The sequence below is a fragment of the Astyanax mexicanus genome, chromosome 17 (genome assembly GCF_023375975.1).
Source record: "Astyanax mexicanus isolate ESR-SI-001 chromosome 17, AstMex3_surface, whole genome shotgun sequence".
NCBI classification, from domain to species: Eukaryota; Metazoa; Chordata; class Actinopteri; order Characiformes; family Acestrorhamphidae; genus Astyanax; species Astyanax mexicanus.
Window position 1 is genome coordinate 32,131,313 of NC_064424.1, and position 125,245 is coordinate 32,256,557.

At 37.6% G+C, this 125,245-nt stretch overlaps 4 protein-coding genes and 1 long non-coding RNA gene across 5 annotated transcripts; 1 reads left to right on the forward strand and 4 right to left on the reverse strand.

The window, feature by feature from the left end:
* Positions 1-4,358: 4,358 nt before the first annotated feature.
* On the reverse strand, positions 4,359-7,758 carry LOC103027715 (vitelline membrane outer layer protein 1 homolog). Its single transcript, XM_022676321.2, has 4 exons — positions 7,469-7,758; positions 6,980-7,101; positions 5,217-5,330; positions 4,359-5,118 (listed from the first exon to the last, which is right to left on the reverse strand). Exons 1-4 carry the CDS (start codon positions 7,643-7,645, stop codon positions 4,938-4,940), a joined length of 594 nt encoding a protein of 197 aa, XP_022532042.2. The 5' UTR covers positions 7,646-7,758; the 3' UTR covers positions 4,359-4,937.
* Positions 7,759-13,553: 5,795 nt separating this feature from the next.
* On the reverse strand, positions 13,554-25,486 carry c17h18orf54 (chromosome 17 C18orf54 homolog). Its single transcript, XM_022676322.2, has 8 exons — positions 25,216-25,486; positions 23,753-24,061; positions 18,237-18,974; positions 16,746-16,902; positions 15,538-15,613; positions 15,267-15,455; positions 14,996-15,054; positions 13,554-13,931 (listed from the first exon to the last, which is right to left on the reverse strand). The coding sequence occupies exons 2-8, from the start codon at positions 24,024-24,026 to the stop codon at positions 13,832-13,834; spliced, it is 1,593 nt and encodes a 530-aa protein (XP_022532043.2). The 5' UTR covers positions 24,027-24,061; positions 25,216-25,486; the 3' UTR covers positions 13,554-13,831.
* A 6,846-nt stretch (positions 25,487-32,332) lies between these two features.
* On the forward strand, positions 32,333-84,156 carry scarb2c (scavenger receptor class B, member 2c). Its single transcript, XM_007231010.4, has 12 exons — positions 32,333-32,573; positions 34,461-34,618; positions 36,756-36,900; positions 38,216-38,404; positions 40,908-40,999; positions 42,461-42,580; positions 46,490-46,665; positions 48,124-48,242; positions 61,288-61,361; positions 72,747-72,798; positions 75,091-75,243; positions 77,920-84,156. Exons 1-12 carry the CDS (start codon positions 32,454-32,456, stop codon positions 77,956-77,958), a joined length of 1,437 nt encoding a protein of 478 aa, XP_007231072.3. The 5' UTR covers positions 32,333-32,453; the 3' UTR covers positions 77,959-84,156.
* LOC125782397 (uncharacterized) lies at positions 36,175-39,337 on the reverse strand. Its single transcript, XR_007425043.1, has 2 exons — positions 39,136-39,337; positions 36,175-36,950 (listed from the first exon to the last, which is right to left on the reverse strand). It is a non-coding gene; the product is annotated as an uncharacterized LOC125782397 (long non-coding RNA).
* Positions 84,157-84,335: 179 nt separating the features above from the next.
* On the reverse strand, positions 84,336-90,215 carry LOC103028886 (liver-expressed antimicrobial peptide 2). The gene is made up of 3 exons (XM_007231011.4): positions 89,966-90,215; positions 87,340-87,482; positions 84,336-84,597 (listed from the first exon to the last, which is right to left on the reverse strand). Exons 1-3 carry the CDS (start codon positions 90,029-90,031, stop codon positions 84,555-84,557), a joined length of 252 nt encoding a protein of 83 aa, XP_007231073.1. The 5' UTR covers positions 90,032-90,215; the 3' UTR covers positions 84,336-84,554.
* Positions 90,216-125,245: the final 35,030 nt, after the last annotated feature.

Here is a 125,245-nt window from a genome sequence, read left to right on the forward strand (position 1 = left end):
TGAGTATACCCCTTAGTAAAAGTTCCTGAAGTGTCAATATTTTGTGTGGCTACCATTATTTTTCAGAACTGCCTTAACTCTCCTGGGCATGGAGTTTACCAGAGCTTTACCGGTTGCTTCTCCACCTTCTGCTTCAGGATGCCCCAAAGATGTTCTGTTGGGTAAGTCCCCAACACCTGATGCACCCATTCAGCCCCAGACCATGGCATTCCCACCACCATGCTTGACTGTAGGCATGACACACTTATCTCTGTACTCCTCAGCTGATTGCCACTGTGCTGCAGCTGAGTTTCAGGGTGTTGGCAATCTTCTTGTAGCCTTGGCCATCTTCATGCAGCGCAACAATTCGTCTTTGAAGATCTTCAGAGAGTTCTTTGCCATGAGGTGCCATGTTGGAACTTTCAATGACCAGTTTGAGAGAGTGTGAGAGCTGTTCTATATATGCTCCCTATGCAAACCTGAGACCTAGTAATGCTGATGAGTCACATGATATTTTGGAGGGAAAATGACAAGCAGTGCTTAATTTGGACACTTAGGGGTGTAGTCTCGTAGGGATGTACTCAGTTTTGTTGCCGGTGGTTTAGACATTAATGGATGTATATTGAGTTATTTTTAGGGAAGAATAAATTTACACTGTTATACAAGCTGCACACAGACTACTTGTCATTGTGTCAAAGTGTGATTTTGTCAGTGTTTTCCCATGAAAAGAGATACTTAAATATCTGCAGAAATGTGAGGGGTGTACTTACTTTTGTGATACACTGTATATACTTGTAGCACAACTGAACTAGTCTTAAATTCAGTGCTTGATGTTGGGGCTGCTGGTACATTTAAGACATTGTGTTAAAAATAAATAAAAACAGGTGCACCACTGACTGATTAAAACCCTGACAACAGTCAACAGTCAGCAGCCCAATCATATCTTAGCCATGCAGAAATGCTGTGTGCTTTATACCCCCGCTCGTTACACATAAATGCACTGCAGTAACTGCACAAATCCAGCTTTTACATCAACAATAAACAGAATACAAAATAAACATTGCTGTTTCCTTAAATTAGCTGGCGTACCTTCACAGCGTGAATGTGCAGGTCAGTTTCCTCTGATAAAACATGCAAAGTCAGAGAGAATTAGCAGATGCTTTTTGTGCATTTCGAGCCATGCTAGGCATACTTTTTGCATTCTCGTGATAACAAACACACACTGACATGCCCTAAATCAAGCTAAGCAGTATATGGCTCACCTATAGATTGCTAAAATAGGGCATAAAAAGAGACATGCTGTTGTGAAGTGTATGTTAAGGCAAATTAAATGCAGGAAATATAACTCACGTAACTCACTCTGGTATTGTAACCTTTATCTACTTTATGTCAACATGTCATTATAAGCTAAGTATGCTAAAATAACAGTACACAGTAGAACGTTTGTCTCACTTTCTCACATATATGATCTGCATGCATAACAGTGGACCCATTGTTTCATTCAGGGCTCTCAAACAGTTCTCAGGTGTTTGGAGAGGTGCCTGGGTTATCTGTGGCCCGCAGTGTCAGGTATTTTATACCATACTTTGACTTCAGAATTCTAGTCTCTGAAGAATAGATATTAAAAGATATTTTGATAAGAGATGATATTTCTTGTCATATAGTCATATATAGCTTGAAACTTTTTTTTTTTTTTTTTTTTTTACATTTTGTCACCTTACACCCAAAAACTCTCCCATAAAAAAACGATTTGTGGAGTGTATGACCTATAGTTGTCCTGTGGAGAGATTCTCCCACCTGAGTTGTGGATTTATAGCATTTGTACAGTAATGAAAAACCTGGAAAAGTCATGGAATTTGAAATGAGCAATTTTCAGCCCTGGATTAGTTTTGGAAAAATAAAAATACCAGTGAAGTTTTGAAAAAAGTCATGGAAATTTCCTCCACAAATCTTTGTTAGCTAGCTGGCTGTGTTGGTCCTACTCAGACTGGAGTTTCAGCTTCAACTATAACTGTACATTTCTTCCAGTGAGAGAAAAAGGCTGATTAATGCTGCCTGGCTTCATTCAGACTAAATAAGGGTTGGAGCAAAGACCCGAACTGCAGGATATGCAGAAATGTTACTCAGCTAGTAAAATATGTGATATTTGTACATGGGAGAAGCAGCGCTAAGCTAGCTAACGTTAGCTAGATTGTCACGCTGAGTGAAAGGAAGGACGAAGAGAGCGGACTCACACGCAAGTAATTTATTAAACACAGAAAACAAACAAACCAAACAAACCAAATAGGAACTGAGTACAAACTGAATCACGAACAGAACCAATACGTGGCCGAGACAGACGCATAACACACACAGAAAAACATGAGCACAGACGGGAAACAAGGAAACAGGGCAAGGACGTGGCATAGATAAACACTAGGCTGCTGCTGCCGTGGTCCTCTTAACCCTGCGTCAGTATTTTCACCACAGAACTGCCCTCGCCAGTGTAGTTTTGTTTACTGATATTGTAAAATGGCTCTAAACGCAGCTTATTTCTCTTTTTTTACACATTTAATTTAATTTGCCTGATTCTACTAGTTGACAGGTGAAGTACATATTAAACATATAATGTTAAATTGGCTTTTTTTGACAGCCAGATATCTGCCAAAGTTTCAAACTAAATATTTAATCATATTGTTTGATGAAAGTGTGAACCACTGTTTACAGGATAAACATCAGAAATGCTAAGCAGTATATAGAATAGGCCTGAGTTAAGTCATTTAGAGCAGACAATAGAGCTCTCAGGATTTGACACATTTTCTTTCTGAAGATCTTGTGTCAGCATTTTTTATTAATTTTAGGTAAGATTCAGGCCTACTATAATCATTTTTGACATGGATTTTTTGTTTTATTGTCCATGTCTGTGCTGATGTTTTGAAGATCGTATGTTTATGAAAATTTGCTGTGAACGAGTGAAAAGTCGTGGAAGTGTATTGGGTGAAAAGTGTATGAACCCTGCCAGTAGATGGGAAGTTGAAGTAAATGTGTTGTTTGTGATAAGAAATATTCTGCAATTTAGTGCAGAACAGTCATATCCTGAACAACTGATAACAGACACCACTGTTACTTTGCCATCTGACCCCGTGCATGTCCTGTCTGAGCCCCTGTGGTTTCAGCTGCACTATAAATTCACTGTAAATTCACTTAGTGAGAGAAAAGGCTGATTTAATGCTGTCTGGCTTCATTATGACTAATATAAGCGATAAAAGGAAAGACCTGAACTGCAAAATATGCAGAAATGTTATTCAGCCAGTAAAATATGTGATATTAGCACAAAGGAGAAGCCTCACTAAGCTAGCTAGAGTTTGCAAATGGCTCTAAAAACACTTTTTTTCTCTTCATTACACATTACATTTCTTTTTTCAGAGCTGCATGATTATAACATTCTATTGTGTTTTTTTCTTAAGATGACTATGTGATTTGTTGCTTTGCTATATTGTGATCATCACATCATAGACTTATATAAAATACAAAATAGCAGTAAAAACTTTTCCTGGAGCCCAACCCAACAGGACCTTACAAAAAATTAGAAAAATCTGCTATAATCTGCTATCCAAATAAAATTATTTCTTTGTTACAATAATGGGTGGGCAGCTTGGCTTGTGGAATTTCCGTCACATTGTGCTTATTATTGACACTGGAAATTAAAGACGCTGAAACTGAGTAAAGAATATTTGTGGACTTTAGAGGAAATATCATTTAACACTTTAACTTAAATTGAACACGACATGTACTCTCAGGCATTTTTTCTTTATTCATTTCCTTTTTGCATTTAACAACTTTCTTATACTATTTTACTAAGCCAGACATTGACCCTTCTTTTACACTGCTGGTTAAATCATGTAAAAAAAAATTGTTTTTTTTTTATAACTTTGCAATTGCACAAAAGGAATGACAGATTTTTTTTGTCCCATTCTTATTCTGTTCTGTGTCCTCTGTTTATTTCCTGCACTTGTGTTTGTTTATTTACCTTTCTCCTCTGTGGCTGTGTATTCCTTCGCGTCTCCGCCCCAGCCCTGTGTTTCCCTTGTGACTATCTGCAGCTCCACCCCTTTGTTATCTGTTCCCAGGTGTTCCCTGTCTTCTTCCATCATTATATATAGGCCCTTTTTTCTGTGTCCCCCTGTTGGTTCTTGTACGTTTTTACGTCAGTCAGGTTGTGAGTGTTTCTTCATTTCTTTCAGTTCATATGTACTCTGTGTTTCTTAGTTGTTAAAAAATGTGTTTTATTGTTTGTTTGTTTTTCAATTCTCGCAATTGCGTGCTGCATACATGACAGTTTTTTAGTGTATTGCCAGTATGTGATCTTGTGCAGTTGAATCAAAGCAAATTGACACATCTTTAAAGTATAAAGCATATTTATTTAAACTGGTAAAAAAAAAAATCTGGAGAGCACATTTAGAGAGACAGAAAGAGAAAGAAACAAACAAGCAGAAGAAAAAAATGACAATGTATTTTTGGGTTTATCACACATAAATTTGGATTAAAAGACAGTGGATACCTGGAACATTAGAAAAACATCCATCAAAACTGGTGTTAATTTTTTTATATATTAATATGAAGCCATTGTAGAAGTCTGAACCTCACTCACACAGGAGTTTCTTGTGAGCAAGATGTGACATTGCACAAAGCTATGCTAGACTACTGTGAGTGAATAGATTTTTTTTATATACGAGCAAGTTTTTTAAAAAGCTTATTAGAGCACATTTGTGTTTTTAATAAGACACTTTTCAACAAGGACAATTTTTAACATTTTATGAATGTGTTGTTTAAAGAAAACCCCCATTTATAACCTGTTGCCTTCAGGCTATGAGAGGAAAAAGCTTTTAAAGCCTTCACAACTACCTTGTTTGGTCCGGACTTTCAGACTTTTTAATTTGGTATAATACAACAGCAGGCCTTCAATATTTCTCTGTACTTTAATCACAGCAGAAGAATCGGACGTCGTTCAGACTGGTGTCGTCTCCAGATCCTTGCGATCCCTCGATTTTCGTCTGGATGCCACAGATCCCTGTTGCTGAGCACCACTTGCTCCAGCCGCCCCAGTCACCCCAGGATGTGCCTTCACCAGTAATCTCCCCACCTGCAGTGCACTGGAACCTGGAGAGCATACAACGTCTCAGTTATGATCAGAGTACAGTGAGATGAGCCAATGAGAATCATTGAGTCATTAATCTGAAATAAAGGTCACTCATTACCTTACGTTGTTGACAGCAGTATCATCACCGTTTCCTTGGGGGGACTCCACACGTAGCTGAAAGTTCTTCATCAAACCAGACCAGCACCATTTAATATTTGTCCAGGTACCCCAGCTGGTGAAAGAGCACAAACAGAGAGAGCACTACATCAGATTCAAAACAGCATCCTGTATGCTGCATGTCTGATTACAGCCAGTAGAGGGTGTAAAAATGCTTCTGCTGCTTCTTAGAAGCTACTTTTGGGTAGTGTACCTCTTGGTGAGAGATTGTTGACTATTAGACATGAATCTATGATGCAGTCAAAAACATTGGCTAGATGAAAGACTTTAATCAAAACAAGAGACAATTAAAAAATCTGGGCTGCTATGAGCTGGAACCATATTGTCTTTAGCAACAAATCTATGATCTTTTTGGAGAGCACTTCAGTGCTGGTGTGATGATCTGCAAAGACCTTGCATACAACAATCGAATAGTCCAAAAATATTTGCGGGGCATCCAGCTTTCAAATATATTGATTCTCATGACAGGGCTTCCATCTGGCGTTTACCAGGAAGACAATGCTCGCCTACACACAGCAAGTATTAAACAATTAAGCATTTTTGGGACCAGCTGGTGCACCAGCTTTAGCAATCTATGAGTGCACAGGATCTACAGACCGAGCTGCAACATCTGTGGGTAAATGTGCCACAGGATGCCACACGGAACCCGTATACTGGGCAGCCCAAAAGTGTACTAAAGCCTGCTTTCGACTGTACAGCTTTTCCCAATCCCCAATAAACGCATTCTTCCATTCTAATATTGTATGTAGGAGCCTAAACATAGTTTATGGATAGAATGTTTATCTGGTTGTTGGATTATTGGAAATAATGCAATATTTAAGTTCTCTATTAATTACAATTCATTTTATATGAAGGATCATCAGTTAATATTTAAGTTAATATTTACAATAGAATATAGTGATTGCCCTATGACAGCTGTGCACCTGTGGGTAATAAGATTCTCACATGAGAAAGAGGCTGTGGGTGGGGCTTACCTTTCTTTTCAAGCAATAAACTGTTACATTTTTAATTAAATGGTTCTGTGTTTCTTTTTTTGGTGGACTTAAGCCAAAGAAAATGTGGTAGAGCATCAACATAACACTTATTATTACATGCAATCTACATTGTAATTACTTCACTATATTGTGCTTAAAGTTGTTAAGTTCTGCATAAAACCTTTGTATTTACTAAAGAACCCCTGAAGATCCTTTCTTAAGGGTGTAGAGTTCATTTGCATACATGTACGGTTGCAGATTCTTTAAGAATACAGCTCTAAAATTAATAAGAGAGCACTTACAAATGATGAGTTTCTTTGATGATATTACATTGAAAACCTCTGGAATATAATCAAGAGGAAGATGGATGATCACAAGCCATCCAAAAGCAGTTTGTAAGACTGGTGGAGGAGAAGATGCCAAGATGCATGAAAACTGTGCTTAAAAAACAGGGTTCTTCCAACAAATATTGATTTCTTGATTCTTAAAACTTTATGAATATGAACTTGTTTTCTTTGCATTATTTGAGGTCTGAAAGCTATTTCAGCCATGTCTCATTTTCTGCCAATAAATGCTCTAAACTGATTTAGAATTTATTTCCAAAGCTGTATAAAAACAAATATATATCATTTAAAGGCTGTACTTTTAAGGTTTCAGATTTTTATAGACTCATTTGTGAGATTAAATTAAGAACAAAGGTAGGACACAGCTTAATTCATGAGCCACTCACCTTCCTGTACCAGACGTTACTGTTCTGTAGGATGAATACTGTGATCTGCCTTTGGCTGAGTTTACACAGTGAAGACGAATTCCATTCAACGCTGTGTCATCTCCATCTACTGGGTATTCAACCTAAAAACACAGCATCATTCTTTACTGTCGAGGAAAGTACATTTCCTTCTTTTGTGAAACATTGTCAATCAAGATCAGTTTGTTGATCAGCTTGCCCTTATCCATCACTCACACAGAGTTTCTTTTGAGCAAGATGTGATTTACAGAGCTGAGGCAGACTACTCTGCGTGGACACAGCGTTTGTTCATAGCTGTGGTAATTAGCGTTATCTGGCTAATATATCAGTTTAAAGTGCCCCTTACCAGCAGTTTAGCTCAAATAAATGAACTATATGTAATAGCTGGGTCAGATCGAGACTGTTCTCCCAGATCTACATCAGCACCTAGTAGACAAAATGAGAATTTAGCTTAAAAAGCTGTACCCTTACCTTAAGGCTGAAACCTGCAGCATAATAACCCTTTGGACACATTTCTTTCTGGGCCCATTCACCCCAGGGTGCGCCATTTGGAACAGTAAGTGTTGACTTAATGGGCCTCTGTCCTTCAGTGTAGCATCCAAAACAGACTAGAAGCAGAGTCACTGTGAGGTAAACTAGCTGCTGCATTGCTGCTGCCTCAGAAGGATGGATTTCCAAAAAGATGTGCTGTAGAGTTCTGTGTTCCCTCTGTCTCTGTACCACTCGTCACTGTGGCTTTAGAGGAGCTGTGTGAAGAGACCAGAGCCAAAGCTGCTTTATATTGAATCTGACTCTGATAACTCTGAGCGTAGTGCACGTTTCAGCTGTCCCAGTACCCTTCTTGGCATGACCTCACTAGTGATTTCCCAATCATGCTGTTTTGACAGGAACACTGACGTGGTGTAACATCATGTAAAGCACATACTTCATACTTCAGCTTTTTTTTGTTAACCCATTGGGCCACAATATGAACATAAAAAAAGTGTTCATGAAAAACCTTGACAACACAAGTAAACACAAAATGCAGCTTTTAAATGAAGTTCAGGGGTGATAGCGTTCCGGCGCCGCGCCGGAAATCCGGCGTAGCGTGGCTCTATAAAAAATATATATATATATATATATATATAAATAAAATAAATAAATAAATAAATAGAGCCGGTTCAGGTATTAAGTCCCGCCTCTCAGTAGAAACTGCGGAGGAGCGGGGGAAGCCCCTCCCTTGCTGTGAGATTTAGCAGCGGGATCGGACGCAGCAGCTTCAGCTGATTTAAAAACAGATCTGGATATACGGAGATTTTTCTCAAAAAAAGATAACGGTAGGCTAAACACGTAAACTGTGATGATATGTTTCTGATAGCTGGTTAAAAATACACTTCTTGTATCAGCACACAGATTAAACCCACTGTGATTAATAAACTGCAGCTGTGTTAGTGAGTTAGCTTGATAGGGAGTCAAGGTTTTTAGAAAATAAATAAACTATATATGTAATGTTCAACTTGCCCTGTACCTGATCAGCTAATCACTATTTCACATATTTCACTGTCGTTATTAGTTTAGGATTACAGGAGAAAATGAATATAGCTAATTAGCTAGAAGCCAGATGTAGTGGATAGTCAGAATTTAGTACAGTACTTTATGTTTGTAGTTTAAAGCAGTTTCTTAACCCTGATCACTGAACTAAAATTGTGTTTTCCACAATTCCACAATCATTTCACCTAGATTTTCACCTGATCTTGATTTTCACCTAGAGTGACAGCTGTCACAGTGAAAATGAAGCGGAGTTATGAAAGTGGTTGTGCTAAACGAAAGAAACGGGCAGAGAGCAAAAGAATCGCAGATGCACTGCCAAAATTCACCTCCTTTTTTACACCTCCTGAACCGATCAGTGTTTTTGGGGCCGATTCCGATCGCCGGTCGTCTTTCACCACGATGGGCCGATCGCCGATACCGATCTTGGGCGGGGCCAAATGCCACATTAATGCCACACAGGTGCCTGGCAAACCTGGCTGGTACAGATTCCCCTAATTACATCCACAACAAAGCAAACACTGGTAATTTACGCTGCTAGTAAATAAACACGAGTGTTACTGACCAAAATAAACGCTTTTTATGAGAGATATAAGTTCTGTGTAAATATTTATAAGACAATACCTGACAAAATCAGTTTTAATGACGTTAAATAAACATCACTGTGACAGCGCTAGTCGCAGTTTCACCGCAGTAAAGGACGAGGAGGTGAATCACTTATCTAACCAGCCTTTACTGATTTCTGCTCCAATAACCCTTTCAATAACCTCCAATAGCCTTTAATAGTCTTCAGTAGCCTTCAACAGTCTAACCTTGCAGCCGTGGTGTGTCCACTAAACTCCGTAGTTATAAACATCCTGAGGTTAGCAGCGCGCTAACTGACCTGTTTATAATGTAATCCGAGCAGTGCCTCCGTGACAACTGCTGCTGTTAGCTGCTTTGGCTGAAAGGTGAACTGTAGAGAGCTGTATTATCCGTTTTTAAAACCTTTTCCTACACAGATGAACTTAAAAAAAAACGTGTAAAAAAAACGCTCCAGACTGGCTGAGCTGAGCTCTGTAGCCCGTGGCTGGGCTGTAGCTGTGACTGAGTAAAGACAGCGGGGGCTTGTGCTGCTGCAGCTCCGACTAGTGGTTGGATGAGGAACTGCAGCTTCTTGTAAGTGAGCAGTTTCACCGGTTTCACCAGTTTCATCCACACACAGCTCTGATAAACTGCTTAACCCTAAACTCCTGAATCAGATCGGCTAAAATCATAAGAATATCTGCAGAACAGTGTTAATATGCAGAAGAATATACAGAACAGTGTTAATATGTAGTAGAATATGCAGGATCAGGGTTGAGAAACACTGCTGTAATGTGACTTCTGTTCATTTGTAGTTCACAGTAAGACCACATGTCCTGACGTTTATAAAAATCTCTATGAAACGTAAAGTTACATTATTTTACACAAGGACACCATCTTAAGAAGAGCTCTCAGTAGAAAAAAAGAGTGGAGAAAATGTAAATATGAAAATGAAAACGTTATCTAAAATGTGTCACTTGACAATAAGGTTATACACAGACTATTAAATGTTTGAATAATGTGTCAACATTTATGCCTATGTTACGTCACATATGCAGTCTGTTGTCCCTCCCCAACAACCCCCCCCCCCCCCCCCTTCCTCACCCTGTTGGAACAGGAAAAAAAAGTTCAGGCTCAGGATTTTTTTTCACTATCACCCCTGGAAGTTTTTTTTATTATTAAGGGAGAAAAAAAATCTAAACCTACATGGCCCTGTGTGAAAAAGTTTTTGCCCCGAAACCTAATAGCTGGTTGTTCCAACCTCAGCAGCAACAACTGCAACCAAGCGTTTGCAGTTACTTGCAATGAGTCTTTTACAAAGCTGTGGATGAATTGTTGTAATTGAGCCATATTGGAGTTTTTTTTTTTTTGCATTAATTGCATTTAAGGTCATGCCACAGCATCTCAATAGGATTCAGGATTCAGGCCACTGCTAAGCCTTTACTTTGCTTTTCTTCAGTCATTCAGAGGTGGACTTGCTGGTGAGTTTTGGATCATTGTCCTGCTGCAGAACCCAAATTCATTTCAGCTTGAGGTCACGGACAGATGGTCAGACTCCAGACTTCAGAGAACTCGAGTGAAATGTCCCAACTAAGCTTCTTTAATATTGTTGTACTGAAACAAGGAGCCTAGTGCACCCCAAATATATCACTATTTTAATATAACATTATAGTCATTATGGATTTTAGAAAAAAAATGTTTTTTAGGACAGCGTTTGTCCTTAATGAGATTTTTTGTCCTTACATTACTTTTATACTTTAACTAGTGTTAAGCTTGAGTTGATACTTCAACTTCTACAAAAGTATCTATACTTCTACCTGAGTAATAAATGTCAATACGTTCGACATCTTTGGTGGTTAGTGCTAGAGTATGCTAAACTGGATACACTATAGTATGTTAACAAGATACACTATACTGTATATTAACAATAAATACTATATACACTAGATATAAAAAGTATATATATATATATGTAAGGCTTGGTTTGAACTGCTCAGCCATGGAAAACTGATTACATGAAGCTCTCTACTATTCTTTACTATTCTTCCGCTAAAATGCCCCTTTTCTTGTTCTTTGTGAAATACAGTAGGTTTCTCAGTTGTATATGCATGCTGCATTGTTTTTTAACCCCTCTTGTTTGCAGTAGCTAGTAAAAGAAATTATTCTGATAAACAATCCGATCAGGAAAAGCACCATGTCTATATCAAAAATAATTATTATAATAGCGCTAGGAACTGCATGGCAGTTTGTTCCTGTGTTATTTGTGCGAATATCACATCAGTGTTATGTGCTTTGCCCAGTAATTGAGAGCTATGGAACAAATAATTAGAATTTGTTGGGTAGGTGTATGTTTAAAACAGTTCTGTTTACATTATGTAAAAGTAAAAATCCACTCCAGGGTTTTGTTCCAACGACCTGGATGGCTCTTTACTTTCTAAACCTAGACTACCCACTTCTGTGTGTAAGAAACTATAGGTTTACATAGGATCTCCAGTGGATTTGACATATTACAGGGACTACAGTAGGTGCTTGATTTTATACACCTCCATGGAGGTGATTGTAACCCAGTCCAGTAATTTGAATGGTTGTGTGAATATAGTGTCTATATCTAAAAACACATACTTTATCTTTTATTTAAATTAGGCTGGCTAATTGGCAAGGCCAGAAAATAATCAGATCACACATGTAATAATTATTACATTATCTGCCTGAGGAATAAATGCATGCAGAGTTTTGCAGCAGTCCCAGGTGCATAGTTTTCTATTTGTCAATGAATGTTCCTCATCTCAGCTAATCTATATGGACATATCTAACCTTTATATATTTTTGTATCTCATATTTTTATTTCAAATGCACAAATATTTTACTCCTTAATGGTTGAACTACAGTGTACCCTAAGAACCTGTGACACTAGAGCCGTATGCGTGCTCAGTCACGTAGTAATGTGTAAGGTAGGATGGTGCACATTGTGTAATGAAAATAGGACACAGTGAGTAGGGGCTGATGTGGTGACTCACAACTGCTAATCATTCATTCTTTGGTAAATGCAGTAAAAGTAAACAAATAAAGCTCTCTTTCTGAGTGTGATGTAACAGTAATTTCCACCAAGTCAGTAGTTCAGTGACCCTTACTGCAGTCAGAGTAGGACAGAGTAGGAATTTCCTTAGTGTAGCGACCATGGACAAATTTTTGATTTCAGAGGTGGAGGAAGCACAACTGGCTTACTACTTGGACATGCAAAGTATGCAAAAACTGCTCTTTCAGTTCACTGTTTTTTTGTATATAGTTCATTTTTTGTAGTTTAGAAAATCACATTTTTATTTATTTTTTTTATTTTATTTCTAATTTTTCCCATTTTCTCCCCAATTTACACAGCCAATTACCCAACCCAATCATTAGGACTTCCCCTATCACTAGTGATGCCCCAACACACCAGGAGGCTGAAGACTAGCACATGCCTCCTCCGATACATGTCATGTGAAGTCAGCCACCGCTTCTTTTCGAGCTGCTGCTAATGCAGCATTGCCGAGCAGCCAGTACACTTGGAGAAAAGTGCAGCGGCTCAGTTCCAGTACATCAGCTCACAGACGCCCTGTGCTATGGACATCACCCTAGGAGTGATGTGGGGAGAGAGCGCCATCTACCCACCCGGAGGGAGCAGGGCCAATTTTGCTCCCTCTGAGCGACGGCAGCTTTATGGCAAAGCTGCATAAGCGGGGGTTCGAACCTGCGACCTCCCGCTCATAGTGGCAGCGCTTTAGACCGCGAAAATAATATTTTTGATATAAAAGATGAACATGGGTCAATTTGACCCAAAGACCACAGAAGAGGTAACTATTAACAGACAGATTCAAATGTAAATGGAAATACAACCTCTGATATTAAACACTCAATTTGTTAACAATTTACAGTGACAGATTAACATAGACTCCTATCCATAAAGATCTACACCAGATTATAAGTCAAGGCTCTGTTTACAAACAAATAGAGGGACAGTGGAGACAGCCAATCACACTTTAGCAAGCTAAAGTGGTGTGAAAAAGCATTTGCAGATTTCTTATGTTTATTCTTATCTTTAATATCAGACAAATATGACCTGAGTAAATATAAAAAACACTTTTTAAATGATGATTTCATTTATTATGGGAAAAAATCTATCCAAATCACTGTGTAAAAATTTTTGTTAACCCCCTACAGAGGTACACATTCCATTACCCAGAATTGCCAGCATATCTATAAGGACATACTCAATAAGCCTGCACTTCTTCTAAAACCACCACCCACAGGGTAGTTTTTTAACTACCCTGATAAACTTCTATTTTGTGTAACATTTCTGTGGCCAAATTCGCTAGCAACTTGTTGTGTAATTAATATTCTCCATTACAGTTTTATTTTCATCAACTTCATAGGATAAAAGTACATTAAATACTGGCTGTAGCGTAAATGTACAAACCAACACCAAAAATTAACAGAACTCTTTAAAGACAGAGTTAAAATTTATTAGTATAATAAACATTTTGTATGCTTGAGAACTGACAAGGCACTGTGAATACAGTCAATTAAACCAAACATTTAACAGTGACACATATAGAAAAATAAGTGTTGTGCTTCTTGTGGAACAGATACAATATTAAATTCCACTGTTTCTTGATTTGGCAAAGTTACTTTGTTGCACAGATGGATGGATCGATTTAAGTGGTCAACCATCTGCTCTAGATGTGCATTAAGCCTATAAAATAGGAGTTAGCTTTGACCTTCATTTTCCCTCGGCTGCAGTTCTCTGGCCTTTTTCTCGTTCATTTCATCCACAAGGCTTTTTAGTCTTCCAAGGTGATGTAGAGCTCTAAATATAAATGAGAAAACAAAAAGAACATTAACAAATAAATCATATAGATGCAATGCCTGTATTTACATTTTCAGCACTAGCAGACGATCAGACGTAATGTAATTTAAGGTTGCTGTGGTATGAGATTCTCATGGTAGAATAACCAAAAGAATCATCGTTTTACATTATGTAGTTTCTGAGAAAAATTATGTCCACATATGAGGACTTTAGTTTTATATTTTGATAGAACACAATGACGTCGCAAATAGTAATGGTGAGCAAAACTTTTATTTTGTGCCTGAACACAGCAGCATTCTTTGCCTAAGTGTAAAACAAAAGTAGAAACAATTGTGCCCCTTTGAGCAATATGGCTCATTTGAAATGCTGTTTCAATACGAAGACAAAATAAAAAAACAAACATTTACTATCGTACTGTTTATTTCTGAACAAAATCGAAACTGTAGCATGTTAAACTCTTCTGCCACCCATAGATGTCAGTATAATGGCCTCATAAGAATACACCAGGTAGAGCACAATTATATATTATATAATATATTTATTTTATAATATATTTTATTTTATTTAGTATAGATATGCACTTATTTTTTTTTGCATACCCATAAATAAAATAGAATATATATATATATATATATATATATATATATATATATATATATATATGTTTCTCAATATTCAGTGCATTCCTAAATATAATCTGCCTCTGGTAGGTAAGACATAAAAATAAGAACAGATTTACCAATAAAAATGGAAAAAAATCATTTTGATTAAGCAGCAAAAACAGTATTACACATACTGTCATTTTACTAATGCTTATGCACATATGGCAAAGAACGATATATTGCGCTGCCCTATTATAGATAAATCTGACAAGTTGTCAATTAATCAATTGTTTGTTTGGTTGTTTTTTTTATACTTTTAAAAATATCTGATCGTCTCCATATTTCCCCCCCCAAACCAGTATTAAGCATATTTACACAGCATGTTAACCATATATTTTCATACCCAAAAAAAGGTATAAGGCTGGAATTCTAATGTGATTTGAGTCCAAGCCACACACTGACCTCTGCAATGACTGGCCACCAGGTGCTGAATCATGATCTTCAGTATCTGGTTGAGGAAGCTGCAAAAAGATGTTAGAAGTATTGTTTTTAACTTTCCAAACAAGTGAGAGGTGCATATTTTAATCAAGTTTAAATTAAAACTGAGAAAATGTTGGTCAAATTATAAAGCTGATCCTCTTGAACACCTGATTACACTCATAACTGCATAAACTGCAGCTACTGTATTTACTGACTACCGACTGATGGCAGTTCCACCATCACACATATCTACCTCTTTAAGCTCCTGGTCCTCCATTTGGTCCAAGTTTGGAGCAGTCACACTAGAAATGCTTTTTGACCCGTTTTCTTCATGCTGCGTCACTCTCTGCTCCACGGCCTGAAGGCTGAACAGCATCTGCTTCAAGGCCTCAACAGGACCATGGTGTTTCCTACTGCTGTAGCCAGACGAGGAGCCTATGGACTGAGTTGCACAGATTGGTTAAATTGAGGTACAAAGTGTCACAAACTTGATAAATGTTGATTAGTAAGAGAATTCTGCTTACCTTCTCTGCCGTATCCCTCAGAGATTCATCAACAGTTAGCTGCTCTTCTGCATCCCCTACTGGAACAGGTGACTTACTGCAAAATCAGAATGTAAATATCTGCTTACTTTCCATACAGAGGTGGCATATTCAATGAAATAAAATGTATTTAGTATGGTTATCTTAAAGCCCTGTTGGAGCTGATGTAGTTTACCTTAGAGAGGTGGTGTTAGCTTTTAGCTTTAAGAATGGTCATTAGCTTCAAAACTGGTAGTTTAATCCAGTATGAATCTGCAGTGAGTGTATTTTTATTATCTGGATGTATTAATTATGCAGGGGTTTTAATTCAGTATTATACCACAGAGTTGATAGTTTGTACAGCATAGGAATAATCATTATGTACTAGATTCTATCCAGTATGAATCTGCAGTGAGTGTATTTTTATTATCTGGTGGTATTAATTATGCAGGGGTTTTAATTCAGTATTATACCACAGAGTTGAATAATCATTATGTACTAGATTCTATCCAGTATGAATCTGCAGATTTCTTTTCTTTTTTACTTGGAAGAAATAACCATACACTGGTTTTAATCCAGTATGAATTTACAGAGTTGTTTTTTTAATACAACCTGGCAATATTAATTTTAAATAAAACTAAAGTTAGAGGTTTCACACCTTGGCACTAATAATAATTTTAATCCAGTATTAATCTGCAGTGTGTATATATATATCTTTTATTTTTTTACAGTTAGGCAGTAATAGCTGTACAGTAACCTTAATCTATTATATGCATCTTTTTTCTATATATTTATAGTTATCTATATATTACTGTGGTCACAATGAATTGATATTGTCTGTAAAAAAAAACACAAGCATGCACGCACACGTAAAACCAGTTATTACTTTTTAAATCTTCATTATATGCCCAATTGTGGGCAACCCTTGTAATGAATGCATACAGCTAGTTTAAGTTGCACCCCAATGCTCACACATTGGCTAGAGGAATTTGATCTAGACAAATCTGGAAAAATGCTTTTTCTGAACAGTAGAGTGTGCATATACTGTAGATTTCTGCAGTAAAACGTTCCTTTAAGTAACACTAATGCAAGCTTCCAGGTTATATGATAGGTGATAATCCAGCTCCATCAGGGAGTACAGTAGGATTGTGGTATCTGAGCTAATGTTAACTGCGCTCAGTTGAAGAATAAGTAAACTATCACTGGCTCACAACGTCACTGGAGGATTTTCCCATGAGTGCTCTGCCTCCAGAAGCTCCTCTGTTCCTCCTGGACTGCCGTGCAGGTCCTGAGTCCTACCACCAAGGCCAAGAGAGGGGGAGGTCAACACCTGCTCCGCCCTCTTGATCAGAGAGCCAATCCTATCGCCTGTGGAAAGACAAACAACCAGTCAGTAGGTTGCCCTGAATTGCATCTAACCAAAGAAGAATTACTGATAAACTCAAGAACACCATTCACAAAACAATCTTATAAAATTAATCCTTCAGAAATGCAGGAAACACCCTTGCACCTTTCTGACATGCAGCGATTCAAAAAGCTACAAGACATCTACAGAAGACTGTAACGACTGTAACTGTAAAGACTGTAAAGACTGTAACTTACCTAAATATGGATGAACCAATTTTTTTTGTTGCTGCTACCAAAGCTAAACCAAATTAGAGAATTGCCTAAACAGTGAATATCAAATCTAACACATGTTTTATAGGGTATCATTCATTTTCCACTGCCGCGTTTACAAAGAGACCCACATTCAACATTAGTAGCGGTGGTATAAATGCACAAAATTGTTACTTTTGTTTACTACTTTTCATGTGATTTTGTAATTTTCTAACAATGAAATTGTGATAAATATTGAGAAGGAAGCAAATAATTAAATAAATGATAAAAATCTATTTAAAAGTATATCTAAAAGTAAAGTTCCCATAAAAAAAGTAAAATAAATAATAAAAAAAAGTTCGACAAATTAAATAAATATAATGTCCTATTAAATTTCTTTGCAATTAATTAATAAGAATATTATCTAAAGCTTGAAAAAAAAAAATATATATATATATATATATATATATATATATATATATATATATATATTACAACTTCTATTTTAATGTGATTTTCAACATGAGATTACTGAGATTATCTTCTTCCAGAGTGACTCTAAGAAGATAGACCTCTGTCACAAAACATGTAAAGAACTCTTATGTGGCGTGATTTTCATATTTTACCTTTCCTTAACTAAAATACAAGAAGGTTATATTTACACCATGTTTAACATAAAAGTGAACTGAATTATTAATTAAATAGCTACAAAAACTGACACTGAGAATCATGACATTTAAAAAATACTTAATATTTTACTATAATAATAGTTTAGTTAAAAATACTGGATAAAACATCAATAAGAACAATTATAGATTTAAATAGCTATACAAACTGACATTGAGAATCATTTTAACTACAACATTAATATACTTAAAGATGTCGGATAAATATAAGACATGAGACATAAGATAAATCTAGAAGAACTCTTTGATGTGTGCACTTTGTTTATATCTATTGTAAACGACGACTGTAGAGTTTATTGTTTATAAAATAATAAGATTAATGACATGATTGTTTTAAACAGTTCTGTGCCTTTGTTACTCTGCAGTTTTGAAAACTGAAGTAAGTTATAATGTAGATGAAGAACTTCTCAGATCACAGACCTCGGAACAGTTCTCCGCTGTCATACACAGCTCCTCTGCTTTCGGCTGCTCCCAGCGTCTCTGTAAACTGCAGCCTCAGCTCCCTGAGTGTGGTCTGGTCACTGCTTCCTCCACCCTGACCCTTTAACTGATCTTTAGGGTCCTGCTGACCTTTATCTGAGTTCTTCTCCAGCTCACTGACCCAACAGGGAACGGCTGGGGTATCAGACACAGTTTGTATTGGAACGTCACATTCTCTGAGCCAGATAGGATACTTCAGATCAGGAATGCTGGTCACCCCGGAAAAGTTCATCTCTGACTTGTGACTGGTAATCCATCTGGGGAGGTGTTGGGACGGCAGAGATCCTGGAGGGTCTGTCTTTGTGGGAGGAAGTTTTCGAGGTGTGATTCTCGAGCTGCTCAGCAGTAACTCGTCCACACACTGAGACCTCTCTCGTCCCGAGGCTCTCTCTCTGTGAGGGTTACTCACGGCTGTGCGGTGACGGTGTGTACGGGAACTTTGTGGAGTGTCGCCATGCCTTGAACGAGACCAGGAGCTGGAGTTAGCGCTGTGTCCCAGAGAGTAGCTTTCTGACTGGGAGAGGAAGGCTGAGGTGCGGGTCACAGGAAGGGAACCGTCAGAAGGCAGCAGCAGGAGGTCGTCGGTGGTCATGCTGAGGCGGTCAGAGCCTCTGTGCTTGGGGCGCACAGGAAGATTTAGAAAGTCCAGCTCTTTTTCTGTTAAGCTTTCTTTCAGAACTGCAAAGGAAAAACAAACACAAGTTAAAAATTATATTGTACAAGCAATGGTCTAATTTTTATACACAAGGCGCACCATATTATATGGCGAATTAGGCAACACTAATAAGGAACAGGGGTGTCACCATGTTTTCCTTCTAATTTAGCAGGTCACGACTGGGTGGCACGACTTCTACAGGTAAGCTATGTTAAGTAAACAAAACTGTAACAATTTTTTTAGTCAAACGAGTGCTGGATGTTAATCTACACAGATTTCTCTCCTGACTAGGGGTGTGCCATATCATATCGTACGCAATAATACCGCCAAGATTTTTGAATATCGTGAACGATATTATATTCTAAAAATACCGTGCCATATCACCCACCCCCACTTATTACATCAGGATACTACTTTTTTCACACTGTTTTCATTTTCCATTATATATCTACTAGAGACAGATTATGTCTGCCCAGTATCATTTATTTTACTTTAATCCTGGTTACATGGAGATATTTAGAGTGCATTGTAAGTCATCATGACATTCTGCATCATTGACTTCTGTTACAAATCTGAAATTCTTGTATTTTTTTTTATATCTCAGGTAGGGGTGTGACATTAATCGTATGCAATAATAAAATGAAATTTTCATTTTGTTGCAGTAGTGTATTCATGAATTTTTTTTTTTTAATTATATCGCCAAGAGTATCGTTATCGGGATAATACCATGAAATATCATGATATTATTTTAGTGCCATAATCGCCCACCCCTACTCCTGACAACTGTTCATTTGGTTGAGTAAAGTGCTTCGATTTACATACAGTAAGCTAAGATTTCCAAGTTTTCCACTAAGGCTGGCTGCAGCAGCATTAGCTTTAGCAGCTAACCACTAGCCCTAGCCACGTTTAGCAGCTAATGCTGCCCGACAGCATTAGACCGAGGAACCCTAGGTGTTCCAGTGAGCCAGGGAGATATTAGCTTGAGGTTTTTCCCAAGTAGCTTGTTATAACATGGTAAACACGCAAATCAGAGTTCAATATTATCACCTCTGAATAGCGAAAAAGCTAACTGTGTTTAGCACAGTTATCAGTAGGGGTGGGAATCGTTTACTATCTCACGATTCGATTCGATTCCGATTTTGGGGGCCACGATTCGATTCAAAATCGATTTTTGATTCAAAACGATTTGAATTATAAAAATTTCTGCTTCTGGCTTATGAATCTTATTGAAAAAAAACCCTCCATAATATACACTGGTCCTGGAGCAGGTAATGTGTTACAAAAACAATAAAATGTGCAGGAATGTGGGTCCTCAGTGACAGAGGAATCACTGGGATATCACAATGACGTTAATGAACAATAAATAAATAATAAATAACACTGCTTTATTACCAGGCTACTAGCGGTGGTGTGTAGGTGACGCTGCTGGGCTGATGTGATGATAGCAGTGGAGCGCTAAAGTTCAGGAGCAGCTGCTGATTAACTAGTTAATTTTAGGCCGTTGTATTTCTTCAGAAAGGGGGCAGGAGGTGGAGAAATTAATTCATATTGTCCATTCCTTAATTCCTCTGTGATGAGGAGCTGAAATTAGCTCTGATTAGCTTATTGTATTTTTCCGTTCCGCCTTAAATGCTGCAGCCCGCTGCCACCTGTAGCGTTATTTAAGGTGGAACTGGAAAGTTAGCTAGTTAGCTAGCTAACAGTTACTGAAACTAACTACTAGCGATCTTTTTTATGCTTGTTATGAAGCATTCTGCCATAAAACATTGAAACTACACGTTAATCTAATGTAATATAGTGCTTGTTCTGCCATCTTACCGGTGATTCTCAAACACCTACGCTCTGTGTGTGTCTGGAAGATCTCCGTTTGAAAGGACAAGCGCTATCCCCAGGGTTGCCAGGTCCAACAAAAATACCCAGCCCAAAATCAGTCTAAAACCCGCCCCTCAGAATCGATTTTGGGACATTTTAAATCGATTCTGAATCGTAGTAAATGAGAATCAAGATTCTTATGTGAATCGATTTTTTGGCACACCTCTAGTTATCAGCTAATGCTGTTCTAGCAGTGCTATCCAGGGATAATAGCAGGCTACAGTTCATTAGGCTACAGTTCATTACACTCACTTTTGGACGGCAAAAGAGCTAGCAAGCACTTAGCATGGTTAGCGGCTAATGCTAATACTGCTTTAGCCCTGGAACTGGAGAACTAAATTGAAACTCCTGTAAAACACTGTACTGTGTTTTACAGAGTGGCTTTATTGCTCCTTACAACCTGACTGGTAAAATTCATACATAAGGTGCACCAGACTATAAGGAGCACTGTCGATTTTTTATTTAAAGTGCACCTTATAGTGTAAAAAGTTGGGTACATTATTGTTACATTACATTACATTACATTACATTACATTTGGCAGACGCTTTTGTCCAAAGCGACTTACAATATTGAAGTGCAAATAATAGAAGAGGTTAAGTACAAAAATAATAGAAGTTAAAAATAAAGCATCTATAGATAGGGCCTTAAGGAGGTCAGAGGGAAATAATGGGATAGAGGAGTAGAGAAGAGGAAGAAGGAGATGAGGTTAGAATTAGTTAGTTTGTTAGAGGTGTTAGGAGAGTAAGTGCTCTTTGAAGAGCTCTGTCTTCAGGAGTTTCTTAAAGATAGCGAGAGATTCTCCTGATCTGGTAGTGGAAGGTAGTTTGTTCCACCATTGGGGAACTCTGTATGAGAACAGTCTGGATTGCTTTGTGTGAGTGTTTGGTAAAGCGAGGCGACGTTCATTGGAGGAGCGCAGCGGCCGGGAGGTAGCGTAAGCCTTCAGGAGCGAGTGCAGGTAGGAAGGAGCCTGTACTGTCATCACCTTGTAGGCGATTGTAAGCGCTTTGAATTTGATGCGAGCAGCAACCGGTAGCCAGTGGAGCTCAATGAGCAGTGGAGTGACATGTGCCCGTTTTGGTTGGTTGAACACCAAACGTGCTGCTGCATTCTGAATCATCTGTAGTGGTTTTACTACACAGGCCAGGAGGCCAGTTAGTACGGCATTGCAGTAGTCGAGGCATGAGATTACCACAGCTTGTACCAGCAGGCCTGTTGCGTCAGAAACGGTCGAATTTTTCCAATGTTGTAAAACGCAAAGCGGAAGGATCGAGCAACTGAGGCCACATGGTGCGTGAAGAGAAGCTGGTCATCAACCATGACACCCAGGTTCCTAGCAACCTTTGTCGGTGAGAGAGAGAGAGAGTCGATGGTTATGGCAAAGTTGTGTTGAATAGAAGGTTTTGCTGGTATGACCAGAAGTTCAGTCTTTGAGAGGTTTAGTTGGAGGTGATGTTCCTTCATCCATGCGGATATGTCTGAGAGACACTGTGATATTCGTGCAGAGATTGAGTGATCATCTGGTGAGAACGACAGGTATAGCTGAGTGTCGTCAGCAAAGCAGTGGTAGGAAAAACCATGTGAGCGGATAACCAGACCTAGAGAGGTGGTGTATATTGAGAAGAGGTCCCAGTACCGAACCCTGGGGAACCCCAGTGGGTAACGAGTGGGCTGGGGACAGCCGTCCTTGCCATGACACCCTGAACGAGCGCCCAGTGAGGTACGATCTGAACCATGACAGCGCATTGTCTGAGATCCCCATGTTCGAGAGTATAGTTAGGAGGAAGTCATGGTTGACTGTGTCGAAAGCAGCCGAGAGGTCCAGCAGAATGAGCACTGAGGACTGTCCTGCAGCTCTAGCAGTTTTTAACGCTTCTGTCACAGACAACAGAGCCGTCTCAGTAGAGTGTCCTTTCTTGAAACCAGATTGGTTCTGGTCCAGGAGGTCATTTTGGGTGAGGAAGCCAGAGACTTGATTGAGAGCTGCTCTTTCTAATGTTTTAGAAAGAAAAGGCAGTAGTGAGACCGGTCTGTAGTTGTCAACCTGGGCGGGGTTGAGAGAAGGCTTTTTAAGCAGTGGTGTGACCTGTGCTTGTTTAAAAGCAGTCGGGAACACAACAGATGTTAAAGAGGCATTGATCATGTGAGTAATAGCCGGAATGATTGCAGGTGCAATGGTTTGCAGAAGGTCTGAAGGAATCGGGTCAAGTGGACACGTAGTAGGACGGCTACGCATTAGGAGAGCCAGTGTCTCATTCTCAGTGAGAGGAGCGAACGAGGAGAAAGCAACGCCTTCGGTAGAGGGATACCGGGCAGCAGAGCATGATGTAGGACTGCTACATGTCGCATCAGTAAACTGTCTGCTGATAGCTGCCACTTTCCCAGTAAAGAATGAGGCAAGAGCTTCAGCCGTAAGGCAGGTAGCCTGAGGAGGAGGTGGAGGGTTGAGTAGTGTTTTGAATGTAGCAAATAGTTTCCGGGAGTCTGAGAGGGAGCTGATTTTTTTTGTGATAGAATTCAGCTTTAGCAGCAGTGAGGCTGGCTGAAAAAGAAGCCAGGAGCAGTTGGTAGTTTTTTAGGTCTGTCTGGTTTTGCTTTTTTTGCCATTTTCTTTCAGCAGCTCTGAGTTTGGAGCGTAGTTCCCTGAGCGTGTCATTTTTGAGCCATGGCTGCGGTTTGCTTGGTTTAATGGCTCGAGATGTTTGAGGACAGAGGTCGTCCAAACAGGAGCTTAAAGTGGAGCAAAGAGTATCAGTGGCATCATTAACATTGAGTGATGAAAATGAGCCTAATGGAGGCATATTGTCAGTCACCAGCGAGGAGTACTGGTCTGCTGGGAGATCTCGAAGATTTCAGCGGAATAATATTAATATTAGTTAATATTAGTTAATTATTTACTCCAATTTCTCAAAATATACAGTAATATACCATCTCTGTTGCGGTATCCTGAGTGATGTAGGACAGCTGTGGCTGGTCCTTTGGAAAGCTCCAGATGCCCTACAAAAGGTTTGGAAATCTGCAGATTCTGCTGGAAATCTGCAATGTAAGCGTCCAGCGCCTCTGAGGCTGATTCATAATTTCTGTCTTTGTATCTGATGGTGTGGACCGGCTCTGGGTTCAGGGAGCTTTTCAGACGTCCAGAGCTGGCCAGCAGCGAGGTGACGGTCGATTCTGGAGACAGGAGGCCGTCCACAGATCCCATGTTCAGCAGGAATCACCATCATCAGGGAGCTCCAGCTGCCGAACAAAAGAAAAGTGGTGTATTTAGGCAATTTCTTATATATTAGAAGTGATGGACAGTAATGAGGTAAATTAAATGTAAAGATAAGTTAAGTGTACATCATTTCATGTTGTGTACATAATGTGTTCGTTATGCATATTAAACTTGATCCTGCACCAAGTTTTTCCACGTACCAGTACACCTGTACTGATGTAACAATAAATCAGATTTTTGTATGTTCAATTTCGGGGGCTTTTTATTTCAACTACATTTCAACCTCAAACATCTATTTACTCCACTACATTATGTGATATCTAGATTTGTCACAATAAATTACATTGACTTCTTTTACAAAATATCAAAAAGTTAACTTCATTTCAGGAATTCAGGCCAAATTGTGAAACTCATTATATAGCGGCATTGTACACAGAGTGATCTATTTTGAGTGTTTATTTCTATTATTTCTGATGATTATGGCTTACAGCTAATGAAACCCCAAACATTAGTGTCTCAAGAAATTAGCATATTATATAAAATCAATTTTTGGCAGTACCAGCTTTTGGTACTTTTGGCAGTGTGGGCAGTGTGCCAACTCCTGCTGGAAAATGAATCTGCATCTCCATAAAGTTGTTAGCAGAGGACTTTGGGCTTGATAGTAGACCAACACTAGCAGATGACATGGCTCTCCAAACCATCACTGATTGTGGAAACTTTACACTAGTGTGTGCAACACATCGAAATATTAGTATTATTGAAATTACTGAAATAAAATAACTTTTCAGTGATATTCTAATTTTTAAGATGCACCTGATGTTAGTTAGTTAACCTAAGCTAACACTAAATAACTAACAGCTAGCTAGCGTTATTGAGTCTGGACTTCTCAACACAGCAAGCATCAGCAATGCCTCAGTTACACAACTTATACACAGCAAGTTAAACTACCGAAACACAGCTCATATTAATAAATGCAATCAGAAAGAGTAAGAGGAGGTGGTGGTGTCGAGTCCAGGGTGCTCTGTGTGAACTGTGTTTCTCGGCTGTGCTCAGTAATAATTAAGTTGTAATATGTTTTTAATGAAACACTACTAAATTAATGCTCTGTTATCAAAACTCGCTACAATTATAACCACACCCCATTAATAAAGAGCAGGTTTTAGTGTTTTAAACTCACCCTCAGTCGTCTGCGCTCTCATTTACCCTTTAGAATTGTGCTAAAGTTTAATAGTTAAAACAAACAAACGGGTGTTTTAGCAACAGCCTGCTCCAGTCTAACGGCTCCTACTGCACTGGAACACTACTGCCAGATCGGGTCTGTCAAAATAAAAGTCTCTGTGGAATTCCTTTCCATTTGGGTTGGTTTAGCCCCTTTTCCGATTTACCCAATAGTCACATTGCAGAACATATAATGTCATGTCATGAAAATGTAATTAATTATTATTACCACTTTTTGCTTTTTAATACAAAAGTAACATAAGTTAATTATCTACTACAGGCAAATTATACCTGGTACATTTATTTTTGTTACAATCTAGGAAACCCAGAGTTTATCATTAATATCATGACATATCAAATCATTAACTTTGCTAAAAACTGAACATATATGTATTTTTTCATATGCCAATATATAGCATACAAAAAATAGGGGGCAATTTGTAAATTTTTTACGAAAAACACAAACATCAGAAAACTTGCATCAAAAGACACACAAGTTGTATCGAAGGAAAATAGTACTATTGTTTTACTTTTCAACTTTATTTACAAATTATATTTTTTCTTCTTCCAAAAACTGGTTTGCACAAATAAAAAAATAACAGTTAATGTACAAGTAGCGTCATTCTTAATTATTAATTCATTGAGCTAGACAGAATATTTTAGTGTAGATTTGGATTATATAGAGTTCTTAAAAAAAATTATGTGACTTTAATTTTGACGGATACGTGAGGTGGGAGGATGTTTAGTATGAAACGCCAAAAGGCCCAATAAACGCCTGGACCAGACGACTTTTATAGAAAAGAACGGCGTAAAATACGGCGTTCTGTGTGGGTTTTACGCCGTAATATACGCCGTATGATTTCAAGACGCCGTAATATACGCCGTATGATTTCACGACGCCGTTAAAAACGCCGCTAAAAGCACAGGAGATTCCGTTACCTAAGGCGTTTTTCGACCCTTTTGGCGCTCCGTACAGAGCGCCGTCTCAGTGCAATGAGACGGCGTAAAAAGCGGCGTTTTAGTGTCTCTCTTGACGCCGTAATAAGCGGCGTAAAAAGCGGCGTTTAATAATAAGATAATGAGCTCCACCTTCCAGTTTTGAAAGCCAATACATTTAAACTCTGTTCAGCCAATGCTCTTACAGAGAGACTCAGTCTAAAGCAGGGGTCCTCAAACTTTTAAACTAAAGGGCCAGCTCACTGTTTTTCAGTCTTCTGGGGGGCCGGACTAAAAATAAACATTAAAAACTATTTATCATGTGATACTGGTTGCATAATATATGCGATATGTGTAATTCACAATGCAGACATTTTAATGATTTATTAAGTAATAATTTCCATTATCCTACCTCATACAGTGCTTTTCCATAAGTTAATGTGAACTGTGAGCCTGCTTCTGGCTGAAAGACTGTCAATGTCAGGTTCCATGTTTGTTACTGTCAGTCGTAACAAGTGATGCAAATGTTCATCAGAGAGTCTGGATCTCGTTCGACACTTGAGCTGTTTCATCCTGGAAAAAGTCTGCTCACACATGTAGGTGCTCCCAAAAATTGTTGTCATTTTGAGTGCGTGTTTTTTTAGATTTGGGTACGTCTCACCGGGAAGAGAGGCATAGAAATCAACCAAAGTGCTGGACTTGAATGCGTCTTTAAGGTTGTCAAAATTTTGTAGTTCAGCCAGTTCCAGCTGGTAAATTGGATCGATGCAGTCAATGTCTGCAGCAAAGGGACTCTGGAAAAGACGAATGTCTTTGGCGTGGGCATGAAGCTCTTGAAATCTCACCTGAAATTCGCGTTGCAAAATTTCCAAGGCCTTTCCGCACATTTTTCAGTCGGGAATCCAAGTGAAGGCACCTCAGCTGCTCGTTTCTGTGTAGTGGGAAAATGGCAGAAATTTTTCTCCTTCACATGTTTAAGGAGGAGACCCAGTTTTACTTCAAACGCCTTTACATACGAATGCATGTCACTGATGAGTCTTCCCTTGCCTTGGAGCTGCACATTAAGACTGTTGAGTAGGTCGGTTACATCTGTTAAGAAAGCAAGGTGCCATTTCCATTCTTCATCGGTGAGTTCTGGCACAGCTTTGTTTTTGGACAGCATAAACGTGTTGATCTCGGGGAGCAGGTCGTTGAAACGTTTCAAAACTCGCCCTCGACTCAACCAGCGGACCTCAGTGTGGTACAGCACATCTTCGTAATCAGCATTTAGCTCAGACAAAAAATCCTGAAACTGCCTGTGGTTAAGAGCATGAGCTCTGATGAAATTAACACAGGACACCACAATTTTCATGACAGAATCCCACTTAACTGCTTTGCAACAGAGTGCTTGTTGATGGATCAAGCAGTGTATGGCGATCGGACGAGGATGGCCGCGTTCACTCATTTTTCTGTTGATACGCGCTATCACTCCTTTCATAGAACCCACCATGCTCGGCGCACCATCCGTGGTCACACTCACTTATTTAGCCCAGTCCAGATCTAAATCCGCCACCGTTTGGTGAACTTTCCTGTAGATGTCCTCTCCTGTTGTCGTTCCCTTGATGCTTTGTAGTCCAGCAAGCTCCTCTGTGACTTCGAACTTATCATTAGTTCCGCGGATGAAAATCAACAGTTGCGCCGTGTCACGCACATCGTTGCTTTCGTCAAGAGCCAGTGAAAAGGAGCAAAGTCTTTTTGTCTGAGTTTGCAGCTGAAGGTGCAAATTGTCGCCCATTTCTTCTACTCTCCGTGTAACTGTGGGTGAGGATAGACACCGCGCTGAACAGGTCCGCCTCCTTGACAACCGCCGTCAGGCACTGTTTTACAAACTCTCCGTCGGTGAACAGCTTTCCACTGCTAGCTATTAGCTTGGCCACTTGAAAGCTAGCTCGAACTGATGATATATTTAGGTGTTTTTGCTTTATAAAAGAATTTTGCTGAGTCTCCAACACATGTTTCAGTTTTGCTATTTTGTCTGTCCTCACTTGCCCCGTCAGACAGCCGAACTTGTCTTTATGGCGCGATTCATAATGGCGGCGCAGGTTGTATTCCTTAAACACGGCGACTGACTCCTGGCATATGAGACAAACAGCCTTTTCTTTACATTGCACAAAAAGGTAGTCAGAGGTCCACTGTTGATTAAATACTCTGCACTCAGAGTCGATTTTTCTTTTCCTCGACATTCCGTCAGATGTGAGTCTCAAAGCTCATGCGAACAGCACAGAGCGAGTGGTAGTATGTTGTCTGATTACCGTGGGAAATAGCCTTCTGTTTTTTTTTTCATCTGTCTACGGAGACTCTCGATGGCCAATTGTCATTTTTTTTACTTTTTTTCCCCGTATAGCTAATGCGCGAGGGGCCAGGGAGCCAGGGAGCAGGTACTGCTGTTGTAGCTAAAGGGGCCGGTCAAATGAGCGCAGGGGGCCGTATGTGGCCCGCGGGCCGTAGTTTGAGGACCCCTGGTCTAAAGCAATTCACTGCAGATCCGAGCTCCTGAACCAGAGCTCTTCAGTTTTTAAATACAAATTTACAATATACCTTCTTTAGACATTCCCGCTGGTGCTCATGCCTTTTATTAGTCTAATATTGATGCTGTTCAATGTATTTTAAATAAAATTAATAGTAGTAGGGATGCCCCTTGTGCATGAATTTTATTAATTAATAGTGTGTTTCTTTTTAGGCTACGTTTGGTAAATGGTAGCGAATAGGGTCATTCTGCTATATTACAAGAGTTTCTTGGTTTATTAGCTCTTAAATATTTGGCCAGGTACTGTATCAGTATTTATATTATTTGAAGGATCTAAATAACAGGAGTGTTAGTAATCATAAAATGTAAGGAAACGTAAATGTTTATAAGATATACAGTGATAAACCAAAAAACACTCAAAAAAAACACCCCGACAGCTGAATATTCAAGGACACTGAGGTGGTGGTAGAGAGAAGGATGACGGCTAAATTTATACTCCACGAAGAACACTCTGGATAGCTCAACTTACCAATCATTCAATCAATAAACCTTTTTTTTTCCTCTCGGGAGTACATCATTTCCAGTGTAGCCGAGCATTTACAATTTAAAAGGGACTGACAACATTGAGTAAGAAAATAGAACTAATAAGAATAAAAAAAAAATTCTATATATATATATATATATATATATATATATATATATATATATATATATATATATATATATATATATATATATAATCAATGCCAGGCTGCTTTGCCCCTGTTTGTGCAAATAAATGATTTTTAAGACCACCAGAGACAAAATTATGAAAATATGAAAATTCCAAAAAGTACACAACAACAATGTTAAATTCAAAGGATTTACAGTAAGATTTAAAGGCCTTTTTTAGGGCAAATAAATGACAAGACTTGATAAGACATCCGCAAACCGTGAATAGGTGTCTATACACAGGAACGTCGCTATAGCCCCTTTTTAGGGATGTTTTAATTGTTTTTACAGAAGTGTCTCTCTAATATGTTAAAAATATTAAAATCTTAAAGTATACTACAATTAAAGAATTTTAGTAACGAAATCAATCTCCCCACGCAGCGCGAAAGATCTGATCCACTTTGTCTCGGAGCCGCGTCAAGAAAAATGCATACACGCACGCAAAATTAAACAGCGCTTTTTTAAGCTAATGATCCAGGCTGTCCAGCATTTAGACTGGAGTGAGTTAGGCTAGCTGTGGTGCTGTTGGTCAGTTTGTGTGTTTATAATAAATACAGTGTATTGTACTGCCTGTATGTGTATCAGCTAATTGATGTTACATAATAATAGAATATGATGAGATAAGTTGACACTCATAATGTGCGTGGGGCTTGCCAATGAGTTTGGATATTGAATAGATTTTCCAAAGTAAAGAGCCAGATTAATAATTTAATGAAGGTTTCTAAGCGACTGAAGTAAATATAATATAATAATAAATATAAATATAATAAATATGTAACTTGTAAGTCTATGTCTGTAAATGACATTACTTGTTTCCTTATGGAAATAGAAAAATTACCGGATCTGCTGAAGCATAAAAACTAATATTAATAATATTATGCATAAACAACAACAAAACAATAATATTCATAGTAAATTAAGAATAATTTACATCTTATAATAATAATAATATATAATTATAATATATAATTTTATATAATATAATATATATATATAATATATTATAATTATACTGTATAATTATAATATTATAATAAGAATAGAAATAAGAATAATCAGCTTCCTAATATAATTTGTAACTAATTTAATAAATTAATAAATTCATTTATTGAAACCCTGATGTTTTTGCAACAATAGGGTTCTTCGTGTGTGATATACTGACAAGGAATTTCCGTCTGGATAAAAAAAAAAAGTGGGGAGCTGCACAGCATTTTGCTTTCACCTAAACCTAGAGTTTATTTTTACATTGATACAGCATAAATATTAGACTAATAAAAGGCATGAGCACCAGCGGGAATGTCTATAGATGGTATATTGTTAACGTTAATTGTGTCTAAAAAACTGTGTCTGAAGAGCTCAGGAGCTCGGATCTGCAGTGAATTGCTTTAGACTGAGTCTCTCTGTAAGAGCATTGGCTGAACAGAGTTTAAATGTATTGGCTTTCAAAACTGGAAGGTGGAGCTCATTATCTTATTATTAAACGCCGCTTTTTACGCCGCTTTTTAAGGCGTCAAGAGAGACACTAAACGCCGCTTTTTACGCCGTCTCATTGCACTGAGACGGCGCTCTGTACGGCGCGCCAAAAGGGTCGAAAAACGCCGGGGGAAACGGCGTTTTCTGTGCTTTTAGCGGCGTTTTTAACGCCGTCGTGAAATCATACGGCGTATATTACGGCGTCTTGAAATCATACGGCGTATATTACGGCGTAAAACCCACACAGAACGGCGTATTTTACGCCGTTCTTTTCTATAAAAGGCGTCTGGTCCAGGCGTTTATTGGGCCTTTTGGCGTTTCATAGCTCTCGCCACCAGCAAGGCGAGGCGCAGCCGCATCTCGAACAAGCCTTTTATCTTTTCACGGCGCATCCTCATAAACTACAAACACAAAATCATATGACTGTGTCAAAATAAAAGCCAGGCATTATGGCGCGTGCACTCTGGATGGCGTAATTATTGGGTTCAGATAAATATTAGACACATTTTTCTTATTTTGATTGGTTTGATTACTTTTGGTCATTGGTAATCTAATATTTTTTATAATATAACTTAAATACAACATATTTCAAACCTCCAAAACGTTTTGCATGCATTACACCTTTTCCAACTTACATAATAATACGATACATAATATATAATATACTTACATCAGAATATCAACTTTTTATTGGTATTTTTGAAAGGGTTTTAATGTATTTATATGAATTTTGATTATAACTTTATCCTTATTTTTTTTGCTATTTTAATTACAAAAACAAACCTTGTTCTAGTTCTTGCTACAAAACAATATATTTTAAATAATATTAAGACTATGCTTAAAACATTTTTATTAGGTCATAACATATTAAAACATACGACAAGTTATCATAATTGTTAATAACCCACTGGAGCCTTTCTATGGTTTATAACATATTGTGGCGTGGAAGAGGAAGGAGGACTCGTAAAACTCATTGCAAGTACTCAACAGCTCTTTGTTTACAGCCTTTAACAAGTCTAGAAGAGCGAAATCCAACTGCTCACACAGTATCAACAGCCCTAAGGTCACTAAACCAACTAGGAATCTACCTGATGGTAGATTCAGAGTGGTGCCCACCACTCTGCATAACCCCACCTAAAAGGGAGGCCCCACACCTGACATCCACTCACACACAGGCACACAGAGGCGGGCACACAGAGACAGGCACACAGCAGCCACACACACACACACACACAGACGCCACAATATTTAAATAGATATAATCTTTGCAAACAAAAGTAAAGAAAAAAAATTTAAGCGTTGCATGTTTTATTTGTTCATAATAATTGATTATATATGTTTTACTGTTACATACACAGTATATTTTCACTATTCATTTATTTAATATAATTTAGGTGAGTAAATGTTAACTCGCAGTGTTGTCAGTCTCAGTATGTTAGGGCTTTTATTTTGACAGGGCGTGGATTGTCTGTAATGCTTGAGTCTTTGATAAACTAAAATAAACAGCGGAGAAAGCGAGAGCTCAGAGAGAGCGAGTGCAGCACAGAGAACAGCCCGAACCCCGCGGAGAAATGCTGAAGTCCTGCTGTATTTACAGCACAGGGCTGCTGTCTATTCTCGTCCTGATAGCTGGTATCGCCCTGGTGCTGTCTCATGTCTTCCCGACCGCGCTGAACAACAGGATAAAGAATGTGAGTTACTGGAGTTACTGCAGTTCAGGAGGCGCTGCCCTCAGATCCTTTAATCAGATCTTATTTAATGAGTTTCTCCCCATCAACTCAGATTCAGGATTAATACATATTGATCAGAATATTATTATTACTGTCGGGGGTTTTAATGTGTGTGTGTGTGTGTGTGTGTGTGTGAGTGTGAGTGAAAGCTGTGCTTCAGACACTGAAACTAGTCTTAGTTTCATTTTTATGGAAGAGCAGTGATGGTCCTGTGGGTGTGTCTCAGACTGTGCTTTAATCTGAGAGAGTAAATAATAATAATAATAATAATAATAATAATAATAATAATAATAATAATAATAAACTCATTCACTCAGCCTATTACAATATTCTCGTTTGAAAAACATAAAAACTACATGTATTTTAACATATATATTATTTTAATATAGATATTATAATACTGTCTAAATTTATTTAAGGCTAAATTTATTCTGCCAGGCCTAATCCTAAAAATGAAATAATTTACATAATTTACTACTTAGTACTTACTTTTAGTCTTGTGGTAAAAAAAAATATGTTTTGATGCAATAATAATTAAATTAATTTTAATTAATACATTTCATCAGGAGTCAGAATCGGCAGCTAATTAAAATCAAATGACTCGAGCTCAGTCGCAATGAGACAACAATGTGATCGCTAACAGTAAGCTAATGTAGTTATTGTGACAGGCCTGCATACATTTACATAATTAGCCCTGTTTCTTCCCGGAACAGGAAATAAAATCCACTGTGTTTCTTCCTTCAGTGTTTTTGGCAGCAGCAGAATTGTAGTTTTGTACAACTAGTATTATAATGTCCTATTTTTCCCAATAAAAGTTAAAAGCTGAGAAAAGAACTGCATATGTTGGAAGTGTAAGTCATTGTTTTAAGATTGTTTAGAGAGACTAAATGAACATGAGTTAATTGGTAAGTCAAATATTGTAAGTTACTTAGTGAGATAATTTATACTCAAGATTTGAAATGTAATAAACAACAACAAAAAAAATTAAGTAAGTAAAAAATAATTTAGATATCAAGCAATTGCATGTGCTACTTTGTGTTGGTCCATCACAGAAAATAAAATAAAATAAAATACATATTTGTGGTTGAAAGGTGACAAATTGTGAAAAAGGGAAATTAATACTTTTGAAAGCCATTGTATATGAATAAATAATTATGAAATTTAAGATTTAAAAATATTATGTACGGATTTTGGGAATATCCTAAGAAAATAAGAGAATAAGATTTTGGGCTACACTTTTAGAAACTGCTGCCATAAACAAACAGGGAGAAATGAAACTCCTCTGGCTGGTGGAAATTGGCTTTCATGTTTTTGTTCCGTTTTGTTTTGTTTTTGTTCACTTGCCAGGGTTTTAACCCCTTCTGTGCTTGAAATGGAGAAGATGAAGCCTCTGAGATATAGCTGGACAACAATATTTATATATATATATTAATAAATGTAATAAAAACGTATTAAATCATCTTATAATATCAATAATATTCTTTAATAAGGATATCAACCAACTGTACATTTCATTATGGGTAGTGTAAAAAATCCTGATTAATTGGATCACTGAACTAAAAATAAAATAAAAATGACTGAATTGTGCATGTGAGAGTATTTGAGTACCATATTTTTTCTGCATGTCAGAATATTGTGAAAAAAAATGTGTATCATGAAAAATGAAAATGCCTTTAAATATCATTACCTAATGTTTTTTTTTTGTGTGTGTGCATTGCATTGTCCAGCCCTACTCTGAGCAGATACCGGCGGCTGTAGCTTCTCCTCAGTCTTTATCAGCTGCTTTGTAAAAAGTGTGATAGCATGAACACACATCAGACTCCTGACCCACTGCCCTTTCACCTACAGGAGGTTGTGCTGGAAAATGGAACAGAGGCTTATGCGGTTTGGCAGGACCCTCCGGCCCCGGTGTACATGCAGTTTTACTTCTTCAATCTGACAAACCCCGGTGAGATGCTGAAAGGAGAGAGGCCTGCGGTGATGGAGGTCGGCCCCTATACGTACAGGTTAGCTCAGAGTCTCATCCAGCTCAGAAATCAGTAAACTGCCTCTGTTACAGGACTGACTGACTGACTCTGTGTGCTTTAGTTAATCGGAAGGAAAATAGACTCACATGACCACGCTTTTATGACTGTTCAGTTTACCACCACAGTGTGGATGAGTCACACCTAAGACTGCAGGAAAGTGAGACTGTCACTGTCAATTTCATAAGTAATCAGTAATCCAGTACTGCACTCATTATTTTGATGAGTAAACCACAAACCATTTCTTTAAAAAAAGCACCACATAGCTTAAAATGAAAAAAAAAAAAAAAACTACAACCACAAATCAGAAAAGGCTGGGACAGTATGGTGTTTAGTACATTTATGTGGACTTTTATATGACCGCAGACAGTTTGAACCCAATAATTTCATGTTTTATCTGCTAAACTGCTCAACATTTCATGTAATAATATACATAAATTCCTGCATTTCAGGCCTTCAAACACATTCCAATAAAAGTTGGGACATTAAAATATTGTTGGCATTCCTTTTCAAAACACACCAATGTTTGAACACCAAGGATACCAAGTTCTAATGTGTTTCATGTTATTTTGTCCTATACTTCCTGCTAACTCATGTCCGTCAATCTGATCCCTTCTATAACCACGCCCATAAATCCACATACCCATCCATACCCATAATAAATGTGAATCCTATCCATACCCATACTAATCCTCAATCAAACTCATCATTCCCAAAAAGACACATACCTATTCATCCCCATACTGATCCATATCCATCTTAACTGTGAATCTCTATCCTAGCCATACACATACTAGTCTCTATCAATTCTAGTTCATCTTTTCCTGTTAATTGACATATCAGTGTATACCCATTAATCCCCATCCCCATGTATCCCTGTGAAACTTATCCACACCCACACCTACCCGAATCATCGTCTATCCCTAATCCTACAATTCCTTAAAAACAGTCCCATTCCCATTTATTGCCATTTATCCATATACCCATCTATACCTGTCCCATCCCAGTCGCCATCCATCCCTATTCCTATCATACACATGCCCCCATCATTCCCATTAATCCACATAAGCATCCATTCCACACATATGTATCCCACACCCATCAATCACAATCCATTCCTATTCCTACCATACCCTTACATCCATCTTCATAAATCTACATACCCATTCCCATCCCTGTCACCATCCATTCTTATTCCTACTAAACTCTACCATAACCATGCCCAATTATTCCCATAAATCCACACACCCATCCATCCCTATACCAATCACCGTCAATAATCATCCATTTCTATTCCTATCATACCCTCACAAAGCCACCCATGCCTAATCATTCCCATATTTTCACACAACCATCCATTAGAGCTTAGATTCTCTGCCCGAATTAGAGCCGGGTCGGGCCGAGATTTCCCACCACTTTCCTCGGGTCAGGTTGAGTCTGGCACACTTGACTTGCAGCGCTGTGCAGTGCATAGCCTTATTTCTGTTTTTTTTTGTGTTTTTGCACATAGACTATAAGCTGAAAAAATGTTTAATTGGTTTAGAAAGTGTATTTATTCTTTAACCATGCTAAATTATATTAGAAGTCATTCAGACATAATTATTGTAGCCTAATTTACAGATGTTTAGCCCTGTGGATCATTGTTCACTTTGTTCATGTTTTAATCTTTCATAGATCTGTTCTTAAGAAACATTGTTCTTAAATAAGAGATCTATGCTTCTTCAGTGTTGCAATGTCAATGTAAATATTCTTAACCATATCTTCTTCCATCCCCATCCAAAGACATCTCCATTTATATCAAGATTTGTTCATTCCTTATCTAATCACTTAATCACACTTATCTCCATCCATATTAGTGTGCCATCTATGTATTTCCATTTATTCAAGAGAGTAAGATGAAAGTGTTTTATCTGTTGTGGAAAACACATTTGCTTTATTATTTCGGAAAGTATGAGCATAATTCAGTTTTTTGACTGCTCAGGCTACACCCAATGTCATGTTCTGTCAAATATCACATCTCTAGCCAACCATAAAACCTCATAAATGTTTCTAAAGCTGTTGTATTAGTTAAAGATAATCACGAAATGTACTTCACTATTTTCACTTCCTCCTTTTAAAGAGAGTATCGGCCAATGGAGAATGTGACCTTTATGGAGAACGGTACCAAAGTAGCTGCAGTCAATCCTAAAACCTACGTGTTTGAGCCTAACATGTCACGAGGCTCAGAGGATGACCTCATCCGGACTGTCAACATCCCTGCAGTGGTGAGAGTCTCAATTTCTGCCCCCTTCTGCTTCCTGTAGTGTGTTAATTTCTGTCAACAATAAACATATGAACATATGAACATTACAGAGCTGCATAGAGCACCCCCTACGTTTTCCGTTGTGTGTTATAGTCTATTAGAATAATCATATGGGTTTTAAGAGCATTAAAGAGCATCATAAAGTGCCCCCCCCATTTAATGTAGTGTCTTTTAGAATAATCATATGGGTTTTAAGAGCATTAAAGAGCATCATAATGTGCCCCCACACTTCATGTAGTGTCTTTCAGAATAAAGTCACAGACAGAACAAGTGAGAGAGAGACAGACAGAACAAGTAAGAGAGAAAGAGACGAAATGAGAGACAGACTGACAGAGCAAGTGAGAGAGTGAGACAGACAGACAGACAGATAAATCAAGTGAGAGAGAGAGACAGACAGACAGAAAAAGTGGGAGAGAGAGAAAGACAGACAGAACAAGTGAGAGAGATAGAGACAGACAGAATGAGTGAGAGAGAGACAGACAGAATGAGTGAGAGAGAGACAGACAGAACAAGTGAGAGAGTGAGACAGACAGACAGGTCAAGTGTGAGAGAGAGAGAGAAAGAGACAGACAGAACATGTGAGAAAGTGAGACAGACAGACAGAGAGACAGACACAACAAGTGAGAGAGTAAGAAAGACGGACAAACAGAACAAGTGAAAGAGAGGAATAGAATTATGCAATTAATCAAATCCGTAATATTCTATGAATTTCATTCAATAGTATATATGCAGCTCTGGAAAAAAAATAAGAGACCAATTCAATTTCTGAATCAGTTTGTCTGATTTTGCTATTTATAGGTTTATGTTTGAGTAAAATGAACATTGTTGTTTTATTCTATAAACTACAGACAATATTTCTCCTAAATTCCAAATAAAAATATTGTCAGAAATTGAGAAATGGCTAAAATAACAAAAATACGATGCAGAGCTTTCAGACCTCAAATAATGCAAAGAAAACATGTTAAATTCATAAAGTTTTAAGAGTTCAGAAATCAATATTTGGTGGAATAACCCTGTTTTTTAATTACAGTTTTCATGCATCTTGGCATGTTCTCCTCCACCAGTCTTACACACTGCTTTTGGATAACTTTATGCCTGCACTCGTGCTGCAAAAATTTAAGCAGTTCAGCATGGTTTGATGGCTTGTGATCATCCATCTTCCTCTTGATTATATTCCAAAGGTTTTTAATTTGGAAAAATCAAAAACTTTTTAAGTGGTCTGGAGTGTGGATGGTAATGACTTTATGGTTGTATTTAATCATTCGCTGTGTTTGCAGACTGTGATGGAGATGTATAAAGATTCATTCTTCGCCCGACTGCTCGCTGATTTGATGACTGGTTATAACGTCGAGCTTTTTGTGACGCGGACAGTGGGGGAGCTGCTGTGGGGCTATGAGGACATTTTGCTGAAGGAACTTAAAAAGCTGAAACCCTCGCTGGATCCCTACTTCGGTTTGTTCTACAAGGTACTGCTTACAGTCATTATTAGCATTAAATATGCAAACATCTATCCTCTTTCACACCTATTTATGTATATACTTTATATGCCACTATGTATATACATATGTGCCATCTGTAAGAGTAAGTACAGTCAGTCAAAAAAGTATTTAGTTAGCCACTGATTGTGCAAGTTCTCCTCCTTATAAAGATGAGAGAGGTATGTAGTTTTCATCACAGGTACACTTTAACAATGAGACACAAAATGAGAAAAAAAAATCCAAGAAATCACATTATAGGATTTTTAAAGAATTTAAATTATGGTGGAGAATAAGTATTTGGTCACCTGCAAACAAGCAAGATTTGTGGCTTCTTCTTTAAGAAGCTCTTCTGTCCTCCACTCGTTATCTGTATTAATGGCACCTGTTTGACCTCATTATCTGTATAAAAGACACCTGTCCACAGCCTCAAACTAAACCATGGCCAATACCAAAGAGCTGTTAAATTACACCAGTAGAATAATTGTAGACCTTCCCAGACTGGGGAGAGTGAAACTACAGTAGGTTTGTGTGAATAAATCAACTGTGGAAGCAATTGTGAGAAATTGTGGGCCTCGATCTGGAGCCCCATGCAAGATGTCATCCCATGTCATCAAAATGATCATGAGAATGGTGAGCAGAAATCCCCCAGAGCCAGAAGGTAACATAGACACGGAGGCATCCTAAAACACTGGCATCCACCAACTACACCGTCCACAAACCTGAGTGATTGTGAGCAGTGGGCGAACAACAGCACCAGCATCTCAGTTTAACACAATTCCCTCTGTCCATGAACTTCTGGATCTGCAGCCTTACCTAAAGAGAAAAAAAAATGTAATTACCAAAAGCTAACCTAAACAAGTTAGTTTTTAAGTCTAGAACAGGAGTATCTAATTAGAACTAGAAATTAGAAAATTATGACAGGCCAAGGTCCGGGCCGATTTTTAACCTGTGTTATGATTCAGTGCCTTATCCTGTAAGGTTGTTTGATCTATGATGAAAAAAAAAAAAAAATATATATATATATATATATAATAATAATAATAATAATAAATGCCTCTCTGGCTAGATTTTGTTTACATTCGTCACATTTCTCTCTGTTGGGCTCTGCGTAACTTTCGCTCGTTCTTGTATTTCCGCTCGTTCTTGGGCTCCCTATCTCTTTATAAAGGCGTTTTTTCACGGCCGCGTCTCAATTCAATAGCTGGAGCAGCAGGACCACGACCCTGACAACACGGGTTCGATCCCGCGTAAAAAGCGTTGTGATTATTTATTCATTTTTTTTCTTACCGCGTCTGCACAGATCTGAGTGCCAAAGGAGAGCGTTTGGTGATCTTACCCCACACGTGTTTGGTCTGTGAGTTTACTGCACCACAAAGCACGTTTACAATTAAATACTTCTCAGTAGTTTACCAGGTTGGGTCCGCATCGGACAACATTTGCGTCAGGACCTGTACCGCGGTCCGCCTATTAGTGACCTCTGGTCTAGACTTAAAGATTGAGACTGTGTCGGAGTCCCGAACATATTCAGGAAGAATATTCCAGAGTTGGGGAGCTTTATAAGAGAATGCTCTTCCTCCTGCAGAACTCCTCTGAATTCTGGGAACTACTAAGAAACCAGCACCCTGAGATCTAAGTAAACACGCGGGTTCATAAGGAGATAGTAGATGAGGTCTCGCAAATACTCAGAAGCGAGCCTGTGTAGGGCTTTATATGCTAACAGGAGAATGTTATATTCTATGTGGAATTTGACTGGAAGCCATTAGAGTGCTGATAGGACTGGACTAATATGGTCAAATTTTCTAGTTTTAGAAAGGACCCTGGCTGCAGCATTTTAGCTAGTTTAACTGCAGGAACATCCTGAAAGTAGCGCATTACAATAATCTAGTCTTGAGGTAATGAGAGCATGTACTATTTTTCTGCGTCATGCAGGGATAAGGCATTTCTTAGCTTGGCAATATTACGAAGGTGTAGAAAAGCTGTTCTAGTAACATTAGATATGTGTTTATCGAATGCTGGGAAAGAATGTTGTGGGTCCAGAATCCCAGCAGTTGTGCCCTTGGGCAAATTCAGCTGTTGTATGAATTACTAGGCATAAACAAGCTGGTTTGCTGAATCAGGAGGCTAACTTAAAACCAAAACCTACTGAGTTTCATTTTAAGTGCTGACGCATGCAGATCTCTGATTTGCATTTTCACACAATCTTTTCCCCAGCCCTGCTTGTGTTGCACACATTCCAGTGACTCTGATGCTTTTTATGGCCACAGTTGGCAGAAGTTTCAAAGTCCATGTAGATCAGGGTGTCTCTGATCTTCTTCTTTTGTAGGAATTTAATAAAGATAAGTGATTAACTGATAATACACCATCACCACTGATTAGAAATGACTGTCCATCACTACTTTAGCTTAGCTGGGATCAGTGTAAATTTTATTGTATATGACTTAGACATAAATTCCATAACATTTTTTTGCACTTTTTTGTGTCTGTTTTTCAGATGAACACAACAGATGATGGCGAGTATGTGTTTTTTACAGGAAAACAAGACTATCAGGACTTTGCTCGAATAGATCAGTGGAGAGGAAATAGGTAAGGTGATCGACCCAGGCCTCTGTAGCTCTACCTCAATGTATAACACAATACCTACATTTAGACTGTTATTAATATGAACTTTAAGTAAGGTCACCATTAAGTATGACCTTAATGACCGACTGTAGCTCCACAGTTGCGTATATCACAATACCTACCGACCATTTAGTGTGTTGTTACTATTAATTCACACTAATGAGAGACTGTAGCTCCAACTCAGTCTATAACACAATACCTACATTTAGAGTGTTGTTATTTTTAATTGACCATAATGAGAGACTGTAGCTCCACTCTACTCAGTCTATATCACAAAACCTACATTTAGACTTGTTATTAGTATTAATTCACCCTAATTAGAGAACTTAAACTCTACCCTACTCAGTGTATATCACAATACCTACATTTAGAGTGTTGTTAATGTTAATTCACCATAATGAGAGACTGTAGCTCCACTCTACTCAGTGTATATCATAATACCTACATTTAGACTGTTATTAGTATTAATTCACCCTAAATTTAGAACTGTAACTCCACCCTACTCAGTGTATAATCACAATACCTACATTTAGACTGTTATTAATCTTAATTCGCCCTAATTAGAGAACTGTAACTCCACCCTACTCAGTGTATAATCACAATATCTACATTTAGAGTGTTTCTAAAATTAATTCACCATAATGAGAGACTGTAGCTCCACCCTACTCAGTGTATATCACAATACCTACATTTAGACTGTTATTAGTATTAATTCGCCCCAAATTAGAGAACTGTAACTCCACCCTACTCATTGTATAATCACAATACCTACATTTAGACTGTTATTAATCTTAATTCACCCTTATTAGAGAACTGTAACTCCACCCTACTCAGTGTATAATCACAATATCTACATTTAGACTGTTATTAGTATTAATTCACCCTAATTAGAGAACTGTAACTCCACCCTACTCAGTGTATAATCACAATATCTACATTTAGAGTGTTTCTAAAATTAATTCACCATAATGAGAGACTGTAGCTCCACTCTACTCAGTGTATATCACAATACCTACATTTAGACTGTTATAAATATTAATTCACCCTAATTAGAGAACTGTAGCTCCACTCTACACATTGTATAACACAATACCTACATTTAGACTGTTATTAGTATTAATTCACCCTAATTAGAGAACTGTAACTCCACCCTACTCAGTGTATATCAAAATACATACATTTAGAGTGTTATTAATATTAATTCACCATAATGAGAGACTGTATTATGTCTTAGTTAACTAGATGCTATAAGCCCAATGCTATAGCTCAGATTTCTTATTATTAGTTATTCTCCACTTTGGGGTGAATTTATCTGTGAGGTCTGAATCTGAAGGTCTTCGCTTCTGTCTGATCATTATCATGATGAGAAGCTGTTAGATGTGTTTCTAATCATTCATGTTATTTGATTAATTGTTTCTCATGCAGCTCCCTGGATTGGTGGAATACGCCTGAGTGCAACATGATCAATGGAACGAATGGAGCATCTTTTCATCCAATCATCTCCAAGACAGAGAGGCTCTACATGTTCTCCTCCGACCTCTGCAGGTAAAGTTTACAAAAGAGCTCCAACCTTGATTTCTCACCAAATTTAATGTTTATTCAGACTGTTTTTGAGCCATTTTAATTTACTTTATATCTAACATTAGTCTAAACATTCCTGCTTCTAAACTGATGTTTATGTATAAAAAAGAATTGCAAAATTGAATTGTAAAGTTTCAGTTTCTTCTTTCCATACTATCTTATTTTTTTTACCGTACTGTAATTTTTCACACTATAATGCACACTGGATTATAAGGCGCACTATCAATAAACCTCTAGTTTCTGGTCTATTTTTATACATAAGGCGCACCGCATTTTAGGCAATTTCGCCATGTTTCCCATCTAATTCTGCAGGTCTCGGGGGCGAGACCTGTAAACCTAAGCTAATTAAAGTATTCAAAACTGTAATTCTAAAAAAAAAAAAATAAATCAGACCAGTTTTGGATATTAATCTACACAGATTTCTCTCCTGAAAACTGTTACTTTGGGTGAGTAAAGCACTTTTGTTTATTTACAGTAAGCTTAGATTTCCAGATATCCACTTAGGCTGGAGCATTAGCATTAGCGACTAACCGCTAATGCCGCCTAACTACCACACAACAGCACTACAGTGAGGAACCCTGAGTGTTCTGGTAAGCCAGGGTGATATTAGCTAGCAGTTTGTCCCACGTAGCTTGTTTTAACACAGTAAACGCACAGGCTACAGGCCGATAATACTCACCTCTGACCCGCCAAATGGCTAGTGCTTAGCGGGTAAAGCTAATACTGCTCTAGCAGTTCTAGCCTGGGTTAAAAGCAGACTATTGGCCGATAATACTCAACTCTGAACGACCAAATGGCTAATGCTTAGCAGGTACTGCTAATACTGCTGGAACTGAAACTGAAACTCCCATATAATGCTGTACTTCAGCAGAGTGGTTTTACTTCTCCTTACAACCTGACTGCTTAAACTGAAAAAAATAGATATTTAGTTTAAAAAAAATATGGTACTATAAATGCATTTGAGCATTCTGTAAAAAAGGCATGTTATTTGTCAACATTTTCTATTTGTGTAGATGCGACCATACTATCTTCTTAAATTTTGAGCCAGACAAAGCAAAAACGTTTGAGATTTTTTCCCCTCTATTTCTCTGTCATCACTTTAATCTGTGCATCAGGCAAAAGGAGCTGAGTGTGAGTAGCTGAGCAGTGCTAGGCTGAACTTTATGTAGGTCACTGGAGGCCAAAGACCTTTTGGCTTTATTGCACTCGAGCTCATTGCCCGAATCGGAGTTACATTACAGCCAGTAAACAGCACTTTGGCCTGTCTATAAGCTGCTAGCAGAACTTTAAAGAAATAAGAAAATATGTTTGATTTATAAATAGGTCAGTCTGTGTTTGTGTTTCGACCAAAGGCTGGTTTAATTTTTTGCAGTGGCTCATTGTCAAAAATTGACCTGCTTGTGTCTAGTATAAAAAGTATCTGGATTGATTTTTAGCTAGGACTGTCAACATTAACATGATTTTTTTTTTTTTTTTTTTTACACAAATTGATTGTGTCAAAATTAACAAAGGCTGGTGATGCATTAGCAGTTTTATTTAGCGTTTTACAACAGTAGCACTTAATGTTGAGTTCAGAAGGTAGATTACCTTTTAATTAAGCTGAAGTTCATGCTCTCTCTCTTACTCTCACTCTTCCTTTCTCTTGCACACATGTGCATGGTCATGCACACACAAACTGCATACAGCTGGTGGCACATTTTCTCTTTTCACGCTGTTGAATGTGGAATATGGAGCTACACTCGCGCTTATTTTCTCCATTAAAATTTTCAGTTAAACTCAATTGTAAATTATTCTACTTAAAGGTCTTCTTCTGCTAAAATCCACTTTTTCTTGTTCTTTGTGAAATACAGTAGGCCTCTCTGAGTTGTATATGATGCTGTACATGAAACTGTCCCTTAACCTCTATTGTCTGCAGCAGCTAGTAAAAGAAAATTTTCAGAAAAAACGAGACAATCAGGAAAAGCCTAAGTGTCTATGCCAACCCGTGAATTAGTATTCATGGCCTCGCCCACCTTGGCTCGCGACCACCCACAGGCAGCTCTGAAAGCATGCAGCCAGGCACGTCTTGTCAGACAGGAGCTAACAGCGCTAGGAACAGCATGACAGTTTGTTACTGTGCAAATATCTGTGCAAATATCACATCAGTCTTATATACTTTGCACAGTAATTTAGAGCTAAGAAACAAATGGTTACAATTGGTCTATGAAATACCACCAGAGAATGAATTGAGGTTAATTGAGGTAGGTGTAGTTTTAAAACAGTTCTGTTTACACTAGTTAAAAGTAAAAATCCACCCCGGGGTTTTGTTCCAACTTTATATTTATGTCCCTTTGGTCACCCTATGTTCAGAGGTACCATCATTTTTGTCCAGGTCTGTTCCAGGAGTTTTTTTTTTTTAAATAATTCTATGAACTATGAATTTGAACTATAGTTCTAATTCAATGTCTGATTTTTATTTGTGTATTTTGACAGCATTTTTATTTATTATTACTTTTGTCAGATTCAAGTTATTCCTGTGATCATTGTGGGTTTTTCCTTCATTAACTGAGGGGAACCAGCAATTTTGTCCATGAGTACATGTGTAATACCCGATATCTGCTTTGGTCCATGATTTCCACATTGGTGCATCCCTAGTATTGGTCTTTAAAGAAAAGGCAATTATACAACTACAATTCATAATCATTATTAAACACTGAGCATTTTTAACATCACAGACATACCAATACATTACATTTGGGCTGTATGTTGTAAAAAATAATAATAAATAAATAAATAAATAATCACACAATTTGCTGTTATGAGTCATGATTAATATTTTTTCATTATTTTCACTAAAACTTGTTGTAATAGATATTTAAATATAAAATGGACACAATGTAATTTTATGACTGTCATTAGTGGGAGAAGATTTAATAGAGGAAATAAACCACAGCTATCATAGCAAAGCTCTCAGCTCTAACTGTAAATCTACTTCTGTTTATCCATATTTTTTGCAGTAGAAGGCACACCTAAAATCCTTTAATTTTTCCAGAAATCGTCAGTGCTCCTTATAATCCAGTGCGCCTTATGTATGAATTCTACCAGTAACTACCGAGGCTGAAATAGTATTAGCACTAGCCCCTAACCCCTATTTCCCCGTTTATAGGGAAGTATTATCGGCCAGTAACCTGTTGCTAACCGCTGCTGGCACTGCTTGAGCTACATTAGCATTACCCGCTAACCGCGATAGCTCTTTCGGCGTTCAGAGTTGAGTATTATTGGACTCTAGCCTGCGTGTTTACTGTGTAAAAACAAGCTACGTGGGACAAACCGCTAGCTAATATCACCCTGGGATACCGGAACACTCTGGGTTCCTCAGTGTAGCTCTGTCGGGCTGCATTAGCTGCTAGCGGTTAGCCGCTAATGCTAATGATGTAGTCTTAGTGCTAGAGAAATTCGAGAATCTTAAGCTTACTGTAAATAAACAGAAGCACTTTACTCACCTAAATAAACAGTTTTTAAGAGAGAAATCTGTGTAGATTTTAAAACCAGCGCTTGTTAGACAAAAAAAAAATCTTTTTTATTACAGTTTTTTGTTTACTTAGCTTAGCTTTACTTAACTTAGTTAGCTTACCACCACCACCACCACTCAGCTGCGAGACCTGCTGAATTAGAAGTTCCTTATAGTGTCTCTTAAAATGCACCTTATAATATGGTGTGCCTTATAGTGCGAAGAATACGGTAAGCAGGTAGGTGAGAAATACAGGATTTTTTAGTATTTTGACGTCACATTATCTTGTGTAATGTGTTTTTAAACCTATGAGTAAATAAATGACTGTGTGTATAGCGATCTTAAGCACCCATGTGTGTGTGTGTGTGTGTTTGTGTTATCAGGTCCATCTACGCAACGTTTGAGTCTGAGCTCAGTGTGATGGGGATCCCTGCGTACCGCTTCGTTCCTCCCAGTGAAGTGTTCGCCAATAAGACAGTAAATCCTGATAATGCTGGTTTCTGCGTTGGTAACTACTGCCTCAGCTCTGGCCTGCTGAACGTCAGCGTCTGTAAACAAGGTGTGTGTGTGTGTGTGTGTGTGTGTGTTAAAAACATTTAATAACTAGTGAGACAATTGGCTGATCTCCATGAGTAAATATTTTCAGAGTCAAGTTTTTGATATCATCTGATAGCTAATTTAGGACAGCTGTTTGATGATTAAGTGATTAAGACATGCAATTTTATTTGCTAATTGATCAGGCATTAACTTCCACTTCGTGAACTACAATACCCACAGAGTTCCAGTGTAAAGCGTATTTTTCAGACTATATGGTGCATCGGATTATATGGTGCACTGTCAATAAAAGTCTATTTTCTGGTCTATTTCAAGGCACACCGGATTATAAGACACATTATGCAACACTAGTAAGGAACAGGGGTGTCACCGTGTTTTCCTTTTAATTCAGCAGCTAAGCTAAGCTAAGTAAACAAAACTGTAATAATAAAAAAAAAACATTTTATTTTAAAGTAAAACGAGCGCTGGATGTAAATCTACATAGATTTCTCTGAAAACTGTTTATTTGAGTGAGTAAAGTGCTTCTGTTTACTTACAGTAAGTATAGATTTTCAGAAAAGCTAGCCACTGGTAGCGGCTAATGCTGCCAGACAGCTCTACACTGAGGAACCCTGAGTTCTGGTAACCCAGGGTGATATCAACTAGCGGTTTGTCCTGTGTAGTTTTTTTATAAAACTGTAAACACGTAGTCCAAGATACTCACCTGAGAGCTTAGTGGGTAATGCTTATGCTGCTCCAGCAGTGCTAGCTGGCCGATAATACTCACCTCTGACGGCAAAAAAGCTAGTGCTTAGCGCTGTTAGCGGCTAATGCTAATACTGCTCCAAACCTTATAGTGCAATAAATACGGTATTTTTAATCTTTTATAAATTAGATAAAATAATTTTAGGAATCATGCTGGTAATGCTATACATTTCTCAGTATGTATTGTGTTTTCTTTGTTATCTCCTATTACATATGTAATATCTGCTATAAATTATTAATTATTCACTATGAATTATTCAGTATTAAGTATAAATTGTTCATTTACAACTATTATTGATTTTTACATCTTCTATGAATTGTGTATTATACACTATAAATTATTTAGTATCCACTATACATTTTTCCATTTCTACTGTGAATTATTTTGTGTTTACTGTGGATTATTCATTATACATTGTAAATGATGCACAATGAAAAGTGTATTATCTATTCTAAATTATTGAAGATCTAATATCCACTGTTTATTTAAAAAATCAATTATAAATAATATATATTAAAGTATCTATTATATCCATAATAATAGTTTAGTATCTACTGTACATTTTTCAGTGTATGCTGAAATTGATTACTTTTCCATTAGAATTTATTTAGAATCCACTATGAAATTTTGAGTAGCCACAATTCATCATTCACTGTGTTTAATATATATTATAAAAGTAATGTTAAGCATTTTCTTCTTCTTTTTCTTTTCTTCCAGGTGCTCCGATCATTATGTCGTCTCCTCATTTCTACCAGGCAGATGACATGTTTGCTCAGGATGTAATTGGAATGCATCCCAACAAGGAGGAACACCAGACAGCCATTGATATTAATCCGGTAATCACCCGCTGACTGTTGGAGGAATTAAAACATGCAGTTAATAACGCTAATAATACATTTTAAAAGTAATTAAATTACCATAGGATGAAGCTTTAACCACCTCACTATCAGAAATTCACAAGTTTACCATTAAAACACTTTCATTTGTAGCTTAACTTTGGCTAATGGAGCCCTGAGAGAGCACAATTGGCTTTGCCCTCTCTGGGTGGGTAGATGGCGCTCTCTTGTCACATTATGATGTTGATCAGTACGAGGCATCTGTGAGCTAATGTTTCAGAACCGAGTCGCTGCGCTTTCCTCCGAGCATGCTGATAGGAGGAGTCCTAATGAGTGGGTTGGGTAATTGGAGAAAATGGGATAAAAATAATTAATAAAAAAACACTTTCATTTAATTTTACTTATCATTTTAAAACTACGTCTACTTATATTGTGTGGACTTTGTTTGGACCCTTTTAATATTCAATTATATTATAGCGTTTTAAAAATTAATGCGCATTATCCACTATGAATTATTCATCATCTACTATTATTTGCTATGAATTATTTAGTATATATTATTTTTAAAAATAGTGTTCACTACAGATTATTCAGTATCTTTTATAGATTCATTATAATTTACTATGTTTAGAATCTGCAATGACTTATTCAGTATACTTTATGAAATATTCAGTAGCCTATAAACTGTAAATTATTAATTATCTAATATAGCCCTGGAAAAAAATAATACCACATCTTTTTTAGATTTTGCTATTTATAGGTATGTGTTTGAGTAAAATTAACTATGTTGTTTTATTCTATAAACTACGGACAACATTTCTCCCAAATTCCAAATAAAAATATTGCCATTTAGAGCATTTGTTTGCAGAAAATAAGAAATGGCTAAAATAATAAAAAAGATGCAGAGCTTTTAGACCTCAAATAATGCAAAGAAAACACATTCATATTCATAACGTTTTAAGAGTTCAGAAATCTATATTTAGTGGAATAACCCTGGTTTTTAATAACAGTTTTCATGCACCTTGGCATGTTCTCCTCCACCAGTCTTACACACTGCTTTTGGATCATTTTATGCCACTCCTGATGCATTTTTCAATTTGGTAAAATCAAAGAAATTCATCATTTTTAGGTGATCTCTTATTTTCAGAGATTATGTATTTTCAGAGAGTATGTATTATTCAATATCCACTATTAATTACTCCATATTTGGTATTAATTATTCAGTATTTACTGTGAACTATTCAATACAATGTTTGCAGAACCACACATTAATAATTCAGTTTTTTTTACATTTCATTTTATATTTATATTGAAAGTGGCTCAGTGTGAGAGTATGGAGTAGTATGGATTTGGACTTTGGGCCAGTCCTACTTGATAGACGCGTGTAATTACTATGTTGCACACATGAGGGCAGTATCGGATTACAGTTGTTGCTTTAATCACCAACGTTCACTTTTGACTTACAGTGCTGTCTGCAATGTTGCAAAACATATGCAGAATATTTTATTCCTTGTTTTGTTGGCCTGTTAGTTTTTATATTTATTTCTTTAGCCCTGCACTAGAGATTGTATATTATATTTGAGCTAAAACTCTGACTATGCCATATTCAGCTTTCAAACAAATGTCAAAAATCCACACAATCCCTACTTTGTCCTTATTATCCTCATAAAGTTTAGTATTGGTTGCCAGTATACAGTACAGGCCAAAAGTTTCGACACACCTTCTCTTTTTCAATGCGTTTTCTTTATTTTCGTGACTATTTACATTGTGGATTTATACATTGAAGGCATCAAAACTATGAATGAACATGTGGAGTTATGTACTTTATAAAAAAAAGTGAAATAACTAAAATATATATATATATATATATATATATATATATATATATTTATTCTAGTTTCTTCAAAATAGCCACCCTTTGTTCTGATTACTGCTTTGCATGCTCTTGGCATCATTCTCTCAATGAGCTTTAAGAGGTGGTCACCTGAAATGGTTTTCCAACGGTCTTGAAGGAAGGAGTTCCCAGAGGTGTTTAGCATTTGTTGGCCCCTTTGCCTTCACTCAGCTCATCCCAAACCATCTGGATTGGGTTCAGGTCCGGTGACTGTGGAGGACAGCTCATTTTTTGTTAAGTGCATAAAACTCCACATGTGTTCATTCATAGTTTTGATGCGTTCAGTGAGAATCTACAATGTAAATAGTCATGAAAATAAAGAAAACGCATTGAATGAGAAGGCTTGTACTGTATTTCACAATCAATAACTGTCAGAGATGTGTTACCACAGACCACAGATGCTCATCCTACTGTCATTCACCAATGACTGGAGTTTTTTGGCCATACCACACTCTCATGTTGGGACTCCTAAAGCTCATATGCGTTCCTAAAAAAATATGCTACAAACTTTTAGCTGTAGTCCACATTTTAAAACTAAGAATCTATTATGAATCTCCTAAACTACTGATAACTAATGACAGTCATTACCTGTGTAAGGGTGTATTTGTATTTGAATTTTATTCTATTAAAGTGCCAGTCCGTATTATTTTTAAGCATTTCTGAGTAGAGAAGGGACAAAAATGTATTTAATGGTACCAGTGTGCTGGAACGTCCATCCCTGCTAAGCCTAGTATATTCATTCTAAAAATTGGGGTGTCTGGTCGCTATTGACTAAGTTCTTCTGGCCACGTCACGCGTCTTTACATACTTACATCACACGTACAGCCTCTAAAAGAGGATCCGGCTCAGTTTTACTGAACGCAAGCGGCTGGTGGAGCAATGGAGACTTCAGAAGTGGAAACTCAGAGCTCTGTAGCTCATTCACTCATAGTAAAAACAAAGTGTGTAGTTGAAGTTTCTGACTAAGCGTGCTTACTCACTCTCTCTCTCTGACTAAACATAACCTGGAATTGGATTCATCCGCTCTAAACACTCGCCCAGTTTAAAATTACTCTTCTGCATGCTCGTTGCAAATACCCATTCTCACCAGAGAGGGCCCTCAATACCCCAAATCCAAAACACGTCAGCTTTAAGATACAGTATCTGTGACATAAAATAGTCCTAAAACGGATGACAATAATACACTCATGGTCAAAGAGATGGTTCCAAAATAGCTGCAGAAGGAAGCTAAAGGCTACCGAGAACAATAAATTATAAAAGATTTAAACTAATATAGGCAACTTTTGGTTATGTTGTATTGTAACCCAACATGCCAAATGTCTCAGCATGGAGTTGTAGAGGTTCCTAATGGTATCCTGCAATAATCCATCTCGTGCAGCTTGAGTTTGGGGGTTGAGTGTTGAAAATGCATCCAATTGAATCTCATATCTATATATATACAGGACCTTAATAATGCAACACCAGCCTTTAAAGTTGCCTGTAATGAAGACCAAAGGAGATGTGGAATCATACAAAATTGCAGCCCACATCATGACACCAGGCCTTCAGGAGGTTTGATGCATGACAACAATAACACACAGGTTTATAGGTCTTCTTCAAAGTTTCAGTACTGTACATTGATTCCTTCTAGGTGCACATGATGTCTGGTAATGTTTTACCAGATCCCTTTTAGAGTCTTTTCAGAACTTTTCGTTGTTTTGATATTCAAGCTTCAGCCTTGAGTGAAAGATTTTTAAACATTTCTCTGGGGTTTGTTCACAGCAAAAAGGCAAGTGTTAAATTAACTTATTATCTTTGGAGTTAAATCAACACTTTCAAAATAGTTAAACATTAAACACTTTTCCATTTATAATTTATACAAAAATTATAAATAAGAAGAAGCTTTTTATTATTTAATTGTAATTTTCCATTGTATATCTTAGTGCATTACCAACACTTTATCACAATTTGCTGTACAAAGGATGGTAACTTGCTCTTATAGCCTACAATATATTGGCTAGAAAAACAACCATTAAACAAAATATAACACAATACCCAATGGAAGGTAGCCCTGGTGGGCAAGATTTCACACTGATGGTAAGTTAGGATCTGGGGGACACACTCATTATGCAAATAACGAGTTTAACTGGGCAGAGTTTAATTACATCTCTGTGGAGTTGGTCAGTATTTATTGGGTTTAGTGGGATTAACACTGAAATATTCAGCTCTGTCAAATAACTCCAACACTGAACACCATTTAAATCTGAATTAGTTAAAATTACACTTTGAGAGTGAAAATCAACTCTCAGCTGTTTAACCAGCTGCTGGTAAGTGGTCTCTAAAGGTCTATGCATACTTCCTGCAGGTACACTGTTTATTTGGTGTTTATTATATTGTTGAACAATGTGACGTACAGTAATTGCAGAGAAAGCGGATGCAGATGTGTCACAGGGGCTTTGTTTGCAGTATCGCATATTTAGCTTCAGTATTCCAAATTTCGTTTGGCATGAAGAATGTCGATGCCTTAACCTCTTGAGAACCAAACTTTTTCAATTTCTGTAAAATATTTGGGATTAATTGGATGTAATGGGTATGAAAACTAAACTGTCTTTGTACAGGTTTTTTTTTTATTTCCTCCCATTTTTCTCCCAATTTATCTAGGCCAATTGTCCCACCCATTCAGCTGCTAGTCAGCTGTATATCGCCCATCATTGGTGATGCCACAACACAAGGAAGGTGAAGACTAGCACATGCTTCCTCCGATACATGTGAAGTCAACAACCACTTCTTTTTGAACTGCTGCTGATGCAGCATTACCAAGTAGCATCACAGTGTGCTCTGAGGAAAGTGCAGCGACTCGGTTCCGATACATCAGCTCACAGATGCCCTGTTCTGATCAACATCACCCTTATGGAGTGATGAGGGAAAGATTGCCATCTGCCCACTCAGAGAGAGCAAGGCCAATTGTGCTTTTTCAGGGCTCCGGCAGCTGATTTCAAGCTGCATCACCGGGATTCGAGCCAACGATCTTCTGATCATAGTGGCTGCACTTTACACTGCTGGACCACCCAGAGCCCCAGGAAGTCGTTTTTTTTTTCTTTCAAAAAACAATGTCCTTATAAAAGAAAAGTCTTTTTTTTTTAACATTCCAAAATGTTTTTTTTTTTTTTTTGCCATTTGGGATCAGAAGGCTTTCTACAGAAAATAAATGAACTAGTTTCAAACATAAAATTCCATGAGAATTTTTATCTGTCCCAAGTTTCTGTCTGGACTGGCTGTAAAAACCTTTGATTGGGATTCTAACCATCTTGTTTTCAATCAGTTGAGTGTAAAGTTGTCGTGTGACCACCAGATGGTACACCAGTGTCTTCATATGAGGCCAAGGAGTCTCAAGAGGTTAAGTGTTTGCAAAAATGCTGGTAGGTGGTTGCTGTGGTATCCCTGGTGGATACTTGTGCATTGCACTGAATTGCTTTATTGGTTGCCAAGCCTCTGGTTCTCCCATTTCAGTGAAATAAAAATAACAATAGTAATAAATTCTCTTGTTGTTGTAATTGTAGATGTAAAATTCCAGGCAGACGGGCTTTCCACCATTTTATTGTGTGACAGATTGTGCCGTTATGTTCATTACCCACTTTATTACAGCTGTTGATAGACATTCTTATCAGCTGTCCTCTGTGTCTTCCCTTTCCTGATAAATCAATTAGTGTCACTTGCTATTTACAGTAAAGACGGTGGCAGGACATGGCTACTGCTGGTTTAACACTCTGAGACACGCTGATAAACGGGCCCTCGCCCTCGCTGAAGAAATTCATGATGACTCAGAGGTTCAGTTCCTCGTCTGCAGAATAAGCTTCCTTGTTCCTGCAAGGCTAAAGTGCCCATGTGGATTTTTTTCTGAGGCTTGAGAAGGTGTCGCAATACAGAGGTTAGTTTAGACTTCCCTGCTGTCACTTGGCTTCTCTACAAACTTTTTAACACCACAAAGCTTTGAAGCAGTGGACACTGATATGATATCATTAATAGGATGATATGCTTCAGCTGTGGATGCTTTGGTGTGATATTTTTTTCTTGTCCTAGTTCCAGTTGCACACTGTTTTATGGGTGATTTAAAGATTCTTAAAGTAGCACTAGGTATTATTTTCTTGATTTTTGGCGGTGCTCTCGTGTCTGTGCCGGAGCTCCTCTGAGCTCAAACCAGACACTGTAAGTTTTCTGAGGCGGCCGAGACCAACGCTCGCGAGAACTGTGACCTGCTTTCCGACCTTTAGTTCTAACAGTTCAGACTACTGGTTTATTCTTTACAAACTAACATACAGACACTGTGGCAGAAGCTGAAAAGAGACCGAATATATCTGTGAAAGCCAGAAAACGAAAAAAGAGAAAGTAATCCGCCTGAAACAAAAAGCACAAAATCTCAATCCAAACTAGTGGAGCTTTAAGTAAAGGCAACGGTTCTAGGTTGTTATGATTCCATTATAAGAAAGGCACTTGGCACAAACTAGCATCCATGGTATAGTTATTGACCCTTAAAAAGAACTCAGAAATTTGTCTTACATTTGTCAAGATAATATCTAGATGACCCTTAAGGTCATCCCTATTTAACTGACTTATTAATTATTAAAATGTAAACATTTTAGAAGACATGGGTGCTGTAATACCTAGCGTAAAGCCGATACAGCATTCCACGCAGAAGACTGTTATAATACCCTGCCTGGCCAAAAAAAAAGTTGCAAACTGGATTTAAGTAAGTAAATGATGTGGGGTTGATGCTGCAGTTGGTCTGCAGGTCTAGGTTCAGCAGCAGTATGTGCTGAAAGAAAGAGGTCAGCTGACTACCTGAATATACTGAATATAGACCAGGTTATTCCATCAATGGATTTTTTCTTCCCTGATGGCACGGCCATATTCCAAGATGACAATGTCAGGATTCATGGGGCTGGAATTGTGAAAGAGTGATTCAGGGAGCATGAGATCATCATCATGGATTAAGAGTTCACCACAGAGTCCAGATCTTAACCTCATTAAGAATCTTTGGGATGTGCTGGAGAAGACTTTAAGCAGTGGTCAGACTCTTCCGTCATCAACACCGCAAGATATTGGTGAAAAAAAAATAATGCAACACTGAATTGAAAAAACCTTGTGACATTGCATGAAGGATATAGACGCTCCAACAAAATATTACAGTGTGTGACCTTTTTTTTTTTGGCAACTTTTTATTGACAGGTAGTGTAGCTATTAAACATGGTGGTGGTAGTGTGATGGTCAGGGGATGCTTTGCTTTTGCAGGATCTGGACAACTTGTCATAATGGAATGATGGCAGCATGAATCAATTTCAATCATTTGCATTACAATTTTTTATTGCATTAATTCTAGATTTTCATCAATGTCTTGATCACAGTTGTATTAAAGGTTTTAACACATGTATTAAATTAGAAATTGGTGATATGGCCCTAAAATATATATTTCTTACTATGTATTGTTTAAAACAGAAGGGGTGATTTTTTAGCAAACAATCAATGTTTTAACAGTTGGTAGGTAGCAATGGAAATAAACTGAGCTTTAAAAATGGATTTCGACTATTTTAATTATTTAACATAGATTTTAACAAGTCTTTCCTTTGGTGACGTTACAGATAAAACCAGAAAGTGGTCAGTACTGTTTCCTACACCTTCAGAAGACTCTTGGAAACTGAAGAAAACTGCTCAGCTTAACATTAGACTAAGTCTTAATTTCAACAGTGAACAGAAAAGTTAAAGTTTTGACCGGTAAAGTGCATTAATAATGAACTAATAAAATCATTTATAAGAAGAGAAAATAAAAAAGCAGCTGGTCTGGGCCATACAGCACTGTTACTGGACACCTAAAAAGTAGGGGTGTTCTAAAACTTTTGATTGGTATGTATCTATGCAGCTGTAGTGTTTCATGTGGTTGCTCTGATATCCCAGGTGTTTTCTTGGGCATAATTAGTGGTTGAATATGTGCTCTCTTATCTTAACGAGTTTAATTTTTCTCCACAGTGTTGGAGCAGAACGAACCCATACCTAGCGTTGTTTAGTGTGTAATTTTTTATCGTTTATTTTTTTTTTTTTTATGTAGCACCGTTTAGCGCTAACATATGCAGATAACACATGCAGATAAACCATCAGAGAGCTGCAACCTCTGTTCGTGTCACATAAACTGTTACTTATGTGTTCTTGCCTGTCACTGACACCTTAGCCACATCCTGTGTTGTTGAGATCTGACTTCTCACTCACAGTGAACAGCATGTAACTCTCTCAGAATGTGAAATATTTTTAGCATGCTTTTTATTTCCTTTTTTAATCATTTCAACATCGCTTCATGCCATGTACATACCACACAACTTTCATGGTCATCAAATTGTTGTACTGTTCACACTGCACCACTATACAGCTCTGGAAAAAAAAGAGACCATTTTAAAAATGACACATTTCTTTGATTTTACCAAATTGACAACCTCTGAAATACAATCAAGAGAAAAAAAAAATCTGTTTTTCTAAAATGAGGTGTAATGGGATGGGGTGCTACAGACTAGTAGCTCTCCAGCCCAGAGGGTTGTTGAACCCAATTGCAGAACAGTTGATCTCAAAGCAGGTAAACCCAAGAAAAAAGTCAATAATAAATAAATAAACACACTGCTCCTCACGCAAGATCGAGCCCGTGTCATTAGGGTTGCGGTCCTGTACACTATCACTGGCCCAGCTAGTAAATTGGGACACGGCTGGAAAAAAAAATACCCTTATAAGGAGATAGGGAGCCCAAAAAAGAGCGGGAAAGCGAGAACGGACGGAAATTAAAGTCACGCCATGCGCAACAGAGAGACAGGGGAGGGATGTAAACAAAAGCTCACCAGAGAAGCATTTTTTTTTCTTTTTCTTTTTTTTTCATTATCGTTCATTATAGTTCAAACCACCTCACTGCTGCACAGTATATTGAGAATACAGTGCATCGAAACTCTAGTATATAATCAGACATGTAATCATGTAGTGTGTGTGTGTGTTTATGAGGCTGTTTGCATTGGTTCATATGAAGCACTGCTGATAAGAGTGAGCCAGCAGTCTCTTCAGTCACTCCGCCGTGGTGGTGCGCGAGTGGTGGAGAAGGTGGGTGTGTTTGTGAATCAGCCAGGTTTCTTTTTATCACCTATCATTCCCTTGGCACATGTTTCATGCATGATGCGTTCTGAACGTGGCATGGCAGGAAAAAATGACTCAACAGTCCACTGCTCTTTCTCGCGCTCTTTCACACTTACACACAGACTCTCTCACACTTCAGTTTAAGCATGACTTGTCGGTTAGGGCCTGACTCATAAATAAACACTGCGATTGATTCCAATACTGATTTTTTGGTGGTGCCATAAATGATGATGAACTAATAAGGTGTATGTTTCCTGTGCGATGGCAGAGATTAGTGCTAAGCTAACGTGGTACGATTTGAAGAACACTAGTCTATGGCATCACATCAATGTCAAAAGTCGAAAGCGCAAAAATAACATGTGTAAAAACCAGCGTGTTTTAGCATTTTGCGTGTGTAAATTAACTTCTCGTGAGCAAAAAAAGGGAATGGTGTTCGCGCTAAACAGAATAACGCCTCTCGAGCTTCATTTTTCTCCTCTCGGGTGTTTTTTCCCTCTCTGAGTTTTTTGCGCTCGAGTTTTGAAAGGGGTAATTTTGACAGTTTGGGGGCGGGGTCAGGAACGCCTCCCTCAGCGAACGCTATTGGCTGATATCTCCAGGGTTTGTGACGCACCTCCTACCTTCAAGAGCCGGAGGAGGGCGGAGAAAAGAAGTACAGCGGGAGAGTTAGCTAACTGGCTATGCTAACATCCAAACAACCCGCTCTCTGGCTCTGTCTACACCACTTGGGTAGCTCGGTATAGCGATACTAGGAAAGTATCTCAATATTTTGTCATTAAAAATGGTACCATACAATACAAGAAATAATGAAAAAGAATCATGTCACCTGCGTCCCCTCCTGAGAGGGGGTGCTTTGCCAAATTCAGCACCCCGCCAAGAAAAGCACCCCCTCTCGGGAAGGGCTGCAGGTTTCTTATGTTTTTTTCATATACCATTCAGAATTCAGATTTTCCAATCTCTTATAAAAACTAGTGGTGTCAATCGATGAAAAAATAGAATCAGACTAATCACAACAATTGTTTATGATTGACTGCTCAGTGTGTAAACAGCATGGAGCAGCAGAGACAGAGTTTGTTCTTAGCAGTATTTTTTCTGCCTAAAATATCTGATTAAACTGCACCTTATCAGCGGTTTAGCTTAATTATAAAATAAAAAAAAATGGTAGCACGGTCGGATCGAGACCAGATCACGTTCTCTCCACCACAAGGGAACTGCTCCAGAAAAAAATCTGTGCATTGGAAGTTAAGGTCAAATTGGTTGTGTAATTAATTTGCTTGAAAAAGAAAAAACGGTTACTGATTTCAAATTAATTGCATTCGTTAGTGCTTTAATGTTGACATCCCTAATAAAAGCAGATCTTTTTATAAGGGTACAAGCAAGCAAACATATTTTTTTACATATATACAAAAAACACCTCATAAATGCTTCCATAATCAGCACATTTGTGCATGGTAGTTATAACGTTTTTTATCGCTGTTGGTTTAAGAACAAAAGCGGTGGAAATGAAAGATTCACAGATACAAACAGATTCAGATCATAATAAAAGATCTCCTCTTTTACCCACAGAGACTCCCAGCCAGAAGTAAATCACACAGCATTATAGCACGGATTTGATCATGGCAGATAACGTCTGATTGGTTCACGTTGCTCCAGTCTGCAGAACTCCACAGGGTTTTACTGCTGTGCTACGTGGCCGGAGTGTGATGTCACACTCGCGCTTCTGTCACCGTGGTAGTGGTTTATTGAATAGGGCATGAATAGGGTGAGATCAGGGAAAGTGGGACAAGTACAGTAAATGCCTCGTTACTCATTGAGTGACAGGAGCCAATCAGAAGACGCTGTCCTGAATATGTACAATAAAGGGGTTTTGTTGTTCAGCATTTGTTTTTGTTTGCTTGGCATCGTTCCTGTGGGTGAGGTCATGATCTGAAATTCGTCTGGTGAATCAGAACAATTTCCTTATGCATACGTGTGTTTATATATAAAGAGCAGTCTTAAGTCTTGTGACTTATCAACCTGTAGTAAATCAGTTGTTAAAATAAAAAGCTGGCTAGTACGTAAGGAATTGTCCCTGTCACTATAGTTTTTTTTTTTTTTAAATATGAAAATAGCGGATTTAATGAGCAAATTAAAATGGACAAAAATGGTCTTAAATTACACACATTAACAAAAATAGGTGGAGCCGTCAACCTGCATACAGCGCAGCTTAATTTATGGCGTGTCAGTTTGTCTTTGCTATCGTAACAACAGGAAAAGTATGTCTTGTGCAGCTCGAAGCACGAAAAAGGCATGTAGTAATTCTCTTAATTAATCATGGGTGTGTTTTGGGCACAACATGCAATAAACCAATCAGTGTGTCATCTACCATTACCTTTAAGAAACCAGGTGCGCTCTAATTTTTAATCGACCAGACTGAGAAACAGCTTCTTTCCAGAAGCTGTAAGACTCTTAAACTCCACCTAGAAAACACTGTCACTTTAACAGCACTGAGACACTTTATTACTTTTCATGTTACTAATATTCACTTTATCACTTTTAATGTAATGGATATCCATTCATAAACATCCATGCTGCTATAGCGTGCTACTATAGTGCACTCTGGACTTGTTGCTGCTGCTCCCCTACTCCTTTATATTTTGTCTTATTTATAATTATCCATTTTATTATAATTTTATTTTTTATTCTTTTTTATTTTGTGTTTATCTTTATCTAATTTTGACAGTTGCTTTTGGGTGTAATCTGGACCGTGGGAATACAATTTCGTTCCACCTCATGTATCACATGTGATGTGAAATGGCAGTAAAATCTCCTTATATTCTTGAATCCTTGCAGGTGATTTACAAAATTTAATGGGAAAGAATAGCTTTTTTTTAGGAAAAGTTATTTCCCCTAAAAGGGGATCATTTGGTGTGTGTTTGTGTTTGTGTGAGCATTACCCTGCTGAAGAAATTCCACTCGGAAGCCCTTACTTAAGAGGCAACACTTGGCTGGAGCAGTGAGTCTCTCCACAGTAAGGGCAGGATAGAAGTGGTCAATGATCTCTCACCTAGAGGTGCACTACCCAGAAAAGCAGTCTCTGGGGTGTTTTTTGTTTTTCTCTTTGATGTTGGTTTGGTTTTATTTCCAGTTACGGTACAGAATGGGAGAATAGAACGAGATCTGTTGGGCTGTACTGTTTCTTTGTTGGTTTGTTTCTTGGTTGGTTTGTTTGTTTGCCTCCTAAGTAACCCAATAAATCATGTAGTTTGCATTTCAGTCTATGGAGCTACTAAAAGATAACCCCTCAGGCTCTGTGTTTTCTATGTGGAATGTTGTTACTCTTGGCAAAAGAAGTCAAAACAATGCGAGACCGATTCATTTTCATCTCAGTGAGGTTTTTCCTGGTGAAACAAACTACAATTAACAGTGAAATTCAAGCATTACCCTGGAACCTTCAACAGTAAGCAAAGTGTCCCAGAACATTTGATCTGTGGTGGATGTTTACTATCTCACATCCTTCCTTTCTTTACACCCAGTTCAAACAGACTGCTCTCAACACAGATATGAGAACATAAATCATATTTGTCTCTCAATGGAAGTTATTTAACCTGGGTTTACAGTGAGGACGGACACCATTGTTGTGCTTTATTTACTATTGTTGATGTTGGCCAGGTTTGAACATTTCGCTTGTGTTTTTGTTCTGCCGTTCTTCACGTTCCGGCTCTCGGAGAAAAGCAGCTGCCAAACAAAACATGCCGCAAACATCGATCCGGTTACAGTGATCTGTAATGCGAACAATGACAGCATAACAATAACACCGCAAAGCCAAGCCGAGCCAGGAATATATACAAACATAAAAATAGATCCAGTACAATACTGTATTATTTCTAAACATGTCACCAAAAAAAGACTCCAGGTATTGTTTTGATTCATTCATTAGAGTTGGAGGGGTATGCTGATTATTTTCATGCTGTTTAAGGTCATAAGATGCTGATATTAACGTATATTGTTGTCTTTTTTTTTTTTTTTTTTAAGCTCACGGGAATGGTGGTGCAGGCTGCGAAGCGTCTTCAGGTCAACGTCTTCGTTGAGAAGCTATCGGCCTTCACGTAAGTACAGTATGTGTGTGAGTTTGAAGGCATACAAGTATACAGTTTACAAGTCCAGCCCCCATCCTGTAAGGAGGAATGGAGTATAGCTGCAAGAAGTTGCGTAAACCTTTAAAAATTACCTATATTTAACATTAGCCCTAGCCGGTTGGGATTCGTTTCTCAGGGGGACATCTGTGAAAAATATTTTATACTTCTACTCAGTGATAAACCTCTTGTATCTGTACTGCAATTGAAAAAACAGGAGGACCAGTGAGTTTTTAGGCTTTCTTAGTCACATGACATCATGTTCAGTAGCTCCTCCATTTCCACTCTGATGTGTTCACATGGATCTCCATTGAAACGCGTGCCCAAAGTGTAATTACAGTGCGTGGCAGTGGACAAATAGCTATTGTATTAAACACGAGGTAAAGAAACTCAGAGACAACAGCACACCAACACCAACACCTCATCTCAACTGTAAAGCATGGTGGAGGGAGCACCATTGTTTGGGTCTGAGTTTCTGCCTCAGGACCTGGATGCCTTAAGATAATTGAGGAAACTAATGAATGAATGTAGAGGTGTTTCAAAACATTACACAAGATTATAAGGATATCAGTCCTGCAGCTGTGGAAAAGATGTGGAGTGATGCTTTAAGACAATGACTCAGTGCACACAATAAATAAACATATAATGTATGAATGAAATAGAAAAATAGAAATATTGCTAATAGTTCGAATCCCGGTCATGCAGCTTGCCATCAGCTGCTGGAGCCTCGAGGAAGCACAATTGGCCTTGCTCTCTCTGGGTGGGTAGATGATGCTTTTTCCCCTCATCACCCCAAAGGGTGATGTCGATCAGCACGAGGCGCCTGTGAGCTGATGTATCAAAACCGAGTCGCTGCGCTTTCCTCCAAGCACGCTGGCTACTGCAATGTTGCAGCAGCTCAAGAAAAGGTGTGGAGGAGGCATGTGTCAGTTTTCACCCTCCTGGTGTTGTGGAATCACCAGTGATGGGGCATATACAGGTGACAAGCAGGTAAATGGGTGGGACAAGCGGCCTAGCTAAATAGTAATCTTTAATATTAATCACCAATGTAGATTGTAATATTAATCAACAATGCAGATTGGAATGTCACTGATCTTAAAGGCTACTTTCTTAAAGGGGTGGGGTTGTCCCAAGATGACAGGGTGGACAGGGACTTTTCTGGCATGTTTTAAAAAGCTTGTTATTTTTATAAAAACTGCTAAATATATAATTAAAATGCCTAAATGATTAAAAACAAGTGGAATATTTTTAACAATTTAACCAGGCGTGGCATAAAGCACAGAACCTACATCAAAGAAATCTGTATAACATGCATATTATGTTCTTTAAAATGAAGAATAACATTCATCTGTATTGGTAATACCATTGATGATCATTCAGAAGAAATCTTAAAAAATGTATTGATATACAATGTTTTACAGTAAGTGTCTTTGTTGTTAATACTGTAAAACACAGTAAAAAGAAATCTAGGTATTAAGATTTCACATATTTTTTTGTTCATTCGTATATTTGTGTTTTTTTTTTTTTGTTTGTTTTTTTTTCCTTTTATTGCACATTAGTCTGTCTATGTGTACAGAAGGAACCACAGGCCTGATTTTCACTGATGGACAGTTATCTTAATCTAATCTCGTTTTATATGCAGACACGTCTTACCCCATCACTGCTCAAAATCTGTTTTATCTGTTTTTATGTTCGTATTTAACGCTTGTAAATTAGAGCCTCCCTCACTTTAACAAAAGAGAGAGAGATTGACTTTATGAACTCGAGCTCCATCTTTCACTGTCTGCTGAACTTTGATCCTTTAGAGAATTTGGAAGTGTGTGTGTGTCCGTGTGTGTCACCTTTATTTCCTCCAACCACATCACAGCTCCCAAACACACCTGCATAAGATTTCCTGCTCTTCTTTAACTCTTACATGCCCTCCAGAAATCTGAGCTCAGAGCTCAGAGAGTGCACTGGCTGGTCATGGTAAAATAGATCAGCATGTAGAGCTGCTGTGTTTCTACTTTATGAATGAGCTCTGTGCTGTCTTTATTATTGGATGTGCTGCATCAAAACGCTTACATTCAGAAGATCTGGTTCATAAGAGAAACAATACAAAGATCTGAAGGAAATAAATAATCACACAACTGCAATTACAAGGCTCATACAGCTCTAGAAATAACAAAGAAACCACTTAAACTTGATGAGTTTCTTTGATTTTACCAAATTAAAGAACTCTGGAATATAATCAAGAGGAAGATGGATGATCACAAGCCATCAAACCAAGCTGAACTGCTTGGATTTTTGCAGCAGGAGTGGCATAATGTTATCCAAAAGCAGTGTGTAAGACTTATGGAGGAGAATGTGCCAAGATGCATGAAACCTGTGATTAAAACCAGGGTTATTCCACCAAATATTGATTTCTGAACCCTTAAAACTTTATGAACATGAACTTGTTTTCTTTGCATTATTTGAGGTCTGAAAGATCATGCAAGTTAATTTTACTCAAACATTTACCTATAAAAAGCAAAATCTGAGAATTTGAAATTGATTCAGACACTTACTTTTTAGAAGTATTTCACTGTTAAAATAAAGCAGTACTTAAATTTTTTAGAATTATTATTTTGGTAAAGATACAAGGTCACTCCCCTTGTTCATATACCGTATGGAAAATAGATCAGATCAGATCAGATCAGATAGATACTTTATTAATCCCAGAGGGATTTTGTAGGCCAGTTTCAGGGTTTTAAGTCTGATACTGGCAACAACAGGAAGCTAGTGAGGGGAAAACAGCATTACAGGATTACAGGTTTACTCCAAAAATATCAACACATTTCTAACGTAACTGTTCTAGTTCAGTGGTTCTCAAAATTGTTTAAACCACATGCCACCAACGACCAAACTAACACTTCCAAGTACCTGCAAGCCATTTCACAGGAACACATGTACCACACACATGCTTATTTATACACAGTAACCTAGACATGTCATCCACACACATACAGCTCTGGAAAAAAAATTAGGAGACCACTTCAGTTTCTGAATCAGTTTCGTTTAGTTTAGTTTTGAGTAAAATGAGCATTGTTTTTTTATTCTATAAACTACAGACAACTACAGACATTCCTCCCAAATTCCAAATAAAAATATTGTCATTTAGAGCATTTATTTGCAGGAAATGAGAAATGGCTGAAATAACAAAAGAAAATGTGCAGAGCTTTTAGACCTCAAAAAATAACGCAAAAAAATCCAGTTCATATTCATATTGTTTTAAAGAGTTAAAAAATCAATATTTGGTTTTCATGCATCTTGGCATGTTCTCCTCCACCAGTCTTACACACTGCTTTTGAATAACTTGTGCCACTCCTGGTACAAAAATCCAAGCAGTTCAGTTTGGTAAAATCAAAGAAACTCATCATTTTTAAGTGGTATTTTATTTCTTTTCCAGAGCTGTATGTCATCATATCTTTTGTCAGTTGATCCTCACCTGTTATGATTTTTTTTTTTGCTTTTGAAGTCTGTACGTTAGTATTGTAGTAAGTTGTTTGATCGATTATTGTTTCTGGTTAATACAGATTTCCTCCTGAGAATCATAGATGAATTAAGACAAAGGAAAACAACAAGAGTGCCATGCAGTGAACTACAATGTTTACTAACTTATTTAGCTATTAAATAATTAAGATAAAATATATAAATATTATAAGTGTAATGCATAACATGTTGTGAAGTACTGAAGTGTAGCTTACAAACTGATTCTGAAGGTGAAGCACTAAACACGTAATTTAATGTTAGGAAAATTGCAGGTGGAAACTGCAATTACAGATTACAGATTTCAGTCTTAATATTTTAATGCAAGCAAAACATTTTTATGGGGATCACTGCCACCAGCCTGTAGCTTAACTTGAACATTATTCGAGAGGCTGGTGATGCCACCAACCCAGAGACTGGGTTACAGAGGGGGGGGGGGGGGAGTAAAAGCAGGGGCTTACTACACTGCCTGGATTTAAGTGAGCAAATGATGTGGGGTTGATGCTGCAGTTGGTCTGCAGGTTTAGGTTCAGCAACAGTATGTGCTGAAAGTATGAGGTCAGCTGACTACCTGAATATACTGAATATAGACCAGGTTATTCCATCAATGGATTTTTTTCTTCCCTGAAGACACGGCCATATTCCAAGTAGGACTGGGCAATATGGAAAAAAAATCTTCATGATATAGTTTTCTATAGTCAGTCGATATCCACATGTATAAAGATATAAATCAAGTCACGTTCTGTCACACTTAAAGGGTTTCTTTTAACTCATAAGTGAGAGAATAAGGGAGTTATCAAAAATTCTAAATTACTCAAATCCTTACAGAATAACAAAGTAAACAAAGAACTTAAACTCAGTTCCAAATCAATTAAATCTCTTTTTTTAACTAAATCTTCAAGCAACTTTCCAATGGAAACAAAAGAGAACATGCAATTCACTCAGATGTGCTCAGCTTATGCTCCAAAACAAAATAAACCAAGTCGTAACGCTATTCCAGCCACATGATTGGCTCAGCATGGCTTAGCTATTCTGTTCTCATTGGCTGTTTCCGCTGTCCGTCAGAAACATTCCCAGAACAAGTTATCAAAGTTTTATCGACTGTGGCTTCCAATTCTATCGAAGGAAAGTTATTTTGCGATAATTATTGTTATTGTTACATCGCACAGCACGAATTCCAAGATGACAATGGCAGGATTCATGGGGCTGGAATTGTGAAAGAGTGCAGAGTTCAGGGAGCATGAGATCATTTTCACACATGGAGAGTCCAGATCTTAACCTTATTGAGAATCTTTGTGATGTGCTGGAGAAGAGAGGCTTTGTGCAGTGGTCAGACTCTATTATCATCAATGCTGCTGCAAGATCTTGGTGAAAAAATAATGCAACTCTGGATTGAAACAAATCTTGTGACATTGCAGAAGCTTACTGAATCAAACTGCATTATTAGAGTGTGTAAATTTTATTTTGTGGCGACTTTTGTTTGTTTGTTTGTTTAGTGCTTTAAAACGTATTAAATTGTTAATGCACAACAAAGTGGCATGGACTAAAACATGGTAAAACATGCAATGTAATAGAAACCACTTCCACATGAGGCACAGATAGAGTGTGACAAAATCATTTTTGATTAATTGAATAATCAGGAAAATAATCAACAGCCAAAATAATAATGTCTTGTATTACAAATTCAGAGCCTTTAAAATACTTAAAAAATATAGAGGAAATAAACATGCAATCAATGTAAGGTATTTAAATGGGGTTAAATGGGGCTTTTTGAAATGGCCTGGACTTTTGCGTTCTGATTGGTCAGCACTGTGCTCAGCAGCTGTTATGATCTCACAGTGACCCAGGGCTTTAGCGTGGATGACTCCAGCGTGGAAAACGCTCTTTGACCTTCCTCTCTTCTGCACAGCCACAGCTCTCACCAGACACCCAAATAAAACACACAGCGGAACCGTCACTGACTCGCACCACACGTGCAGAAGCTCTTACTCAACACTGCAATAAATCTACACTACATTTACATTTACATCAGCACTGCTGTTAAAGCTGCTTTATATAGATGTTATTTAGAGTTAATTATAGATAAACACTCCCACTGACCACTGAATTTATGTTTATTTGGATTTATTATTCTAACATTATATATTATAGTTAACTACAGGTAAATACACTCTCACTGACCACTGACTTTATGTTTATTTGTGTTTATTATTATTTAATGTTATATTGAGTTCATTACAGGTAGACACTCTCACTGATCACTGACTTTATGTTTATTTGGGTTTGTTCTAATGTCATATAGAGTTCATTACAGGTAGACACTCTCACTCACCACTGAATTTATGTGTATTTGGGTTTATTATGATTTAATATTATTTTGATTTAATTACAGGTAGACACTCTTACTGACCTCTGACTTTGTTCACTTGGGTTTATTATTCTAACATTTATATAGAGTTAATTACAGGTAAAAACACTCTCACTGACCACTGACTATATGTTTATTTGAGTTTATTATTTTAATGTTATATAGAGTTAATTACAGATAGACAATCTCACTGACCTCTGACTTTATGTTTATTTGGGTTTATTATTCTAACATTATATAGAGTTAATTACAGGTAAAAACACTCGCACTGACCACTGACTATAGTATTATTTAATGTTATATAGAGTTAATTACAGGTGGACACATTCACTGACCATTGACTTTATGTTTATTTGGGTTTATTATTCTACTATTATATAGAGTTAATTACAGGTAGATACTCTCACTGACCACTGACTTCATGTTTATTTGGGTTTATTTTAAGTCATGTAGGTACGAGCATATGGCCTTGCTGTACAGGAGCAGCTGTTTTTAGAATTGAAACGTGAGGATGTGTGATTAGACGGGAGGAAATGTGGTCGGTATCCTGGAGCTCATTGTGTTGTAATGTATAGCTCACAGCGTACAGTGTGTGTGAGTGTGTGTGTGTGTGTGTGTGTGTGTTTTGTTGTGTATATATCCTACATACCATCTGCTATTGTCCATCTGTTTGATTTCACTTCAGAAGTTCTAAAATACTTCTTTCACAGATGTTTTGTGGTCAGAATCCCAGAGGACTGTGGTTCAAAGTGTCGCTGAGAACAGAAGTGTTTACTCACGACCAGGCAAGACTAAACCTGACCCAGATTTATAATCGCAGATCTCTGCTCTCCGCTTTAGCTCGCTTCTCACACCACTTTACGAAACCATTGTTTCTTCTTTAGTTGCTTTAGTTGTTTGATTTGAATTTGTTTTGGCTGGTTTCAGTGCTCAGAAAGGTTTTAAAGGACCTTATCTTGGAGCACATCACATTTTTAAAAGACAGAGTGAAATATTGTGTGTTAATGATGCTAATGGGGTCATTTTATGCCTTTTGCAATGTGTGTAGCTTTGATTGCGGCACACATTCGCTGTGGCACTGTTTCAATAAGCTTCTGCAATGTCACAAGATATATTTCAATCCAGTGTTGAAATAATACAGTACTTTTTTTTTTACTAAATAATTCCATATGTTTTTCATCATAATATGGATGACTTTCTATTTTCTTATTCTAAAATGCAGATTTGTTTTTTTACTAGTTCTGTATGAGCCATCTGAACTGTTGAAGCACTACACAAAACAAAAAATAATGTAAATTCAAAAGTCCTGCTGCTCAAAGCTTATTCCCCCAGTACCATTTCCACACCCCAGGTTGCCAGGTATAAAACACAATAGCAGGCAAACAGCTTGCTTTACCCACAGAACAGACAGAGTAAAATAAGAGGGAATATTGGCAGTAAGTTTTACAGATAGAGGCAGATTAGACAGATTTTCTCCTTAAAATTTTCTGAATTCAGCATAATCTCCTAAAGGTCATAAAGCTGCTTCTGATTGCTCGAGAGTTTTCTGTCCTCCAGCTCACCTCTGATAAGGAATCAGAGATTGCATCATCAGTATAAAATCAGATTGCTGGAATTCACTCAGAACTTGCTAAAACCACAAACTGTGCTGTCAACACACTTACTGCAGATCTACCGAGGAATCTGCACGACATAGTATGTGTGTGTGTGTGTGTGTGTGTTTGAGAGAGAGCGAGAGAGAGTAGCTCAGGTTGCTGTGACCCCAATGATTATGGTTTTTCCACACGTTATGACCCTCTTTCAGGCCAAGGAATGGTGTGTGTGTGTGTGTGTGTGTGTGATTCACTTTCAGCTTTATTGATGTTAAGCTTTATGGGTAAAGAATAATAAACGGTACAGAGTTAGGGCTGGGAGGTTAATCAAATAACTGTTTTAATAAAAATTTCAAAATGGTATAATCAATATTGTACTTCTTTACATTTAGAAAATTCCAGATGGAATCTAGGGTGTGTGAATGTGGAGTGTTTGTATGTGTGTATGTGTCTATCCGGTGCGCCTTTATGTATGAAAATAGACCAAACGTTCATTGATAGTGCGGCTTATAATCTGAAAAATACACTTAGTGAACCTCACCGAAGCTCAGTGATTACCTGTTCAAGAGAAAATGATCAAGCTCGCCCGTTTCCATTACTGCTATGGTGTTCTTTACCTGAATAACTGAATCAAGCTAAAATAATAAAGTTAGGCTAGCAATGACGGCTGATGTAATAAATAAAATAATTTAGCCTTAATTAATACCAGTTTAATACGTTTTAATAGGCATTATTAAACCTAATGAGGTAACAAGAGAGTCTTTTTAATTTGCAACTTTTTTTTGTATTATTATTAAAATTACCTAAAGATTAGATTTTTAGTTCTTACATAACTAGGCCTGTCACAATAATTGCAATATCGATTTATCGTACAATAAATTAACCTGCCCTCAATAATTTTTGATAATCGTGATATCGTTTAATTTGTTTATTCATATGTCTGTTCACATATATAACAGTGAACAGTGTTTTAGCCAATCATGCTTCAATAACTGTGACTCCGTACACAGTGTGAACTAAAGTAGGTAAAGAAATAAGTATATAATTATAATAATTATAAATTTTTAATTTTTTTTTTGCTGTCATTAAAAAGTGTATAATTCCTTTTTTTATGCCATTCTGTTATCATTATGTCAGTGGCATTTAATAGTCTTAAAATTACAAAAATATTGTTTAGCGCAATCATTTCTGTGACAGTATATCGTCCACAAAAAAAATATCGTGCATAAAAATTCTTATACATAACTTTTTTTCATAACATTTTTTTTTGTAAACAGGCATCACACTTTAAAGTGAAGTGCAAGTTATTGTTTCTTTTATATTTTAATTATTATATTTTTATAAATAGTTCGCAGCTTCCTTTAACCTTACATGCTGCTTTTATATTAAACATTGTGTAAACATACAAAAAAGTGTAAAATGTGAAAATAAAAAAATAGAGGCTGAAACTCTGCTGGCAAGAGCTGCAAGCAGTGCTTAAAGTTAACATGTTTTCTAAATATCTGATAATACATCCTGATCATTTTATTAGTTACTACAGAAAATCTAATCCTATATGGTCATTAAGATTAATTTATAGCTTAATTTATCTCATTTTGCATTAATTTTGGGAAATCCAACCGCTAGGAGATCACTGTTTTAAACGTAGAGCATAAATAAAGTGTTGCTTTCACTTCTTTCTCACTGTTGAATCCAGCCTGCTAATTCAGTATATCAGGAATCAGATGGGGTGGATCTGAATGTCAGTGTTACATATGTGAGTTAATTATAGACGGGAATTATGCAATGCTTTCAGACCCTGACCTGCAGACGTCCAGCTGATAACCGGCCGCTGCTCTCGCTGCAGATGGACTTTTGTATTGGAGGGTTTTCTGTTAGTAAAGTAGGACATGAGGAGCCCTGCAGGTGGAGGGTCGGATGGGGTTCGGGAATGTAGCGTATGTCCGGACGTCCTGCTCGGGTTCCTCCGTGACGCAGCTGTGGCTCGTGCTCTGGCACAGGGGTCACGACCCCTCCCAGATAAATCATGCTGTGGTCTGCGAGGTGAACATATCACGCCACCTCTAAAATTATCATCACACGACACCAACCTGCTGCTGCTGCACCAAACGGCCCATTTAAGTTGTTACACAGATGGTAGGAAGGGTAAAGGAGGGGTGGGTTAAAGAATGTTGGAGGGTGTACGTCCACTATATCTTCAAATGTTTGTGGACACCCTGTCTATGAACGTATTTAGCTACTTCAAGTTGCATTCTCTCAATGAGCTTCAAGAGATGGTCACCTGAAATGGTTTTCCAACAGTCTAGAAGGAAGGAGTTCCCAGAGGTGTTTAGCACTTGTTGGCACTCTTTGCCTTCACTCTGTGGTCCAGCTCACCCCAAACCATCTGGATTGGGTTCAGGTCCGGTGACTGTGGAGGACAGGTCATTTTTTGTTAAGTACATAAAACTCCACATGTGTTCATTCATAGTTTTGATGCCTTCAGTGAGAATCTACAATGTAAATAGTCATGAGAATAAAGAAAACTCATTAAATGAGAAGGTGTGTCCAAACTTTTGGGAAAGTAGTTTCTTAGGTTCAGTCGTCCTGACTTCACTAGGGATCTTGTAGAAAGTAGAAAGTCTTTGCTGGACAGTAGATACAGTTATTCCAACAAAAAAGCAGAAAAAAACATTTATTTTTAAATGCTTTTGGTTTCAGGTGTCCCAATACTTTTGGAGATTTGAAGATTTTGAAAGTCCAGACCAGAGTCCGAACCAATCTTTACTTACATCTTTGCTACATTCTCTACTGTACATTTAGTCCAGTTAGTTTTGGTTTCATGCTGTAGTTTAGCAACTAAATGCACTAAAGAACTTTGTCAACTTGTCAACTTGTTGTCAATTCGGCAAGTTGCCACTTCAAGGTGTTGTGCCGAATTCTGCCTCCTTGCCAGAATCAGAGTTTCTAATTCGAGTGCAGACGCATCACGCAGTAAAATAATTCTAACAGATTTTTTGGTATCTGTTTCTAAATAAGGGTTAATCTACAGTTACAGTAGATACAGGAATCACCAAAATAATCTGTTGTACCCATAGTGCTGTGTGACACACATTTACATGGAGAGGTGAATTTTAGCACAACAACAGTTCTTTTTCTTCTTCTGTAGTTTAAATACGTGAAAATTAACTTCCAGGAATGCCAAGCATTCCAAAAAGCACTCTTACAATCCAAACAAACCAAAAATTGGGTTTTTAATCCAGACTAAGACCACCTATATTTTTATATTGATTGGTTTGTAAAAAGATGTAGATCAGATGTCGACTTTTTGTTATTTTATTAAGTCACCTTTCCAAGGTGTTGTGCCGAATTCTGCCTCCCTGCCAGAATCAGAGTCCCCTATTCGAGTGCAGGTGTATGGCGCAGTAAAATTATTGTAACAGATTCCCCACATTTCTTTGATATCTGTTCATAAATAAGGGTTAATCTACAGTTACAGTAGATACAGAACTCATGAGTGTAATCTGTTGTACCCATAGTGCTGTGTGACACACCTACACATTAAGGAGAGGTTAATTTCAGCTCAAAACCAGTTCTTTTTCTTCTTCTATTGTTTAATAGGTGATGATAGATGGCCTTAACTTCCAGTTATTGGTTCGAATGTGTGTACCATCCAAAAGGTGCCCTTACTATGCAAAATTCAGATCAAATTTTGCTCTTTTGTTCTTAGCACTTGTAGACCTACTGTTTTGGTTGTAACTAAACCAAAAAGTCTGACATGACCTTAAATGGGCTGTTAAAATTGAACTGATCCTTTACTTCATTGCAGTGTTGTTTTTCTTTTATTCCATGTTTATAAAGTAACCATTTATTGCTAATGTTTTTTTTTTCTCTTTGTTTTTCTCCTCACAGACTAACAGGAAATGTCCGGACGTTGGTCTACCCAGTCATGTACCTGAATGAGGTAACATTAATTTTTTTTTTGGTCACATTTGGTCATTTACAGATGAAGTAAATAATGTTATTTTTTGTCATTTTCCATCAACAATGTCAACAACTATCAGAGAGTAATCCAGCTTAGAAAAACAATTTGCATCTTGGCTAAGCCTGTCTGTTAATGTTATTAATCATTCTGTTCAGTCTTAAGGTAGTTTTGAAATTATGTGATACTGTAATACTGTGGTAGTTTTCTGAGAAGTTTATCATACCATAAATAAAATGTCATACTCATACTGTTGTAACTTCAAGCTGTCGAAACAGCGACTGTGGAAATGAGATCTGATCTGATCTCACGATATCTGCATGCAGACAGTTTGGTTTCCTATTTTTTTGCATGTTTGTCACTTTTAAATGTTTTAGATCATCAAACAAATTTAAATATTAGTCAAAGACAACCCAAAACTAAATGGCCCTTTGTGAAAAAGTGTTTGCACTTGTGTTTTAACTGTGGTTAATCACACCTGAGTTTAATTTCTCTAGCCACACCCTGGCCTGATTATTACCACACCTGTTCTCAATCAAGAAATAACTTTATTTGAGGACCAGCCTGACAAAGCGAAGTCCACCAAAAGATACTCAAAAGCTTGAAATCATGCCAATATCCAGAGAAATTCAGGTTTTGGGACGCCAGCGAACCACACACCAGCAAATCCACCTCTAAATGGCTAAAGAACAAAAGGTGAAGACTGTGGAGTGACCTAGTCAAAGTCCTGACCTGAATCAGATTGAGATGCTGTGGAATGACCTTAAAAAGGGTTGTTCATGCTCGAAAACCCTCCAATGTGGCGGAATTTCAACAATTCTGCAAAGATGAATAGAGCCTAAATTCTTCCACAGTGCTGAATTAAAGATTCATTGCAAGTTACCGCAAATGTTTGATTGCAGTTGATGCTGCTCAGGGTGACCCAACCAGTTATTAGGTTTAGGGTGGAAAACACTTTTTTATGGGACGTCCTCTGTGATTTTATTCCCGTCAGGAACGACCATGTACATGTTTTTCTCAGACGTCCTCTAAGAAAATCACAGGCTAAATTATCTACTGTTTTCCCTGAACTCCGTGGTTCCCCGGTAATTTTAGTCCTGTCTGGACAGACATCTCTGAGTTTCATCACATCCTATTTAAAAAAAAAGGCTATTTGTCCACTGCTTCGCACCTTAATTACACTTTGGGCGTGCGTTTCCACAGAGATCCCTGTAAACACAACAGCGAGGGGAAATGGAGGAGCTACTGAAAGTGATGTCATGTGACCGAGAAAGCCTAAAAAACTCACTGGTCCTTTTTTTTTATTGCAGTCTGGATGCAAGAGTTTTATCACTGAGTAAAAGTGTGAAATATGTTTGACAAACATGCAAACAACTGTATTTTGATTGAATGATATCAGGTTAAAGATGAGAGAGATGATAGGGTGGGATAGGGTTGTTTTGGTGAACTGTAGGTTCTTGTAGTCTGCTTGCTGTATGTGGCATTTATCCATTGACACTGTCAACAACTATCTGCGAGTAATCCAGTTTAGAAAAAAAAAAAAACCGTTTGCATCGTGGCTACCAAGCTTAAAGCTTGCTGAGGCTGGCTATTAGCATTGCGGTTAGCCTCTTAAACACTGCCATGGCCACCTTCTGTGTCTGTTGGCTTTGCTGCTTTAGTTTTAACTGGGCAAACATGCAAACAACTGTGTTTTGATTTAATGATACCAGGTTGAAGGCAAAGCAGCTGCACTGACGCATGCAATGCATTTGTTTATCGCAGGTCGACCTTCTCTAAACATCGCGTCCGCTGAACTGACAATATTTCCCTTAGATTGAATCATGCCAAATCAGCCTGTGATTAATGCAGATGTTCCACTGCTGCAGTCCGAGTACAATTGAAGCCTGTTCGTGTCTCTTTCATGTTCTCCCAGCGTTCCTGTGCTAACGGGACTGTTGCCGTCAGATGCGCCAAGATCGAACTTCCTCACGCCACTCCCTGTGTATCGCATGGGAAATTAGGGAATGCTTCAGGGATGAGGCACTGTGTCCTGAACGAGACACAGGAGCGAGAGAGAGGATAGGGTGGGAAAGGGTTGTTTTGGTGGCCGCCTGTGTTCCTGAAGGTCGCGTAGAGGATGTCTGTGAAGGTGATAGACCTTCACAGGAAGGCTCTGTGTTTTTTTCAGATGGAGGCTTTTTGCTTTTTTGTCTCGGAGCCGTGACCCGTGACCTGATTCCATCCACTAAGCCCTGACCCACCTCACCCCCCCTCTTCTTCCCCTCGTTTCAGAGCGTGCTCATTGACGCCGATTCCGCCAAGAAGCTTGGAGCCGTCGTGCAGGAGGCCAACGTGGTGATCAACATTCCCTTCATGGTGATTGGTTTGGGCGTGCTGCTGGGGGTCGTCTTCATGCTGCTGCTGTGCTGTCTGAGGACCCCACAGGTGAGACCCTTTACACATGTTGGCAGATGAAGATGTTTGAAATGAATCTAGGCCCCAGTGTCTCTGCCAGATTTAAAAATAAAATAAAGACAGCTTCTCCGAGTCCATTCTTTTGAAATGATGCTCTGGAGCTGTGAGTGACTCGCAGGAAGCCGGCCTATTGTCTCAGAACTGGTAGCATTGTGTGATTGAGGGGGGTAAAGGAGGTGTCCCAGCTGTTAAAAATGAAATAAAAATTGTATTAAGGTGGAAATTGGGACAGAAATGTGTGAAATATAGTGAATAAATTAAAAATAGTTATTATTGCAGGGTTCGTACAGTCATGAAAAACCTGGAAAAGTCATGGAATTTGAAAATAGCAATTTTCAGGCCTGAAAGGTTTTGAAAAAAAAAAAAAAAAGTCATTGGAAAAGTCATAAAAAAATTTTCTCTACAAATCTTTGTGTTTCAGTTTATCGATGGAGAAAATCTGTTTTGAGCTAAAAAAAAAAAATACTCCAGATCAGAGTTAATTCAGTAATTTAGTCCTACACAATGGAGCTCTCACAATCTGATACACATTTTATTATTAAAGATTAAGAGTGTCAACATTTTATCTGATTCATTTTAGACCTACTTTAATCATAAAATCATATAGTCATAAAAGATTTGCCTTGAAGGCATGGAAAAGTCATGAAAAAAATCAGGGAAATGTATTGGTCAAAACATGTATGAACCCTGTTATTGTTAAACCATTATTTAAATTCACATAACATCAAATAGGGCTGCATGGTTTGGGCAGAATATCTAATTGCATTTTTTTCCACAGAATATTGCAATTTCAATTGTGACTATTTTTAATCCATCAAACCATAAAACCTGTATTAGTGGTTAACATATCTCTTATGCGGTTTTCAGTTTAATTTAATCAATTTCAAAGAACAAAAAATAAAAAACTCCTGCAATTAAAAATCATGTCCATTCAAATCGCGATTTTAATTAAAAAAGATTCATTGTTCAGTCCTAGAATTAAATGTATTAAATACGATGAAAAAAACTATACATTATAAGTACTTTTTTAAGTAGTTTTCAAGCAATATTTTATACACAGTGCATCTAATAACACAGGTTATTCAAGACTAATTACGCTCTTGCAACTTTTTTACCATTGCATGAATAAAATGATCTAAATATATTAGGACAAAGCAGAAATGACTAAATGAGTCATGGCTTGTCCTTGTCGCGCTGGAACACTGAGTCTTCTCACTATGTTTATTTTCTTGCTCCTGTGCCAGCAGCTCTGACCAATCAGAATAGTGCATTTTGGCACGTTAATGTAATGTCTGTGTGAAACCAAACCAAACAGTGAGAGAAACGAACTACAGGTTTGAAAATTATCTATCTTTAATACACAGCAAATTAAGTTTTTCTTCAGAAATCCTTATAACCAAGCTAAGATTTTTACAATAAAGTAAAAAAAATGTATTGTGCATTCTTTATTCCAGCGCCACGTGTTGGCTTTATTTCCCCTCAACATGTATATACTATTTTAAATGACACCACTAATTTAATACCATTACATTTTACATTTCTTACATTCATTCTTTTATTTACATTTAAATATCCACTATAACAACTTCTTAAAAAGAACTGCATTGATTTGTGGTTTTTGCTGGTTTAAACTAACAAATTCTATTTCACGGTTGAAATAATCGTGCTTTGATACTTTAGAATTTTTGATACTTTGAAGAATTTAACTTTTGGTAGCAGTTTACAATTAAGGTTCACAAATAACAGAACTTGACAGTAATAAACATTGTTAAATGGTTCAGTAATGTCTCAACTAATTATCAACTGACACTAGGTAACATTCATACTATGTTTTTGTGCTTAAGAACATTGTAACTAATAATGGATTGAGACATTATTTGTGCTATTACACTCAAATGGGTGCCATTTCTCTCCCCAGAAAATGACATGTCTAAATGTGCACACAAAATAACTTTAAAATACATTTTATTATTAATAGTAGTGTCTTGTACACTGACCTAATTAGAAGAGTAAGATATATAATTAAAACATTAATAAAAAATACTACTTAGAACACTAAAAAAAATAAAATTATGAAATATATATGAAATATAATTATTAGTAAATTGCATGATAATAAATTTGATCACTTGCAGGTTTGGGTCTTATTGATAAGATAAAAATAGCTTTGCATATTTTAGAAAAAGAAGAATGTGCATGCATATATAGTGATTTTTTTTGTCATAAATATAATATAAAATAAACACTTTCTTGGGAGAAAATCAAAGGAATTAGTAGACTTGCTTTTAAACATGCTTTAAAATTTTGACGTGAGTTTTGGTAACATCTTTGGCTTAGAAACCTTGTACAAAAAATAAAGTAAAAGTAAAGCTGCCTGAGTTTGACCAGTACATGTTTTGAATAGTTAAATGTTCTTAGATTCAGAGTTGAAAAAAAAATCTAATTTGGAAGAGTTACAACAAGCTAATTCAGTGGGATGGCCCATTTAACAAATTTATTAATGATTAATACTGTCTTAACTGGTGTCAATAAATAATTAGTTGAGACATTCTGTTATAAGTACTGTTAATTAGTGTACCCTTATTTTGAAGTGTTACTTTACAAACTTTTAAAAATAATTTTTTTTCTTTCTTTGTTTTTCAACAGAGCACTGCTGCTGAACGCCAGCCCTTACTGGAGTCGTAACTGGGAGTACTGGCCTTTTCTTTCATGTTGTGTGAACTGGAGGTAGCTGTCGCACTGAATCCACATCACTTTAACGTTTGTTAATACATGCCGATACAGTTTTCACCCAGGATTATTGCCAGTCGCTGTTCGCCAAGCACCACCTGGATTGAGACTGGAGTAGCATGATGCCATCGGCTGCGAGGACTCTTTTTAAGTTGTTGGTTTTTTTTTTTTTGTTGTTTTATATTGTTTTTATTTGAGATTTTTTATATAATAAGCAGCATTGCAATGAGTGGCATGGTTGAAGATGTAAAACTGTCAATGTAGACCATTTAAAATATAGATAACATCCCGAGAAAGAGTCTGAGGGAGTACAGACATGGATCACACATCAGGGATCATAGTGGAAAATGTTGCTTTAATGAGAAATATGAATAAGAATAATGTTTGCACCTGGTTTATACATAGATTTATTTTAAATAATTAATTTCAAATTTTATGTTATTTTCTACCCATTTTTGAATGCCAATAACCCAATCCTCATTCATATGGAGGAGCCCTGCCTCCTTCCTAACTGACGCCAATGCCGAATCACTAGGCTATAGAACACTATTAGAGGAAAGTGCCAGATCCCCAGCTCACATAAAGCAAACCCAGTGGACTACAGCCTCAGCCTTCTTCCTAAAAGCTCCATGACCGGACATGAGGATAAAATGCAAGTAAACATTGACATTGATTAATCTGATGAATAGAGACTTAAAGCTTAGAACCCAGAAGGACTACAAGACGATTGATGAGATGGATAATTTTCTTCTGAACAAGTAGCTAAGCACTGAGCTTCAGCTAAGATTGTCTAACCTTACTAACCTAGCTTGCTAATTTACCAAAACCACTAGTAGGCATAGACGTTTTAAGTCATTTTTACATTCAAGTGCTCACATTCATAGTCCGTAGTCCATGTACAGCTGGGGGTAGTTCTGCATGATATTGGAAAAAAAATACATTTACATTTTTTTTGACAATATATGTTGCAATATTGCACAATGCAGGGCCCATGACATCACCAGTCCCTCCCTCTCCTGCGCATTGTCTCGCGTCCGGACTGATCAAGAGCGAGGCAGTCAAAACCCGAGGAAAACAACAGTAATCGGCCCTTTAATCAGGCATTTAAATGGCTTTTTAGCTGTATCTGTGCAAAACTGTGCTGGACTGCAGTGCACAGCTTTCGACAAGTGTGTTTAACAGCACAAGCCCAACCATATGGATGAAGGCTAGGCTGTTACCTCACGTTTACTTCTGACCCACCCCCCTCACGCTCTACCTCCCCCTCTTGCTTCTCTTGCAGGCAGCAGCAGCCTTTCACTCACACAGACACAGAGACAGCGCTGTGTATCTACTTCTTGTGTCAAGAACCAAAACATTGCAACATGACGTGTTGGATTTAATTACTTTATGTGACAATAGCACGTCCTGGAATGTGACTATTGCGATGACGATGCTTAAATGATGTATCGTGCAGCCCTAGCTGGGGGTATTTGAGAAATGTAGTTATCTAGACTAGTTCTATCTAATGGCATCAGCATAGAGCACGCTAACATAAACTACATTCAAACTGTTTACCACCTCAGCAGCAACCAGATCGACAGAAGCTTATGAGGCTGTTGGGTTGCTATGATACACTCTGTGAGCAGAGAGTGCCATCTCGCCACCTTTTAAAAATCACGATTAATTGTGCTCGCTCAGACTCCAGCTGCTGATGCAATACGCAACAGAATTAACCAGGACCGGAACCAAAGATCTAGTGAAAATTAATACATTTAGAATTAAAATTGAATTTTCCTTACTAAAATCTTCCACGATTGACAGAAGTGTAATAAAAGGTGATTACCCAACTCGCTCTAATATAATCACGCCCTGCACTGCAGTCACTCCAGTCTGTTTGTTTTGGTCACAGATTCAACAGAAAAAAAGCTAAATTTAGAAACTGACCAACACTGTGTGCACAAACTGCTAAATTTAGAAACTGACCCCCACTGTGTCCGCAGTGTCCTTAATATCATAACTGACTGACATGTTTAAGTCCTGTTTCTGATTGGTTCCTCTTGAACACTAGGGAGGGGCGTGCTCAATCACTTCTGCTCTTGTGATCCTGGTTTAGTTGTGTTTGAGATTTTTCAGCCATTTAAAATATAATTTAAATATTCCATTTTGTTTAATATGTTGATAGAAAATGTTTGTAATTTGTCATTTTTATTATTTTTTTTCATCCATTTTGGAGATTTTTATCAATTTTATATGAATGTTTTGGCCAAAACCGAACAATTTTTTAAATTATTTTTTTCTCTGACACTTTAAAATGCGTATTTCGTATGAATGGTATGTTTGCTGCATTTAAAAGAAAAGATCACCTCACTCCACAGAAATGCCACTGTTCAGTGTAAATTAAGTTTTTATTTTTTATTAATTTGTTTTTTTACATTTTGGGACAAATGATTTAGCTTTCCCAATATTAGCTACATCCATACTTAATATAACATACATTCTTTCTTCTTCAAACAAAACCGTGTGGGAGTTTTTAGAGGTTTTATCAGTTACTCCAGTTAGTCCAGCATTTATTATACTATACAGCTCTGAAAAAAAGAAGAGACCACTTAATGATGATGATTTTCCTTGATTTTACCAAATTGAAAACCTCTGGAATATAATCAAGAGGAAGATGGATGATCACAAGCCATCAGACCAAACTGAACTGCTTGAATTTTTGCACCAGGAGTGTAAAGCATAAAGTTATCCAAAAGCAGTGTGTAAGACTGTTGGAGGAGAACATGCCAAGAAGCATAAAAACAGTGATTAAAAACTAGGATTGTTTAACCAAATATTGATTTAAAACTTTATGAATATGAACTTGTTTTCTTTGCATTATTTGAGGTCTAAAGCTCTGCATCTTTTTGTTATTTCAGCCATTTCTCATTTTCTGCAAATAAATGCTCTAAATGACAATATTTATTTGGAATTTGGGAGAAATATTGCCCATAGTTTATAAAATAAAACAACAATGTTCATTTACCTCAAACTTATACCTATAAATAGCAAAATCAGAGCAACTGATCCAGAAACTGAAGTGGTCTCTTATTTTTTTCCAGAGTTGTATATATTAAAAAATTTATAGATATTGATAATGTACTCCCTGTATTGTATATTGGAGTACAGTAAATTATATGGGATTCATGTTATCTGCTTCTACTAGATAAAAGAAAATATCCTTTTTATCGAGCGGCAAAAATGACAATATTAATAACTTTAATTTAAATTTGCCTTACCTGACATTGCTCGTCCTGCGATGAGTCAGTTATGCATGTCCACATTGCTAATATGTAGAATCTGTCTAGAGAATCAGCCATTCTACCACCAAACCTAATTAAATTTGAGGTGTTAAGAGTTAATAATTCTGTATCAGTGTTTGTGTATTTGAGCCAAAAATGTACAGTTTGCGTTTTCATTAACATTTGTCTATCCATAAAAAATGTCCTCTTTTTATCATTTTTTTTATTTTGTTGCTACTGATGATGCAAATGTGCGTAAATTGAAACTTTGCAGATTTTTTAATATTTGATAAATGTTATTGATAAAGTCATGAAAGTTAGTTGTCATGCTCATATTGATTGTACTTCAATCTCCAAGGTTGTCTCATGTACACAAGGTTCCCACAGCAAACAGCAGTGTTTGGATTTGTCCAGAGTTTATTTGAGTTCAGGCGAAACTGGAATCCATATCCAGTCTAATCTGCTTTTAAATTGAAATATATATATATTTTCTGTTATTCCAATATTCAGTGCTGTGTCACATTGTAAGATGCCAAGAAAGTGGTTCGCCAATTCACAAAATCGTATTATAACATAAAATATCAAATTCAGATCTTTGATTCTGTAAGGTGTTGAATTTGATCATTTTTAGCCGTTTTTAAAAACCTCTTTACTAAAAGTATCGTAAGTTTCATATTTCAATACAGTAACATTATTAGGGCTAAATGAATGTATTAAAATCATGTGATTTCAGCCATTGAAGTTCAGTGTTATCACAGCTGTTTCAAACCCTCACATCTGAGCACTGTATCTGTAGTTACAATTAATATATTAATGATAAAAAGCACGCCAAAATAAACATGCTTTAATTTATCGCAGTGTTATGTGGGTATTTCGCATATTAGCAATTTTAACCAATGAGAAAGTTTAATTAATATGAGATGTTGAAATATCAGGAAAAATATGTTTTTTTTTTTTAGTTTATTACTTTTATTTGTTTATTTTGTTTCATTCATTGCAGGGAAAAAAATATATCTTAATCAATTCTGTTTACTTTTACTGTTTTTTTTTTTATTTAGTAAACTAAGTCACCATTTTGAGAAAGTAAGTTGTTTTAATATAATAATTTAAAGTTATGAAGTTATTTTGCTAAAACAAAAAATTTAAGGAATTTTTATTAATGTGATCCACTAAGGGCCCTATTGTAGCGATCTCTTGGCAAAACATTAACTGAGTATGAGTGCGTCTTTGCTATCATAATGACGGGAAAAGTACACCTTGTGTGGCTTAAAATGTTAGTTAAAAATGGGTGTGGTTTTGGAGTAACATGAAATATACTAATCAGTGTGTCACTTGCCATCCCCTTTAAGAGTCAGGTGTGCTCTGATTGATAGTTTTGTATTGATTTAGAATAATGTTATTTTATTTTGTATTCTGATTATTGTTGATGTCAAATGTGTGCATAACAAGTGAGGGTGTACATGTGTTGGGCATGTGGCTGTGTTGACAATTCTCTGCCAAGAGAGCAATGAACATCCATCCATCTGACTGTTGTCATTGGTCTAGGCTATTTTCAGTCAGTGGTGCACTTTTGTTTTCCGTTGCCAAGATAGCAATCTGCCAAAAATGTACCTAAACACACTTTATTTTATTACCGCCACGCCCATCAGTGTAGATATATTCACAAGCACCATTGCTATTTTAACAATGCAGGCACAGGGGGTGAAAAAAGACTTTTCATAGGGTGTAAGGTGGGCATGTGACACGCCTAATATAGGGTGTGAGGTGGGGCCCTAAGTCTGTTTAAATGCAGAATAAAAAATTAGGGAATATGACTAATTTTTAGATACTAAAGACAAAGTTTTAGGGAAATTAGTTAATTTGATATGCATAATTAAAATTTAAATTAATTTTAAAGTTTTCAAAAGAATTGAAAGATGTAAAATGCATTTTTTTTTTTGTGATTCCAATATGCAAAGTCAAGTGTGATGTGAAAACTTTGAACAAACAATGGTCATAGTGAGAAGGCTAAAGTGTTTTTTTTTTTCTTCAATATATACCTGTACATATATACCTGTACCTCTTTGGAATGAGCTTAAGCTTTTAATGTGTGTATTAAATATGAAAAGGGAAATCTGCTGCATTTTGATTTGATCCGTTAATCTGTTGATTACGCTGATTATCTTTATCTGATTTGAGAAATTGTTATTTTCCACTACTTTAAGTTGCACTTTAGCAGTAATGTGTAAAACTCTGTTGGGTGTTTTCTGCGAGAGCTGGGTATCAGTCTGTATTTTTCAGTGTCGTTCTCATTATTAATACCACTTCCTGAAAGTTACAGGGAGTTACATTACTAAAAGTGGGCGTGGCTTATTAAAGCAGAACTCAATTGATTGGGTGCTGGCTGTTTATCACAGTGTATCGGCACAGTGTATGAGTCATCAGGAAATGCTGATTTCTGAACAAGCATTCTTATTGGCTTGGAATTCAGATTCAGATAATGACAACTGCTGAATGATGATGATGATGATGATGATGATGATGATGATGATGATGATTAATCAGAATTGATGCAGTGTGGCACTGTAATAAAGTACTGGATTTTGATACCCGGCTGTGTTCTGTAGCTGTGCTAACTGTGCAGTGTTGTGTTTGAACTGATTCTCGTGTAATGCAGGTTCTGATGGTTCTGGGTGAACTCATGTATTTTCATTCAACTCACACCTGATTTTAGTTTTTGTAATATTTGCAATATTTTGTTGTTTGTTTTTTTATTATTATTGCATCATGTAAAACTTGTAAAAGCATCTGGATTTTTTGGTTTTCCTTAAAAAAAAAAAAAAAAAACACATATTGCACTACCACTGTAACAATATCAAAAACATGTAAAACACAATAAAAAACATTATTTACATTCTGTGACTGCAGTCTCTTCTTAAGTCCACTATTTACAAATAAATAATTCTGATAACTTGTGAATAAAACTGAATGGGCTTGGATTTGTTTAAAATAGAGTGCGGTTGTATTTGATGAGATTTGATAGACAGGTGCTGGACTGTATGGGGTAAAGAAAGTCACGGTTGTGTGACTGAGTGACAGAATGTGATGCTTTATATCTGGCATTTAGTAATTGAATACAGGCTGGCAGGTTCTCCTGCTGATCCGGATGAATGAACATGGGTGAATGGGTCGTGGAGAAAGATTTAAACTTCTTGATATTGTTCCTTGATATTGTTCAGGTTTGGGAAGAGGAACCGAGGAGGAGTTCTGAGTCGTGTCTTTGGAGCAGTGGGAGTCTTGGGTCGTCCATCATTAAGATGTTGAGGAGTTTGGCTGGAAGGCACAGATGTTTCTCCTGAAAAAAATAAATAAATCAAAAAGACAAGAGTAAATACCTAGAACTGTCGCCATCAGGTAAAACTGACTGATTATGGCCAGCCTTATCTATTATCAGATTCTTCACTGATGTACACTGATGACCTTAAAGATACGTAAAAATACCAAGAAGACTGAAAAAAAAGTATGTTTTGAGAAAATAGGTTAAATTCAATATACTGTTAAAATTTTGTGATAAAAGATTAACATAGTCACAACGTCAAACTTCTATGAAAATAAGTCAGATTAAATTCAAATTGAAATTGAAGGGAAAATAAGACAATTATGTTAAGCAGAGTAGAAATATATGGTGAACCTATTAACTAGGTTAGTTAATCATTAAGATAACTATTCAATGTAATGTATTAAGTAAAACTATATCAATTACAATTAGTTATTTTGATATACTAAGTCAAAATATGTAAGGAAATATCAATTCAGTACTCAGGGGTTTGAGAAATATTAATAAACTAATTTTAATTTTAAGAAAATAGGTCTATTTGATATGCAAAGTAATAATATAGGAAAATAGAAAATATGTGCCAAGTCAATGTTTTAAAAAAAATTCTATATACTAAGTCACAATTTTTTAGAAAGTATGTCAATTCAATAATTAATAATTTAAGAAAACAATTAAGTATGCTGTCCAAATAAATACATTTAATAAAAATGAATTATAATAACTAAGTAAAAAAAATTGGGAAAGTAAATAAGGCCAAAAAAAAAAAGAAAAAAAAATAGTCCATTTTTTTTTGTAAAATTAATTTTTTAAAAGAAATATCAAATCTGATTGGAGTAGTGTAATATCAAAAAAGGACCACTTTTTGGTTGCTGGCAAAGCCTTTTTAACGAATTTCTACTTATTCTGAAGATTTTAGAAAGAACCCATTAACCAGCGGAGAAGATTCTTTTAGCACTGTAGTTCTCTGCTGGCTTTAAGATTTTTGCTCTATTCTGATTAGATATGTTTGGTATTTTTGCATTTAAGATAAAAAGTAAATTGGACACAAGCCTACAAATTTTTTAAGGACCATCTCGTTGCTGACGTTACTGTCACAGCACCTTTCGTTGCTACCTTACACCCTATGAACAGTAAATTTTCACACCTTGTGCGTATGTGCTGTTAAAATGTTGTCAGAGTTTAGAAATATATCTACGACGATGGGTGTAGTGGTCTGGAAATATGGTGTGTTCAGGTAAATTTTTGCCGTGTTTCTATCTTGGCGGCAGGAAATACAGGTGCGCCACTGACTGATTAAAATCCTGACAACATTCAACAGTCAGCCGCCCAATCCTATCTTAGCTGTGAAATACCAGCCCTGAAAGTGGTGCGTATGCTGAGTGCGTGTACACCCCTGCTTGTTACTCACATATGGACATATGGAAATCCAGCTTTTATATCAACAATAAACAGAATAAAGAATAAAATAACATTGCTGTTCCTGTAAATGAGCTGCTGACGTATCTTCACAGCGTAAAGCTGCTCAGATGCACAAAAGTTTCGCACTGTTAAGATATCAATGCGCCAAAGACAGAGCACATCTGGCTCTTAAAGGGAATGATAACTGGCACACTGATTGGTTTATTTCACACTATTTTTACACCTTCACAGTACCGAAGACACGCCCTAAATAAATCAGCACGATGCACAATTAACCGGTGCGCTATAGATGGCTAAAATTCAGCACGATGAGTAACTGGTGAGAGGGAAGGTCATCCAGACAGAATAAGACAACTGTTTTACTGGAATCAAAGTGTGCAGATAAGCTCGTAAATGCTCCTTGAAGTTCAGGCTTAATCTTGGGTGATTGCTAAAGCATTATCAGTATTTAATAGCCTGATACGTACTTATCAGAAGTCTATTACTGCTGGGTTGTGGTTCAGCCAGAAGATTACTGCCTTTAAGGGCAGCTTTACTGAGCAAACATTATTAGGTGATCTTTGACAAGATGATAACTTTTGCAGAAGGAAAGAAAGATGTTTTTTTGCAGGCCAAGGTGCTGCAGTATTAAATCGAAACTTAAACCATCAATAGTCATGAAACGCTGTGCATTTGCAGGAAATTTGCTTTTTGTATAGACTTCTTTTTAGAATGTCTTGGGCTTGAAGATCTACCTAAAAACGTTAAAATAGTCAGTTGGGGCATTCTGAAGAAACAGGTAGGTTTACAGTTTGGCTTCCCAACAAGGTACATCTCTATGAGACCACTGCAAAGTGGTAGTTGTCCCCCAACATGTTGTGCTACCTAGCTAATATGGGTGAAGACTGGAACGGAGAACCACAACATATTTCTCAGATGCTGCTAATGTGACGCCTTTGAGGCTCAACACGCTTGGAGGAGAACACTAATGCTACTGCCAACTCTGCTGCATCAGCTAACAGATGCTTGAGTTGCTTCCATGCCGTAGACAGGACTGTATGAGTCATGTGATTACATGGTGTTTTAAGGGAGACATATGTTGATGACCTTGACAGTCATTCCTATTCTATTTCAGTTATTTCTCTTACGCAACATTATGTCAGTCAGAGATTGTGAATATCGGTTCTGATTAGTTTTCAATAATTGCCCAGCCCTAATTTGGAGTCAGGCTTTAGAAGATAAGCATCGTTAGTGACTAGAGATCTAGATCCTGATCCCGATTGACCCTCAATGGTTGATCTAATCTGACCCAAGATTTACTCCCAGTACTGTCCAATCTGTAGCATTGGACATGTTCTTTACCTGCAATAGTTGGTGCCACACTCGTAGTTGTCTCTGCAGCTGGCACCTACAGGCTTCAGAGTGTTCCAGCGCCACAGTAAGGAACGCTTAGCGCGGTGGATCAGGCCTGAAGCCCAGGTTCCTGCTACTGGCGCTGCCTCTACCTGCGGAGAGAGGGAAAGTGGGTGGGCTGTTAGACTGATAAGCACATTAATAAGACATTGGGCACCTCGGGTTTTACAACTCGCCTTATCTCAGGTCACTAACTAAGAACCAACTCAGCACTTTGGTGAACTCGTCTAGTCAAAAAACATGTTTACGCAGTCAGGCTGACCTATGAGACCAGGGTTTGACTTGATCGACAGTTACCGGCACCATTCCTATCTGCTGTCAATGAACATATCTAAAACCTGCAACTCCTGCTGCCCTGAAAAGTATCTAATCCTAATCAGAGCAGAGATACATGTAGTAGAGGGCAGGGGTCTTCATGCTCAACATGCTTGGAGGAGAACACTAATGCACTAATGCAACTGCTAATTCTGCTGCATCAGCTAACAGATGCTAGCACTGGCTAGCAGTAGAGGTCCTCAGAGTAGGGGTTTTCAACCCTGCTCCTGGAGAACTACCATCCTGCAGGTTATACCTCTATTTCAGATCAAACACAACCTTCAACACCTAGTTCAACTGATCAAACACTCCAGAAGGCAGTACTTAGATGGGATTCACAATCAGGTGGGATTTATTTATTAGTGGTTGATTAGTAGCTAAAAGGTATTTATAGGATTTATAGAATCAGGGATAGTAGCATCTGAGGCAGAGATTGGCCTTGTCCAAGGGTGGCCAATTCCAGTCCCGGACGGTCGGATTCCTGCACCATTTGGTGCTATTCTTGCTCAAGAACAGCTGATTTAATGCACCTGTTAATTGCCAGGTTCAGTAGGAATGTTAAAGCAGGGAAATCAGCCAATCAGTCCATCTGTCCAACTGGAGATGTTCAGGCAAGAATAGGAACATCTTACATATCTGTATCCTCAGCTGTAGTCCATATTTGGTAAATATGCACCTACATTGTTAAAGCAACAGTCTTTATATAGTATATATGTTTTCTTCTAAATTGAAAGCATTAGTATTTCTGAATAGGGAGGAGGCAAAACATTCTAATTAATAGCATCAGCATCCTTTGGTGACCATCCCTGCACAGCCTAAGATATTCAATTTCAAAACAGATTGGTCTGGTAGGTCTTTCTGGGATTTTTTGATGGCTATGGCACTTTCTAACAGCTACCGCTGGAACTGTGGCACTGCTAATGGTGCTGATACAAGAGCTACCGCAAACATGGAGAAACAAGAAACACTGGCTTATTTAAACAGTTTAGTCAAATGATCAATCAAACATCATCGGATTCATCTGCTCTAAAAGGAGACCTCACCACAAAGCACATTCTCATCATCCCTAAAACTTACACACTGTCATTTTAAAGATATCGGTTTGAAGTAGAGGGTTGGACGGATCAATTTAAAATATCGATAGTATTGATACTATTGCTAGTTTATCTTTGGTAAAACTCCAGGCATTGACAGAGTGACCGACTGACCGTTCAACACCGCTCTTCTCTCACTTCACTCATGCTCAGTTAGCCCCTCCCCCTTTTCTAAATCTAAATGAATTATTTTACTGGAACTGAAACATAGATATGCTCCATACAAAAATATATACTGTAGTTATGCCTTAAACCTGAAATATATATATATATATATATATATATATATATATATATATATATATATATATATATAATATATATTGCTGAATAAATATTTTATGTTAACTGTCAAAGGAACATTAGGGTGAAAAAAAATCTTGAGTTTGTTAAATGCAAATGCAGATTACCACCCCAAAAGAGAAATTTAAGCTTTAAGTTTTCTAAAAACATATCTGAGTTACTTGATAAAAGTATTTTTATTTGCCTAAAAACTTTGTCCTTTGTTTTATTATCATTATAAACAAGATTAATTAAAGGAAAACTTAAAAAAATAATTAAATAATCGTGAAAAAGTTTGCAGTATGATACAGTGCTCTCCCCTACACAAAAGTAGATGGTAGTAGTAAAAAGTATCGGTATTGGTATTGGCAGTAGTGGCCCTGTATTTACTTGGTATTGGATCGAAATTGGACCAAATTTTGCAGCCTTAGTTTGGAGTAACCAATAGAAAACCACTCTTACAGTAGTTATGCAACAGACCTTTTAGTAGATTGTTATTTTTGTGTATATTCTAAAAGCCTCGACTTGGTTCTACAGCAAAAAACAGAGAGATTTAAGGTATTTACATTAGGTCTTCAACCCAACTGCGCATTTGGAGAGCTACCATCCAGCAGCTTACACCTCCATCCAAGATCTAACCCACCCCATTCAACTGTTCACTGAGCACTCCTGGAGGCAGTAATCTGATGAATCAGTTAGGAGGTGGGATTGAAAGCTCTCTAGGAAGAGGAGACTAATTTCTTAATTTCTCCTTCAGGTTCTGCTGCCTCCAACAGCTCTGCCCTGCAGTTCAACACAGTCCAATCTCCACCAAACCCAAAATAAAGAGCACAGCTGAGACAGATGGAGTCTCCTGAGCCAGTCTGGCACGGTTGGCTTCCTACCTGCATGGCGCAGAGCAGCGAGACGAGCATGGCCAGGGCGAAGAGTGTGTGGTCTGTTGTTTTCATGCTGGATGACGCTTTTATGCCGCTGTTTCTTCAGTCACGCTTGGAGCACAGTTGGCAGTGGGAGAGCACGTAGAGTGCACTGTCTTTATATTAGCACTGATAGTCCGCTGATAAGAGTCCTGCAGGGCAACGGTCACCCGAGACAGCGCGAAGAGAGACACGTTAACCGGTGAAATTAGGACGAGTCCACGTCTCCACCAGAACCTTTCCTCAAACCAACCTCCACCTGAGACGATAACGCAATATTTAGGAAATGAGAAGAACAGAGGAACCAAAACAGAGCTCTGTATTTACAGTATCAGTGTGTATGAGAGTGAAAGCAGCCAGCTGAGTTTTGGAAGGTCAGGGTCACCCAAAATGCCCCAGGAAGGTCTAAACTTGATGAAATTCAAACAGTTGAAGGTCAAACACAGACATTATTTAAATAGCTAAACCTGCTATAAATGTCTGATAGATAATTATAGTTATTCAGATTAGAGAAGGTTCCCAGACAGAGATTTAGCCTAGTCTAAATCTAGACTACACAGCATTTTGAATGGAGATTTTCAGTTGAAAAAGATAAATTATAGTTTACCAGTAGGTTTAATCTCTCTGTGAAAAAAATGACACATTAAGAATAATTAAAAATAAATAATCATTTCAGATATTTATTGAGAACTTCTTTCTCAATAATCTAATCAATTGTATCAAATCATCATTCCTGACCCATGTAATATTTTCTCATTTATTACAATCTTTTATATTACAGTTTTGTTGAAATAAGAAGTTGTACCATAATACAGTCTATAAAAAACACTGATTCTATACTTTTGATTGATTGTGTCTCTATGTAGAGTTATTATATGTAAAAGTAAGCATATGTAATTCTCATGTGTCATTCGTATTTTAAAAGTACTTTTTATATACAAAGCATCTCAAACTGTTTTACACTTAATTAGTAAAATATAAGAATAAAATGAGAAAAAAGAATAAAATTAAAACCCAACAATAATAAAAACAGAATAGAAGAATAACTAAAAATAATGATTCACAATAAAATAACCAGTAAATAAAATATGAGCATGAACCTAAGGAGCAAAATGATAAAGACAGAAATAATAATAGATGAAAAGAAATAAAAAAATATTAATTAAAATAAATAATAAGTTAAAAAACAGTTAAATCTGTACTTAGTTTAACCATCTCACTATAAGAAGTATAAAAACAGAAAGGATCCTCTCCACTGTTCACTCTGAAGTTTATGCTGAATTTTACTGAGTGTATTGAAGTTATGTCATTTTTCAGTATGTAATAATCAGGCCAGGCCATATCTGGAATCATAGCAGAGTGTTCTAGATTAAAAAGCCACATCTACCCTTTCCCTTAACCTGACTGTTTATCACCCTCCACCGGCCAAAGTTCCCCAGCAAAGACAAAGTGTGAAAATATTCTGTAAACAACGTGACAACATCATGCTGCTACTGTAACACCTTCACAACACTGCTGATGCATAAACCCTTCAATAGGTGAGAATATTCAACTACAACACTGGAACTTACAGTATTAAACCTAATACACTTCACCTCTACATTCACACTCAGCACAACATTTTTTTTTGCAACTTTTTTTTTTGTGTACAGACAAAGGCCTAAATCTAGGTTGAGTAATAACGACTGCCACGCTAACCAGATCAACTTTTGCAACTTTGCTTAAGCAAAAAATCATCTGTTCCAACAGGTGAACTGCCAACTGTGTGAACACTGGTTATCTTATAAAATGAAAAGCAAAAAAAATGCACCAGTTTGGTCACTTCTCAGAAGAACATTAAAACGTACAGTGTTTTCAAAACTACAGTTTCAAAGTAAAACTTACAAGTTGGACTTCTTTAGTATCGTTCCAAACTTTATTTAGTCATTTCATTATTGATAATGAATTCAAGATTTGGGTGAATTCTTCAGAGGTTCTTAAACATTTTTTTTTTGACTGAACATATTTGGTTCTCCACCAGGAAAATTTCAAAACTGGCCTGATTTGGTATTTTCTTAGAAGAACCCCAAAAAATGAACTTCTTTGGTAATTTCTTAGAAGCCCCGAAAAAAGAATTTCAAAACCTATAAGAATCCTCCAAATCTGGGTTTGTTTGGCTATGTGTCAGGAAAAAACAAAATAATTAACTTATTTAGTTCTTCATCAGCCCCAGAACTGAGCACCAAGCACTAGACTTCTGAACAGATTTGGTTCTCCACCATGGGAATTTGGTATTTTCTCAGAATAATTTTAAAATTGGGCTTTCTTTGGTATTTTCTCAAAAGACCCTCAAAACTGGATGTCTTAATTTACTTCCCAGAAGAACTTCAAAACTTATATGGTAATCAGAAGACCCTCAGAACTGGACTTCTTTGGTAATTTCTCACTTCAAAACTTCAAAACCTCATTGGAAAAAAAAACTTAAAAGTGTAGTTTGTTTTGGTTCTGTCAAAATACTCAAAAACAGTAGTGTAGTTTTGTAGTAAATTATTACATTACATTACATTACATTACATTACATTACATTTGGCAGACGCTTTTGTCCAAAGCAACTTACAATAGTCAAGTACAATGTAAAATAAGTTAAAAGGTAAAACATCTTTGGATAGGGATAAAAGGAGGACAAAGGGGAGTAATAGGATAGAGGAGTGAAGGAGGGGAAGAAGGAAATGAGGTTAGAAGTAGTTAGTGTGTTAGAGGTGTTAAGAGAGTAAGTGCTCTTTGAAGAGCTCTGTCTTCAGGAGTTTATTAAAGATAGCGAGAGATTCTCCTGATCTGGTAGTGGAGGGTAGTTTGTTCCACCATTGGGGAACTCTGTATGAGAACAGTCTGGATTGCTTTGTGTGAATGTTTGTTTGGCAAAGCGAGGCGACGTTCATTGGAGGAGCGCAGCAGCCGGGAGGTAGCGTAAGCCTTCAGGAGCGAGTGCAGGTAGGAAGGAGCTGTTCTGTCATCACCTTGTAGGCGATTGTAAGAGCTTTGAATTTGATGCGAGCATCAACTGGTAGCCAATGGAGCTCAATGAGCAGCGGGGTGACATGTGGCCACATGGTGCGTGAAGGAGAGTTGGTCATCAACCAGAACACCCAGGTTGATGACCAACTCTCCTTCACGCACCATGTGGCCTCAGTTGCTCGGTCCTGCCGCTTTGCGCTCTATAACATCCGAAAAATTAGACCGTTCTTGACGCAACAGGCCACCCAACTCCTGGTGCAAGCGGTCGTCATCTCACGCCTCGACTACTGCAATGCCCTGCTAACTGGCCTCCCGGCCTGTGTAGTAAAACCACTCCAGATGATCCAGAACGCAGCAGCACGTCTGGTCTTCAACCAGCCAAAACGGGCACATGTCACCCCGCTGCTCATTGAGCTCCATTGGCTACCAGTTGATGCTCGCATCAAATTCAAAGCTCTTACAATCGCCTACAAGGTGATGTCAGAACAGGCTCCTTCCTGCCTGCACTCACTCCTGAAGGCTTACGCTACCTCCCGGCCGCTGCGCTCCTCCAATGAACGTCGCCTCGCTTTACCAAACACTCACACAAAGCAATCCAGACTGTTCTCATACAGAGTTCCCCAATGGTGGAACAAACTACCTTCCACTACCAGATCAGGAGAATCAATTATTTGATTCTTCATCAGGGGCAAACCCTAAAACTGAGCCTGCATTATTTTTTTAGGAAAATCCCAAACCAGGCTTACTTTGGTAATTTCTTACAGGAATCCTAAAACTGGACATTTTTGTTAATTTCCAAATTTTGGACTTTTTGGAATTTCCCCAGTAGAACCACAACAACTGTATTTATTTGGATGTTTTCAAAGTTCTGGACCACTTATTTTTTTGACTGAACCTAATTGGTTCTCCATCAAGGGACATCTGAACTTCTTTGGCATTTTCTCAGAAGAACCTCAAATCTGGACTTATTTGGTGATTTTAACAAGAGAACCCAAAAACTGAACTTCTTTGTTAATTTCTCAGAATACCTGAAAAATGTACTATTTTAGTTATTTCCAGAAGAATCTCAAAACTAGTCTTTATATGGTAATTTCACAGAAGAACCTCAAACTCAAACAGACTTCTTTAGTAATTTTTACACTTCTAAACCTCATTGGGAAAAAAATAAAAGTGTAGTTTATTCTGGTTCTTTCACTGATGAATTTCAAAACATCTAAGGATCCTCAAAAGCTGCATTTGTTTGGCTATTTTTTAGGAAAAACCCAAATAATTAACTTATTTAGTTCTTCATCAGAGGCAAACCTGAAAACTCAGCTTGCATTAACTATTTTTTAGGAAAATGCCAAATCAGAATTACTTTTTTTTTTAGAACCAAAAGACTGGACATTTTTGGCAGAAGAACTCAAAAAGTGAACTTATTTGGATGTTTCCTCTTTTCCTCTTCTTATTTATTTGGACCTCTTTGTTAATTTTTTAAAGGATGCTCAATGATCCTCAAACACTGGATTTGTTTGGTAACTTTTCAGGAGAAACCCAAAATCTGAGCTTGTATCTTAATTACTTTCACAGATGAACCCAAAACTGGCTGTGTTTGGTTAATTTACAGGAGAACACCAAAGCTGGACTTATAGCTGGAAGTATCACTGAATATCTTTAGTTATTTTACAGAAGACCTCCATAAACCTAGATGTCTATGAAAATGTTCTATTAGAACTCCCAAGATTGGGCTACTTTGGTTACTTTACAGAGTAGCACCAAAAGACAAAACCTGCCTCCTGGCTCTGTGGTGTAATATAATTTATAATGGACAGAATCTACACTTCAGTGTGCCTATATTGTGTTGATATGCTATTAATACTGTCTGGTGAGGTAGAAACTTCTATACCTTCTTGTCAACCCTACATCAACTTCAGAGCTAAAAAACTGAAACAGGAAACTACGTCAAACACATAACATGTCCGATCAACTACAATTAAGTTGTATTTGAAGGAAAGCAAGATTGTGAGTTGAAACACCTATCTAACTGAACAAGTTCTCATGGATCCCATTAAAAAATATATATATAAACGGCACCCTTCCCCGGAGAAGTACGGTTATACAACACAGTCGTAAACACGGTCGGTTGTTCTGCGTTCGGCTGAATCGAGGGTTATATAAACTCTATAAGAGTGGTCCTCTCACACGCCAGCACCTCCCTGCTTATCTCTGACTGACCACAGCACTGGTGAGTTTTTATTAAAGAGGTGGCTGGTAGAGATCTGGAGAGTAGGATCTGACCCTTGCTCAGGGTTAAATGGACTGCGTCTGAAAGTTTGACTTTATTGCATCACTCTGTGGGAATGTTCCTATGGGAGGATATGCAGGAGAGCAGTCATTGTTTGGGATATTGGTAGAACTCCAGGTACAAAATACCTATAACACTAAGTTTGCCTTTTACAATAGATGTGTGATTCTGATTCATGGACTGATTGGCTGACTTTTAGTGCTCCTTATCTTACAACACTCTTACTAACAAAGCTGCTCTTTAAAAAAGAGTTCTTTGGGAAAATGCCAATTGTGGTTTCATAGAGAACCTTTTAGTAAGAGCTGGTCAGTGGTTCAGTATCATTATGTATCAGGATAGAACATAATGTTTTAATAACAGTGATATGATTTTAAACACATTTACCATATATATACCAGTTAACATTACTGTACTATGAGTTTGTGTTATAGTCTTTAGATTAACTGAATGAAATGAAAGCCCCTCCCTGTCTCAAAAGCGTGTTTCTAATTAAAGTTAGCTACAGCAATTATCTCTTCTATTTTTTATTAAGAAGATGTGGATGTGCACTGCCAAGAGGTGGTGCTTTTCCTGGCAGGGGTGCTGAATTTGGCACAACACCAGCTTTACACTCGAGGTCAGTGATGAGAGCAATGAATTGCAAAGATAACAATATACTGCAATAAAAATATGACTTTTGGATAATGTCTTTTTCTGCTAATAGAGTGGGACTACTTTTAATAAAAGGACCCCATCGTAAGAAGTGCTTTTAGTAGAAAAAATTAAAAACACAGGACCCAACACTACTGAGTTTTTAAAAAAGATGTGGAACAAATGTAAATATACAACAGAACTGACATACCAATACATAAAAAAATATAAAAATAAAAATAATAAAATCTGTTATATTATTTTAAATATTAGGTGATAACTGATCTGTTTTTTGTTTTTTTCGTCATATATGTATGTAATTGCACACATACTTTTTTCTAACAACAGTAAATGTAATGTAGAGTAACATGTTTAGGCTGTAAAGTGACCTTGAATTTGGGTTGGATTTAACTAATAATAAACAGAATTACAGAAAAAAAAAATATATATATATATATTTTTTTTTTCGGTACTAGCATACTCTGAACATAAATATTTCGCACATGTCGCTAACATGAGCTTTTTAATGGAGTGAATCACTTACCTAGAGAACAAATGTAACATTAAAGATAAGGTGTGAATGAAATTTTATTGAAAATACGTCTGCTGTTGCTGCTGCTATGTCCAAAATTTGGTGACCAATGAAAATTCAAGAGAAACGCGTTCTTTTTAGCCCCTCCCACCTGTGAAAACTGTGCCAAAACTCAGAAGCAAAGACAAATCAAGCAGAAAAAAATGAGAGATTCAACAAGTGAAAGACTTTAGCATCAAAATCCACAGAAAATCCACAAAAACACAGAAATTAAAGCAAAGACTGAAAAAATCCAAACTGAAATACTTTTCAAAAAACTGCAAAGAATTATAAAGTTATTAAATATAATATATATGTATTATATTAATAAATACATATTTTTTTTCTCTCTCTCTCTTTTGTTTTTGCAATATCCACTTTTTCCTATTGGTTCTTTAAAATTTGATTGGGGGTTTTATAATTTTTTTATTTTTTCACATAAAACTTTAGGCCCAAAATTCACTCCATACTATCTTTACTTTTCCATTGGCTCTTGGCACCATGTGTTTCTGAAAAGTACCATATATATATTGGTTGTGTACATCCCGCCCCCCACTCCCCATCAGTGTACGGTCTTTCTACAGTAGCTACCTTTTCCTAGTATCTCTGTATTAGGGCTGGCCCGAATAGCGTTTTTTGAGCTCCGGATATTCGGCACTGATTCGAAGCGAATATTCGAATATTCGTTTTTTAAAAAAGAGGTAAAAAAAAAAAAAAAAAAAAAGCAAATCACGGCCCCTTTAATCCACTGAAAAATGTTCAATTTGCTCTGACCGACGAGACATATTCACCCCGGATTTTTGGTGTTTTTATCCCGGATTTTTGTGTTTTCACCCCATATTTTTTCTGTGTTTTTAGCCCAGATTTCTTTGTGTTTTCATCCCGGAATTTCTGCTGCCCTACACCGCGGCTTATCCGCTGCGTAAGCAGGCTAGGAGGCTGCTGCTGCACGGTTTCTCCGCTGCGCAAGCCAGCCCAGTAAATTGCTGTTTGTGTTTTCACACTTAGGCTATTTGCTTAAAAAACAAACAAAAAAAACGTTTGTTCAGGAAGTATTTTATATTCTTAAACATTGTTGATTATATTAGAGGACAGTCATTGTAAACTGTACTTGGTCTATTTCGGTTAAAGGATTGTGCAGGGCATATTACTGATTTTGTATTTTTGCACTTGGGCTATAAGCTCAATATTAAATATTTCGTTTGTTTAGAAATTATTTTATATTTTTAAACCATGTTAAATTATATTAGAGTAGAGGAAAGTCATTGTTAATGACGTTATTGTACTTGGTCTATTTCGGTTTAAGCATTGTGCAGGGCATAGCCGTATTACTGATTTTGTATTTTTGCACTTGGGCTATAAGCTCAATATTAAATATTTCGTTTGCTTAGAAATTATTTTATATTTTTAAACCATTTTAAATTATATTAGATAAGAGGAAATTCGTTCAGACATCATTTTTGTAGGCCAGGCTTTTGTAACCGATTTAGCCCCTACTGTTGCCACATTACCCCTTACGTTTTATTATATAAATCAGTTTCGAAGAGCCTGCATTTTTTTTATCATGTATAATAGAGGTCTGCGCGAGACTGATTTTTAAACCCACTCTTCCACGCTCCCGCGTTTCTGTCTCGTTACCGCGCCGCAAAAAAATTGCTTCTTTTAATCCCGCGCCCGCCCGCCACATAAACATTTCTGCCGCTCCCGCCCCACGTTCCTAATATAAATTAAATAAACTACATTTAATGCTTCAAATTTACTTATATATTTATTAAAACAGCAGCGCTGAATAGTGTGGTCCCGTTCCTTACCCCAGTCCAAACACCATCGGTGTGTGCGTGTGTGTGTCGGTCCATCCTGCGCGTTGAGAGTTTTCTTTAGGTTTTTTTTTTTTACAATTATTACAGTTTTCTTAACTATTTATTAATTTGCTCCCGCATCGTCTGGATTAAACTCCCGCTCCAGCCAATAACAGTTCAGTTCTGTCCCGCGCGCAAGATATTCTGACGGGACCCGCGAGAACAGAAGTGGTTAGAGTGAGGTGGAACTCTGGAAAGGAGAAAAAAAACGAATATCCGAATACCAAAATTAAAAACCGAATACCTACTCAACGAACGAATATCCGAATACCCGAATATTCGGGTCCAGCCCTACTCTGTATTTTATATATTGGGCAGGTGCCAGACTCAGTGTTGTTGGCTGTAAGGCAGTTTTTTTTAATATTCAGTAGTTTTTCATTATTGTAAAAATACCTGCATTCTATATTTATATTAACCTTATCCAAACTATGAAGAAAAATAGTGTACCATGCCTCGACAGATTTCTGAGGACCTCAGAAAGAGTGATTGAAGCTGTCCAGACAGGAAATAGTTACAAAAACATTCTTTAATTGTAAGGCCTCCACCAATAAACTGTGAGGCAGATGATCTACAAATACAGGAAATTCAACATAAATAGAATGTTCCTCCAACAAAAATCACTCCAAGGTCTCTGTAAATAATGATACAGGAAGTTTTACAGAACCGATGCGACCTACAGGACCTATGCAGTTTTCTAGCAGTAATTAATGTGTCATTATCAGAATACTGTGCCTTTTGGCTGACAAAACATGACTTTTTAGCGTAATATGACTTTACACAGAAATCCTATTTTCCAGCTTAGTCACTTTTAATTTTCACATTTTTTGTTCTTGGCATGCATGCGTCTTCCCTGGTTTGGCAAGCTGCACAACAGGGTGGAACATAAAAAAAATGTAAAGTAAAAATTTTAAATAAAATAAATAAAAATGGTTGATCTAGAGTTGCAAATTTATTGCAAATTGTTGCATTGTTCATGGTGACTGTTCTAAACTTTTCATCCATCAACAAGCTTAAAGTAGCTCCAAGCATCATTGGTAGAATTTGTTTAAAACCAGGCACTGAGAACTCTGAAACAGTTCAGCAGCTAGCAAACACTGAACAGGGAAAATGGGCATGACCTGCTCGAAATTTCAAGATATCTGTCCGAGAGATTAAATTTGCAGAACAGATGAGTGCTAACCTTTAAAAAAAAACTTTGATCTGTTTTTTCAAATTAACCCTTTATTTGTTTGTGATCACGCAGCAGGATGAAAACTCTCAACACCTGTATTTGTAAGTCTAGAAAGATGTGGGTTTGGAATGGTCAAGTCAAAGTCCAGACCTTAACCAAATAGAAATGTTAAACAAAGAGCAGTTAATGCAAAGAAACCCAGCTGGCCACAGCTCTTCCCGCCAATTACAGGATTGATAACTATTTACCAGAAACCTTCAGTAATAAAAAGTATTTTTCAATCAAAACCAGGAAATGTTAAACGTGCTTCCATGCTTTTTTTTGAAGCATTATGAGCATTAAACTCTTAAAATAGGACAATGCTGTACTTTCAAGTCTCTATAAACAATTTTGCGTTTTGAGGTTTTAAAGACCTGGAAGCTGCAGGATCCAGTTCAGCAACATGAGCATAAAATGCCAAATTGAATGATTTGTTTTCCCAAATTGTAGATCACTTGGTTAAATGATTATCTTGATGCACTGTTTTGAAACTAATCTGGAAGCCACTTCAAGTTTGGAAGTCGTGATTGACTCTGTTGGAAAGTTGGTGACCTCTGTGCACTATAGTCCTCAGCATCTGCTGACTCCGTTGTTATTTTACATTGACAACGAGTTGCTCTCATTCCAATAACCACACACACTGAAAAAAAATATGCGTAAAATTTACTTTAAAAAAGTTTCGCAACTTTCTGCTTTTGCTTTTTTTAAGTAAATTTTAATTTCAGATAAATAACTTCAACACGGTTTCAAAAATTAAATGTTACATAGAATAAATAAGTGAACTTCCGTCAATCCTTTCTTTTAGTAAACTTTACTCAGTTTCTGCATACAGTATTACCTAATTACAATTACTTAAATTATACAATATTACTGAAATTTAAATGTTTTTAGTTAAAAGACACATTCAAATATTTACATAATCTCAAAGATTTAGTCTCACTGTCTCAACATATGGATGGCATGTAATACATTCTTTTTAGTATACTGAATACTAGTATACTTTAGTATACTAAAAAGAATGTATTACATGCCATCCATGTGTTAAGACAGTGTCATATGTGTGTTTTAACTAAAAATATAATTATAATACATCATGTATCATAAATTATTTGAGTAACATTGTATAAATTAAGTAATGGTAATTAGGTAATATTGTATGCAGAAATTAAGTAAAGTTTACTAAAAGAAAGGATTGACTGAAGTTCAGTTCCCTTATTTACTCTATGTAACATAAAGTCTTAAAACCGAGTTAAAGTTACTTAAGTTTATCTGAAATTAAATTCAAAAAAGCAAATGCAGAAAGTTGCAAAACTTTTTAAAAGTAAATTTTCTCATAATTTTTTTCAGTGCATTATTTAGTATTTTGCACATTCACAAACCACAGAATCAGGCCCACAGATAGAAGATGGGTCATACGGTTTATACGCCTGATTAAATGAGACACAAATAGATAAAAGTTCTAATAAATGATATAATCTACTACAGCTGATGTGCACAACAGCCATCATGGATTCTGAACTCTGGGTTGTTGAGGCTCTTTTGACTTTCCTCGTAGGAAATCTGACTTGTGGTGATGTTGCAGTTTGAATTTCCAATCTGAGCTCAAATGGAACGCAGCTTAAATTAATTGTTTTTTTTTTCTTTTTCTTTTTTAGTATTAATTTAGAAAATATGAATGTTTCAAACCTTAAGTTTCAATAAATATTGAACATGTTGGAAAATTTATTCAGATTGCACAACATTAGTGTTTGGCCAAATCCCATTTTACCCTTTGACCTTACCACTAAGCCCTACCCCTCTTTTTGTATGTGCCGATCTAGGGGTACACTGTAAAAAGTTTCCTGTAAATTTTACAGCAAGTTAATGGCAAAAAAGTTGCCAATAAGAGATTGTAAATTTACAATAATTCACTGTAATAGAAAATCACAATATTGTACTGTTTAATTAGAACAGTAAAATACTGTAGTAGAATTACAGTGCATTACCACCTCTTTACAGTAAGTACTGTCATAAATAAATACATTATAACACTGTAATCCATCTTAACAATAACCAGCTGTAATAAACATTTTTTACAGTCTTTACCTGGCAACTCGAGTTGCCAATAAAAGATTGTACATTTACAGCAATTCACTGTAGGAGAATATTACAACATAATACTTTTTTTTGAACAGTCAATTACTGTAAAATAACTTACAGTACATTACCACTTTTTCCAGTAGGTAATGGTATGAATGCATATAAATACTGTAATTATTCTTTACAATAACTAGCTGTAACTCTTTTTTTCCCCCTGTCTTTCCCTGGCAACCCAAGTTGCCAATAAAATACTGTAAAATTGTTTGAAATATAAATCTTGAAAAAAAAACCAGCTTTTTTCCATATAGTTAGAAGAAATTTAAAAGTACAAATAGTATTTCAAAGGATAAAACATACAACATTTGTTCCCATCAAGTATTTATTATAAAAAAAAGTCTGTCACAATATGTACCACTTTTAGTTTCATTCAAATTTCACAGTAATCTGTATTAGAACATTGTCAAATGATATATATTTTCCAAAATACATTTGTTTTCCCATATATAAAATATTCTATGAACTGCTTCAAAACAACTCAGGTTACATCTATATATCCTAATCTGGGATCACACAGGGGAGTATAGGAAAGAACAGAAATCTGTTGAAGAATCACTCCACAGGAACAATAAGAATAATCTCCCTAGAAACAGGCTGCTAATTTACATTAACATAACCAAAGAGGAAATACACTGTATTTTGGTATAAAAAAATAAATAAATAAACTGCAACAAACACAATAAAAATAAAAAGTGTTAAATAAACCATATGTTTTAGATTTTAGATTCTTTAGGTTGTTGCAAGAGTTACCAGCCTCAAAAAACAAAAGTTCACAGCACCCCAGATAAGAGATACATATTTTGCTTTGTTTAACAATTAAAATAAATACCATTAAAATAAAAAATGAAGTCATTCAGACCATGAATGAACACTTAAGTACTAAACTTAAGTGTTCATTCATGGTCTGAATGACTTCAGTATTACAATGTAAGAAAAATAAATAAATAAAAATAAATAAATGAATGAAAAGGTGCATCAACTTGTGACAAGTACTGTATGCTATTAGATTTACAACCAACTTAAAGTCCACGCAGTCAATAGGCAAACATACCTACTAGTACATACCAAAACTACAAAAAATGTTAAACATAAATTTGACATTTTGTAATAATCATGAAAATAAATAAACATTTCACATTATGCAGTAGTATGCTGAAGACAACATTTACACCGACATGCAAAGCCAGTCGAAGTCCATTAATTTCCTTAGAAGGCTGCAAACTTTGACATTCATGGAGTGTTTTTTCTTCTCCACTACCTTTCCACTTCTTTTGCTCAGGACCTGCTCAGTAGATGTCTTAGAGCCAGTGGTTGGGTTGATTCCCACAAAACATCTGCACAGTCAGAAAAAGAGCTGTATTAGAACATTTTAAGACAGTGTCTATAGGGCAGTTGTAATCTGTAATGTTCTATTTTCAAATGAATTCCCTCTATATACATTTCTAATCTCAATTGCAACAGTTTTGTCACTAATAATGAGTTTATTTAGGTGCTATCCTTTTAAAATGCTACAATAATATATTACTTAAGTTATGTGTTTAGTGGGATATAAACAAATATTTGTTTTTGTTGGGCTATGTATTTTAAAAAGTCCTAAAATTAAAATTTTATTCCATCATACACAAGAATGTAAGGCATTTGACATTTTTTTGCACATTTCTAAAGGAAATTAAAATACAGTTAATTAAAAATGACTTCATATTTAGTACATGCAAATGACTGACTCATGACCAATATGTTTTGGCTGCGAGGTCTTATTGAAATTTTTTATGTGTGTTGAAGTTGGCTCATGATTACTGTGTGATACTGATGTACATTCAATCATGTTAGAAATCCAAATACAGCTTTAATCATTTTAACATATTTAAACAAATATGCGGCTCAACTTTTTTAAACTAACATTAAAAAAAAAGAAAGAAAAATGTACCCAAGTAAACCATTTACCAAATTAAAGGGATGAATTATACTGAAAGAAAAGGGAAAAAAAAAAAAAACACCACACCCCTAAACAAAATCACACCCAAAGCGAAAGTGTTGGACTTTTAAGTAACCAAATAAATAATGTGGAACTATTTTTTGAATAACACTTATTTACCTTTGGATAAAGTCTAGAGTGCATGAGGCCTCTTTTTTGGTATTCCAAATTAAAGTTGTAGAATGAGGCAAACAAAGCTGCCAAGCCTGCAGCAAAGTTGGGATGTGAAGACAAGACCACCTGACCTTCTATACTCATCATCCAATTTGCTGAGGTCAGTGTCTCACCTTAAATAATTAAACATTTATTCATTAATATAAATGTCTCTGACCAACCCAAATTGCAATAGTAAACTAATTTAGTACCTTGAACAATCAATCTGGGAGAGTCTGGTAAAACTGATTCCTCCACATCTGCTGGTGTGACTGTGGCCTAAAACACAAACATATATACAATAGACTAATATAAAAGACATAATTTAAGATTCACTCTAACAAATAACCCCACAAGTTTTGGAAACTGAAAGCAGAAGTCAAATAATAAGAGTAATTATTTAAATGCAGATTAAATTTACTTACATCAACTTGTAAAATCAGTGCTTCAGAGTGTTCTTAGAAGTGTGCCATCAGAAGGAGGACAACACATGGTGCCAGTATGGTAGCTCGACCTTGACAGAATTTGCTGGACTTCATTTGTTGGTTTTTGGCGAAAAAAGTTAACGATCATCTTCCCTCTGTGCTCAATTGCATCAGTAATTTTTTCAAGGATAGAGATGTCAGTTAACAGCTTAAAGTGATTATCTTTTGGTGTAAAAAGAAATGGCCAGCCAGTTTTGAGCTCCACAATAGATGGGGCTGGACTTGCATTGATGGTTTTTCATTGCAAGTAGTAGGTCCTCTCCATGAGCTGAGTAATGTGCCCTCTCTCTGCTGCTGCTGGACCCTCACGAGCATAAAGCTCTTTCATTTCCTCCTGCTTCTCTTTCAGAATTGACTCAGTTTCCCCTTGAGGACAATCAGGTTGCCATCTGATGCACCCATATTGGTCCGATGGCCCTTTTGCTCGGTTTGTAGTTGGTGAACTGGAGTGTCCTTTCAAACCCACTTCCAATTCTGGTGCCATCATTTAGAATGTCTGCAAAACTTTCTGGATATTCCTTAACAACCATCTTGGCGACTGTAACGCAGTCTGATCTAGTAGGATTGGGCTCAATAAGTCTTATTTCGTCTACAATGACTCTTATCATCTCCCGACGGTCTCGAGGAGTAGGCCGCTGTTGTGCGTTTATCGAAAGTTTTATTCCTTGGGGCACCGAGCCAAGTACTAAGATCTATTACTCTGGATCTGTCAGTTGGGCTGGATGTACTTGGTGTACTGATGGTGGGTTGGCTATTCCTTAGACTTCTTGATACGTCTGCAGGTGTTGGACTTTGGACATCTGAACTAAGAACAGAACTTAATTCTTCTGAAAACAATAAAGAAATGCAGAATTGTTACATTAGATAAAGAGTTTCAAAAGAACACTTGGGGGACCAAACTAACAATTAGTATTTACCATGCTTTGAGAGATACTCTTTTTTGCTACTCATATTTATTTAGATGCAGAAAGTCTGCCAGAATCAATATACTGTAGAATGAGTTTCCCAGTTATAGTTTCTATTTCTATTTATCCCGATATACTTTTTAGTACTTTCAGAGGTGTGAAGCTTGTTACCAAAAACTTAGGTTGTGCCTGGATATAAGCCACAATAGTGACATTCTATTTAATACTTTCCAGGGAGAACACTATAGTCTAGATGGAAACAGGGGTCCACGAGCACATAGTGGATTTTTTTCCCCCGCCTGTTTTTCCTAAACTTTGAAGTGTCTATTTTAAGATTCTGACAGGTAACAGGATGAAATAATGTCCCATGAAATTTATTTTTTTAACCCTTTAATGCATCTATGGCAATTCTGAACCTGAAAAAAATGATGAAGAAATTGGCATATCTCCTTGAGTTCACAAACTTCACAGATAAATGAGCACACTTTTCCATACAATTCTGGGCCAAGGAAGTCAATAGAATGGTTATTTCTAAGTTTTTTTTAAACATTTTGACTCTTATCTGGGACAAAAAAAAAAAACAGAAAATGTTAAATGTGACTGTATGTTTTCACATTATACTAATTCCTGCACACTAAATAAAAACATCCTGAGATTGTACTTAATCCTTAAAGTGTGTAATTTGAGATTCTGACGGGTAACAGGACAAAACATGTCCTGTGGGGCTTATTTTTATTTTTTTACTACATCTATCCCAGTGCCAAACCTAAAAAATGATGAAGAAATTGGCATAGCTCCTTCAGTTAAAAACCTACACAACCAAATGAACACACTTTTCCATACAATTGACACATGTTGACTTAATTCTGGGACAAAAAAGATACAAAAATTAGCAGAAAATGTTATGATCGCCTGTATGTTTTCACATTATATTCCCATTATAACCCTAGTCTATTTTTAGATCCTGACAGGTACCAGGACGAAAAAAGTAATTAGCTGCAGAACTAATTGATGATAAAATTCAACAATGTACTAAAAATAAAATATTAGTATAGTGGGGTACTAATAATTTTTATCCTCATTATCACCATTGAAGAGATCATCAAAGTCTCTTTTAAATCTCAGTCCCTTCCTCCAGATCATCGGTCCCCTCTCCAATCAATTCTGTCTCTTCTGCTCTTGCAAAAATGTCAACAAGAGAAGGAGGGAAGACTGACCAGACCGGCTCCAACACCCCCTCTTCCATTGTCTTCTCCCAACTCATGCACTGATCGTAAGGGTTTGGCCTTTCAGGTTTTGGCTGATCTGTCCTTTCTTAGAAGCCAACCCTGTAGTTTACTCTGTCTACTTTAAAACTTGCATCCAGGGCTCTGTTAACACCCACCATCTTTTGCAGCATCTTGGTTCTCACAGCATCAATGGAGGTCAGTTGACCATGGACATACATAACATTATCTCCTGTTGGAGCTCATTGCTGTCCTGCCACAATGTACCAAGCTGCAGCTTCTTCAAGAGAGCTACTTTTCCCTTGCCCTTGAGAGCACTGGTGCAGCATAGTATCCCAGAAGAGTGCTGCAGTATTTAGATCCCAGAGCTCCAGCTAGCTCAGAGACATTCACTACATGCTAAGGTTGACACTGCTGACATGGTAAAGGAGGTTCAGTGTCTGTGTTCGGGGTCCTCATCACACTGGACTTGTACCCCCACTTTACAGCTTGATGGAGGTACAGGAAAACACGGGCGTCTGTCTCCTCCTGGTTTGACTGCATGGCGTGGATCTCTGAAACCTAAACCCTTAACAAAATGTACAATTTTAACACATACCTGTATATTGAACACACTACAATTCTAGCGCTCCATTCAAATGTTTTTATAGCGTTTGATATGTGATGACAGCCACAGTTAAGCACCGATAACTATGGTCTAGCTAGTTGCCGAGCTACCCACTGTCTTATAGAATTACTACAAACCTAGCTAGCCAGCTAACACTAAGTAACTATAGTGTATGTCAGCTAAATAAACTGTAGTTAGCTCGCTAGCTAGCGAGGTAACGTTAGCTACTGTTGTAGAAATGAAAATGAAAGGTGGGTCAACACCCACCTCTCGACCGGGGTACAACTCCCCTGCGTGTTCGTTTGATAGAGAGAGTCAGACAGGTGGAGTGAAGTTGAAAGCAAACCAAGTATTTATTACAAAGTACTGAATATTCAGGAGAACCCACACATGAAAGACCGTCTAACAGCCGTCCCAGCATAAGTTCTGACCCCCCTCTGATCTGACTCCATGTTTTATACCCCAAATGACGTGAAACCTGCTGATGAGGCATTGCTAACGATTAGCTCATGTTAATATGCATAATTTCACATGTTAGTACTCAAGTTTCACGTGTCTGACTGGACCACTAGTGTTTGGCCTTGACTGTGTTCTTCCAGAATGGAACATCGTGGCACTATCTGTGTGTGTGCGTCACCCCCCTCTTTGAAGCCGCTGCAGGTTCCCCCACACACAGAAGGCCGCTTTGATCTAAAAGCCTCCTCTGTAGAAATGTAGTCTCGTACCGAGTGTACCAGTCGAGTTGATGACCGTTAGATAGGGTCATGCAGTGAACGAAATGCTTCAAGCATGAGCTACATAAGTCTCACAATAGTTCTCATATGTTATATGTTAATGTGTTAGTGGTGCGTGGTTAGACCGCCATACAATAGACCCTATGTGTTAGTAAACGCCTTATGTATCGTGTGGGTTAATTTGTCATAATAGAATCTGTGTTAGTCACATGCCTGATCAAACAATGTTTTACTATATATGTAAAGAATATATTGTGATTATTGGTTAATCTTCTATATAATTGCGTGTAAAATACACTGTAAGTAAAAATGATCAAATGTAAGGTGAGTATTGGTTAATGCATATAAAATACAAGGTTTCACACAATGATTATGTCATTATAGATACTAAGATAAGTAATCATAACTGAAAGATATTTGTCAATACACTTAAGGTAAAATAAACAGTTACTCTTCACTACATTTAGCTGATATACACCACAGTTAATTAATTAGTGCTAGCTAGCTAGCTAGGTTGGTAGTCATTCCATTAGACAGCAGTTAGCTCGCTAGCTAGCTACATTTAGCTGACATACACCACAGTAACTTGCTGCTAACTAGCTTGACTGTAGTTAGCTAGCTGGCTAGCTAGCTAACCTAGATAACCTAGCTGCATGGCACACCTTTAAACCAAATAAAGAGTTAAACTAAGTAGTTAGATGTTTTATCAACCGATCATACTTAGGTTTAATAAAACACACATTCCAATACAACACTCCAAATAACTTCAATATGTTCCATCTAACCAATAACCAATGAACAGAACCAACAAAGCTAACAAATGCTACTCTAACAACAACTAGCTAGCAAACTCTCTAAATAAACCAGGTTTGGCTTGCTAATAAGCCTCACGTAGCACCACGTGAATCTAGTCTAATTTAAAAAGATTCCTAAAACAAAGGTTAATTCTAAATGCAGGTGTTCTTGGAGTTTTCCTCAGGTGGGTGATCTCAAGAACAGCAGTAAATCCTGAGGAAACTTCTTCTTTCCAGGGGAAAACCGAACTGCCCGTTTGCCCGCAGTAGGTTATGGTTAAATACACAGGTGGCAGTTGTATTTGTAGGGCATCCCATGATGCATTGCGTTCTACAGTTTTACAATGGAAAATCGTTAAACAGTTATTTACTGTATGGTTTTACTGTAAAAAAAAAAATACAGCAATTGGTTACAGTGTAGGGTTGTAACTCTTGTTAGGCTGGAGGGGTAGCGGGAAGGGTTGGGGCTACATGACCCCTTAAAACTGAGATTTTTCAGAGGCACACTCCAAACAGAGGACTATGAGAATCACTGGCAAGATGGCAGTATTTTACAACCAGTGATGGCAGTTACTTCGAAAAAGTAATCTGATTACTGAATATTGATTACCCCTTAGTTGCTTTATGGATTACTTGATTTTAAAAGTAACTTTTAATTACTGTTAAGTTACTTTTAAGTTAAGTCACTTTTTGGCTAGTGTTAGCCTGTTAGCTTTCTAGCCTGTTGTTATTTTGGCGTTGTTGCAGCCGAAAGCAACCATTGTAAGTTTCAGCAGTAAAGCGACGACTGTAACCATCTTTTTCAACCATCCTTTCAACATATTTTTACTAAGAAAAATTACATAAAGTAACACAGAGTGATTTACATAACTTTAAACTATTTACTGGATTGGAAATAACGTGCATTGTTGTGCGTGAACAAGTTCAAAAGAACGCGTTCACTGAACACACAAATTTTTTTGTGAACATTGAACTGAACGCAACACTTTTTTAATAAAGAACTTGAACGTGAATTAGTTCACAGTATGTGTCATGAACGGCAGACATCACTGTAAATGAACGTTGGCTAGTTACAGTTTTTCCCAAATGTTTACACAAAAAATGTGGAACTATGCACACAAATCCAAAAACATGAAGCTCATGTGTCAACATTGTGACTCCAAACTGCTAAACTCTAAACACAATTTTATATGTTCTCACTCAAATATCATTCTAAATCACAGCTTTGCAAATCACTAAACACAAATTTCCTCATTTAGTACACCTTGGTCACCTGAGAATGACTGACCTTCAAAAACAAAACCTTAATTATCAAGTATTCTCACACATGTTGCAGCTATATAAACTTAATTAGAAGAACATTTCAATCATTTGTCAGAATATAAAAGAGGCCTCACGTGACTGATACAGCCATACTATGTAGTCATCTGGGATAATGTAAGTTTCCACTGGGCAGCTCTGGTCAATGATTGGTTCTCTAAATCCACAGTTTGTTGTGCTGCACCTTCCACCATATTCCCCATTTCTCAATCCAGTAGAGGAATTCTTTTCTGCATGGAGGTGGAAAGTGTACAAACGCAGACCCCACGAGCGTGTGGCTCTACTTCATGTAATGGGGGAGGCATGTGATGACATCCACGCAGATGATTGCCAAAGATGGATTTGCCATGCAAGGCATTTTTCCCCCACTGTTTGGCGAGGGAGAATATTGCAGCTGATGTAGATGAGGTCTCCTTGCCTGACCGAGATCAGGGGTCTGAAGAACAGTGATCTGTTTTTTTGCATTTTGCAATAAATAAATTTATGTGTCCTCTTTGTATGTGAATTTTCCTTATCATGTTTCTCATTGTGACAATAGGTGAAAATTACAGTTTTGGAACATTTTACATACAGTAAATATAGCTTACATTTGTGTAGTACTGTAAATGGGGGGGGGGGGGTCCTACACCACACCAAATAAATAAAAACAACAGAAAGACAACATATTTCCATGGACTAGTCTGCATTTGAATTTGAACAGCGGCCTCATGAAGTCAAAAACACAACCAAATACTTCTGATAATAGTGCTTTGAATTGATCTTGTCAGTGTGTATTTGATGCTGTGTAAGAGATAAGCATAAAATATCTGTGTGTGTTGTTTTGGTGGAAGGAATCAGTTTTGCTGGAGATTTGTAGAGTTTCAACAAAGGAGTTAATAATTTTCAGTTTGTGTTTAGAGTTTTGAGAAACTGAGCCAAGTTTTTAGAAATGCGTTTAAACGTTTGGGAAAAACTGTAATAACATACTGGCAACGGCGTGGAGAGCGGGGAGTGTGGAGTAACGATGCCGAGAGCACGAGGGCGAGAGAGAGAGAGAGAAAGAGAGAGAGAGAGGAGCAACGACGCGGAGAGCGCAAGGGCGAGAGAGAGACACAGAGAGAGAGAAAGAGAGAGAGAGAGAGGAGCAATGACGAGGAGCACGAGAGAGAGAGAGAGAGAGAGAGAGGGGCAACGACGCGGAGAGCGCGGAGCGCGAGGGTGAGAGAGAGATACAGAAAGAGAGAGAGAGAGAGAGATACAGAGAGAGAGAGAGATACAGAGAGAGTGACAGAGAGAGAGAGATAGATACAGAGAGAGAGAGAGACCAATGACGGGAGTGAGAGAAAGCGCTGCAATTTAAAAAAATGGCTAGTGGAGATGATGGCACGGAGACAGACACCGCTTCTCCTTAAGAACATTTTCATCACCTGGTATGAAACCCACAATTGCAGTGTCATGAGCAAATGTCTACAATGAGCAGTTTCAAAGAATGTATAGTGATTTCTATCTTGTAGTGTGAAAAAAAGTATTTATTTGAATATCTCACGAAAAAAGTAAAATGAACTGAACTTTGAACTAGTTCAGAATTAAAATTGTGAACTTTGAACGTGAACTGTTCACTTTGAGCATGTATGAACTGAACTTAAACTAGTTCAGAAAAGCTGTGAACTGGCACAACACTGGTAACGTGTTACAAACCAATATATTACCATAGTTAAATGTGTAGTTTTCATGTTTTATGGCCATTTTCTTCATGACAAATACAAAAAAGCTAGTAGTTCGTCTCAGTAGCGAGCTAGCTAGCTAGCTAGCTAACTTTCCTGTTCCACCTTAAATGGTTCAACAGACAGCAGAGACTGTTACTTATTTATTGTTCATTGGCAAATGTCATTATGATTTACCAGTGGTTTCCAACTGAATGGTTGTCCCAATTCTTAGGGGGAGAACTTTATCCCTTTCACTTGAAACTCTCATACACTCTAAAACAAGGGGTAGGGGTACTAATTAGAAATGGGATTGGGCCTTTATTTACCCAGAAAAGTTGTGTAAGATGCATTTCAATAATGTCGTAATAAACATCGTTATTACACCACATATTCCTGAAATGGTGCAAATGATCTATCCTGCCAGGAACCTTTTAAAACATTGCTAAATATTCTTAACCCTTTATTTGCCAGCCAAAATAGTGAATATTGCTTCAGGACCACAGCTATGCTCTAATCTACTCTACTACCTCTAATCTTCACTCTCTAATCTCTAACACTCTCTTAATGCTCTAGTGCAGATTGTCACGCTGTTGTTTTGAAGTAGCAGGACATGATACGTGATGAACTTGACACAAAGGTCTAAACCATCAGAACCCTTCCATATTTACTGTATGTAATTTAAGTCTATTCTGGTCTGGGCATTTGCTGACCAACTGACCAAGAGATCATTATTATAAATGTCAGTCTTTAACACTAATAAGAACTCTGTAACCTAATCTAAACAAGTGAAGAGTTAAAGAGGCTATTATCTAGAACCTGGTAAGCATTAAACCACATAAAGTGATAAATCAACACAGAGGTCAAGTGATTTTCCAGTGAACTTGTTGAACTTGAAGCTCACCTTTTAAGTCAGATAATTTTCCAGATACAGGAATATATAAAAAAAAACAAATAATAATAATAATAATAATAATAATAATAATAATAATAATAATAATAATAATAATAATTTAACAGATACAGAATTTATGATAATGGCAGAAATTAAATTTATACTTGTCTAATTTTTCTTAATCAATAAATGAACAGTTATAATATGTTTGTCCCATTTGTTCAATTTGAATTTCCTTGTCTACTATTAGGACTTTATGCAGAAATATATTTCCACGCAAAAGTTTAGACACACCTTAAATTATTATTTTTTTATTATTATTATTTTTAAATGTTATGCATAGTAGTTGAAACTAGCAAGGAAAAAAAAATATTTAGTAATGACCAAAAAAGTGTTCAACAAAACAGAATATGTTTTATATTTTAGATCCTTCTAGGTCGCACCTCTTGCTTAGATCTCTTGCACATCTTGGCTGGATTTTTTCAGTCAGCTTTATGGAGTAGAATCACCTGAAATGGCTTTCAGTTAACAGCTGTGCTATTTTTTTTTTTTACTTTTCTCAACTTTTCTCTCTAATTGCTTGGGTTTCTTGTCTCTTAATGTGTTTAAGAGCATCAGTTGTGTTGTGAAGAGGTGTAAAGGTGTAGAGTTGGTACACAGTGAAAAGCAGGGACGTGCACAGGAATCTTGAAGGGAAGTTGCTCTAATCTGAAGAAAGGGCAGCGTGCATGTGAATAATTTGAATAGTGCTTTATGTCCGTCATTCATCTTGCTTGATAAAATGAAATGTTATCAGCTGCATGTAACTTGGATTGGTTAGCCTCCCACAAAACAACCTGAGCCATGTAAAACGTTGACTGCAAGCTAGCTGGCTGTTGGTTTTTTTTTTTGCTACCTAAACGTGGCACAGTAGGTGGCTGTCAGATTATTTAGGATCACTAAACGTCCTAAACTCGACGACATCGGATTTTAGAGAAGTTGATTGTGATCATGTCTTGTAATACTGTGCAGGCTACATTTCAGGCTCACCCTCAGGGCAGTGGCTCTACTCCCACGGCATCTTCAAACTCCTCTGCTAGTCGGCTGAAGTGCCGCCCGGTCGTGTGCTGCGCTTTTTTTTTTTTTTTTCTAGTGAATCTCTCGAGGTGTCTGAATCTGAATGATTGACTCTGAAAACTTTGTTAATCAAAATTACGAATTATAAAGAAAATCTTGTTGAAATATGAAATCATATTTGCCTATATTATTTTTTCCCCTCCCTCGGAAGGGCAATATCAGCCAAGGACGGCAAAAGGGCAATTGCTCAAGCACATTGGGCCATAGCGTCTGCACGTCACTGGTGAAAAGCACTATTTGAGTAACGTTTTAAATCACATTATGACAAGAACTACTCAACTAAGTAATGAAAAAACTATTATAAATCAATAATACTATAAAATCATTTCTATGATGGCACTCATCAAAACCACCCCAGGAAAGGAAGTCCAAGAGTTCCCTCTGTTGCACACAACAATTTCATCAGATTTACCAGCCTCAGAAACCGCAAGTTAACAGCACCCCAGAAAACCTTAATGCTTCACAGAGTATTTTGGTTCGTTGAACACTTTTAATATCACTTCATGATTCCATATGTGTTCCTTCTGGATGACTTCAGTGTCAATGTTCAATGTAGGAAAACAATTATAAAAACACTGAATGAGAAGGTGTGTCCAAACTTTTGACTGGTACTCTATGTTTATAAATTCACATAGAAGCACATAGATCAGCTGAGTTTTAAAGTTTCAAGTCCAAATCTGAACAAACCAGATTCGTTTTAAAGTGTTACTAAAAAAGCTTAATATGGTTCTTTATGACTGATATATGAGACCATTTTTAGTCCTGGACCAGTTCAATCCTACATTTAACCGAATGAAAGGGTAAATGGGTTCGATCACAAATAATTTCGCAATGTTTTGACAGAAAGGCTTCTTCGGGTCGTTTATCAATCAGTGACCAGAAGCAGCATATGTGCATAACACTGATTCTTGGCAAGGTGATATGTGGGACCATTATTTAATTTAACAAAATGCAAAAAGACTACAGTGGACTTTATGACAGTCCTACAGCTCTGGAAAAAATAAAGAGACCACTTTATTTTCTAAATCAGTTTCTCTGATTTTGCTATTTATAGGTTTATGTTTGAGTAAAATGAACATTGTTGTTTATTCTATGAACTACAAACAACATTTTTCCCAAATTCCAAATAAGAATATTGTCAAAGAACGATGCAGATCTTTCAGACCTTAAATAATGCAAAGAAAACAAACTCATATCCATAAGAGTTCAGAAATCAATATTCGGTGGAATAATCTTGGTTTTTAATCACAGTTTTTGTGCTTCTTGTTATGTTCTCCTCCACCAGTCTTACACACTGCTTTTGGATAACTTTATGCCATTCCTGGTGCCAAAAGTCAAGCAGTTCAGCTTGGATTGTTCGGCTTGTGATCATCCATCTTCCTCTTGATTATATTCCAGAGGTTTCAATTTGGTAAAATCAAAAATTGTCATTTTTAAGGACAAACACCTACTAACCACCTAGTTCGTCTACTCACTGGCCGCTTTATTAGAAACACCTACTAACTACCTAGTTCTTCTTTTTTCTGGCCACTTTATAAGAAACACCTACGCACTACCTAGTGCTTCTACTCTCTGGCCACTTTATTAGAAACACCTACTTACTACCTAATACTTTCACTAACTGGCCACATCATTAAAAACATCTACTTATTTCCTTATGCTTACACTAATTGGCCACTTTATTGGAAACACCTACTTACTACCTTGTGTTTCCACTCACTGGCCACTTTATTAGAAACATCTACTTCCTACCTTGTGCTTCCACTAACTGGCCACATCATTAGAAACATCTACTTATTTCCTTGTGCTTTCATTCACTGGCCACTTTATTAGAAATATCTACTTACTACCTAATGCTTCCACTCACTGGCCACTTTGTTAGAAACACCTACTTACTACCTACTACTTCCACTCACTGGCCACATTATTAGAAACACCTACTTACTACCTTGTGCTTCTACTTACTGGCCACTTTATTAGAAACACCTACTTACTACCTTGTGCTTCTACTTACTGGCCACTTTATTAGAAACACCTACTTACTACCTTGTGCTTCTACTTACTGGCCACTTTATTAGAAACACCTACTTACTACCTTGTGCTTCTACTTACTGGCCACTTTATTAGAAACACCTACTTACTACCTTGTGCTTCTACTTACTGGCCACTTTATTAGAAACACCTACTTACTACCTAATACTTCCACTAACTGGCCACTTTATTAGAAACATCTACTTACTATCTTGTGCTTCTACATACTGGCCACTTTATTAGAAACACATCCTACCACCTTGTGCTTACACTTACTCGCCACTTTATTAGAAACACATACTACCACCTTGTGCTTACACTCACTGCCCACTTTATTATATTTTTTGCAGCACAGTCCTCTAAGGGTCGAGCTGTGGAACCAGGCTAAAGGGCGACCGATCATTCAGTCCTTAATGAGAAGAGCATGTGTGATCTTGGCCTGATGACCAAATCACCACGTGCTTCCTCAGAGGTCTACAGTATCAGTGTGTTCAGGTGCTCAGAGAAAAGCTGTGTTTTCCAGATGGCTTATGAGTAGATAAAGGGTCACTACGCCCAGCATGCAACAATAAAGCATGGAGGTCTTTAGAACATCCTGTTTTGTCTTTGTTATATACTTAGAAGTGCTGAGTCCTTCCATGCAGAAAGGAAATTAAATATACACTCATTGACAAATAATTAACGCACCAAGAAGTTATTTGTTGGAATAGAAGGAAGCTTTATATGTGAATGAAATGATGGTATATAGAGTACACCCCTCACATTTCTGCAGATATTTAAATATATCTTTTCATGGGACAACACTGACAAAATTACACTTTGACACAATTAAATTAGTCTGTGTGCAGCTTATATAACAGTGTAAATTTATTCTTTCCTCAAAAAAATTCAATATACAGCCATTCATTTCAAAACCACCGGCAACTAAAGTGAGTACATCCCTACGAGACTACACCCCTAGTTGTCTAAATTAAGCACTGCTTGTCATTTTCCCTCCAAAATGTCATGTGACTCGTTAGTCGTACTAGGTCTCAGGTTTGCATAGGGAGCAGGTGTGTTCAATTTTATAGTAAAGCACTCATACTCTCTCATACTGGTCACTATAAGTTCCAACATGGCACCTCATGGCAAAGAACTCTCTGAGAATCTTAAAAGACGAATCGTTGTGCTACATTAAGATGGCCAGGGCTACAAGAAGATTGCCAACATCCTGAAACTAAGCTGCAGCACAGTGGCCAAGATCATCCAGAATTTTAAAAGAGCAGGGTCCACTCAGAACAGACCTTGCGTTGGTCGTCCAAACAAGCTAAGCTCACATGCTCAGCGTCGCGTCCAAATGCTGTCTTTAAAAGATAGGTGTAGGAGTGCTGTCAGCATTGCTGCAGGGATTGAAGAGGTGGGGGGTCAGTCTGTCAGTGCTCAGACCATATGCCGCACTACACCAAATTGGTCTGCATGGCTGTCACCCCAGAAGGTAGCCTCTTCTAAAGATTCTACATAAGATAGCCTGCAAACAGTTTGCTAAAGACATGTCAACAAAGGGCATGGATTACTGGTCTAATGAGACCAAGATTCATTAGTTTGGTTTAGATGGTCTCAAGCATGTGTGGCAGCAATCAAGCGAGGAGAACAAAGATAAGGTTTTTCGTGCCTACAGTCAAGCATGGTGGTGTGAATGCCATGGTCTAGGGCTGCATGAGTGCAACAGATGTTGGGGAGTTACATTTCATTGAGTGACACATGAACTCTAATATATACTATAAAATACTGAAGCAGAGCCTGATCCCCTCCCTTCGAAAACTGGGTCCTAAGGCAGTGTTCCAGTATGATAATGACCCCAAACACACCTCTAAGACGAACACTGCTTTATTGAAGAGGCTGAGGGTAATAGTGATGGACTGGTCAAGCATGTCTCCAGACCTAAACCCAATAGAACATTTTCGGGGCATTCTCAAGCGGAAGGTGAAAGAGAGCAAAGTCTCAAATTAAGTCTCCGCCAGCTCTGTGATATTCGTCGTCATGGAGGAGTGGAAAAGCTTTCCAGTGGCTAACCTGTGAAGCTCTGGTAAACTCCATGCCCAGGAGAGTTAAGGCAGTTATGGAAAATAATGGTGGCCACACAAAATATTGACACTTCAGGAACTTTCACTTGTACTCACATTTCTTGCCGGTGGTTTTGAGATGAATGGCTGTATATTGAGTTATTTTGAGGGAAGAATAAATGTACACTGTTGTATAAGCTGCTAAGACTACTTTTTATTGTGTCAAAGTGTCATTTCATCAGTGATATACTTAAATATCTGCGAAATGTGAGGGGTGCAATCACTTTTGTGATACACTTGAGCATGTTAGTGATTAAAAAATTACAATGAAAGGATAAGTTTATTTTTGGCAAACTCTACAACTGAAAGAATGCTTTAATATCCTGTTGGTCTTTGGCTATGTCTATGACAGTTTTCGATCTCTCACCAAGAGGTACACTAGCTGAAATATCACCTCAGAGCATTTTTATAGGGCAGAAAAAATGCTCAGATGGTTGCATGTTTTAATAAGTATTAAAACACACTTGGTTCTTTGTGGATGGTGGTGAGTAAGTGTGTGTGTGTTTGTGTGTGTAAGTGTTCTCCTTTGCCCCAATAACATTCCATTCTGTCCCCCCATTAGTTCACCCGCCCCCTTTGCCCCTCTCCACCCCAGTCTCTCACGGTGATCGTCAGGGAAAACTCCCAGAACAGAGCTGTTCAGGAATGTGACCCATGAAGGTCTTTGACTCTGCCCACACCCACACATTCACATACACACACACACACACACACACACACACTGAATTTGTAACTGCACATTCTACATTCTCTCTTACAGACACAACAGTACAAACAGTACCATATGTATTACCAGTATTAGATTAGAAACAAATTACTCTTTTCCATTGTTGGAATTATAAACAAATTTACATTTACAAATTCCAAAACAGAAACCTTATGTTAATCATGTCCAGAAGTGGTGTCGACTTCTCTAGTAAGCTAGGAGGCATCTATTCCATGTGCGTCTATGCCTTTTTCAACAAGACACTGCTAAACCACATGCTGCACAAACTGCACAAAGGCATGACTGTGGAAGAAGAGTGTCTGGAGCCTGAACTGACCTACTTGCACTGCTGACCTGACCAGGGCCATGGCTAAGGCTGGGCATTGGGGGGCAGTACTCGTCCAATTACAATGTTGTGCCCCCACAAATCCAACCCCCCCCCCACACAATATTTTTTCACGGATGACATAGTTTAAAAATGTGGAACAAAATCACACATATATTTCTAGCAATGTTTTTTTGTTTTGTTTTTATCGAACATTTAATTTTTATGTATGTTGTATGACAAATACAAAGCGAGCCTCTAACGAACAAGTGTTTCAGTACGGACATAATAAGCAATAAATTTTGTATATTTAAAAGTGCATCTTATATTGCAAACTCAGATTATTATGGCGTTATGTCAGGCTTTCTAGTTTTTTAAAGTTACATTACATCACATGTGTACTATAACTGTATGAATTTTATTAGTTTATGTAGTTATTGATATACTGATATTTTGTTACATACTGCATATAACAGTAGTGACCAGCCAAAGCAGATTTCTTTCTCTCTATTTTCAGCAACACGCTTTACCTAACTTACCCTGCTTAATTTTTCACACACACACACACACACACACACACACACACACACACACACACACACACACACAGGTTTGCTGTGCAGTAGCTGCTGTGTAAGTTCACACACTGCAGCTGACTGACCATTTACTGTGAAGTGAAACCCACAGCGTCCAGCGTATCAAACATCAGCTGACTGTCCCCAGTCTTATGTGTGTGTCAAGGCATTTACACTGCTGTTTGAAAGTTAATTAAATAATTATTTTATATGTAATGTAATGTTATATTTACTTACAACAGATATTCACAAGAAAAACAATAAAAGGAGAAAAAAAAGATTCTACTGTCACGTCTGGTGCTGTTAGCTCCTCTGTCCCTTCCACACCCAGCTCTAACGGAGGTTCTCAGGTTAACAACTACACTACCCAGAATGCACCACCCGCTGACATCACGCACTCACCTGATCACGTGACACCTCACCTGCTTCCTCCAGGAAGTCCCGAATACTGATTACTGGCACTATAAAGGTGCACGCCAAACAGACTACCACGCCGCGTATTGTAGGTTATCCTCGTACAAAGCGTTACTTATCTCTTGTCTCAGTTTACTTTGTGTATGACCTTGCTTTTTGTTTCTCGACGCCGATTCTTGCCTCTGCCTTTGATATTGGATTGTTTGTGTATGACCTGGACTGTACTTTCACCACCGCCTCTTGGATTATCTCTGATACTGGATTGTTTGTGTATGAACTCTGGACTGTCTCTCGTTTATGGTATGGTTTTGTCTTCATTGCTCTGTCTACTGGTGATTACCCTTATTTCTGTATCGACCCTGATTACATCTGTTTATTATTTTAATAAACATACTTTGTTTTTATCAGTATCTGCGCTTGTCTGCTATTCTGTTCTGACCATGACAGAATACGCGGCCAAACTAAATCAGATAGCGGATACTGAGGCTATTAAATCTGGTCTAGCCAACCAAGGGAGGCTACTCGGTCAGCACCAGCAAACGCTCGCTGGTGTGACCCAAGCTGTTTCTGAGCTAGCCCGCCAGCAAACCACGCAGCAGCAACAACTAGCTGAGTTGCTAGCTCACCTCAGAGGCGTAACTGAGCCTAGCCCTAGCCCGTTAGCTGCCCCCAGTATGCCCAATGCTAACTCTTCAGTGCCTGGATTTTCTGTCTCTAAACCGGAGTTGTTTGATGGGGATCCGGAAAGATGCAGCGGTTTTCTTTTACAATGCTCCGTGTTTTTTAGTAATTCACCGCCTACAACCGATAAAGCTAAGATCGGTTTCATTATCTCCCGGCTTTCTGGTAAGGCACTCGAGTGGGCTACAGCTATTTGGGAAGACCTTTCTGGGGCTAGTTACACTGACTTTTTGGCTACTTTCCGCTCAGTTTTTGATCATTCACGGTATGGACAGTCTAATGGAGAACTTTTGCTGGCTCTTAAGCAAGGTCTGAAGCCGGTGGCTTCCTACGCTTTGGAGTTTCGCACTCTCGCAGCTGGTAGTGGGTGGAATAACGCTGCTTTGATCAACGTGTTTAGATGCGGACTTAATCCGGATGTACAGAGAGAATTAGCCTGCAGAGATGATTCTCTGACCCTGGATCAGCTCATTTCACTGTCGATCCGGTTGGATCAACTTCTCTCGCGCCGACCCAAGACCAGTCCTCGCACTCAAAACACTCCTGCGTCTCTGCCCCGCGCTCCCACACCAGAGAAAGCTGCGCCGCCTGCCCCAGAGCCCATGGACATCCAGAAAACCCGGCTGACTCCAGAGGAGCGACAGCGTCGAATCCGGCTTCGCCTATGCCTTTATTGTGGGGAGGCCGGGCATTTCAAGGCTGAGTGTGGTCTCCTGACCCGACCCGTGAATGCTTCCGCCCTGGGACTCCACGCGCTAACGTGGTACGTAAGCATGACACAATCCTTCGTTCAAAATGCTTTTCTCTTCCGGTGAATATTGTTTTGCCTGATGGTATGCTCTCTGTCTCAGCGCTTGTAGATTCCGGGTCGGAAGGGAACTTCATCAGTCTGGACCTGGTTAAGAAGCATAAAGTGCCCACCCGTGAACTTCTACGCCCCCTGTCCATCCATGCTGTTGACGGGAAGACGGTTCGCTCCAAACCGGTCACGCTACAGACATTACCCATCACCCTGCAAGCCAGCGCTCTTCATTTCGAGGAACTACCACTTTTCGTGCTTCCCTGCACGGAGCATCCAGTTATCCTGGGGATACCATGGCTGAAGACTCACGATCCCACTGTCTCCTGGCGCGATGGGGATATCACGGTTTGGTCTGCTCACTGTCATGAACATTGTTTAGCTCTGGATAGTTTAGTTATTCAGTCTACTTCTGTTGAAAGTCCTGAGGTTTCTGATCCCATTGAAATACCCGCTGAATATTCAGATTTTTTAGAGGTGTTTAGCAAGGAGAATGCTACTAAGTTACCTCCGCATCGTTCTTATGATTGTGCCATCGACCTAGTGGAGGGTGCCACCCTACCCAAAGCTAGAGTCTACCCCCTTACTTTAGATGAGGAGAAAGCTATGAATGATTACGTTACCGAAGCGTTGGCGCAAGGTTTCATTCGGCCGTCAAAGTCCCCTGTCGGTTCTGGGTTCTTTTTTGTGAAGAAAAAGGACGGGGGACTGAGACCCTGTATAGATTATAGAGGTTTAAATGCTATTACAAAGAAATTTGCCTACCCATTGCCTCTCATCCCTAGTGCTCTCGAGCAACTACGCACGGCCTCTTACTTCACCAAACTCGATCTCCGCAGTGCATATAATCTGATCCGCATTAGGGAGGGGGACGAGTGGAAAACAGCGTTTACCACTACTAATGGCCACTACGAGTATCAGGTTATGAGCTATGATCTCGCTAACGCCCCCGCCGTTTTTCAGTCATTTATGAATGACGTATTCAGGGACATGATTGGGAAATACGTAACACTTTTTATAGATGACATTTTGATCTATTCCCCCGATCTTGAATCACACGTTAAGCACGTTCGTTCAGTTCTCCAAAAGCTGTTGGAGAACAACCTGTATGCTAAAGCCGAGAAATGCGAGTTCCACCTTCAGAGAGTCGCATTTCTCGGCTATGTCATCAGCTCCCAGGGAGTTCTTATGGATGACTCGAAGGTAGACGCCGTTACTAGTTGGCCTGTTCCCCAATCTATCAAAGACCTCCAACGTTTTTTAGGATTCGCAAATTTTTACAGGCGCTTCATACGCGATTTCAGCACCATAGCTGCCCCCCTTACAGCGTTGACTAAGAATGCTACCAAAATTCTTAAGTGGTCCCCGGAAGCTGACAAAGCTTTCCAAGACTTAAAAGCCGCCTTTGTTTCTGCCCCCATCCTCAAACATCCTAATCCTGACCTACCCTTTGTTGTGGAAGTCGATGCTTCCAATACTGGCATTGGAGCAGTACTCTCCCAACGCAGCGGTTCACCGCCCAAATTACATCCCGTAGCTTTCTTCTCAAAGAAAATGTCACCAGCGGAGCGTAATTATGGGATAGGGGATAGAGAACTGCTGGCTGTTAAACTAGCTCTAGAGGAGTGGCGTCATTGGCTGGAAGGTGCTGCACATCCATTCACCGTTCTTACAGATCACAAGAACCTAGAGTATCTCCGTACAGCTATACGCCTAAACCCCCGTCAAGCTCGTTGGTCATTATTTTTCTCCCGATTCAATTTTTCTATTTCGTTTCGTCCAGGCAACCGTAATACTAAGGCTGATGCCTTATCCCGTGTTTTTAGTTCCCCCGACGACACATGCCACGCTTCCGAACCCGAACACATTCTACCACCCACTGTTAAAATAGCAGCCATTAGATGGGAACTTGATGACCTCATTCAGCAGAGTCAAGTAAACACACGACCTCCGGAGGGTTGCCCTCCTCACAAGATTTATGTACCTGAGCAGTTTCGCGATCAGCTCATTAGCTGGGCACATGCTGCCCTTACTTCCGGCCATCCAGGTGTTACACGCACGCTACAACTAATCTCAGCTCGGTATTGGTGGGAAACCATGCGAGCTGACGTTCAAACTTTCGTCGTTTCATGTTCTATCTGCGCACAATGCAAAACACCCAAAACCCTTCCAGCCGGTAAGCTATGTCCTCTGCCTGTTCCTGAACGACCATGGTCACATATTGCTGTAGACTTTGTTACAGATTTACCTGAATCTGAGGGCTACACTACTATCCTTACGGTTGTAGACAGATTTTCTAGGGGAGTTAAGTTTATCCCTTTTCCTGCTCTTCCTACTGCTCTTCAGACCGCCCAAGCTATATACACACACATTTTCAGACATTATGGGGTCCCGGAGGACATTTTGTCAGATAGAGGTCCTCAATTTACTTCCCGGGTATGGAAATCGTTCTTTGAACATTTAGGTGTACACGTGAGTCTCACTTCTGGGTTTCACCCTACTACTAATGGTCAATGTGAGAGAGTTAACCAGGAGTTGGGAAAATTTTTAAGACTATACTGTTTCAAACATGCTTCTGAATGGTCACAATATTTGATTTGGGCTGAAATAGCCCAAAACTCCTTAACTAACTCCACGTCTGGTCTCACTCCCTTCCAGTGCATTCTGGGTTACCAGCCTCCGTTAGCTCCGTGGACAGCGTCGTCCACTGAGATCCCCGCTGTCGACGACTGGATGAAGCGGAGTGAGCAGGTGTGGGAGGAGACGCATCAGCAAATCTCGGAGGTTTTACGGAAATATAAGGAGCAGTCCGACAGACACCGTGGTACCACCCCCCAATACCAACCCGGAGACAGGGTGTGGTTGTCGACCCGGGACTTGAGGTTTGAGGGGGCCTGTAGGAAACTGCTGCCTAAGTATATTGGCCCATTTAAGGTGTTGTCTCAGGTTAACGAGGTGACTTATAAGATTGAGTTGCCTGCTCAGTACAGGGTGCATAACTCGTTCCATGTTTCTCTGCTCAAGCCTCTTGTCCCAGGTCCGCTTGCTGAGGGTGTTCCAGATGACGTGCCGCCCGCGGCAGTGGAGGGGGAGGATTCATCTACCTATGCGGTTCGAGAGGTGTTGGATTCACGCAGGCGTGGCGGTGTGCTCCAGTACCTCATAGACTGGGAGGGTTACGGCCCTGAGGAGCGTTGCTGGGTTGCCGCCGGTGACGTGCTGGATCCTGCTCTACTGGCCGAATTTCATGCCCGTCACCCTTGTAAGCCTGCTCCTAGACCCCGTGGGCGTCCCAAGCGCTCACTCTCTTCTTCGGCTCCGGTACGTAGGGGTTCCCAGTCTCGCAACCCCCGCCTGCCCGTCACCGACGTGTGTTTCAGAACTTTTGAATTGGACAGTTCTTCGTGTCTGACACTCGGCTCAACGAGAGTACATTATAATATACAGCCGATGGATTGGCAAGCGGCATGTGAGCTTGTGAACTCGCTGATGTGCGTGAGACTTGAGAACACTGGTGTACTGTTATGCTAATGTTTCTATTCATTTTGTACTGTAATGCAAATGTTTCTATTCATTTTGTACTATAATTCTAACACTGCTGTACATTTTGTATTGTAATGCTAAAGTTTCTATTTATTTTGTACTGTAATGCTAATGTTTCTATACATTTTTACTGTAATGCTAATGTTTCTATTCATTTTGCACTGTAATGCAAATGTTTCTATTTATTTTGTACTGTATTGCTGCCATTGTTGTACATTGTGTACTGTAACGCTAACATTGCTGTACATTTTGTACTGTAATGTTAATGTTTCTATTCATTTTGTACAGTAATGCTAACATTACTGTATGTTTTTACTGTAATGCTAATGTTTCTATTCATTTTGTACAGTAATGCTAACATTGATGTATGTTTTGTACTGTAATGCTAATGTTTCTGTACATTTTGTACTGTAATGCTAACATTGATGTATGTTTTGTACTGTAATGCTAATGTTTCTGTACATTTTGTACTGTAATGCTAATGTTTCTTTACAT

Coding starts and splice junctions, on each gene's coding strand:
- LOC103027715 (XM_022676321.2), bottom strand. CDS start 7,645: ATGCAGCAGCTAGTTTACCTCACAGTGACTCTGCTTCTAGTCTGTTTT. Junction 7,102..7,468: donor CTGCAGGTTTCAGCCTTAAG/GTAAGGGTACAG, acceptor CTGTGTTTTTAG/GTTGAATACCCAGTAGATGG. Junction 5,331..6,979: donor GTAACGTCTGGTACAGGAAG/GTGAGTGGCTCA, acceptor CTCTTTCACCAG/CTGGGGTACCTGGACAAATA.
- c17h18orf54 (XM_022676322.2), bottom strand. CDS start 24,026: ATGGGATCTGTGGACGGCCTCCTGTCTCCAGAATCGACCGTCACCTCG. Junction 16,903..18,236: donor CAGCGGAGAACTGTTCCGAG/GTCTGTGATCTG, acceptor GTCTTTCCACAG/GCGATAGGATTGGCTCTCTG. Junction 15,614..16,745: donor GAAAATCCTCCAGTGACGTT/GTGAGCCAGTGA, acceptor CTGATTTTGCAG/TAAGTCACCTGTTCCAGTAG.
- scarb2c (XM_007231010.4), top strand. CDS start 32,454: ATGCTGAAGTCCTGCTGTATTTACAGCACAGGGCTGCTGTCTATTCTC. Junction 41,000..42,460: donor GATCAGTGGAGAGGAAATAG/GTAAGGTGATCG, acceptor TTTCTCATGCAG/CTCCCTGGATTGGTGGAATA. Junction 72,799..75,090: donor CAGTCATGTACCTGAATGAG/GTAACATTAATT, acceptor CCCTCGTTTCAG/AGCGTGCTCATTGACGCCGA.
- LOC103028886 (XM_007231011.4), bottom strand. CDS start 90,031: ATGAAAACAACAGACCACACACTCTTCGCCCTGGCCATGCTCGTCTCG. Junction 87,483..89,965: donor CGCTGCTCTGCGCCATGCAG/GTAGGAAGCCAA, acceptor CTCTCTCCGCAG/GTAGAGGCAGCGCCAGTAGC. Junction 84,598..87,339: donor TGTGGCACCAACTATTGCAG/GTAAAGAACATG, acceptor TATTTTTTTCAG/GAGAAACATCTGTGCCTTCC.